This window comes from Schistocerca cancellata, chromosome 3 (genome assembly GCF_023864275.1).
Source record: "Schistocerca cancellata isolate TAMUIC-IGC-003103 chromosome 3, iqSchCanc2.1, whole genome shotgun sequence".
In the NCBI taxonomy this organism is placed as follows: domain Eukaryota; kingdom Metazoa; phylum Arthropoda; class Insecta; order Orthoptera; family Acrididae; genus Schistocerca; species Schistocerca cancellata.
The window spans coordinates 127,602,834-127,747,012 of NC_064628.1; the positions used below are offsets into that span (position 1 = coordinate 127,602,834).

General features: G+C 41.5%; 1 protein-coding gene across 1 annotated transcript; it reads left to right on the forward strand.

Annotated features, from left to right (window-relative positions):
• Window positions 1-10,377: 10,377 nt before the first annotated feature.
• LOC126174743 (protein MAK16 homolog) lies at window positions 10,378-82,387 on the forward strand. Its single transcript, XM_049921063.1, has 9 exons — window positions 10,378-10,606; window positions 10,709-10,755; window positions 17,428-17,571; window positions 17,646-17,828; window positions 38,118-38,247; window positions 69,026-69,124; window positions 73,636-73,755; window positions 81,388-81,456; window positions 81,546-82,387. Exons 1-9 carry the CDS (start codon window positions 10,592-10,594, stop codon window positions 81,687-81,689), a joined length of 951 nt encoding a protein of 316 aa, XP_049777020.1. The 5' UTR covers window positions 10,378-10,591; the 3' UTR covers window positions 81,690-82,387.
• Window positions 82,388-144,179: the final 61,792 nt, after the last annotated feature.

Genomic DNA, 144,179 nt, shown 5'->3' on the forward strand with positions numbered 1-144,179 from the left:
AGTGCACATGGTGCACAATACGTTCCCAGAAGCAAAATGTACACACATCAGAACCAATGTACCCCAATGAGTGCGCAAACTGATGCACATTCGCATTCAGCAAGTACATCAAAGAGTAACATTGGGAGGCAAGGTTCCTTCGGTCTTTTAGCAACGCCTATGATCTCTGGTTTCTGCAACTAAGGTTTTTGACGCTACACTTGGATTGGCCAGTTACCTTCTGCATTTCTGGCGCCTCCTCTTCGTTCGACTCACAACTGCTAATCACAAACAAACTTTATCATGCGCTGATGCTCCCAGACACAAGAGGAATTCCACAAATTGGACGACATAGTTTATGGAGTATATACACAGACGTTGAGGACTAAGATCAACAATTCCCACTAGAGGAACAGGTGGGTGTGCTATGATGGAACTATGATACTCTCCAGCAGCATGTCTGTACAGTTCCAAACCCTTTGACTGGCTCCCAACCTGAAAGACGGTAGAGAACTTGAGTTGACAGTAGCCAAAAGGGGAAACTGTGCTGGTAAAATGTATGCTTTGGGCAGCTGGCATGCAAATGTAATCAGCCATGTACTTCATCTAAATGAGTAAAGCGACCAGACTTAGACATGGCCTGTCACTCCAATGGACAGTGCCTGATATGTGATAATAGCGCTCCATTATGCCAAAACCATGTGGTTCCTAGGATTAGCAGTGTATCTGTGTTGAGGTGGACAAGTAAGCACTTTCGACTTGACAGTAACCTCACATTACATGGACTTTATGCCGAAGACAGATACTACCGTCTCATATATTTAGTTGACACAGGCTTGGATGTCAGCTTCCTTTTGGTAATGGCAATTAATCATTTTGCCATACAACTATGACTAACGGCAGCAAATGAATCGAGGATTTCTATATATGACAATGAAGAGGCAGCTGCAAGTCTAGGTTTTTCACAAAAATTAAGATGGACTTTCCTGTTGCTGACGTCTTGAAGCTGATTTACTAATACTGCCATCATATCACAGTATTTATATGAGATGCTACATTGCAGATGAACAGTGAAGTGGTACATTGGCATTTGAGGACGCTGCGAAATTCTACAGCGTCAACAACTACCAAAACACAAGTTCATGTAATTGCAGCAGGGTTTATCAGACTTTCTGACAGCCCTTGGGCAACACCCCAACGTCTAGTAAGGAAGAAAAGTGGGTCGTGGTGTCCATGTGGAGATTGCCATGCCCTGAATGCAAGTACCACAACAGAACATCAGCGAGAGCGCACCGCTAGTACCTGCTACTAATAAGACGAGTACACCATTCGCTTATTACACATTTTACGAGCTACAAACAGGAGCGACTTATTTTCAGTTATCTGGGTAGTTACTAGTTTATTTTTGTAATTTCTTGTGCATGTGACTACACACTAGGCACAACCATTTATTTCAATAACAGTGTAGTGTACAGTACCGCCGTTGCTATCGACCCTCGTATCGTACAGGCTTTTGATTGTTTGGTTATAACAGCTCAGTGTCGGTTAGACCATCAGTGAGAGAGTACTTCGATTTCCCGCTGCTAATAAGGCGAGTACACCATTGGTTTGTTGCATATTTTTATGAGCTTCAAACAGGAGTGACTGCAGTAATGGTTAGGAACTGTGATTGTTGTGTACAGATGCTAGCTGAGCTGGCGACCATTCGCTCACAGCTCCAGGCTACTTTGGCTTCCAACACACAGCTTGAGGCTGCTGCCAAGGGGCGTCACTGTGGGGGATCGAACGCAGGGATGTGAGGGACATCGAGCATGTCCCACGTGTCCTCCAATCAGTCCACTGCTGTGGCCACCCAGGGTACTGCCTGAACTGAGGTTGACACCTCACCTGTGTTCGAGTGGGAGATCATTCCAAAGTCTGGCAGGCAGCGAAAAACAATCTGAGGGGCTGATCGTAGGGCCTCCTCAGTTCATTTGACAAACAGGTTTCGGGCGTTATCTGTGGCTGACGATGTCTCTGAGCCAGATGCAGTCGTCCACCCTGTTCCAGAGGAAGCTTCTCGGCCCTCAGAATTCACAGAGGGTGGGTATGCTGGTAATTGGTAGCTCCAACGTTAGACGCGTAATGGGGCTCCTTAGGAATATGGCTGCCAAGGAGGGGAAGGAAGCCAGTGTGCACTTCGTGTGCATTCCTGGAGGAGTCATTCCGGATGTGGAAAGGGTGCTTCCGGATACTATGAAGAGTACAGCGTGCAGCCAACTGTAGGTGGTGGCTCATGTTGGTACAAATGACGTGTGTCGCTTTGGATCAGAACAGATTCTGTCTGGTTTTGGGCGGCTAGCGGAAATGATAAAGACTGTCTACATCTACATCTACATTTATACTCCGCAAGCCACCCAACGGTGTGTGGCGGAGGGCACTTTACGTGCCACTGTCATTACCTCCCTTTCCTGTTCCAGTCGCGTATGGTTCGCGGGAAGAACGACTGTCTGAAAGCCTCCGTGCGCGCTCTAATCTCTCTAATTTTACATTCGTGATCTCCTCGGGAGGTATAAGTAGGGGGAAGCAATATATTCGATACCTCATCCAGAAACGCACCCTCTCGAAACCTGGCGAGCAAGCTACACCGCGATGCAGAGCGCCTCTCTTGCAGAGTCTGCCACTTGAGTTTGTTAAACATCTCCGTAACGCTATCACGGTTACCAAATAACCCTGTGACGAAACGCGCCGCTCTTCTTTGGATCTTCTCTATCTCCTCCGTCAACCCGATCTGGTACGGATCCCACACTGATGCGCAGTACTCAAGTATAGGTCGAACGAGTGTTTTGTAAGCCACCTCCTTTGTTGATGGACTACATTTTCTAAGGACTCTCCCAATGAATCTCAACCTGGTACCCGCCTTACCAACAATTAATTTTATATGATCATCCCACTTCGAATCGTTCTGCACGCATACTCCCAGATATTTTACAGAAGTAACTGCTACCAGTGTTTGTTCCGCTATCATATAATCATACAATAAAGGATCCTTCTTTCTATGTATTCGCAATACATTACATTTGTCTATGTTAAGGGTCAGTTGCCACTCCCTGCACCAAGTGCCTATCCGCTGCAGATCTTCCTGCATTTCGCTACAATTTTCTAATGCTGCAACTTCTCTGTATATTACAGCATCATCTGCGAAAAGCTGCATGGAACGTCCGACACTATCAGTCTTGCTTCCGAGATCAAGGCAGAGCTCACCATCTGCAGCATCGTCGATAGAACCGACTGTGGTCCTTTGGTGCAGAGTTGAGTGGAGGGTCTGAATCAGAGGCTCAGACGGTTCTGTGACTATCGGCTGGTGGGTTTCTGGGTTCCGCTTAATAGGTCAGGAGTCCACTACACACAGGAGGTGGTTACATGGGTAGCGGGAGCTGTGTGAAAGGGACTGGGCGGTTTATTAGGTTAGAGGGTCTCAAGGAACCACAGAAGGGACGTCCGTCTCAAAGTGGGCAGGTAAAACACAGTTAGGTAGTTGTAGAAAAAAATTGGTATTGTAGTTGTAAATTGATGTAGCTGTGTTGGGAAAGAACCAGAGCTCCAAGCTCTAATAGGAAGCACTGAAGCTGTAGTTGTAGGTACAGAGAGCTGGCTAAAGCCAGAAATGAGTTCAGCCGAAATTTTTTCAAACGATCTAACAGTGTTCGGAAAGGATAGATTAAATACAGTTGGTGGTGGAGTATTTATTGCTGTCAGAGGTAGTTTGCCTTGAAGCGAAATCGAAGTAGATAGTTGGTGTGAAATAGTGTAGGTAGAGGCTATACCTGACAATCGGACTAAACTATTAATTGGATCGTTTTACTGACCATCTCCCCCCCCCCCCCCCCCCCCGACTCAGAATATATAGTTGCTGTAGTTGCTGAACGGTTCAAAGACAACTTGAGTCTCATTTCAAATAAGGACCCGCTCATACAATTATAGTTGATGTTGACTTCAATCTACCCTCAATATCCTGGAAAAATTATAAGTTTAAAGCCAGCGGCAGGCATAAAACGTCATCCGAAATTGTACTGAATGGTTTCTCAGAAAATTATTTTGAACAATTAGTTCATGGTTACAAAAGCATACTTGACCTTTTAGCAACAAATAATCCTGGACAAATCGTGGGTATTGTGGCGAACACAGAGATTAGCGACCACAAGGCAGCTGCTACTAGGCTGAATACCGTACCACCCACAACCATAAAAAAGAAACGCAAAGTATATCTATTTGAAAAAGCTGATAAAAATGCTCTTAACGCCCTTTTAAGAGAGAGTCGTCACTCCATCCGATCTGATCATATAAGCGTAGAAAAGTTGTGGAATGTTTTCAAAGAGATAGTATCGACAGCAGTTGAGAGATATATAACATATAAATTAATAACTGATGGTACTGATCCCCCATGGTACACAAAACGGGTACATCGTTGTTGCAGAAGCAACGAAAAAAATCATGCCAAATTTAAAAGAACGCAAAATCCCCAAGATTGGCGAAGTTTTACAGAAGTTCGAAATATGGCGCCCACTTCAATGCGAGATGCTTTTAATAATTTCACAACGAAACTCTGTCTCGGAATCTGGCAGAAAACCCAAAGAGATTCTGGTCATATATAAAGAACATTAGTGGCAAGACGCAATCAATACCTTCACTGCGCGATAACAACGGTGAAGTCACTGATGACAGTGCCGCTAAAGCGGAGTTATTAAACACGATTTTCCGAAACTCCTTCACCAAAGAAGACGAAGTAAATATTTCTGAATTCCAATCAAGAACAACTGCCAAGATGAGAAACATAGAAGTAGATACCTTCGATGTAACGAAGCAGCTTAAATCACTTAATAAAGGCAAGGCCTCCAGTCGAGATTGTATACCAGTCAGGTTTCTCTCAGAGTATACTGATAAAATAGCTCCATATTTAGCAATTGTATTCAGCCACTTGCTCACAGAAAGATCTGTACCTAAAGACTGGAAAATTGCTCAAGTCACACCAATACCCAAAAAGGGAAGTAGGAGTAATCCGTTGAATTACAGGCCTATAACACTAACGTCGATTTGCAGTAGGGTCTTGGAACATATACTGTATTCGAACATTATGATGTACCTCGAAGAAAACGATTTACTGACACATAATCAGCACGGTTTCAGAAAATATTGTTCTTGTGAAATACAACTGGCTCTTTATACCCATGAAGTAATAAGTGATATCGACAGGGGATGTCTAATTAATTCCATATTTTTAGATTTCCAGAAGGCTTTCGACTCTGTTCCTCACAAGCGTCTTCTAACCAAACTGCATGCGTAAGGAGTATCGCCTCAGTTGTGCGACTGGATTCGTGATTTCCTGTCAGAAAGGTCACATTTCGCAGTAATAGACGAAAAGTCATCGAGTAAAACAGAAGCAATATCTGGCGTTCCCCAAGGAAGCGTTATAGATCCTCTATTGTTCCTGACCTATATTAACGACATAGGAGACAGTCTGAGTAGCCATCATAGATTATTTACAGATGATGCTGTCATTTACCATCTTGTAAAGTCATCAGATGATCAAAACGATTTGCAAAATGATTTTGATAAGATTTCTGTAAAGTGCGAAAAGTGGCAATTGACCCTGAATAAGGAAAACTGTGAAGTTATTCACATGAGTACTAAAAGAAATCAGCTAAATTTCGATTACGCGATAAGTCACACCAATCTGAAGGCTGTAAATCCAACTAAATACTTAGGGATTACAATTACAAATAACCTAAATTGGAACGATCACATAGATAATATTGTGGATAGAGCAAACCGAAGACTGCGATTCATTGGCGGAACACTTAGAAGGTGCAACATGTCTACTGCTTACACCATGCTTGCCCGCCCTATTCTGGAGTATTGCTGTGCAGTGTGGGATCCGCATCAGGTGGGACTGACAGATGACATCGAAAAAGTACAAAGAAGGGCAGCTCGTTTTGTATTATCGTGAAATAGGGGAGATAGTGTCATAGACATGATACATGAATTGGAGTGGCAATCATAAAAACAAAGGAGTTTTTCGTTGCAACGGGATTTTCTCATGAAATTTCAGTCACCAGTTTCCTCCTCCAATTGCGAAAACATTCTGTTGGCACCCACCTACATAGGGAGAAATGTTCATCGCGATAAAATAAGAGAAATGAGGGCTTGCAAAGAAAAATTTAAAAACTCGTTTTTCCCACGTGCCTTTCGAGAGTGGAACAGTAGAGAGACAGCTTGAAGGTGGTCCACTGAACCCTCTGCCAGACACTTTATTGTGAATATCAGAGTAATCTCATAGATTTAGATGTAGATCGTTATACAATTCTGCACTTGCATGATTTTACCACCACAGCAGCAGGTTCCAAGTTGTTCAGTGTTATTGATTTTTAGAAGTCATATCATCAGATTCTGGTATCACCATAAGATTTGAAAAAGACTGCAGTTATCACACATTTCAGCCTATTTGGATATGTGTAAATGCCATTTGGCCTTAAGAATGCCACACAGACCTGGCAAAGGTTTGTCGATAAGGTCCTACTTGGCACAGAATTCTGTTTTGCATATCTGGTCGATGTGTTGATATTTTATACTTTTGCTTCCGCGCACTAAAACACTTACAGACGATTTTTGGAAGACTTACTGAATATGGATTGCAGATGAACAAAGGAAATATGTCCTACACAAAGAACAGTGAATATTTTAGGACATTGGATAACCCTGGAAGAAATTAAATCATTTCAGTCTAAAGTAAACTCGTTACAGGCAGTACTGCTTATGGAAACATAAAAAATTATGCTGGTTCCTGGGTATGGTCAATTTTTACAGATGTCATCTATCACAGGCATCTGAGGTACAGGTACTGCTTGCAGCAGTGCTTTTGGGCATCAATTCGTTGGGACAGCGAGCTATTGTATGGACTCTGGAAACGTTAGCTGCATTTGAAAAAGTGAAATAATCATTGTGAGAAGCAGTACTTCTAGCTCATCCCATAGCTTTGGCACCGCAAGTAATGGTCGTCGACGCCAATCAGACTGCTATAGGGATGGTGCTACAGCAGAAGTTAAACAGATTATGGCAGCTGTTAGATTTTTTTCTCTCGGAAGTTGTCTGAGGCCCAGACGAGATGGCGTGTCTTCGACTGGGAACTTATTGTAGTCTATGTAGCAATCATGCATTTCTGAACACAAGTTGAAGTGCGACACTTTACTGCTATCATAGATCATAAGCCTGTTTCCTTGCAGTTCAATAGCCCAAGCAGTTCCTTCTCTCCTCGACAGTTTCGCCACCTAGAGTTTGTGGCACAATTGACAACAACCGATATCCATCACATGAGAGGAACAGACAACATTGTCATGGACTATTTCTCTAGAATCAATACATTCTCAGCAAATGTGGATCTAAAACAGATGTCTGTGGCACAGGAAATAGATGGAAGAATGCAGAGTTTCCATTCAATACAAATTATGGGGATGCCCCTAGAACAACTACCGTTGGGCTATTTCCTCATTTGGTGTGATGTGTCTCAGAGCCGATTCTGCATCTTCATGCCTCCAAGTTGTAGAGCGTAAGTGTTTGATGCAATTCATTGACTAGCATATGCAGGGGGCAATGCAATCATTTTCATAGTGATGGGCAGATATGTGTGGCTGGGTATACAACGAAATAGCAATCTAAATAGGACGACATGCTTATAATCCACTTGGTTCAGTTTTGGAGCAAACAGGTCGTTTTAATATGAGCACATAGAACTCATAGGACCACTACCACTGGTGCAAGGACTTAGCTATGTTTCATGGCTATCGACAGGTCTACCCGATGGGTGAAGGTTGCTCCTATTCTGGACATCATGGCAAGAACATTCTTCACTGCATGGCTGTTCAAGATTTGGGTACCCAGCAGATGTGATGACAGACCAGGGCCATCATTTTGAATCAGCCCTTTTCAACGAGCTGGCCACAGTATGCAGATTTGTTTATCATCATTCCAGTTACTGTGCAGCCATCAGTGGCATGGTGGAACGCTGGCATAGGTCACATAAGTCAGCATTAATCTGCCATAAGTCTTCCTGGTTGACCCTTTACCACTGGGGTTACTGGGGTTACACACATCATTCAAATCTGACCATGGTGCATCAACAGCATTCAAATCTGACCATGGTGCATCAAGTGTGGAAATGGTGTGTGGTGAAACTGCAAGACTGTCTTTGGATTTTTTTCTCCATGCAACATGGATACCATACATAGGACCCTGGCTCCTTGGTGTTACAGATGAGAAACTGCATTCTGAGCTTTTTGGCCTTTGATGCCGTCTCCCCCATGGGCAACCGCCAATATTTGTGCATAAAGACCTGGTTCACTGCGTCCATTTTATACTCTACTTGGTTTGCGTAAGAGGGCCCTATTCAGTTTTAGAAAGAGATGCGCACACAAGGATACTGTAGATAAATACCAAACCAAACAATATGTTTACTGAAAGGGATAAATGGTATCTCTGTCGCTGTCAGAAGAGACAGTACACCTAAAACCACTTTGACAGCCAACAACTACCACCAGACCGTGTCTCGATATATCAACCTCTACTACATCAGTAAGATGTTAGCACGTAGGTCTGATCTTTTACATTTAACTTCTCTAACCCTCTAGTTATGAGGTACTCAGATAGGCACAAGATGTCTGTCTTTTCAGAGCTATCTAAATTTTCCAAATAGACAAGAAGTTAACCTACATTGTTACTAAATCATTTAATATTCTGTTGAAATAAGTTAACATTACCTTGCAGTGCATTCTGAATCAATCTGTGAGCTCTTGTATTGTTTTACTTCCTTCACAGTAAGGTGCCTGATTCCAGACTCCTGAAAGAAAGTTACGCCTAAAATAGGATGGAATATTTGCAAATTGCTACGAAAAAAAAAGATGAAACGTGGAATTCATTACTATACCTTTAGTGAGTGCAGTGAAGATAGGTTAACTTCCAGTGTTAACAGACGACGACATTGTCAACCTTTTTTTTCGAGAAACCTCGACAGTGACATAATGTGAGGTGAGGTGACATGTCGTTATGTAATATGACACGAAGGTCCATTGATGGCCACTTTGAATGCTCCCATTTGTAACTCATTGTGGAATGTTTTGACGTGACGTGATGGCAAGTGTGAAATGTCCCTTACTCACCCACTACCCGCTGGAATCGGTCAACTTATTTAGAAAATTAAACTTAAAACACACAGAATTAGTATCCTATGTCTTCAATTCGCTTTGCTCCTTGTTTGCTTTTATTATGTCATTCACTTTTTCCCTGATAACGGATCAACGCCAATCACACTGGCCGTCACGTCACTTCAGAACGTTTCACAATGTATTTCAAATGGTGACATACACGCAGGTAGAGACTCGTCGAAGTTGAATAAGGTAGTGACACAGTTTGTCTACTCACCGTCATGTCAAAGTTTCTCGGGAATAACGTTTTTATGGTGTCGTCGTTTGTTAAGATCAAGGGTTGATCCATTTCTGCTGCGCTCGTTCGTGGAATAGTAATGGATCTCATGGTTTTGTTTCTTTTTAATATTCATTTTATTATGGTGCTTATTTTCGCAGCAAATTGCAAATGTTCCATGACACCTTGGATAGTTTTTCGAATGAATTTTTGTTCCAAAAGCGTGATTACATATCTGAATGCGAGAAATAATTATGGTTTATTATAGGAGAACAGAGCTGACATCTACACTATGTGTAAATAAGAACATAAGTTGACGACGCAATTTTCACTAAATAACGTTTTAAGTGAAAAGTCAGCTGTAATGAAGGAGGAAAATACAGTTGTTACTGATTATTAATTGAGTAAGAATAAAAAGCATAATGGATAAGGTAAGCAGGCTTCATTTATTTCCTTATAAACATCATTTGATGTGTTTGTATTTATTTATATACATACAAACATTCGCCAGCATATAAATGTTGATAATTTGAAATGTTTCACTTCTCAGCCCTTTACCATACAAAATTGATCAAGAACACATGTTGTGGTGTCTGCTTTAATAATAAACTTTATCGTTGTTAGTTTTTCAATTTCGATGCTACACTCCGACTTTTTGTATCATGGATGTTAACTCATAATCAAATCTCACTTTCACCCTTTGGTACTGGCGTAAGCGAATGGACGTGCCATTCTGGTGACTGACGTGACGGTGACATGATGTAACATCAGTGTGAAACGGCCTTCATAGTCAAAACATGTATATTGCGCACAAATTTTATCCTGCATGTCGATTAACTGGATGAACGCATTTCAGTTGCTCGGTTTATATGAAAATGGTTTTCTGAACTTTCTCATCGTTAGTTCTGTCGGTAATTTTTTTAGGGGTTGGATGAGATTTTCACGTGCAAGTTTTCAATGCACGCGGGAACGTGTATTTCTCTCATGAAATGTGGTTTCGTTCAACTTGATGATCTTTGACGTAGTGTTGACATATTACTGTGTTAGTATTAGTAACCATGTGGGTTGTATCTGCGTGTGTGTAGTAGGCTATTGGTGAGCTTTGAATTGTCTCTTCAGATTTCATTGACAAACTGCCCTTACAGGTGTTGTATTTTACGTGATGCAGCACGACGACGTAAGTGTTCATGAATGTGTACTGTCATCTGTTTAATAATAAATATCTATAACTTCAGTTGGGTTCAATTAAGCTTTGGTTGTCGGTTTTTCACTGTTCCAGGTTGTGTGGAGTGTTATAAATAAATCTTTCTGCTCATTCAAAGTTAAGTAAGTACATTACCGTACGCACTCAGGCCTTACTGTTATGTTTATATAATTTTTCAGTCCAAACGAGTAGACTATTTTAAAGTGAAAGGTGTAAACATGATCGTAGAGCCAGTTTCATATCATATGATACGGGTCATTTATGAGTCTGTCACATGTTTTCACTATTTCAAAGTTGCTAATAAAATTATAGATGAAGTTACATTTGTAGCTTAAATGTTTACTTTTTCTCTTTATTTGTATAAATGAGGATATTTCTGAAAATTTCGTAACGGAAAGGAAAATAAAAATTTGTAAATAAGAGAGTTAGTAATATGAAATTATTTTTAGTCGTAACATTGTTCACAATACTGGCATGTAAAGAAATGATTAACAGACATACACTTTTGAGCTTTATTTTCGTTTATAATTTGGGGAACTGAAGGATGTAAGTAACTTTTACAAACTTAAGAATTTGTTTGAAAATACCAATAGTTATAGGATGTTAACCATCTTGAGAAATAATAACGTGGAAACTCGACAAATTGAAAATACCAATAGTTATAGGATGTTAACCATCTCGAGAAATAATAACGTGGAAACTCGACAAACTGCCAGCAATGATGCTAGAGTCGTAGGTTCTTAAAATATCGAAATATTTCTTAATAAGAATTAAAGTATCAGAATTTTTTGAGTCTTTGAAAATTTTTCTTCAAACCATTCTAAATATTTCAAAAATTGCGTGGTAAATTATTTGGTCATTGTACTTGCAGAAGGTACAGTTAGCATGGCCAATATGTAGCATTATGGAAGGGTTCTATTCCCCTGCCAGCTTTGACCCAAGATGTCGTCAATATTGCGGAAACGGCTACTTACAGCATGTACGAAATGACTATGGTTTAACTACATACACACGTCAAAAAACACTCCAAAAGTAAAATGAAACTAACAGGACAACAGCGGAAAATTGGGGGTTTGGGGCGGGGACAAGCTATATTGACAGCAATGAAAAACACTGCATTATAACCCAACAAATAATTTAAAAAAAATGTAATTACAGCATTCTGCTACACCAACACAACCACAAGAACTGAACATTTCCATAGACGTGTATAGATCTACGGCAGCTACCGATGCAAAAAATCAATCGCACAACACCACAACTCCGAAAAGTGTAACGAAAACCCAAACAACTCAAAAACTGAAATACCCCACGTTCACTACATCAGTTAAAGTACAACTGACCTACCATAACCATTCAACACACAAAACATCACAATTACTATAGAATAAAACAAAACAAAAATTACTTACCAATAAAAGCTTTCAGCAATGCCACCCACGTCAACCGCCACTTGCACGTGCTACGCCACCCACACACACACACACACACACACACACACACACACCAAATGTACGTGTTTATGGTTCGAGCTGCTGGAATTCTCGTCAACCACATGTTGTTGTCACAGATGTGATACCTAACATTCAGCAATAAGACCAAACGTGCAGAAACTGTATGACAGACATCATATTGTCAACCATCTCAGAGTGTAATGATACACTTGTGAACTTCACTGTCATATCCATACCCGACAGAAAAAAAAAAATAAAAGAATTAAATGGCTACCCGCACAACAAACTAATCAGATCTGGTTTTAAATGAAATTAATAACCCACTGAAAACACTTCCACAAGCCACATTACTGCACCAACTACCTAAATGCAAACCATTGATAACTAAAACTCAATTGAACCCAGTATCACACGTTAAACTCAGCATGTCCACATCCATCAATCACCAGAAGGCACCATCAAATACAACACATTTGCAAACATAACCAACTCGAAAGCTCTGCACCGCAGTGACATCGCATGCACCACCACCGATGTGTCATACGTCAAAGCAGACCAGTGGAATCGGATGCTTCTGTTCACTCTAATCTTATTCTGTACAAAATGTGAGAAAGGCTTGAGTTCGGCTTAACTGCACTCAAGGTCAAAAACAATTGAGTAAATGTAAACAATACACTGCTAAAAAGAGTTCATGTGTCTTTTATCATCTGCTTCTCATTGAACTTGGGTAGCCAGGTGGAATTTACATGTGAATAAGAATGATCCAATAAGAGCAGCACTTGAGAAATGGAAACTACACTGCACACACACACACACACACACACACACACACACAATGTGAAAAGAAGTTGCTCAGAATCAAGCCTTCTAAGGTGTACTGCTTTTCATGCTCAGTAACAGGCTGCACTGCATGGAGAATGGTTGTTATATATGTGCCACTCCAAGATGCAACCCATTAGTAACTTGACTGAATTTCTACTACTTTTCTTCAAAGAGGAACACTATTGTCTCTTCTGTAAACAGAATTCCCCTAATGTATGTTTATTGTGAAGTAAGCGTTTTATGGTTTGTAGTAATTTTGTTGTGGTCTGTTCAAATCCAATAGCATCTTTTATAGGCATCAACAGCTTTGTTCTGGAAGTTAAATTTTGTTGCAAGATGTTTACAGAGACTTCCTACCCTATCACAGCATTTTTACCATGTCCAGTTGCTGAAAATATCTGTTTTCTTGGCTTATTTTCTGAACGGTATTCTCCTAGATCATGAAACCAGTTTTTAAAATGTGATGCTGCACCATCTATGCTACTTCTTCAGTCTTGTTGACAGTGTAGTTTGCATGTATTCTGTCATGGGGCAAGAGGAATATTCGGTATGAGTCGTCAGCTTTAACCGCTGCCACGATGTTAATGGCTGCTGTGATGTCATCTTTTGGTGTTTGTATTCACAGATTTGTTGTTTGTTGGTGAATCCAACAAATGTGGAAGTTAAAAATTCTGGTTGTGCGTCAGACTGTTGTGTAAATTAGTCCAAGGTTTATGTTAGGTTGGAAGGTGGCAATTTGATTGTGAGGTATCTGTAGAACATTTGGGTTGGTGGTTGTTTACGGTATTTGTTGCACTTTTCTTACACTGCTGGTCAAAGCTGAGGACTCGTAATGGATATTACACTTTATACATGTCAGTCAGGAAAGAGGTTATCACTAATAGAAACACAGTGTGAGGTTCGAAGGAAAAGAGCAACTTGTGTGAACATTTACACTTCTGATGACTGCAAGTGGTAACTTCGAACTTCATTTTGCTAAGCAACAGAATACTTCTCAGCAAACTCAAAAAGAAGCCTGTGGCTGATTTTACTTCTGCTATGGCTTGTCTCAGAATGCTGTGGATATGAAGGGAAACTAATCCTGCCATGACTCAATGGTTAACTTCTGTTTAACTCAAATTCCTGGCTCCATTGTCTGCATTACCAACTCTCCTCTTTCTGACAGTGCATAGGTTGTGTCGTTGTCAGTATCCTGAAGGTGTAATGCTCCAGTGGAGATCTCTTCAGCATCAAGACACATTGCACACTCATGCAACCAACATTTTTCTTGTGACTTTAGATGTATACACAAAAGCATCAGGTATGGCTCGATGTACTTCTTCCCTGTGATATGACTGTTGATGAAACAAGGTATGTTTCAAATTAGTGCAGCACATGTGTATGCATATTTCCTTGGCTGAAGTGTAGATCAGGGCCGGGGACAGTCACGACTGTGCTTAACTACTGCTCATAGGTTGACAGTGTGTCAGTTTTGCATAGCCACTAAGGTAAGACTGACATAACAAGTGAGAGGTGACAACAGAGTCAATTTATTTCTAGAGTGGAAACTGAAACCATTGTCTTGTTTGCTGTTTTGTGTATTCAAGAGCTTTTAGAGGAGTACTTTGTGATTATGGCAGTGAGCGTTATGAAGTGGATTGATTTAAGTGATTTAGTTCTGCACGGTGACATCGCCTGTTGGTCCATGTCTCGTGGATTAGTTTCAGAGACATGAAAATGTATCAGATGTGGTGGTGAAATGACTTTTAAAGAATCAAAGATTTGTGTGGATGGAATCATGCAGCATATGCTGCCACTGTGAGTAATAGGATCAATATTTGTTAATGATAGAATCGCAGGTTCGATATATTAACAAACAATGAGCCACCTACCTTCTCCCATGATTTAATTAAAAAACACTGATCCATGTATGTTTTCCCTCGATTTAATTTAAAAACATTTATTCACGTACTGTGCTCTTGCAGATCAGTTATGTGGGAACACAGGAGCAGAGAAATATTTGACTACTTCTTCAAACATATCATGGGTTGCGACACTGTCCTTGGTTTGCAGGTACTAGTACAGTTCAAAAAGCTATGATTCAAACAAGGAACAATAAATTTCTGATCACTATTTACAGCAGTGTTTCATCCTTATGTGTCACTCCAAAACATGTCATCTGCTTGCTCTCTCGTTGGCTGTGTAACACAAACAGCTGACACCTACATTTGTTCCCATCATACATTATGGCAAGTGCTGACAATGTTCCTTCACAAAACACGCAAATATGCCACTAGCCTTATTCCAGACATAATGTTTCAGAGCAACATGAAATGTATCATCCTGAAATGGATTTTCATAGCAGGAATTTCTGGGTGTGTCCAAATAACTTTTTCCTTCTGCTATTTCACCTACTTTTGAAGTTAAGTGTTGTGAGGAAATGGGTATTTATTTCTGTAACTGCTGCTTGAATAGCTGTCTTAATACCAGTATCAGTAATTGTACGAGGGTAAGTCAATTATTATTATTTAGTTATATTTTTGTCTATTTTGGCAGTACTGTCATTTTATATTGATGACACATGCTTTGTTTATTTGTTGTTTTATCTTTGCAATTTTCAAGCTGCTAAGCTAGTTTTATTAGCTCTGCCATGCTGTTAATCATGGCTGCTCTGCTATCTATTTGCACCAAAGAAGAGCAGTGTTCAGTGATACATTTTTTGTGGTTGGAAGGTATATCAGGGGCCGAAATTCATCAGACTTTCGGTACAATATGGCAACAGTGTTTTGCCACAACCGAGTGTCTATAAATGGATTGAAAAATTCCGAAATGGTCACATAAGTGTTACGCACAATGAATGAGCCGGATGACCGTTTACCGCCACAAATGAAGAAACTATTGAGCGTTCACATTAAATGATTCTCTTGGACAGACGATTAACTATTGATGAAGTGGCACATCGTCTGCAAATTAGTCACTTTTCTACCTATGAAATCATCCACAAAAGATAGGGGTTTCATAAAGTTTGTGTGCAAGATGGGTCCCAAAAAACTCACACAGTTGCATAAACAAACATGCTTGGACATCTGCAAAAAGCATTTGAATCACTATGGTAATGATGGGAGCAACTTCTTGGAGAGGATCATTACTGATGACAAAACATAGATCCATCATTATGAGCCGGAGAGTAAACGGCAGACTATGGGATGGAAACATCCAAATTCGCCGTGCAAGAAAAAGTTCAAGACCCAACCATCTGCAGGAAAACGGATGCTTACCGTATTTTGGGAAGCACAAGGTCCAGTACTGGAACATTATGGGGAAAGGGTCACAACAATAAACAGTGTATGTTACAGTGAGATGCTTACTGCCAGGCTAAAGCCTGCAATTCGAAGCAAACACCGAAGATTGCTGTCAAAAGGTGTTGTGTTGTTGCACAACAATACCCTTCCGCATACTGCTGCCCACACTGCTGAAACACTCCAGAAACTCAAATTTGAAGTACTGGATCATCCTCCATATAGTCTCGATCTTGCTCCTTCTGTACTTTGACAACTGGCAGCTGGTGAAATTGGAAACACACAGTAAACAACCCCCATGGTCCTGTGGAGTTGGCCAGGCAACCATGCCTACCACTAAGCCAACATATGACAACACCTGCAGTGATTTGAGTGCAGTGACATCATGCCACTCCCCGTCTTCAGCCACATTGAGCTTAGTATATACAGGTCAAATACCCTGCTTGCAATGTTTTTCAGGCTCTTGGCATCACTCCCCTTCTGCATCAGTTTCTACTCAATGGGCAAGTTGGCAGTTCTGCCCAGATTCTCAAATGGTCCATATTAGACAAGATTACCCATATACAGACACCACGTCTGGAATATGCCAAAAAACAGGTCATTTGGCATTACACTGTGGCAGACCCAAATAAGGTGAATGTTGAAGGCTGCATGTGGCAAGTTTTGCATTGAGGGACAGGGCCAGATTTTTCTTTTGTGTGTAGAATATGGAGTGGTTAAAATCTAATCAGGATGAACTGTGGAGAATGTGTATTATTTCAGGATGTAGGTTATAGCAACCACTGTAGTACTTCATTGGTGTTAGCCAGGCAATGGAAAAATTTGTATGAGAAATTATGCACTCTTTCCTTGCATTTGAGAGGAGTAAGGAGTTCCTGAGACCCTATAAGATGGTGCAGGCATTGTAAGCAAAAGTTACTTATAAACAGAAAATTCTTCACACATTACACACTGGCATGGAAAAACTATATTCAGTGTTCTAGAAAGTGAAGCTTTACATGAAAATGAATAACAAGAATTTCTATACTGTAGCAAAGAAATAGGAAAATCTTATGACCTCCTAGAGAAATGACACAGCTTAAGATATTTAATTTGTCTTTTGAAAGGAAAGGATACTACTAGCAAAATATATCTGCAGCCCACACTTTTTATATCTGCATCAGTTATCTATCCTACTTCTTCATCCGTGATGTTACACATAGTTTCCATTCTGTTATAAATGATTTACAATTTGTTGCAGTACCAAGACTCAGAGATTCTGCAGAAATGAGTATAACGTCTCAGGTTTGTGCAGTAGATCAGCCTGTCCTCTTGCCAACAGTCAGTATGCAACTGTCAGAGAAGAAAAAGGAATTATCTATTTGTACATGAAAACAGCTGAAAGGTTTGTATTCTTTTTTAAAAATGGACTGTTATTGTGTTTATTCATGTATTGGAGCATGTTTTGTTTTCTTATAGATCAGCATTTCCAAAAAAGACATGGGAGAAAGTGAAACTTTCAAGAAATTATGAGAAAGCAATCCATCAGATAAAAGAGAACTTGTTATACTGGCCAGGGTTCATTAGGACGAAATGTAAGCAGAGATTCACCAAAATAACACAGTATCTCATTCGTATGAGGAAACTGACTTTACGGAGACAGTAAGTATTTTTAGCCATAAAATTTTTCATTGTCACTGTTAATCCTATGAAATACTAAAAGATTCACTGATGAGCCGAAACATTTTGACCACCTGCTTAGCAGGGTGTTGGAACTCGATAAGGTAGCAGATCTGCATGGCATAGATTCAATCAGGTAGGTGTCTGGAGTTATGTAGCATCAGATATGTACATTTACGGGCCATGCAATTACATTAAACTCTTGATTATCCTCAGGTGAATTATCTGATTTGCAGATTATTTGTGGCCCGTTTCTCCCACTTCTTTTTCCCGCTGAAAATTTTTCTTTAACCTGTGAATGGTTGTGGTTGAGCAGTAGTAATCTCGTGTTACAATACTAGTGCAGTAAACAATGTGCTGCACGAACATTTCAAGTGCTGGACTGTATTTTGTTTCAAAGTAGTGTAAGATGATGTGAAATTGGCTTGTGGTGTACCAAATTTTCACATATATTGTGCTGATTAAAGTATAAGGGGTGTTCAAAAAGAAACAAGCCAGAGGCATAATTACAGATGTATTGACCCTGGCTGTTGAGACATTTGTCCCACAGTGCCGCAAGGCGGTGAATAGCTTTCTCATTAAATTCCCGGGGCTACCATGTTAACCAGTTGCGCATGTACCGCTGGATGTCGTCATCCAAGGTGAATTGTTTGCCCCTCAGAGCAAGAAATGGTGTAATCACTGGGAGAGAGGTCTGGACTGTATGGAGAGTGATCAAGAACCTCGCATTTGAAATTTTTGCAGGAGTGCCGTGACTGTGTTGGCCGTATGAGGCTTTGCATTGTCATGGAGCAGAATGACCCCATGGGTGAGATTGCGTGGTAATTTTGATTTGATTGCTTGGTGAAGGATGGTCAAGGTTTGCGAGTAACGCTGGGCATTCACTGTTGTCCCGTGCTGCAGGAAGTGAATCAGTGGGGTCCATCTTGGTCAAAGAACATCATCAGTGTAACCTTTACTGCACTCGTGTGGATGGCCGTACCATTTTTTTTTTGGTGCTGCAACCCTGGATGCTTCCACTGGAGACTTTGTTGTTTTGATTCTGGTTCGAAGTGATGACACCATAACTTGGCTCAAGCCACCACTCGTGCCAGGAACGCATTCCCTTCCCGAGCATAGCGTGGGTCATTTGACATGCCTCCTGGTGTGGTTGAAGACTGTGGGGCATCCATTGGGCGCACACTTTGCACATGTGCAGTCCTTCCTTCATGATGGTGTGAACACTTCTGATGCTCAATCTGACCACGGTGGCTATGGCTTTCACTGTCACTTGGCGGTCCTGGGTAATGAGTGCATCCACCACCTGGATGATGTCATCGGTAATGCAGTGTGGTGCTCCGGACCATGCATCATCAGTTGACACCCGTCCTTCCCTGAAGTGCTTGTGCCATGCCTTGACCCTTGCAAGGGACATTCAGTGTACGCTGTACACTTGTGACATTCGTTGATGTATGTCCGTTCCTCCTCCTCCTCCTTCCGCTGTCAGAAAACAAACACCACCTCTTTGCTCTTCTGATGACACCTCCATGTCACTGTTCGCATTGCAACTAGTGTTGGATGATTGATCCATGCTGCTGCTAGCTCTGTATGGTCACATGACATGCACGTGTGCCTTCTAGTGACAGGCTGTGGACTTCCATGCTCTGGTTGGAACCACACCTCGTTACACATGCCATGGTACTACCATCTTGTCACCGGTCTGCGTATTCCAGACTCCGGCTCGTTTCTTTTTCAATGCCCCTTATAGATTATTGTGGATAATCAAGAGTTTACTGTGCCCTAAATTGTGGGCCAGTGTTTGGCAGACTATCGGATTCAAATTAGAGATGGGCAAACTCGTTCATCCTTGGGAACTAGTTCACTGCTGATCGTTCTTTTTTGGGATCCATTCATTTTTACTAGTTCACCGTTCATTTATGCTTGGTATGTGGATCTTATGAAAAACTGAAAACTAGTAGTGTAGGTGACTGAAGGATGAAGGGCACCAAGAGGTGGCACTTGCCTACCCCCTGGAGTTTATTCATTACAGAATTCTTATACACTTTTAGAAGTAATTTCTGTGATTCTGCAGAACCTCTTGTTTAGCCAACCGTAGCCTTGTGTGGCTGATTGCAGGGAAATAATATAGGGAGGCGCATGGAAAACTGGCCTCGAGTACAGACTGTTTGCCAATTACGGACGATGTGTTGCCTGTTACGAGCAGATACAACAAACAGAAAAACATGTAATAATTAAACAGTGAAGAAATAACTAGCTAATGCAAGCAACAATTGCGAAACAATCGATGACGATGTGTAGAGAGCTGGAGAAGAGAACATGAAAGTCTCACGTGACGCGCATGGGCTATAGCTCATGTAGTCTTGTAAACCTGTTGGTGGCTGTTTCCCAACTTAATAGACCACAAGTGTCTTGTATAAAATTCTTCGTTTCGACTTCCACTACATAGCTATGCTACACTGTAAACAATAATCGTTTATACCCTATATATACTTCACGTTGTCTCTGATTTCGTAGGGGAAGTAGAGACTTAATGGAAGCATAAAATAAAATGTGGTTTTTACGTTGCATTATTAAAGTTAATGCAGCAATAATAATAATAATAATAATAATAATAATAATTCCCGTGGAGGCCCGGGAAAAGAATAGGCCTCCGGTATGTTCTGCCAGTCGTAAAAGGCGACGAAAAGAACAAACCACTAATAGGGCTAACCCCCCTTTTAGTGTGATTACTTGGTTCAGGACAGAACTAAAGAAGCCTCGGACAAGCGTCGTCCCCAACCATGACGGCGCTTGAACCCTATGCCCGCCCACAATGGTAATGACACTGCTAGCCAGCTGGAAAATGATTTAAATCCAAATAGAGGTGTTTTGCAGGATATACTTCCTGCAACCAGCCTAGAAGGAAAACCGAGCGAGGTGGCGCAGTGGTTAGCACACTGGACTCGCATTCGGGAGGACGACGGTTCAATCCCGTCTCCGGCCATCCTGATTTAGGTTTTCCGTGATTTCCCTAAATCGCTTCAGGCAAATGCCGGGATGGTTCCTTTGAAAGGGCACGGCCGATTTCCTTCCCCATCCTTCCCTCACCCGAGCTTGCGCTCCGTCTCTAATGACCTCGTTGTCGACGGGACGTTAAACACTAATAACCTCCACCTCCTAGAAGGAAAACAGACACAGGATGAGATGGTCAGATGAAGTTAATCGACACCTCATGTTCTGTTATTACCAATCAACAAACCTAGGAACCAACACAACTGGATACAGATCACAAGTATACACAACCTTTATTGCCACATACCCAGAATTAAAATTTTTAACAGAACAACGACTAGCTGATCAGATCCGTGTAATAATCAAAAATAACAGGATACTCCAGTCAGAATTAGAAAACATCAAACAACAAGTACAACAAATACTGGAACAAAATAATGTGCAATCAGAAGAAGAAGAAAATACAGTTATGGACTCAAACATCCCAGAGCAAACAAACAAATAACAACACGCATCAATTAAACAATCAGAGGAAAACGAAATCTTAAGACAGCCACCAGAACAAGCACAAATAGAACACGAAGTGACACACATGTTAGATATAGAAGAAAAATTTCAGCTGACATATATAGAATACAAAGACACAAATACAGACATTAAACCATTCTTGCATAGACCACCAAATAACCCACAAGTCGAAACAACAATAAAAACTATCAACACAATCATACACAACAAAATAAATGAAAACACAACTATGGAAGAGTTACAACTACTGGTTTATATAGGAGCGCTCACTACACTAAATATACACACCAGCCAGAGATCAGAACCAACCAACACACAGAAGAAACCCACAAAACCAGCATGGCGACACAGGCTACAGATCAGAATAGAAAAACTGAGAAAAGACATCGGACAGCTAACACAATTTATAAGAAATGAAATGTCAGAAAAAAAACGGAAAAGGTTAGGTAAAATCTCACAACAAGAAGCGATAGAGCAATTAGATGAAAAGAAGCAGAAATTACAAGCATTGGCCAAATGACTTAGAAGGTACAAAAAAGTGAAAATAGAAGGAAACAAAACCAAACATTCAACACAAACCAAAAGAAATTTTACCAGACAATAGATAACACACACATTAAAATAGACAATCCACCAAACGTAACAGACATGGAACACTTCTGGAGCAACATATGGTCAAACCCTGTACAACGTAACAGGCATGCACGGTGGATACAAGCAGAAACAGACACATACAAGATGATACCACAAATGCCTGAAGTGATAATTTTGCAACATGAAGTCACCCAAGCAATTAATTCTACTCACAGTTGGAAAGCCCCTGGAAAAGAAAAAATAGCAAATTTCTGGCTAAAGAAGTTCACCTCAACACATTCACATCTAACTAAATTACTTAACAGTTACATTGCAGACCCATACACATTCCCTGATACACTTACACATAGAATAACTTATCTGAAACCTAAAAGTCAAGCAGACACAGCAAACCTAGCTAAATATCGCCCCATAACATGCCTACCAACAATATACAGAATATTAACTTCAGTCATTACACAGAAATTAATTACACATACAACACAGAACAAAATTATAAATGAAGAACAAGAAGGCTGTTGCAAAGGAGCACGAGGATGTAAAGAGCAACTGATATTTGATGCAGAGGTGATATATCAAGCTAAAACTAAACAAAGGTCGCTACACTACGCATGCATTGATTACCAAAAAGCTTTTGATAGTGTACCCCACTCATGGTTACTACAGATATTGGAAATATACAAAGTAGATCCTAAATTGATACAGTTCCTAAACATAGTAATGAAAAATTGGAAAACCACACTTGATATCCAAACAGATTCAAATAATATCACAACACAGCCAATACAGATTAAGCGTGGAATATACCAAGGAGACTCATTAAGTCCTTTCTGGTTCTGCCTTGCTCTGAACCCACTATCCAACATGCTAAATAATACACATTATGGATACAATATTTCTGGAACATACCCACACAAAATCACACATTTGCTATACATGGATGATCTAAAACTACTGGCAGCAACAAATCAACAACTCAACCAATTACTAAAGATAACAGAAGTATTCAGCAATGATAAATATGGCTTTTGGAACAGAAAAATGTAAGATAAATAGCATAGTCAAGGGAAAACACACTAAACAAGATTACATATTGGATAACCACAGCAACTGTATAGAAGCGATGGAAAAAACAGACGCCTATAAATATCTAGGATACAGACAAAAAATAGGAATAGATAATACAAATATTAAAGAAGAACTAAAAGAAAATATAGACAGACTAACAAAAATACTGAAAACAGAATTGACAGCAAGAAACAAGACAAAAGCTATAAATACTTATGCTATACCAATATTGACCTTCTCATTTGGAGTAGTGAAATGGAGTAACACAGACCTAGAAGCACTCAATACACTTACACGATCACAATGCCACAAATATAGAATACATCACATACATTCAGCAACAGAAAGATTCACATTAAGCAGAAAGGAAGGAGGAAGGGGATTTATCGACATAAAAAACCTACGTTATGGACAGGTAGACAATTTAAGAAAATTCTTTCTAGAACGAGCAGAAACTAGCAAAATACACGAAGCAATCACTCATATAAATACATTGGCTACACCACTGCAATTTCATAACCACTTCTACAACCCTTTAGATCACATAACATCAATAGATACGAAGAAAGTAAATTGGAAAAAGAAAACACTACATGGCAAGCACCCGTATCATCTAACACAGCCACACATCGATCAAGACGCATCCAACACATGGCTAAGAAAAGGCAATATATACAGTGAGATGGAAGGATTCACGATTGCAATACAGGATCAAACAATAAACACCAGATATTACAGCAAACATATTATTAAAGATCCCAATACCACAACAGATAAATGCAGACTTTGCAAACAACAAATAGAAACAGTAGATCACATCACAAGCGGATGTACAATACTAGCAAATACAGAATACCCCAGAAGACATGACAATGTAGCAAAAATAATAAATCAACAGCTTGCCTTACAACATAAACTTATAAAACAACACGTTCCCACATACAAGTATGCACCACAAAATGTACTGGAGAATGATGAATACAAATTATACTGGAACAGAACCATTATAACAGATAAAACAACACCACATAACAAACCTGACATCATACTAACCAATAAAAAGAAGAAATTAACACAACTAATCGAAATATCCATACCCAATACAACAAATATACAAAAGAAAACAGGAGAAAAAATTGAAAAATACATCCAACTGGCTGAGGAAGTCAAGGACATGAGGCATCAGGATAAAGTTGACATTATACCAATTATACTATCAACTACAGGAGTCATATCACACAATATCCACCAGTACATCAATGCAATACAGCTACATCCAAACTTGTACATACAACTACAGAAATCCGTAATTATTGATACATGTTCAACTACCCGAAAGTTCCTAAATGCAATATAACATATACCATACAGTTAAAAGGAAGTCACGCTTGATCAAGGTCCGCGTCACTTTCCATTTTTGACCAGACATAACGTCTGAGAAAAGAAAGAATAATAATAATAATAATAATAATAATAATAATAATAATAATAAGTTCGCAGTAATAAAGTTTTTGGTTTGAAAGCTCCTTATGAACAAATATTTTTGAGATAATAAGTAAATACGATTTTATGGCAATCTATGTCTTTTCAAATGGGAGGCACTGCTTTTCCTAATGAGCCAAAATGACTTTTTTTTCCAAATACACCAAACTAGCAGGTAATGCAAATTGGAAACAACCAAACTTAAAAATAATTAGAGCCTTCCTAAATGTAATGTTTTGTATATGAAAGATACACAAAAATCGTTTTATATGAGTTTTCGTACACTAAAAATTAAGCAAATTATTGAAAGTTAGCTGCTAAATCAAGTCGATGAAACCAAAAAATATATGAATATCAAAAAAACTTTTCTTGTTATAAGTATGTCGTCTGCTGTTCATAGATATAAGGAAGTGAGCTGAGATGCCCTTTTGTTACCTGAAAAGATGTACCTATTACATACAACATAATTTTTATGTAATTTACGTAACTATAAAATACTTTCTGATTACCGGTCGTGGATGCTGAATAGCCAGAACCAAGTGCGAGAACAGTTTGGAACACGTGTAAAATAGGCGAGTGCAGTGAACGAAACGAGTGAATTAACTAGGAGCAGTTGGCAGTGGAAATGAGACAGGTGGTCATGCGAAGAACGACGAGTGCGGCCGAGGGAGACCGAGACTGAGAAGAGCACGCGATCGAGGCTGGAACGAGAACTGCTGAAGTGACCGCCGCGACCGAAGTGAACTATGAACCGATCGTTCCTTGTTCCCGGGAACTATAAGTAGACCGCCGTGACCGAAGTGAACTATGAACTGATAGTTCCTTGGGATTCATTCCTCGGTCCTTTCGTTCATCTTGGTGAACCGTTCCTTTGCACCCGTTCGTTCGCAAACTACCCATCTCTAATTCCAATCAGTAAATTTGGTGGCCAAGTCATCACTGTGAGTTAACTACATTGCACCTGCAACCACTGTAGCATGAAGGGACTCGTGATATGCGGCGATGTTCACATAGGGTCCTGGATGATGGTGTATTTGGACATTTCCACCAACATTGTGTTCGAGAAGTAGGGTTCAACCAACCAAGTGATACATTTCCATTATGGGTGGCTAAATCTCTATGATCGCATGCCCACTGCAATTTGGTTAACATGTGAAGATGTAGGTGACGTGTGCTTTGAAGCTCAATGTTCAACAATACAGTGAATAGTACTCTCAGAAACACTTGCATGTGCACCACTTTTGTACTCTGTCAGATCTGCCACAAATTGCAACCTATTGTAAATGACAGAGAAAGTAAGCCTCCAACAATCTCTGTGTTCAGTGAAGGGATTTGGACATTCTACACCTTGTCACCTTATCATTCTTTCACTATCCTTCAACTTTAGTTGTTCCTGACAGTAGCACGTGACAGCCAACCAGATTTGCCATTACAGAGATGCTCATGCTCTGGAATCAGGCCATAACAGCATGCCCTTTGTCGTAGCTGCTCAGTGTATCTCCCTGTTGGTGTCGTTTATCATCACTGGAATAATCTACCCATTTGTCCCTGCTCTGCTTATATACTTCCCGTGTCATGTGCCTATGTCACCACCATGTGGCATTTGATCTCCCAGTGGGCAATGGTCATAATGTTCTGGCTCATCAGTGTAAGTAACACTGTGGTGTCTGATATTCATATTGTGCTCTCGCAACTGCACTGGAATCACTTAATGATTTTTCAAAAATTTGTGTTGTGTGGGAACCACAATGTATTTTTTTTGATAGCAAATTAATTTCATATATTTTTGAACTAAAGAATATTACTTTTTATCAATGCTGGTGGAAAGAATAATGTTACCTTGATGATTTAAAGGCTTCACATTTTTAACAGTGAAACCTTAAAATATCTTCTGTCATACGAGGTGATACAGTGTTTAAAGCACTGGACTCACTCTTGTTTGAGTGGGATTCATCCAGATTTAGGTGGTCCATGCTTCATCTAAACTGCTTAAAACAGATGCTAGGATCTTTGAATTCCTTCCCTGTCCTTGTTCACAGACAAATAGAAGTATAAGAAAGGTTGCTGTAATCTAGAGCCCGAAGACTAGTGTGATGCGTCTATCTACATTAACTATCTTGGGCAAGCCTCTTCATATCTCTGCAACTATTGCAACATAAACTCATTTGAACCTGCTTACTGTAGTTGAACCTTAGTCAGCCTCTAAAAATTTTTATCCCCATCCCCAGTTTCCTCCATTAACAAAATGATGATACCATGATGCCTCGGGTGTGGTCCTATCAACTTATCACTTCTTTTAGTCAAATTGTACATTGAATTTAGTTTCTCCCCAGTTCAGTTCCTCTTTATTGGCTATCTGACCTACCCATCTCATCTTCGGCATTCATACTTGGCTTCCACTGTCTTTTTGTGTGAACTGTTTGTATTTTTCATGTCTGTTCAATGCTACAACCAGGGTAGATACCTACAGAAGACATCTTCTAATATGTAAATTTATATTCACTGTTAACAGACTTTTTTTATAGATGATTTTGTTGCTATTGCTAGTCTGGGTTTTATATCCTCCATGCTTCAGTTACTGTCACTATTTTGCTGCCCAAATAACAAAACTCAATTACTTCTAATACTTCACATTTCCTAATTTATTTTCCTCTACATCGCCTAGTTTAATTTGACTGCACCGCACTATTCTTGTTTACTTTTGTTGTTGTTCATCTTAACAATCTTTTTTTCAATGCACTATCCATTCTGTTCAGCTAGTGTTCCAAGCCCTTTGCTGTCTCTGATGGGATTACAGTGTCATCGGCAAACCTCAAAGTTGTATTCTTTCCCTGTGAATTTTAATTCTATTTCAAGATTTTTCCTTGGTTTCCGTGATATTTTGCTTGTGCAGATTGAATAACATTGGCGTAAGCTACAACACATTGTAGATAACCATGCACTCGCTGTGCTTTATACGAGGGTGAGTCAACTGAAAACATTAAATATTTTTTTTTAAATGTTAGTTATTGTGCAGAAGTGGTACAAGGCTGTATCACTTTTCAACTAATCCCCCCCACGCTCAATGCAAGTCCTACAAAGTGCATAAATTCCTTTAGAAAAAAATTCTTTTGGTAGACTGCGCAGCCACTCACGTACTGCGTGGCATACCTCTTCATCAGAATGGAACTTCTTTCATCCTATTGCGTCTTTGAATGATCCAGACATCTGGAAATCATTTGGGGCAAGGTCTGGTGAGTATGGTGGATGAGGAAGACACTCAAAATACAGGTCTGTGATTGTTGCAACTGTTGTATGGGCAGTGTGGGGCCTTGCATTGTCATGTTGCAAAAGGACATCTGCTGACAGCAATCCACCTCGTTTTGATTTGATTGCAGGCTGTAGATGATTTTTTAGGAGATCTGTGTGTGATGCACTGGTGACAGTGGTCCCTCTAGGCATGTAATGCTCCAAAATGACGCCTTTTTCATCCCAAAAAGAGAGTCAGCATAACCTTTCCTGTTGATGGTTCTGTTTGATACTACTTTGGTTTTGGTGGTTAGAAATGGCGCCATTCCTTGCTTACGCTCTTCATTTCCGGTTGGTGGAAGTGAACCCAGGTTTCATCCCCAGTAACGATTCTTGCAAGGAAGCCATCACCTTCTCGTTCAAAGTGCTGAAGAAGTTCTTCACAAGCATCAACATGTCGTTCTCTCATTTCAGGAGTTAGCTGTCTTGGCACCCATCTTGCACACACTTTGTGAAACTGGAGCACATCACGCACATTGTGGAGTGCTGACCCATGACTAATCTGTAGACATGCTGCAATGTAATTCAGTGTCACTCGGCAGTTTTCCTTCACTATGGCTTCAACAGCTGCAATGTTCTGTGGAGTCACAACTCATTGTGCCTGACCTGGACGAGGAGCATCTTCCACTGAAGTCATATCATTTGCGAACTTCCTACTCCATTTATAAACTTGCTGCTGTGACAAATATGCATCACTGTACTGAACCTTCGTTCGTCAATGAATTTTAATAGGTTTCACACCATCACTATGCAAAAACCAAATAACAGAATGCTGTTCTTCCCTGGTGCAAGTTGCAAGTGGGGCGGCCATCTTTATACTGATACTGTGACGGTATGTGTGCATCTGCACTATGCTGCCACCTACAGGCCATTCTGCACACAGCTTGTAGCACGCTTACCAACTTACAGGATAACGGCGCGAAATTTTGATTTGTTATTACAAATTTAAGGTTTTCATTTGACTCACCCTCTTATGAGCTCCCTTCATTATTTCAAAGAGTGTATTCCTGTCAGTATTATTGAAAGCTGAAACTTCCTGGTAGATGAAAACTGTTTACCAGACTGGGCATTGAGCTGGGAACTTCGCCTATCACAGGCAAGTGCACTACTGACTTAGCTATCCAGGTGCAACTCACAACTTGTCCTCACAGCTCTACTTCTGCCAATACCTTTTCTTGTACCTCCCACACTTCAAAAAGTTCTCCTGCACAACAATTGGTAATGGAACTCCTGGCTGAAAGAATATTGCAGAGAATTAGCTTAGCTACAGTGTAGAGTATTCTTTCTAGATTGTATTTTCATTCAGCAGTGCAGTGTGCACCGATATGAAACTTCCAGGCTGATTCTATAAAGTTTGGGAGGTAAGAGGAAAGTTTCTGGCAAAAGTGAAGCGTCGAGGGTGGGTCATGAGTCGTGCTTGGATAGGTCAGTCGGTAAAGCATTTTCTCACAAAAAGCAAGGTTTCCAGGCTTGAGTCCTGGTATGGCACACACTTTTAATCTGTCAGGAAGTTTTGTATCAGCAGCACACTGCACTGCAGAGTGAAAATTCGAACTTGTCAAAAGCTTTCTGTATATCTACAAATACTATTAGTCTGGGTTTACCTTTAATAAATCTACCTTCAAAGATAAGTTGTAGGGGTAGTATTACCTCACATGTTCCTACATTTCACTGGGACCTTTTTTAAAGGGTGGGGCCTCTCCATGTCCACACCAACGTGGTGACTATTACAAAAGTTCTACTGTCACTTCCGTATTTGTTAGTTACTAATCGAGGACTTCATGGGATGTAGGGCTGTGATGTTATCTGTACATCTGGGTAGGGCTACCCACAATACGGGCTCATCGAGGAGACAGATAGTGGACAAAAAGTGAACGAAGAGTTGCAGTTTCAGGGGCAGAGAGGAAAAAAGTGCCAAGGCAAGCGCTAAGGGGAAAAATGTCTGTGATAGTCTGGTGGGGTAGTAAGAGCAGTAGTGGTTTTTCTTGCTATCTGCAACAGATCATGCAAGGGTGTGATTGTTGTTATTTTTGGGTATTGTGCATTGCTAGGTACTGTTGTCATAGCTTAGGTCATCATCGAGAGTGCCAGCCCTATCAAGAAAAGGGGAGGTACTGCCGGGCTTGGGCACTTGTGAGTCTCCTGAGCCAGATGCAGCGTCTATACCTGTAACAAGCCAAGGTCGTTAAGTTTGGTCAATTGATCATAAATCGATTGCACTGTGTAAGGGTTTCAGTTGGTTTGTTTGCATTTTAGTGTACAGTACGGTTTCCCTCTATTGCCAGTTGATCAGCTGGTTTACAGCTGGCAATTCCAGTTAGCTTTGCTGTGCTGCAGGTGTTCACCAGTATTTTCTGTCTGTGTATTGGTGCTACCCATAGGTGATTAATTATCCCTGATTAGTAGTGTTTTTAGACAGTTATGTTCCCACCTATGGCTGTGATCGTAGTTTCCCATGTTAATGATGAAAGGGTTGTTCGAATGTCTCATTTTCCTGTAAAGTTGTGTGGCGAGTTTTCTTAATACCTGTGTTAAGTCTCAAGGCGCTTTTATCTGTGAAGGTCTGCAGTGTGTGTGTATCGTGAAGTGTTGCTTATGATAAGTAGCACTTTGTTCTGCATGATCTGCAGGCAGTGCAGACGTGTTTGAGCCGCGCATTCCAAGACTGAAGCCGCATACATAATCAGTGGTCTAATTAGTGTTGTGTGTACAGACTACGACACCCTCCTATATCTGTTAAGCTCGGGGTAAAGCTGTTTGAGCCTCAGTTGGTCATGTATTCAGTGTGGTGGCACCATGTAAGTTTTTTGACCAGCCTGACACTGTAGTATCTGACTTCCTTACAGAAACATATTTGACGTATGTGTAGCGTTATTGGTCTGCAGTTTTGGTGTTTGTGTAGATGTTTCGGTTTGTGTATGAACAGAACAGCTCACACTTAATCAACGTTTACTTAACACGCGATTGTGATGGCTGTATTTGTGAGTTAATGTTTGATGATTTCCAGTCTTGTGCTAGGATGGCGGTATCATCTGCATAGATGGCTACCTTCGTGTTTTGTGTAGCTGGGAAGTCATAGATGTTAAATCAGTGGAGCCCTAGGATACTGCTTTGGGGTTCTCACGCTTGTGTACTGTGTCGTGTTGATTGTTTGCCCTGAACATCAGTATAGAAGCATGAAACCAGCATTGCTGAGTTTGCGAGTGAGACTGTTGTGCTTTAGACGATCAAAGGCCTCTCCGCTGTCCAGGAACACAGCACCTGTAGCTTTGTTGGTGTTTTAGCTGTCTATGATGTGTTCCACTACACGGAGTTGTTGTTTTGTTGTGGCGTGGTGATTCCAGAGCTCCAGCCTTAGTGTGTTGTTGGTGATACAGTGCCTAGTGAAGCATTTGAGAATTACCTTCTCAGCAACCTTGCTGAGCGAGCACAGCAGGTTGATGGGTCAGTAATTTTGTGGGAGGGAGTGGTGTTTCCCTGGCTTCCTGAACCTCAGGACCTTGGCTGCCTTCCAATAGGCAGGGAAGGGTTGGTGCTGAAAGATGGAATTTGTTTTTTGTGTGTGTGTGTGTGTGTGTGTGTGTGTGTGTGTGTGTGTGTGTTAGGTACTCTGTAGCTTCATCCGTGAACTTCTGGAGGACACAGTTTTGAGTGCCATTGGGACCAGGCGCCTTTCTAGCTGTGGTATGCTCGATGACCCATGCGATTTCATGTGTGCTAGTATCATTTTATTATGTCGCATTTCGGCTGGATAACAAGTCATGTGACCTCCCGGTCCATTTAAAGTGTGAGGGAGGTCGGAAGGAACCAGATTCCGTGTGAATGACGCTGCTAGTATCCTGGTTATCTGTTCAGCCTTCTGTTCCATGGTTATCGTAGAATTGATGTGTGGTGTTTCTCCTTGGTGAAGTGATGAGCTAGTTTCCATACACCCTGCTGCGTGGCATCTAACTCTGCGAGTTTGCTGTCCTGCTTCGTGGTTTTAAATGTTCGTATTTTTTCATGTATGATATCCCAGGTCCTGTTAATGTGCTGTTTGTACAGTGGGTGCCTGATGTACTGCCAGTATCTCCTGAGATGGTTTCTCGTTTAGGCCAGTCCTTGTATTTCTGGGGGCAGTGCTGCTGAACGCTGTTGTGGTGTGAGTACTGGAATGGAGTCAGATATTGTGCCCTGAACCCATAATGGTGAGTGCTTTGACAGCTTCATCAATTTGTGAAGTTGCATAATCGTGTTGTGAGGCTCTGGGATACAACTATCAAGTGTTTCGTTGAGCAGTACCCAATTTGCACGCTTGTAGTTGAGTATCCTGCGTGGTTCATTGTACTGCAGTGTCTCTTCTGTGTGCAATATTAGAGGGATGTGGTTTGAGGCCAGAGAATTTACAACTTCAACATTGAGAGTGAATGTGACTCCCTTGAAGAGGGCCATGTCTATCACGTCTGGCGGTTGTTCCCTGCGGTAGCGAATGTGCGTCGGCTCGGCCTGTACTAATGTGTAAAGTAGTTTCAGCCTGGTGTGTGTTCATAGAACTTTTTGCTGTTGGTGTTTTGTATGCATGAATTCCAGTCAGGTTGTTTAGCATTAAGATTTCCAGTGACTGTAATGCGCACTACTGTGTTGAGTATTGTGCTGATATCACATGTTATGATGTTACCAGGAGGATTTTATACCAGTATTTGTGTAGTGTTGGCACCGATGAACTTGACTGTAACAGTTGTGGCCTTGAATCTTTCAAGTGCTGGGAGATCAATGTTTGTGTGTTGTATGTCTTCGTGTGTGGTGATTGCTGTTCCACCTGCAGCTGTGCTGTTTGGTCGATCGGTATGGTAGATGCAGTCGCCTGAGAAGCATAGTTGTCTGTTTGGCTGGAGTTTAGTTTTGTTCATGAGAATGATCTGGATTCCCTTCTCCATGAATACGGCTAGTTCAGCCCTTTTGTTACTGATCTCACCTGCATTTCAGAACAGGACCTGTGTCAGTGCATTGTTGTTTGCGTGTTGGAGCGATTGTGGTGTATTATCCATGGAAGAGTGTAGGGAGCATGGTGAGAGCTGTTTTTATGGCAGCCAAATGCTGGCCAGGTGTGGTTGTGAAGAGGTGTGTGATGATGAAGTTTAAGATCCTCAGGAGGGTCTTAAACCACATGTGAGTGGGGAGTAGTGTCTCCACTGCTCCACTGGTCATTGTGAGGATGTTTAAGTTGGCTGCTGTGTTGGCTGTAGTATTGATGGTCGCTGGTTCTTATGTTGGAGTTCTGAATGTGCTGTCTTGAGTGTTCGTGTTTTGTATCTCATTTTTGGTCACCTGTGTTGTTGGTATGGTTGGGGGAGGGGGGGGGGAGTAGTAATTGGTTTGTGGTTTGGCTGTCTCTTTGACTCAGCGCCCGAGTTTCCTAGTTTTGTTGTTGGTTTCTTTTTTGTGCTGTGGAAGTGTTTGCCCTTTTTGTTTTTCAGGTTCCTTTGCTTCCTTCCTTTCCTTGTGGTGGTGCGTCTTCTTTGGTTTTGTGTGTGTCGTTGTCTGGCGTGGTCGGAGTTTACTTGGTGTGATATGGGGGCAAGTAGTGTTACTACCAGTGTTGGAGTGGTGTTAGTTGTTGTGTGTGTTTGTTGTAGTTCTGTTGCTGTGGAAGTGTTTTGTGTGCTTGTGGAGCTCTGAGCCTCCTCGGCCCATCCCCTGCCACTTACAATGCCGGCAAAGGAGATTGTGCTCCTCACTGAGTGCGGAGGACCTTGGACATGTTCTAGCAGCTGATTGGTTTTCTTTGGCATTTTTATGCCATAGAGCTTCTTTGTATGCATCGCACACTCTGTGGTTCATGTGGTTCACATGGGCACTACCACAGTTGGTGCATATTACAGCTGTCCCAGGTTTGTAGAGTTGTGCTTCGTGGTTGCCAGCACACTTGCAGAATCCCTGAATTCAGCTCTTGGCTGCATTCACAAATTGCTAGCAAATGTGGCATTGTTGGGGGGCACACAATGGTGTGTATATTTCTACCACGATGACCATATGAAGCAGGAGCTACTTCAGAAAGCCCCAGGAGAGAGCCGTATCGGCTAGCTCCACGAGCTAGTTTGGCTGTGACCTGCATGTGAAGAAATTGGTGCCCGATCATGCAATCCCAGCCAGGGACTTCCTATAGTATGTGTTTAGGGGTTATAATGTTTCACAATATACATTTGTGTCTTTTCATCCGGGGTCCTCTAATCCCTCAGCTTTGAGGAAGCTGAGAAGGTTGGTGTAGTCAGTTTTATTTCCCACATACACTGATGTGTGGTCCCCTAATAGTTGTATGTGATACGTTGTAGGGGAATGTTTTTCCCTCTCCTTCCCTCTTTCCTGACGAGGCAACCGTTGGTTGCGAAAGCTAGAATTTTGTGTGTATGTTTGTGTTTGTTTGTGTGTCTATCGACCTGCCAGTGCTTTTGTTTGGTAAGTCTCATCATCTTTCTTTATATATATACACACACAAAGATGATGAGACTTACCAAACAAAAGCGCTGGCAGGTCGATAGACACACAAACATACACACAAAATTCGAGCTTTCGCAACCAACGGTTGCTTCGTCAGGAAAGAGGGAAGGAGAGGAAAGACGAAAGGATGTGGGTTTTAAGGGAGAGGGTAAGGAGTTATTCCAATCCCGGGAGCGGAAAGACTTACCTTAGGGGGGAAAAAAGGACAGGTATACACTCTCTCTCGCTCGCGTGCGCACGCGCGCGCGCACACACACACACACACACACACACACACACACACACACAGATACACAGATACAAGCAGACATTTGTAAAGGCATATTTTATGTAAAAATGAATGGATAAAAATGGGGAAGAAATGGCTTTAAATATTTTTGTTATTTACTCTTTCAGTACGAACTTTGTTGTAGAACCCCTTATTTACGTGTGGTAATAAAAATTCATTTAGACAGAATTAAGCACATTTAAAATTATGTGAACATTAGCAACCCTCTCATGCTGATAAATTCAAACTAACTGAGTAATAACATTTATGACTTTGAAAATTATTTAAATTAAATTTTTTACGTATTTTGGCCTTGGCACACATTTTCTAAATGCAGTGGTTTTTTAAATATTTACTGACTTCTTTCCAGGTGTTAGCTATGGAACACAAGACTGTCTCTGTTAGCATAAAATGGTTAAATATTGCCAAGCCGACCTGAACGTTTAATTATCATTAACAAAACACACTTCACTATACGTTTTAAGTTATTTGCTTTAGAAATTGAAAGAACCAACAGATTAACAACTTCAACGTTAATTATCCGCCTATGAATGCACAAATGTAAAACCAGTAATAAATTCAGTCAGCCTCAGGATCGCTGTAAAAGAAAAAATTTCGTAATTCACTGCTAATTTTACCTGCTCCCGATTTACGGGTTTGGTTAATTTTATAGCGGAACAATTTTTTAAATGTGCCGCCGCTGCAAATCGTTCGGTCGCGGCACAGCCCGGCAACACCAACGATAATCGCTAAAAGTGTTGAAAATTCTTTAAAGAAATATTATAGATGACATGGGCAAGCTAATTTACATTAGTAATACACAATTTTGATAAATTATAATGTATTTAGACCATAACAATAATTAAAATTACACACCTTTATAATTTCTCCTCTAATGGCGGCTAAAGATATATACAGACAAAAGAAGTCTGCTCATTCATATAATGCTACATCACAGGTTCCTCTCTCTCTCTCTCTCTCTCTCTCTCTCTCTCTCTCTCTCTCTCAGCTCTCAAGGGAGACAACAAAGAGTGCACATGATGTAGTGCTTTTTACACTATTGCTGATTTTGAATATCTCTTTGTAACCTTACAACATTATTTTCCTCTGTGGCTATATTTTACATTTTTTCATCGCAGATATTAACATATTTCGTAATTACATTATGAGTATAGAATTATTACAATCATAAATACATCGAGAATATTATTACAGAAAATATTACAATAATAGCCAACGTCCTTTATACAAAATTAAATAATATTTTTTGTTAAACAATTACAGTACATACGAATTGCTTCATAGTAGCCTACATAGTACAATTAAATGTCATTTCATTTTATTAATAGTGTGTGTGCTGCCAGGGAACGTTACAGTGTGATACCTGGTTGCATGTGTGGTGTTGGTGTTTTTGTTTGTGATTTGTTGCCCCTGCCTGTTAGTCGATGATGAATGTGCTCTTTCTCTCGCTGAGCCCTTGCTGTCTGATGGGCAGCAGTGAGGTCTTGCTCAAGTTGGGCAGTGAGCTGGGTGGAAATGTCGATGGGAAGAGTTGGCACCTCCATGTCTTGGGCTGCAGCCTTGCTGAGGGTAATTGTGTGTGTGTGTGTGTGTGTGTGTGTGTGTGTGTGTGTGTGTGTGTGTAGGGGGGGGGGGGGGGAGAGATATGCAGGGAAGATCAGCCATCTCCCCTGCAAAAGTATATTTTTTATTAAGGCATGGTTGTGGGTGTACAACAATTTTTGTGGGTTCATGACAATTTTGATTTTCTTGCAAAAATGACAATTTTGCTTTTTCATGAGAATATGATACATTTTATGTGCCTACAGAAGGGGGGGGGGGGGGGGACTGTCCCTATGACCTATCTTGCGTGATGTGCAATGCGCGGCACAAGAGAATGCAGGAGGAAAGGAGCAGCCTACAGTGTGCAAGGTTTTCCAACATGAAGATGGCACATAGAATTTGAAAGGAGAAAGAAGTGAGAAAAATGAGAACAGTGAAGCATCACCAGGTCATTCTTTCTTGGAAACAATGGGCAGGAGAAGAGGCCATAATATAGATAGCTACATTCCAGTAAGATGCAATACACAGGATTGTGTATGGTTATTATCAATACAAGGAGTAATCCATGTTAAAAAGGTGTTTTTTTTAAGTGTTAAGTGAAGCACAGTTATTTAATGGGAGTGTCCGCCTCAATAGCTGATTGGTCAGCGTGACGGATTGCCGTCCTATGGGCAGAGATTTTCTCCACTCAGGGACTGGGTGTTGTGTTGTCTTCATCATCATCATTTCATCCCCATCCAGCGTGCAGGTCGCCCAATGTGGTGTCGAATGTAATAAGACCTGCACCGCAAGAGATCTCCCGGTCAATGATGCCAAATGCTCATTTCCATTTAATGGGAGTAAGTCAGCTCCTCTAAACTGTTTTTGAGGTATGATTTCTGGCACAAAACATTTTTGTGGTGGATGGTTTGACAGTATGTGCATGCTGTAGAGGCATTTCATTGTTATAATATTGTTTGGTGTGATGGGACATGGGTTAATGCATATCTCACAAGGCAGTAAGCTGGGTGGACTGCACAGCTGAAGGAACAACTAAAGTCCGATAGGAAAGGAAAGGGGGCAGGATAATTGTACTTCACATTGGCTTGCCTCTTAGCTTTGTTCCAGATCCTTTATTGCTGTTTTGTTCCTGAAAGCGAGGTGGCTACCATGAGAAATCACGAGTTTTTATGCAAAGGTTATCCATTTCAATACAAAATATTCCCTGAATTAAGAGTAATGCTTGATGCACCATACTACTTCATTGTGTCAGAGCTCTGAAAATGCAGTAGCGGAAATAAGATATTTTGCTTTGGATGCAGAGAAATATTCTAGTGGAGAAAACTGAAATTGTCATGAATAAAAGGTTGAGTTAATGAGAGTTTGTAAAACTGTACAGGTAAAGAAACTAATTCTACCAGGTCAATGAATCTGGTGTAGATTTCTCAATACTACACTTGTTTCAATCCTCTTGAACTTAATGAGCCTATGAAAAGCTATGTGCCAAGGAACAATAAAAAGTTCATTCTCAGTGAGTTGCAAATGACGATGAAATGTTATTGCAGGAGCTACGCCCCCAGGACTGAGCTTGTGTTGTGAGCTACACCAGGAGTGTATTCAAAGAAACAGGTCTGGGAAGTGCTGTTGGAGGAACAAATCAAAGATATGGAGATTTCTATCAGCTCCAACACCAATTCTAGGTCAAAGAAAGAGGAAATGATGATTCTTCCCTTCCAAACTGATTACTCCATAATTGTTTGTATTTATAAAATATTCATTGACATAAGTACGTAGTTAGGTATTATTGTTTTTATTACTTAACAAGGCTTCTGCGATGGCTGTTTAATGACCATATGCTTGCTGAAAGTGGGCTTGGCACACTCAGTTTGGTCTGGCAACAGCACTCCCTTGCACTGTAATCAGAATTGTCAAAAGTCTCATGTTATTTTAACTGCACAGTAGCAAAAACATTTCTGAAGTGAAATTAACTAGTCTTCATCTGTAACTTCATACTTTTTTTCTTATTATTACAGGAAGAAGTTAATCCCTCTGCAGCGCAAGATTGAACGAAGAGAGCGAAGGAAAGAAGTTAAAGCACTTGTTGCAGCAAGACTTGATACTGCAATAGAGAAAGAACTTATAAACAGACTGAGGCAGGGTGTGGTAAGAATCAGAACTTTTTTATTTATTTATTTTTTATTCTGTAGTGACAAATAAATCCAAGTATTATAAAAGATAACATTCAATTTCATAGTTTTTACTCACAAAACGCACATGGCAGTACTAAACAGAAATAAATTAATGTTAATTTTACTCTGTTTTGGAAAATACAGGCTAATTATAGTTAAAGTTCCTGTTTTAAAACACTGTACAAAACAGGAACAATGCTAAGAATGATGTCAATTTTGAACAGAATATTATTGAAGAAGGGGGGGGGGGGGAAGTAATGAGGGGGTGGGGAGGAAGGTAATGAAAATTTTAGCACTAAATGGCTCCGTATGTGTCATAACGTAAATGGGTTCAGCTACAACTAATAGATGAATCACAATACAATGGCGGTGGCGTGAGTTGCACATAGAACCAACTGTGCTGTGCAACATGCATGATGGATCAGTTTGGCATTCATCAGTTGTGGCACTGTTAATTAGGTAAGCCCATCCACTATGGCAAGGTTGTACCACATCGAATGAGAAAAATCCTTTTTTTAGTTGTCCTGAGGCAAATACCACATAAAAAGTGACAATGAAATCAGTTTTTAACTGGCCTGAGTCTAAAAATCACATAAAAAGTGGGAATAATATCAGTTTTAACTGTCATGAAGCTGGTACAAGACATGTTCAATATGCTGTACAGTTTTCTGCCACAAGTGGAAATTGAGAAACAGCATGATGCAAAAGAGATCGTAATGTCTCGGGGGTCAAGTTAAGAATGCATTGCTCAGTGTATGCCTTCAATTGAAATGTGTTTGTGATCAGATTTCTGAATACAGCATTTTTAAGTTTACACTGCTGCCAGAAGTCAACAGGTTTAAGATCAGGTGATTTTGATGGCCAGGCTGTAAGGAACTGACAGCTGATAATTGTAGCATTTTCAAAAAGCTGCTTCACTGGCTGTACCAAGCGCAGAGCAGTACCACTTTGGATAAAAATGATCCTACAAAATCAACCACACCGTTGAAGGGTTTGAATGACTTTGGTGCACAAAAGACTCTCATTGCGTTTACCAGAGATGGTGCAGGTAACAGGACCCGTAGGACCCATAGCTCTACGGTAAACAGTGCTATCAGCCCACACTGTAGAGTTATCTTTGTAGAATGAAACAGTACCAGTTGATGTGCAAGCAGAGTTTCCTAGCCCATATTCTGTAATTTTGTATATTGACTTGCCCTTCGAGATGGGTATGGGCTTTGTGTGCCCACAGAAAGTTCCGGGCTATTCATTGTGTACTTCCACGTGAGCAAGAAACTCTAGAGCATACTTTTGTCTTACTGGCTGGTCAGCACAAAGCAACTCCTGAACATGGGTAATTTTGTAAGGATAGCAATGCAGGATGTTTCGTAGCATTTTATGTGCTGTGCTCACAGGTGTGTCCAACCCCCCTGCGGGTCCGGGGTAAGAATAGGCCCGAGGTTTTCCTGCCTGTCGTAAGAGGCGACTAAAAGGAGTTTCAACCGTTTCGGCATTCCATGTGATGATCCCCGTTGGGGTTTGACCTCCTTTTTTCAAAATTCTACAGACGTACGAGTCTTTTGGGGAAGGACGTCTTACGTGGTGTATCACTGGTCCTCAGTGCACTAAGACCTTGGCACTCAGCATTGTAACGGCGTTGTAACCACACCCACTATTCCTCAAATTGGGCCTAAACGCCTGATGGGTTGCACAAGTTACGCCCATAGTGCGTCCCCATCTGCACCTACGATCATGATGGACTTTCCATGGCACCCGAAATCCAGCACGGTAGCCAGCCCGTTGTGGTGGGGTCGTCATGTACCCTCTAGGTTGTAGCCCCCTGACAACACAGGGATCGTACTGCCGATACCTGAGCTGCACCCTCCCCACATCGGCCAAGGAGTAGATGCCCATCTCCTTGGGGCATCGGGACTCCCGGCAACGGTCATCCTGCCAGGTGGCCCTTGCTGAGGCTGGGTGGCGCCCGCGGGGAGAGCCCCTGGTCGGAGTGGGTGGTATCGGGGCGGACGTTTCGCAGATGAAACGTCAACATGTATCAAGTCGCTCTGCGGCAGAGTCTTTTAAAAAGAAAGGTACTGTCTCTGGTTCTGGTTCTCCTGCCCTTTCCCCCTTGGCCACTCCCTGGGAGGAAGGACAGGCCCGCCGGCTTGGGGCGAAGTACTTCCCCCGCGATTTAGTCTGTTCTCGGAACGATGGGGGGATATTCACCACCTCCAAGCCCATGTTCTTTGTCCAGCACATCGAGGACATCTTCGGGCAAAATCGAGGCTCTCAGTAAAATGCATTCGGGGTCCGTTCTTATAAAGACCGCCTCCGCCACACAGTCGACGGCGCTCCAGGTGTGTGACTGACTAGGGGACATCCCAGTGTCTATTGTCCCGCATCTGGCACTGAATAGGACGCAGGGGGTTATTTTTCATCGGGACCTCCTGCTGCAATCTGATGAGGAGCTCAGGGCCAACCTGGAGCGCCGAGGTGTGCATTTCGTCCGGCGAGTTCAGCGTGGCCCCAAAGACCGTCGCATCGACACCGGAGCCATTATCCTCGCCTTCGAGGGGGACATTCTCCCGGAGAAGGTAAAGGTGATGTGCTACCGGTGCGATGTGCGACCTTACGTCCCGCCTCCTATGCGCTGCTTTCGGTGTTTGCGCTTTGGGCACATGTCGTCACGGTGTGAGGCTGAGCCCCTTTGTGGCGATTGCGGACGTCCTCTTCGTGAGGAACATACATGCACCCCACCACCTCGGTGCGTCAATTGTCCTGGCATCCACTCGCCTAGATCTTTAGACTGCCCCGCGTATCAGAAGGAGAAGAAGATTCAAGAATTAAAAACTTTGGATTGTCTCTCTTATTCTGAGGCCAGGAAGAAGTATGACCGCCTTCATCCCATGACATTGACAACTTCGTTTGCCTCAGTCGTGTCCACTCCTTCCACAGTATCCTTGCCCCTATCCTGTCCCCCCTCCACCTCCTCAGCCCATCCGGGGTCTCTGCCTCTGCCTCCGCCTTCCAAATCCTCCTCCCTCGCGGCCCCTGCCCCTTCTGCCCCGGGGGCCACCCTTCCTCCTCCTCCCCCTCCGCCGCCTGAGAAGCGATCCTCTTCTCAGGCGTCCATCGGGGAAACGTTCCGGGCCCCGGCTTCCGAGGTCCGGCGTTCCAAAACGGACCCCGCGCGTGAGGACCTCCTTCGGGTCCAGCCCACCATCCCTGTGCCTCATCGGCCTTCCAAGAAGGCCTCCAAGAAGAAATCTTTATCCCCCTCTCCACCCCGGCGCGTTTCGTCTAACGCTCCATCCGTGAGTCGCTGCTCCCGGCTGTCCTCAGTTTCGCCGGGACACTCTGCTGCCAGGCGCTCAGCTGGCCTCTCGTCGGCGAATGATGCTGCCCCTCCTACGCAACCTGGGAAAGCGGCCGCCGCTGGCGACGACTCGATGGAACAGGATCCGCTTCCCGCCGGTTGCAGCGTTGTTCCCTCGACACCTGGCCCTCCGCGGTCGTCGAGGTGACAAGCTCTTCACCCGTTTCGTTCCCCCTCTTTTCTGTCTAGCGATGGCTTTGTTACATTGGAACATAAGAGGTATTCGATCTAATCGGGAGGAATTACAACTGCTCCTCCGCCTGCACTGTCCGCTCGTCCTTGGTCTCCAGGAAACCAAGTTGCGCCCAACTGACCGTATTGCTTTTACCCACTATACCTCGGAGTGGTCTGACCTCCCCCCTGTGGACGGTATTCCAGCTCATGGTGGGGTCATGTTGCTCGTTCGGTACAATGTCTATTACCATCCCCTCCCATTGACCACCCCACTCCAAGCAATAGCTGTCCGTATTACTCTTTCTGCCTTTACCTTTTCTGTTTGTACCATCTACACTCCGTCGTCATCCGCAGTTAGTCGGGCTGACATGATGCACCTGATTGTTCCATTCCTCCGCCGTTTTTATTGTTTGGTGACTTCAATGCCCATCATCCCCTTTGGGGCTCTCCTGGATCCTGTCAGAGAGGCTCCCTCTTGGCGGATGTCTTCAACCATCTCCATCTTGTCTGCCTCAATACTGGCGCCCCGACTTTCCTCTTGTACTCTACTCATACCTACTCCCACTTGGACCTCTCGATCTGTTCTACCACTCTTGCCCGTCGGTTCGAGTGGTATGTCCTTTCTGGCACCTATTCGAGCGACCACTTCCCTTGTGTCGTTCGTCTCCTGCACCACACCCCATCCCCACGTCCTTCGAGCTGGAACATACCGAAAGCTGATTGGGGACTTTACTCCTCCCTGGCGACCTTTCCGGACCACGATTTTCTCAGTTGTGACAGTCAGGTCGAATACCTCACGGCTGTTATCATCAATGCTGCCAAACGTTCCATTCCTCGTACTGCCTCTTCTTTACATCGCGTTTCCGTCCCCTGGTGGAATGAGGCTTGTCGAGACGCTATCCGTGCTCGACGACATGCTTTACGCACCTTTTGCCGCCATCCTATGTTGGCGAATTGTATTGGATACAAACGACTCCGAGCGCAATGCCGTAGAGTCATCAAAGACAGCAAAAAGCTTGTTGGGCCTCTTTCACCAGCTCCTTTAACAGTTTTGCTCCCTCTTCTGTCGTCTGGGGTGGCCTGCACTGGCTGTTGGGCATTAAGGCCCACTCCTCGGTACCTGGCCTGACTTCAGGTGATGAGGTCCTTGTTGATCCTGTGGATATCTCCAACGCCTTCGGCTGCTTTTTCGCGGAGGTTTCAAGCTCCGCCCATTACCACCCTGCCTTCCTTCCCAGGAAAGAGGCAGAAGAGGCTCGGCTACCTTCCTTCCACTCGCTGAATCTGGAAAATTATAATGCCCCCTTTACTATGCGGGAACTCAAACGTGCACTTGCACTGTCCCGGTCCTCTGCTCTGGGGCCAGATGCCATTCATGTTCAGATGTTGGCACACTTTTCTCCGGCAGGCAAAAGCTTCCTTCTTCGTGCCTACAATCACGTCTGGACCGAAGTCCCCATGCGTTGGCGTGACGCCGTCGTTGTTCCTATACCCAAACCCGGGAAGGATAGACACCTTCCTTCTAGTTACCGCCCCATTTCTCTTACAAGCTGTGTCTGTAAGGTGATGGAGCGCATGGTTAACGCTCGGTTAGTTTGGATTCTTGAATCTCGACGGCTACTTACCAATGTTCAATGCGCCTTTCGTCGCCGCCGCTCCGCTGTTGACCACCTTGTGACCTTGTCGACATTCATCATGAACAACTTTTTGCGAAAGCGCCAAACGGTCGCCGTGTTCTTCGTTTTGGAGAAGGCTTATGATACCTGTTGGAGAGGAGGTATCCTCCGCACTATGCACAGGTGGGGTCTACGCGGTCGCCTGCCCCTTTTTATTGATTCCTTTTTAACAGATGGAAAGTTTAGGGTACGTGTGGGTTCCGTATTGTCCGACGTCTTCCTCCAGGAGAACGGAGTGCCTCAGGGCTCCGTCTTGAGCGTAGCCCTTTTTGCCATAGCGATCAATCCAATTATGGATTGCATTCCACCTAATGTCTCAGGCTCTCTTTTTGTTGATGACTTCGCGATCTACTGCAGAGCCCAGCGAACATGCCTCCTGGAGTGCTGCCTTCAGCGTTGTCTAGACAGCCTATACTTATGGAGTGTGGCAAATGGCTTCCGGTTCTCTGAAGAGAAGACGGTTTGCATCAACTTTTAGCGATATAAAGCGTTCCTTCCGCCATCCTTACATCTCGTTTCCGTTGTTCTCCCATCCGTGGAAACAACTAAGTTTGTAGGGCTCACACTGGACAGGAAACTTTGTTGGTCTCCGCACGTCTCTTATTTGGCTGCCCATTGTACACGTTCCCTTAATGTCCTCAGAGTTCTTAGTGGTTCATCTTGGGGAGCGGATCGCACTGTCCTGCTTCGATTGTATCGGTCCATAGTCCGATCAAAGCTGGATTATGGGAGCCTCGTCTGCTCGGCCATCCCTCTTACGCCGTCTCAACTCCATCCACCATAGGGGGTTACGTCTTGCGACCGGAGCTTTCTACACTAGTCCTGTCGAGAGTCTTTATGCTGAAGCTGCCGAATTACCATTGACCTACCGGCGCGACGTACTGCTTTGTCGGTATGCCTGCCGGCTGTTGTCAATGCCCGACCACCCCTCTTATCAATCCTTCTTCGCCGATTCTCTCGACCGTCAGTATGGGTTGTATGTATCTGCCCTGCTGCCCCCTGGAGTCCGCTTTCGTCGCCTGCTTCGACAATTGGATTTTGCCCTCCCTACCACCTTCAGAGAGGGTGAGAGCACGACACCACCTTGGCTCCATGCTCCGGTTCATGTTTATCTCGACCTTAGCTCGCTCCCGAAGGAGGGTACTCCGGCTGCAGTGTATTGCTCGTGGTTTGTCGAACTTCGTGCGCGGCTTGCCAGTCACACCTTTATTTACACCGATGGCTCCAAAACTGACGATGGTGTCGGCTGTGCCTTTGTCGTCGGGGCCGTCACCTTTAAATACCGGCTCCTCGACCAGTGTTCCAGCTTTACGGCCGAGCTTTTTGCTCTCCATCAGGCCGTTCAGTATGCCCGCCGCCACCGCCATTCATCGTATGTACTCTGCTCTGATTCACTCAGTGCTCTTCAGAGCCTTGGAGCTCCATATCCGGTCCATCCCTTGGTGCAACGGATCCAGCAGTCCCTCCATTCCTTCACTGAGGGTGGCTCTCCTGTCAGCTATCTGTGGGTTCCCGGCCATGTAGGAGTGCCTGGGAATGAGGCTGCTGATGCTGCAGCCAAGGCTGCAGTCCTCCTGCCTCGGCCAGCCTCCCATTGTGTCCCGTCATCTGACGTTAGTGGGGTTGTTTGTAAGAGGCTTGTGTCCTTGTGGTGGGATACTTGGTCCTCACTTCAAGGAAACAAGCTCCGGGCAGTAAAACCGTTCCCAACTGCTTGGACAACCTCCTCCCGACCATCTCGGCGAGAAGAGGTCCTTCTGACCAGGTTGCGGATTGGGCATTGCCGGTTTAGCCACCGCTACCTGCTCTCCGGTGACCCAGCCCCGCAGTGCCCTTGTGGTCATGCATTAACAGTGCGAACTGCCTATTGGCTTCTGTCTCGGGTTCTTCGGCCAACGTTCATCTAATGATTTTTCTGACGTTTCGCCAGAACGAGTGGCTGGCATTGTCAAAGCTTCACCCTCCATTGCCGGTGGTGAACTGGAGGTGAGCTCGCGGCCGCAGGCTATATGTACCTGGCGCACCAACGTCCGAGGGCTTCTCCGCGGTCATTTCCGGTGCGTTTCTCCTCTTGCTACCTGCGACGGTCGTTCGCTGCAGTACGAGAAGCTAGGATCCGTTTACCTTAAGGCTTTCCTCTTTCTTGTTGAAACTGTTCGCGTGTTTTTGTATTTCTACAGCTTCTCTGAACAAGCGCGTGTGATAGTGCTTCACTACAGACAGAACTTCCGTGTCGGCGAATTTTATTACGTGGTCGGTCTCATTCAGTGCGTGCTCTGCCACGGCCGATTTCTCCACCTGCCCCAACCTGCAATGTCGCTTATGCTCTTTGATCCTGGTGTTAATGGATCGTCCAGTCATTCCGACATAAACTTTTCCGCATGTGCAAGGTATACGGTATATTCCCGACATTGCAAGTGGGTCTCTTTTCTCCTTCGCCGATCTAAGACACTCTTTGAACTTCCTTGTCGGTTTGAAAATCATCTTTACGCCGTGTTTGCGCAATATACGGCCGATTCTGTCCGTCACTCTGGGAATGTATGGCAGAAAGGCCGTACCCGACATTTCTTTTTCTGGTTCCTTACTTCGCCGAGTGTTTGGCTCTGTTACACTTCTTTAGAAGTGTTGGCTCTGTTACACTTCTTTAGAAGTGTTACACTTCTTTAGAAGTGTAACAGAGCCAAACACTCAGCGAAGTAAGGAAATGTCGGGTACGGCCTTTCTGCCATACATTCCCAGAGTGACGGACAGAATCGGCCGTATATTGCGCAAATACGGCGTAAAGACGATTTTCAAACCGACAAGGAAGTTCAAAGAGTGTCTTAGATCGGCGAAGGAGATAAGAGACCCACTTGCAATGTCGGGAATATACCGTATACCTTGCACATGCGGAAAAGTTTATGTCGGAATGACTGGACGATCCATTAACACCAGGATCAAAGAGCATAAGCGACATTGCAGGTTGGGGCAGGTGGAGAAATCGGCCGTGGCAGAGCACGCACTGAATGAGACCGACCACGTAATAAAATTCGCCGACACGGAAGTTCTGTCTGTAGAGAAGCACTATCACACGCGCTTGTTCAGAGAAGCTGTAGAAATACAAAAACACGCGAACAGTTTCAACAAGAAAGAGGAAAGCCTTAAGGTAAACGGATCCTGGCTTCTCGTACTGCAGCGAACGACCGTCGCAGGTAGCAAGAGGAGAAACGCACCGGAAATGACAGCGGAGAAGCCCTCGGACGTTGGTGCGCCAGGTACATATAGCCTGCGGCCATGAGCTCGCCTCCAGTTCACCACCGGCAATGGAGGGTGAAGCTTTAACAGTGCCAGCCACTTGCGCTGGCGAAACGTCAGAAAAATCATTAGATGAACGTTGGCCGAAGAACCCGAGACAGAAGCCAATAGGCAGTTTGTCAACAAGTGGCCACGAAAGCCTTAACAATTTCGCATTAACAGTGCGCCACGTTTTATTGTCGTGTCCCCGTTTTAGTCAATATCATGTTGTCCTGTCTCTGCCATCTACTTTACAGGATATTTTAGCGGATGACACTCGAGCAGCTGCTCGTGTTCTTCGTTTCATTACTTTGACTGGATTGTCCACAGACATCTAACTCTTTCACTTATTTTATCTGCATCTTTGTAAGAACTTTTTGGTGTCCCCCCCCCCTTGAGTTTTACTGGATTCTATGTGCTCTAACAATTCTGACTGGGTGCTAATGCCCTCAGTAGTTGAGCGCCCTTAAACCCCAAATTAAAAAAGGTGTGTCCAAAGCTCCAGTAATTCCCTATGCCTGCATGTTTCCACACCACCACGAAACCCCTCCTGCAGTGCTGTGGCCATATCTTATACTGACAGTGTATCAGTTGTTTTCTTCCCTCTGCAACATTGTACTTGAAAAGAACCTGTCACTTTGAATTTCATAATCATTCTCCCAAAAACCATGGCAGACATCTGACCAGCACCTTTTTTCATGCCATTGAGTGTCCAGAACTTTTACAGGGCTACTGGTGCACAGTCGCCTTTCTTGTAGAAGAGCTTACCAAGCAGCACCTGATCTTGTATTGAGACTGTTATGACAAGCATCTCAGATGCAAACTGAGGAACATTCGTGTACCCTGCCTCTTATATTTTGTGTATTCTGCCACTTACATCTAGTGGTAATATTTTCATAAAATTTGTGTGTTTCTGTAATGTTTCTTCCCTCCTCAATTACACTGTGTTAAAATTTACTGTCATTCTGAGCAGCAGATCTCGTTTTACAGTATTTTGAAATTGCAACTGAATTATATATGCCCACTGTAATTGTTTCCACTTCCTTACTACATTAATGTGTTGATATTGTATTTGGGAAAGAGGTGTTATTATAAGCTTGCTCTTTATTTTGTTATATTGCCCTTTCCAATTTTGTTGGCAATAATGTACTAACAGTAAGTGATTCAGATTGCTGAATGATTAGTATATACTCCAGTGTGTAACCAAAATGGGTGGCCTCAGATGAGGTAAAAAAAATGAAAGCAATATAAAGGGTGGTGCAAAGAACACATAAATTTGACTTGTATATTATTAGTGGTGGGAATGGAATGTTGTAGTGAGGGATGTGTTGTTTTGGAGTGTCCTGTTTCAGTAGCAATGGCACAGTGGACAATGCATCTTAGCATTTTCACTGTTGAACATTTCTTCAAAGGTAATGACCCTGTCATCACATTTGAATGGCTTTTCCATATGTGCTTCAGTGCTCCGCGAAATAGTTAGGTACCTGATCGCAACATGATATTGCGTTGGGGTGTCTCTTTTTTGCATGAGTGGATCAGTTGCCTGATCGTCCTCGCATGGTGCAAATGCAGGGAAATGTTAATAGAGTAAGAGCATCTGTTCTTCAAAGTCCTCACTGCTCCACTAGGCAGCATGCTCGAACTCTGGACTTGTTTTGTCGCTCGCTGCAGTGTGTCGTGAAGGGTGAGTTACATTTTCATTCTTACAAAATTTTAATCGTGCAGAAGATTCACAATTGTGATTATGATGAATAGAAACAGTTTTGTGAGAGGATGCTTGATGATGATATTGATGATGATGATGATTGATGATGATGATGATTTGTGAGGAAGCATTCTTTCACTTAGGCGGTTATGTATTTTTTTTTTTTTTGGAAAGAAGGTGGTGGCAATGTAACAGTGAGTCCTGCATTTTATTTTGCAATGCTGTGCAATTTCATACGGCCACAACTGGACACTATAGGGATGAACATGGCAGACATTTAGTTCCAACCCCCCCAGGGGGTCCACAACTCTTTTGTGGATACGTGCGTAGCGAGCACGGGACCCCGAGCTAATGTGGCCTTCCTTCCTTTCCGGGCTGCATACCTTCCCTTTCCGCATCCTTCCCCATCCCTATCTTCGCCCCTCCTCCCCTCACCTCTGGCTCTTTCCTTCCCTTTCTCCCCATCTGGGAGTATGGTTTGTGCCTACGTCCGGAGACGGACGCTCGTAAATGTACTGCATTCTTCGCCTTCCTTGCTTTTGTCTTCTTCCTTCCTTTGTCCTTCTCTTTTCCTTACCTCTTCTGTTTCCCTTTTCTCCGCTGCGGCGTTTGAGACCTCTCTTCCTTTCCCTTTCTCTTTCTTCCTCCCTGTGCGTGTCTGAAGGCCGACCCACGCCCTTCGTGCGTAGCCGGTGACGGGGTAACGCGTAATTCCCCGCCCCGGGTAGACAGGTAGGACACGTACGTACCCCCTGGTAACGGCCAGGCCCAGGGAGGGGTGATTACCCGAGCTGATACCTTCCGAAAATGCCGATTGGTCCCTCCGTCCGTTTGTCGGGAGGTGTGACCTGAGGTGTGAACAATCACCTAAGGCGGGAGTGCCCTCAGAGAGGGCCCCCACAAGGGAGGAGCGCGCCATCGGAGACGCCGGTAATCATGGGGGATTCTTCCGCAATGGTTTCCTCACCTTCCACTAAGTCTGCTCACAAACGTAAGTATACTGAGTCTCAGCCACAGACGATTCTTCCATCGTTGCCACAGTTCCTTGTTGTTTCTCGGTCTGATGAAGGTCACGACTTCTCCACGGTCAACCCTTTCATTATTCAGAAAGGTGTCGACGCAATAGCAGGTCCTGTAAAGTCTTGTTCCAGATTACGGAATGGCACCCTGTTGTTAGAAACACACAGTGCCCTCCAGGCACAAAAATTGCTGCGTACTTCTCTGCTCCACACCTTCCCTGTCCGGGTGGAACCGCACCGTACCTTAAATTCCTCGCGTGGAGTCGTTTATACACGCTCCCTCGATGGATTGTCTGACGAAGAAATTCAGCACTATCTGTCTGACCAGGGCGTAACGGCAGTTCATAGAGTAATGAAACGGGTTGACACGAACATCATTCCAACCCGCACTGTCTTCTTGACATTTGACACAGTTCAACTCCCATCGCAAATCAAAGCAGGCTATGAGATAATTTCCGTTCGCCCTTACGTCCCAAACCCTATGCGTTGCTATCGATGTCAGCGGTTCAATCACACCAGCCAGTCCTGTTACAATCCAGCCAAATGTGTTACGTGTGGCAAGGATGCCCATGAGGGTGCTTGTCCACCTCCATCCCCTCGCTGCATCAACTGTATGGGTGACCACGCTGCTTCCTCTCGAGATTGCCCCGTTTTTAAGGACGAGAAGCTCATCCAGGAAATAAGGGTGAAGGAAAAGGTGTCGACCTTTGCTGCTCGAAAATTATTCGCCAGTCGCAAGCCCACCGTGCCTCAGACAGGAAAATACAGCACTGTCCTTGCTTCTCCTCGGCCAACAAAGGAGGCGGCCACGCAGACTTGCGACCTCACCTTTAGTACCACGGTCGTCAGATCGGCCAGCGCAAAGATCGCTCGTTCAACCTCACCACTTTCGCCTGCCCACTCTGTGGCTCACCCTTCGTCGAGTTCTGCTACATCTCGAGCCCAAAAGTCGGACGCCAAGTCTTCGAAAAAAGAGCATACTCGTGAAGAGTTTTTACGTACCGCAACTTCACAACCATCGGTTCCTTCTTCATCTAAACCACATTCTTCCAAGAAGGCTACAAAGAAACCCAGTTCCTCTCCTTCTCCGCCAAGGCGTGCCCCCTCTACAGCACCACCTGGCGGAAATCGCCCTCGGCCATCTTCTGTGTCGCCGAGGCGCACTGCTGGTGGCCGGTCAACCGGCCGATCGCTGGTGGCAGGGACTGCTCCTGACCAACCTATGGATCAGGATCTTCTGCCTTCGGCTGAATGCCATTCCATGCTGTCGGTTGCTAGCTCCGAGCAGTCTCTGAGTTGACAGCAACTTTGGTCACATTCCTCCATTTTCCTTTCACCCCATGTCCATTATCCACTGGAATATCCGCGGCATTCGAGCCAATCGGGATGAATTGTCGGTCCTCTTACGCTCCTACTCGCCGGTCATCTTCTGTCTTCAGGAAACAAAGCTGCGTCCCCATGATCGCTTTGTTCTCCCTCACTTTCAGTCCGTCCGATATGACCTCCCCTCTGTTGAAGGCACTCCAGCCCATGGAGGACTCATGATTCTTCTCCATGATACTCTCCATTATCACCCAATCCCCTTAAACAGTTCCTTCCAAGCTGTCGCCGTCCGTCTTTCCCTTTCTGGATACACGTTCTCTCTTTGTACTGTATACATTCCATCATCCACACCAATGGCACGAGCTGATCTCCTTCATCTTCTTGGTCAGCTTCCACCCCCCTATTTGCTGGTTGGGGACTTCAATGCACACCACCCGCTTTGGGGATCTCCTCATCCTTGTCCACGTGGCTCCATATTGCTAGACGTCTTCCACCAAGCGGATCTAGTTTGCCTCAACACTGGGGTCCCCACATTTTTGTCTGCCTCCACGACAACCTTATCTCATTTGGACCTTGCGGTCGGTACTGTTCCGCTAGCTCGGCGCTTCGAATGGTTCGCCCTTGATGATACACACTCGAGTGACCACTTTCCATGTGTCCTCAGACTGCAGCCTCAACTGCCTTATATGCGCCCGCGACGCTGGAAGTTTGCCCAAGCCGATTGGACACTTTTTTCGTCTCTCGCGACATTCGATGACCGTCGCTTTCCCAGCGTCGACGATGAGGTCACACATATTACCGACGTTATCCTTACAGCTGCGGAACGTTCAATACCACGCACCTCCGAATTGCCCCGGCGCCCCCCAGTTCCTTCGTGGAACGAGGCATGCCGTGATGCAATACGTGAGCGGCGACGTGCTCTTCGCATTTTCCGTCACCATCCTACTTTGGCCAACTGTATCCGCTATAAGCAGCTCCGTGCGCGATGCCGTCGCGTCATCCGCGATAGCAAGAAGGCAAGCTGGAAATTCTTCATTAGCTCATTTAACACCTTCACTCCCTCCTCGGAAGTTTGGAGTCGGCTTCGACGGTTCTCAGGCGCGCCTAGTTTCTCCCCGGTCTCTGGGCTCACTGTCGCGCATGATACCTTAGTGGACCCCGTCGCAATTTCTAACTCGTTGGGTCAGCACTTTGCTGAGATTTCGAGCTCTTCAAATTACCCGCCAGCGTTTCTCCCGAAGAAACGTGCAGCGGAAGTGCGACCTCTTGCTTTCTCCTCTCAAAATCACGAAAGCTACAATACTGTTTTCTCCATGCGGGAACTCCAACATGCCCTCTCATCTTCTCGCTCCTCCGCCCCGGGACCGGATGGTATCCATGTCCAAATGTTGCTGCATTTATCAACCCCTAGTCTGCGTTACCTCCTTCGCCTTTATAATCGAATTTGGACCGACAGTACCTCTCCCAAACGGTGGCGGGAAGCTATTGTCGTTCCCGTTCCGAAACCTGGAGAGGACAAACATCTCCCCTCTAGCTATCGCCCCATTTCTCTCACGAGTAGTGTCTGTAAGGTTTTGGAGCGTATGGTGAATTACCGTTTAGCTTGGTGGCTAGAATCCCGCAGTCTTTTAACACCAGCCCAATGCGGATTTCGGAAGCATCGTTCTGCCGTTGACCATCTTGTTGCTCTCTCCACTTATATCATGAACAATTTTCTCCGGAAACGCCAAACGGTAGCAATATTTTTTGATCTGGAGAGAGCATACGATACCTGTTGGAGGACAGGCATCCTCCGCACACTGTTCTCTTGGGGCTTTCGAGGCCGGCTGCCCCTTTTTCTTCGCGAATTTATGGCAGAGCGCACTTTTAGGGTGCGGGTGAACACTACTCTCTCCCGTACTTTCTCCCAAGAAAACGGGGTACCCCAGGGATCTGTGCTGAGTGTTGTACTATTTGCCATCGCCATAAATCCAATTATGGATTGTCTCCCTCCTGATGTCTCGGGCTCCCTCTTTGTGGACGATTTTGCGATCTACTACAGCTCTCAACGGACCAGCCTTCTTGAACGACGTCTTCAAGGATGTCTCGATCGCCTCCACTCGTGGAGCATCGAAACTGGCTTCCGTTTCTCACCCAGTAAGACCGTTTGTGTCAATTTTTGGCGACGTAAGGAGTTTCTTCCGCCCTCCTTACATCTAGGTCCTGTCAACCTTCCGTTTTCAGACGTCGCTAAATTCTTGGGTCTTATGTTTGACAGAAAACTAAGCTGGTCCTCCCACGTTTCCTATCTTTCGGCTCGCTGTCTGCGATCGCCTAACACCCTCCGTGTCCTGAATGGTACCTCCTGGGGAGCGGACCGAGTGGTCCTTCTCCGCCTCTATCGCGCCTTAGTGCGCTCAAAATTGGATTATGGAAGCATAGTCTACTCCTCTGCTCGGCCGTCTATTCTTCGGCGTCTCGACTCTATCCACCACCGTGGATTACGTTTAGTGTCTGGAGCATTTTACACTAGCCCTGTGGAAAGCCTTTATGCTGAGACTGCTGAACCTCCGCTGTCCAATCGGCGAGCAGTCCTCCTGAGTCGTTATGCTAGCCATCTGTCTTCCATGCCTACTAATCCAGCCCATGACCTTTTTTTCGACGCCTCCTTTGATGTAGGGTATGCAGGCCGCTCCTCTTCCCTACTACCCCCGGGAGTCCGCTTCCGTCAACTGCTCCATTCTCTTTCCTTCCGCTTTCCTAAAACCTTCTGGACAACTTGGGGTACAGCACCGCCTTGGCTCCGTCCCCGGATCTGCCTGCTCCGTGACCTTTGTCAATTTCCCAAGGATGGTACCCCTACACTTGTTTATCGTCGGGCATTTGCTGCTCTATGTGCAGCAATGACGGAGGCCACATTTATTTACACCGACGGCTCGAAAACATCGTTAGGTGTAGGGAGTGCTTATATTGTTGGCGACACCCCAAATCAATTTCGGCTTCCAGACCAGTGTTCGGTTTATACTGCGGAGCTTTACGCTGTTCTCCAGGCTGTCCACTACATCCGCCGCCATCAGCGGATACAGTACGTAATCTGCTCAGATTCTCTCAGCTCTCTCCTCAGTCTCCAAGCTCTTTACCCTGTGCACCCTCTGGTCCACCGGATTCAGGACTGTCTGCGCTTGCTCCACCTGAGGGGCGTCTCGGTGGCGTTCCTCTGGCTCCCGGGACACGCTGGTATCTGTGGGAATGAGGCGGCTGATATAGCGGCCAAGGCCGCAGTCTCTCTTCCTCGGCCAGCTATTCGGTCGCTTCCCTTCACCGATCTACGGAGCGGTTTATGTCGCCAAGTTGCTCATTTATGGCATGCGCATTGGTCGGCACTTCCCTGTAATAAATTGCGGGAAGTGAAAGCCCTTCCTTGCGCTTGGACCTCTTCCTCCCGAACGCGTCGTCGGGAGGAGGTAATTTTAGCTAGACTCCGGATAGGGCACTGTCGTTTTAGCCATCGACATCTTTTAAGCGGCGATCCTCCCCCACTCTGTCCCCACTGCTCTCAGCTGTGGACGGTAAGACACCTTTTAATTGAATGCCCCTATTTTAATCCGTTACGCTCCCGTCTACAGCTATCGCCTGATCTATCGTCGATTTTAGCAGATGACACGCGCTCCGCCGACCGCGTTCTCCAGTTTATTAGTGACAGTGAAATGGCGTCAGTCATTTGAACCTTTTTTTGGGGACAATCACCCCCTTTCTGTAGTGGATTTTTAAGCATTCTGCTATTTTTAGTTTCTCAAATTTTCTGACTTTGTTCCCATTGCTGCTGGTTTTAAAATTCGGTTTTTTACTGTCTTAAGTCACGGGCTGGGCGCTAATGACCTTAGCAGTTTTGCGCCCTGAAACCACAAAAAAAAAAAAAATTTAGTTCCAACAAGATGCATCCACGCCCACATGGTTAATGGTTCCGTGGCAGTTGTTCGTGAAATGGTTCCCCAACATGTGATATCACATTTCAGTGATGTCCACTTGCCAGCATGCTTGCCAGACTTGTTGGTTTGTGACTTCTTTTTACGGGGTTACCTAAAAAGTAAAGTGTACTGCAATAAACTTCTTACACTCAAAAAGACCAGGAAGCTGCATTATGTCAAGAAATTGCTGCTGTTTCGTGTGACGTCTTGACGAAAGTGATGACGAACTTCAAACAAAGACTTTTAATGTGTATTCATGAAGAAGGCTGCTAACTGCCTGACGTTATCTTTAAAAAATCGAATACATGACAGCTCATAAATTAGATACATTACCAAATGTAGTGATGTGACTACATTTTGCATGTGAACAAATCAGAGCCAGTTGGGTTTTTCATGGGAAGACATTTCAGCTCTCAAGCTAACAAACACCAAGTGTGATAGTCTGGGTTACGGTGCTTTGATGACATTGTAACAGCAGGCATGTTCTATGGCCCAAGGTACTTACCTTCATTCAGGTAACTCAAAATGCAGTATTTTACCAATACAATGCCCATACAATTGAACGCACAATCATGTTTCAAACTACATTGGGCATATCGCGTCTTGTCTAACTGTATATTTGCTTGACATCATTAGATGTTTTCTGTCACAGTCCTCCAGCAGTTGTTGTTCTGCCAGGTGGAACATTCACTATTCCAGATTTGTAACAGCTCTGTTGTAGTAGTAAATCCTATCAACAAAGTCTTCACTTTTGGAAATGATAAACTTGCACGGTGTAAAATTAGGGATGATGAGCAGGTGCTCAAGAACTTTGCAGCCTGTTGAACTTAACTAGGTGTATTTAAAAAAAAAAAATGATAAACTAGAGCGTTGCTATGCTGTAGGAACTAGAACAGATGGTTTTAAATAGGGGACCTATGGTTTGACATAGAATCTGAACCATGTGTTGCTTCTAGCAACTCCTCATATCATTGAGACGTGAAGGCTAGGTTAAAACGAAGATTAGAAAATCTGTTGTTCAACTGAGATTCAGTCCTGTAACCTCATTGGTTCCCAGGCATTTGCTTTACTGCTAGCCTACCAGGCCCAACATGTATGGAGATAATTCATCTATAGGTTTTGATGAGAGATATAGTGAGGATGTGACACATCTTGCTGTATCTTTGTTTGCATTGACTTAGAAGCTTAAATTTTGACTTAGAAGCTTAAATTTTTTACATTGCCAAAGAACAGTAGACCTTGCTATTTGACATAAATTTCACCTCGATATCCCTACCTGTTCCTGAGAAAAAGAGGTCTTAACAGCTGGACAGACACACAATGAAGTGATTCAGTAAGGGTTCCGTTATAACTGATGGAGATGTGGAACCAAAAAAATGAAGTTTTTCTTGACAAAAATTTTTGCTCAACAGCATCTGTAGAATGTCACTTCAAACACACTTGATTGAAAAATCACTGTCATGTGCCTGCAGCAGTAATATTCAGTTACAAGGGAACTGTGTCCCATCACCATCCATTTTGTCCAGGTTTTTGGTATAAGTAGGAGTTGGCACAGCTGCTGGGGGGGCGTGGGGGGGGGGGGGAAGTCAGGTGAGGTACGAGCAGTTTGTTAGCAATTTCTTGGCAGCAGGTAGCACAGTGAAAAGACTTCACAATGGCAATCCAAGGGTCTTGGGGTCAAGCCATTGTACTGGTACGATCCTCACTCCCCTTACCGACACTGCAAATAAACAGAAATAATGCTCAATGTGTTGTATACCGTATTTACTTGAATCTAAGCCGCACCTGAAAAATGAGACTCGAAATAAAGGAAAAAAAAATTCCCGAATCTAAGCCGCACCTGAAATTTGAGACTCGAAATTCAAGGGGAGAGAAAAGTTTTAAGCTGCACCTCCAAATCGAAACAAAGTTGGTCCATTGTAATATGAGACACATTTTAGGTCGAATGAATGACGATACAGCTACAGTAGTTGAGTTCGAGTCGTAAGCTTAGCAGTTAAGCTTTACCACGTAGCCATTGCTATGCGTCAGGCGCTCCGTCCATATTTATACGGGTACCCTTCCTTTTTCACGTGCTTCGTCTGGTTTGAGTCGATTGCTTATTTTGCTTTGATCTGATAAGTGTCATTTTCTTTGTTATAGGTGTTTGCGTCACTCTAAGCTGAAAATGCATTACTGCATTGTGTCATGCATTGTTTGTCGCATTCTGATAGTGCGTGTTTACGGCCTGTCGCGGCTCGCAGCATGGCTTGCTTTTGTGCGCGCTATCGCCGCGTACAATTAAAAAAAAAAAAAGAGAGGAATCGTCTCATTAGCGAAACAATGGCAAGAGACTGCTATTTGTTGTTACTCACACTGCTGCTTTCTTTGATAATGATCAACAAGAATCAAATAATAGACTGCATATGATAGAACATGTTCTGAACGAGAGTTAGGCGAAAATTTTTCTCTGTTTGAAAATCTTTGCGGCCGCTTCTTTATTACATCAAATTCTGCACAGAAATTAGTCATCTTAGATTTAAAGATCTAGTCACTTGGCGTGCTTCATTTCTGACTGTATCACTATTAGGCATAAGAATAATACGAATATAAACATGACACGATACGTATATTCTTCCGCGTTTGCTGTTGTCTCACTCTAGTTTCGTAGTTTATTAGGCAGATAGGATTTAAATGAGATAGCAGCAAACACGAAAGAATACATGGCAAAATGTTTATATTCGTATTATTCTTATGGTGAAGAAAATACTGAATGTGATTCAAATTTCATCAGGTTCCTATTAGCAACCAACTCTTCTCACAGATAGGAAAAAATTCAGAACGTAGAGTTGGCCATATTGACAAACCTCCCAAACAGTCTTGCCAGTCAGATTTTCGTAGTACACTGAAATTGTGCTTCATTCGAAGATGAACAATACGGAATTTGTATTTACTTCGTTGGATTATGTATGAAAATGCAGTGGTTGAAACTCGCGGCGTAGAAAAAAAGCTCGTCTTCCACTTTTTTTTTTTAATTTATTTACTGACGCAGAAGTTTTGGCGCCAATATTTATCTTTGTGCCTACAAAGCATGCCTGCGTAGCGCTACATATATTCGACGGCAGAAGTTAGTTGTGGCGGCACATACCAAAATTTTTCATAACTTCCGCTTCCTTTGCACTCGATTCTAAGCCGCAGATGGTTTTTTGGATTACGAAAACTGTAAAAAAAGTGCGGCTTAGATTCGAGTAAATACGGTATATGAGGATTGGAACTTAAACAGTGGCAACTGTTTATTCACAACCGGTACAACAGAGTTACATTCTTTTACTGTCCTTCAGAGTAGTCACCAGCATTGTGTAGAACCCATTGCCAGCAATGTGGAATGCGTAGTATAACTTTAGCAGAGCCTGTTGTGTTGATGGTGCGATTGGAACAGTCTACTACCTGGTGACACTCTGGAACAGTTCTGAAGCGAATGCCACAAAGTGGTTCCTTCATCTTTGGAATCAAGCCAAAGTCATAAGGACTTAAGTCTGGGGAGTATGGTGGATGGTACAGTACTTCCCAGTCCCATCGGCCGAACAGAGCTGCCACAGCTTGTGCTGTATGCACCCGTGCATTGTCATGCAAAATGATGGGTGGGTTGTGCAGAAAGTGTTGCCGCTTCTTTCGCAAAGCAGGTTGCAGGTGATGCGCCAAAAATGAATGGTAATAAAACTTAAGTCCTTGTGACTTTGATTTGATTCTGAAGATGAAGGAAAAACTTCATGGCATTCACTTCAGAACTGTTCCAGAGATTCAACAGGCAGTAGACCTTTCCATTCACACCGTCAACAGAACAGACTCTGCTAATGGTATACTAAGCCTTCCACATTGCTGGCAATGGGTTCTACACAATGCTGGTGACTACTTTGAAGGACAGTAACAGGTGAAAACATGTAACTCTTTTGTATCAGTTATGAATAAATAGTTGCCACTATTTAAGTTCCAACCCTCTTATTAATATCTTCATAAAAGGCACAAAAAGGAAAGGCAAAAGAAAATTGGACTTGCAAATAATTTCCAACAAAGGATAGTATTTACAATGTCCATGAGGACTCTGCAAATAAATTTCCAGGTATGGATAGTAATTAAAACATATGTGATTTTGTATTCCGTTAGTTTCAATCTGACTTTTGAGCAACCCTCGGCTGCTGCACACGAACAATAGATTTCCCTGTTTTTATGATGAATATCACTTCAATACGTGTAAATCATCATCTGTAATACAATGAAAAAAATCTAATTTTATGTATGAAGGTCTCATGTATGCTTTACATTCCCTGCCTGGAAATTTATTTGCAATTCCAAATTTTTCTTTTCCTTCGCTTTTCATACTGTTAATGAAAGTATCAATGATTACAATATAAGTAACATAATAATTTAAAATTAAAAAATAAGAGGTTCTGCTAAGGGACTTCACTCCACAACCCTCGGATTACCAATCTGAAGTCTTTTCGCTGTGCCAACCACTGACTGGAATCTGCTCTAACATAAATGACTCATGCGTTGTCTGATCCCTTTCAAAAATACTATTTTATCTAAATGCTTGGATATCAGGAGCTCCCACTTCTGTCACCTTCATTTCTGGCCAAGCCATGTATATACTGTAAGTTTGGATGAAATCAGTGACGATGACTAGGTGCAGTCCCATTGTTAGCCAAATACATTACTAACAAAAATTTTTGGCGTGTCATTACTTCATAAGACACAATGTGCTACTTGCTTGTCAGAAAGTAGGGCTCAAACAAAAACAAATAATCTTTTCCTTAGTGTCGTCTTGCAGAATGATGTCAATTACAAATGCAGGCTGGTCCGTAGATTGATTCTTCTATGCAATGGTATTATCATAGCAGTCTTCGTGCACTAGTTTCCGTACTGCAGGAACTTTTCAGTGATTCATGGCATGAGCAGAATGATTAAAGGTATTGATTTGATTTCAACAGGAGAGCTAAAACAGCTTAGGTCTAACCTGTCATTGCCCACACCGAAACTAGGTTTATTGTGTGGTATCGCTCCCTGTATATCTAGTAAAGCCAACCAGTGCCCTTGAATAGTGCAAGGAGTCCCTCTACCAGTTTTTTGTTAGACACAATTTCTTCAGGTCTAGTTGTCCCGAAGATTCTGTATCTTTTACTCTCCAATGCCATGCATTCAAAGATTAGGTGTGATGCAGTTTCTTCACCCTCATCACAGATCCTACATTTAGGGTCCTCTTCCATTATACCCATTTTTTGTAGGTGTTTTTTGAAGTTCCCATGGCCGGTCATCAGTCCAGTCATGAGTTTGCTCTCTTTCCTGTTCAATCCCAGGATTACAGACCTTCTTTTAAAACATGACTTAGGCATCATTACCTTACCATGTTTTTGTTTATGGACCTTGGTCCAATATCCTATGTGCTGTTTCCTAAGCCAGTTCCGTAGTTCTCATTCGACATAGCCTTGGTGATTGTCAAGACAGGTTCCGGTCCAATAAATGGAGTAGTTGCCCCCATCCTAGCCAGTCTATCAGCTTGTTCATTGCCACAGATCCCTGAGTGGCCAGGGACCCACACTAGGTACACTCTATTGCTTCTCCCTAGCTCCACCAGAACCCTGTGGCAATCTGCAACAATCTTAGATCTTGTTGCAGGAGCTGCCAATGATTTCAGGGCTGCCTGGCTGTCTGAATAGATGTAGATGCTACGATCATTGTAGCACCTACTCATATTCTCCTCCACACATGCCCTGATTGCAGTAATTTCGGCATGGAATACAGAGGCCATTTTCTCTAGAGAGATGCTGCTCTCCAGTCTTGGCTGAACCCTGTGCAACCCTGCCTTGATCTGTTTTCAGTGAACCAGACAATGTCCCCCGTATGGTGTCGAACTGTTTTCTCCCACTGCTCCCTACTTCCAATTATTATGTTGTACGGCTTGTCGAAGCAGTTAGGAGTTGTTATATAGTCAGCGGGCATTTCCCCAGCCATACCTATATTTACCTCATTCACTATGTTAGTGTGTGATTCTGGATATCCAAATGAGACCCAGTTTTGGCCAGTTTTAAGTCTGTATGCCCCAGCTGCTGCCTCCATCTTAACCCAAAGGTGAAGTGGAGGCATGTCCAGCATGGCTTACATTCCAGCGGTTGGTGTGCTGCTAATTTCGCCTGTTATGGCTAAGCAGGCCAATCTCTGCACCTTAGCAAGCTCTTTAGCAGCAACCCACTGTTCTACCTTCTTCCACCACACTACAGCCCCATAGGAAATCCTAGGTCTAACCACTGTGGTGTATATCCAGTGCATACCCCTGGGGCTTTGGCCCCAGTTTTTGCCACAAGCCCTCCTAGTACTAACTAAAGTGCTTCTTGCCTTGGAGCAGATACTCTTAATATGAGGGGTCCAAGTTAGCTTCTCATCCAAGGTTACCCCTAGATATTTCACTGTCCTCTTCACTGGTAGAGTTTCATCGAAGAGCTTTAGATTCCAACTTGCATGCTGAATATGTCTCTTCGTAAATGGCACCATGACAGTCTTCTTAGGATTAACTCTCAGATCCTGTTTAATGCACCATTTTTGCACAATGTCCAACCCTCCTTGTGCCATGTTCCTGACTGTGTCAGTGAATTTGCCAAGGTCATCTGCTTATCCTTGGCAGAAGCATTGTCTGGAATTTAGTTTCTCAATGAGTTCGTTCACCACTAGATTCCACACTAGAGGAGACAAAACTCCTCCTTGTGGGCAACCTCTAGTTGTCTTCCATAAAAACACGGGAGAACTGCTGGATATCAGTAACATCCTGCCACGATATTTCGGCGCAGAGTCTTCTGGCCATCTTCAAGTGAGTGCCACTGTAGTAGTACTGGCGAGTATGCACTGAGCTCCGCTATTTAAAGCCTTCTGAGGTGACATTGTGCATGTGCTGCTCAGCGTGCGCATTCATAACGGCTCCGTGCGCTGCACCTCGCGCTCTCCACTGTGAAAGCCAGGCGTGTCGGTATCAGGTCGATTTCCATCTTTATGCAGATAACTACGTCGGCTACGAAGTTTCTCTATAACAGGATTCCAAGCAGAGTTTAGCTGATAACTGCTATCTCGATTAATGGGAGTCTCGTTGTCAGACAATCTTATTTCCACAGATTCATTGATAATCGAGCTCCAAAAGTTTGATGTATGGGCCAAAATTTTTGTGTCATTGTAATTAATGGAATGGTCTGTGGAATTATCAATAAATCGGTGGAAGTAAGATTGTCTGACAACGAGACTCTCATCAATCGAGATAGCGGTTATCAGCTAAACTCTGCTTGGAATCCTGTTATAGAGAAACTTCGTAGCCGACGTAGTTATCTGCATAAAGATGGAAATCAACCTGATACCGACACGCCAGGCTTTCACAGTGGAGGGCGCGAGGCGCAGCGCACGGAGCCGTTATGAACGTGCACGCTGAGTAGCGCATGCGCAATGTCACCTCAGAAGGCTTTAAATAGTGGAGCTCAGCGCGTACTCGCCAGTACTACTACAGTGGCACTCACCTGAAGTTGGACTGAAGACTCCGTGCCGAAATATCATGGCAGGACGTTACTGATATCTGGCAGTTCTCCCGTGTTTTTATGGAACAATCAGTATGTCGGGAAAGCTTTAAACATCACCTCTAGTTGTCTTAATTACCATCTTTTCATTCATCATGGTAGCCTCTACCTTCCTTCCACTAAGCATGGCTCTGGTCTACCTACATATAGTGGTCCCCAGATCATGCACCTCTGCTGCCCTTACCATGGAATCGAAGGTCGTGTTACTAAAGGCCCTCTCGATATCCAGGAAGATGCAGAGGGCCATTTCTTGGAAGTGAAGTGCTTTTTCCACCTTCCCGACAAGTTGGTGGAGAGCTGTTTCACATGATTTATCTGGTTGGTATGCGCGTTGGTTCAGGTGTAGAGGGACCCTGCATAGCCTCCTCTCCCCAACGTATACATTAACCAGTTTTTCCAGTGTTTTGAGAACGAAGGAGGACAGACTGATTGGTCTCATATCCTTGGCCTTGGTATGATCAATTCTCCCTGGCTTTGGAATGAAGGCAACCTTCACTGCCATCGAAGCATTGGGAATGGTTCCTACTGCTAAGCTAACCCTAAATAGCCTGTGTTGGATGCTTATAAGCTTTCCTCCTGCCTATTACAGGAGAACTGGCAAAATTACATACCAGCCAATGGATTTTGTTGAAGTTCACACACTCCTTGGCCGATTCCCAGTCCTCTCTTCGAGTGTCTGAGAACCGTTGTCTCTCTGGGGTCACATACTGGTCTGTGTTATCCGGCAGAGCATATTGAGGAAAGTGAGTTTTGAGGAGCAATTCCAGCATCTCATGTGCTGTCTTTGTATATTCACCATCCTCCTTCCTCAACGTACCTCCTGGATTGGTTGGTACTATAGTGAGAATCTTGTGAAGTCTGGCTTGTGCAGCCATGTCTTCCACTTCCTCACAGAATGCCTTCCTGGATGCCTCCTTTGCCTGTCTTATTGCAAGGTTGTAACTGACAAGGGCCTCACGATATTTAGCCCATTGTCCTTTGCGTCTCGCAATATTAAACAGTCTCCGTACCTGTTTTCTTTGCATTTCCAATTTGTTATTCCACCAAGGAACACTCCTATTTGTGCACTTCCTGGTGATTGTGCAGTTGCCTTGATATGAGGTCACTATGGCACGCGTAACAGCCTCTGCTACTGCCTCAAATTCTACTGGCTTCCTTATCGTGGTTTTAATTTCCGATAAGCCTAAGTCAAGGTCCCTCCTATATGTCTCCCAGTCTGTTTTCCTGGGATTTCTGTAAGTCATGGTCTGTCTGAGTCCCATTTCAACCTTGAATTTAATGTACATGTGGTCCGATGAGGATGGCTCCAACACCACATGCCATTGTTTGACATAACTACCCATCGTCATGGAACCAAATGTTACGTCAATTACTTCTTCCCTTCTGCTATTCCTGAATGTAGGTTCATTGCCTCTATTCAGGACCTCTAAGTTGTTAGCTAAGAGGAATTCAAGAAGGTACCACCTCTACTGTTGGTGTCCTTGCTGCCCCACACTAGGTTGTGGGCATTGGCGTCGCACCCCACCAGCAGTTGGTCACCTTGCCGATGGCAAGTCTCTACCAGTCTCCTCACCTCCAAGGGAGGGGGAGAACTGTCTTCGTAAGGAAGATATGCTGAGGCCAAGACAATTTCCCTCGTGATACCTTCCTCACATTGCTGCATTTTGATGGTCACTAAGTCCCTAGAGCAGAAACCCATCATTGGCAGGAAAGAAATGCCGTTTCTAACATAGATGCATGTTCTGGAGTTTCTTAGATTTCTAGCATAGATCAGTTTACCTCCAGTGCCTCCGAGGCTCGATACACCCCCTTTGTGTAAATAGGGTTCTTGTATCCAGGCCACGTCCACTTCCTGTTGCCCCAGGCAGTGGTTCAGGGCAGCAGAGGCCTCTTTACTGTGCTGCAGATTAATCTGCAGCACCTCCAGGCTCCGTCTTACTGCCATCTTTGAGAACCCTGACGGTGACCTGCGAGAACCCTAAAAACAGTTTCAGGTCCTGCTCCCACATCACCTTCAGGGACTTCTCACCTAACTCCACCATCAGGGTTTGTCCTTCCAGAGCAACGCTCTGGTTAATCACTCTCCAGTCTTCTGTCGGGACTTTTGAGTTCTGGGCCCCTATTTTCCCAAACAGAGTCTTTGGGGAGACTTCCTTAAGGATCTTGTGTACCCATAATGATATCTTTGCGGTCTTAAGAAGCTCCTCTGCCGTCTTGACCAGCAGCTTCGCATCTTCTCACGGGGACATCATGGGCGCCTTGTCCTTGAGCCATTCTACTGTGCACCCCCTAACAGACAAAAATGAGTGCACCATGGTCTAGATAGACCCTCCTGAAGTTGGGACCTGGGCCAGTGTCCCCCCCCCCCCCCCCCCCCAATCTTTTCAGAGGGCCATCTGTACTAGTTCCTCCTGCTGTGAGGTAATGGCCACCAGTGGATAACCTTCCTGGATAACTGCCATCCTAAAAACTGAGACTGCAGTACTATAGGTCTGTTTCCCTATTTCTTGCCTCAGTTTTTTCTGGACTCGCTTATCCAGGGAGGAGGGAGTATTTGATTCCTCCCTTATCTGCTTACTACCTGTCTCTGACATTGTGGGGGGTCTGCGTGTCCCCTTCAACCTGAGACAGTTTTTTCCTGGGGGTCTTCGGCTCTAGTCCCTTTACTTCTCTCCATTTGTGTTTAGGAAGCCATTCTTTTCCTTCCTTTTCCCTCTGTTCCCTGAGTAGCTTCCTGCTTTGGGCCCCAGACAAGCCTTTAATCTTAATCTGGTCTAGCTTCTCGGTTACAGTTCCCACTTCTGGCTCAGGTGTAGACCCTGATTCAGTAGTGGAAGTGCCTTCCTTCGGTTCAGTCCCCGAAGTTTGGGTTTCTGAGGTCTCAATTTGCCCCTCAGTTTCTTTTTCTGTAATCGTGTCCATGTTGGTCCCACGAGATTTGGGGATCTAGAAGGTCCACACCACAAATATCCCGTGCGGTGTAAGGCTAATTACTCAGGGAGGTCACCCGGTATCCCTGAGGCTCTGTTTGCGACACATCTTTCCATGTGCCACGCACCCCTCAGCACGGATCGCATCACACCTTGGGTTGGGTCAGGGAATAGGGTAGGACTAGGAGTGGATAGGGAAGAGGGGACGCTGTGGGACCCTCTTACTCTGATCCATCGGCTGAGGCCTTTCCGGCAGTAGGTCCTCTACCTTCGGCATAGCTCTCAGCTTCCCGCGGATACGCAAGCCTCTCCACCCGCATGGACAGTGCTTCATCAAGGTGGTGTCCCCCAGAGAGGGATTAAAGGTATTACTCTAAATTTCTCTGAAGCATTTGAATATTGTAGATTGATGTGGGTGACTAATTTTTTCAAAGCAAAATTGTATCGAATAACTGTTCACACTCATCTTTCTTATACTGTGACATTTCGTGATGCTAACTGATCTAAAAGTGTGGCAAAACTAAAGATATTTTGAGTAGAAGTGGTAAAGTAGTATTTTATTCACTTTTTTTTAGTTTGTAACAAGTTCCTATTTTCTTTAACTATCAGGGAATTGTATATAAAAGCTATATGTAATTGTTTTGGAGTTACTTATGGAAGATACTAGAAATGAAAAAAGTCTACAAGGTAATTGCTACTCTTATATTCATACACCGATGTCTTACAGCATTTTAAGGAAAAAGGTATTCATTGCACAGAAGCAAGTAATAGACACATGACGACCATGCTTGAACCTCTAGTAAACAGTTCTTCTAACAGTAGGACTTGACAAAAGCTTTATAGTACATTTGATCCTGTATGGAGTTTGTCAGTGTGACACAGAAAGGTGTAATATATTGTAACTGAATAGACAAAAAAAAATCCATTCACCAAGTGGCACCAGGAGAACATGCACAAAAGTTAACAAAATGTGCAAGCTTTTGGAGCCAGTTGTTCCTTTTTCTGGTGGCAGGGTTGAAGGGCGGAGAAGGGGGATGAAGCGAAAGGACCGGCATGAGGTTTAGGAACTGAGGAGAATTATGGAAAAGTCGTCCAGAACCCCACCCATAGGAGACTTACTGGGTGCTGGGGGGGGGGGGGGAGGTAGGGGCAGGTATAAGAGGAGGAGAAACCAATTGTTGGGGACTCTCATGTGCATAGTTTGCGGAACTGGTGTCAGAGGGGTAGGGGGCGGGGGGGAGAGAGAACAGGCACCGATGTCATGACTGTCACGTTGTAGAGCAGGCCCTGCAACAAGATATTGTGTGTTGCCAGTATACACCCTCTGTCTATGCTCATTCATCCAAACTGATAACAACTTGGTGGTAGTCATACCAATGTGCACTGAAGAGCCAAAGAAACTGGTGCACCTGCTTAATATTGTGTAGGTTGCAGAAGTGCCGGAACACGAAGTGGCATGGACTCAACTAATGTCTAAAGTAGTGCTGAAGGGAACTGACACCATTAATCCTGCTGGGCTGTCCATAAATCCCTAAGAGTACGAGGGGTGGAGATCTCTTCCGAACAGCACTTTATAAGGCATACTAGATATGTTCAACAATGTTCATGTCTGGGGAGTTTGGTGGCCAGTGGAAGTGTTTAAACTCAGAAGAGTGTTGCTGGAGCCACTCTGTAGCAATTCTGGACTTGTGGGGTGTTGTATTGTCTTGCTGGAATTGCCCAAGTCCGTCAAAATGCACAACGGACATGAACAGATGCAGGTGATCAGACAGGATGCTTACGTGTGTGTCATCTGTTAGTCGTATTTAGACATATCAAGGGTCCCACATCAGTCGAACTGCACACACCCCATACAATTACAGAGCCTCCACCAGCTCGAACAGTCCCCTGTTGTCTCCATACCTGTACATATCCCTCTGCCCGTTACAACTTGAATTGAGGCTAGTCCGACCAGGCAACATGTTTCCAGTCATCAACAGTCCAATGTTTGTGTTGACAGGCCCAGTCGAAGCATAAAGCTTTGTGTCGTACAGTCATCAATGGTACGAGTCGGCCTTCAGCTCCGAAAGCCCATACCGATGATATTTTGTTAAGTGGTTCGCACACTGTCACTTGTTGATGACCCAGCATAGAAATCTGTAGCAATTTGCGGAAGAATTGCACTTCTGTCATGTTGAACGTTTCTCTTCAGTTGTCAGATATTCAATGTTTTACCAGATTCCTGATACTCACAGTACACTCATGAAATGGTTATATGGGAAAATCCACACTTGATCGCTACCTCAGAGATGCTGTGTCCCACTGCTCGTGCACTGACTGTAACACCACGTTCAAACTCACTCAGATCTTCATAACTTGCCATTGTAGCAGCAGTCACCAATCTATCAACTGCGCCAGATACTTGTCTTACATAGCCGTTGCTGACAGCAGCGCTGTATTCTGCCTTTTTACATATCTCTGTATTTGAATACTTCGCATGCCGTACTAGTTTCTTTGGCGTTTCAGTGTAGAAGGCCAAACAGTGTTTACATAGTAGCTGGTATAGGAAATGCGTCTTTTTACAAATGGCTCTCAGTTCGACAGTATATGTTTTGCCAGTTACAGGGCCTGTATATGTGTTGGTAGGAGGCTTAAAGAGGGCAAGTCTTACCTTAGGGACAGTAACAGATGTAGGAGCCATATGGGAGGGAAATGGATGCAGAAGGAGCATAAGGTTTGATAAGGATATTGTGGAAATCGGGGGATGTGTTGAAAAGCTGTTCTAGATGTGATGGGCAGAATATCAGGCAGAACGGACTTCATTTAAAGACATGATTTTAGGAAGTCATAGCCTTGTCAAAGTAGGTGATTAATACATCGAAGACCAGGATAGTACTGAGTGACAAGAGATATACTCCTAAGTTATTTTTTGGATGTATCAGCGGTACCAGGATTGAATGTGATGGCCTTGGAAATCTGCTTTTGTACTGGGCTGACGGGATAATTACATCCAAGGTAGACTATGGGGAGAATTATGTTTTGTCAGTAGTCTCTGTTGTGCTTATTACCCTATCTTCTACTCTTTAAGCTCTGAGGTTTTCATATCTTGCCTAGTGCAGCCTCTAACAACCAGTCTTTCCTTCTCATCCCATCCGGTAAGTCTCCCTTGACCCGGTGTTCTGGGCAACTTTCCCATAGTTTTCCCCATTTCCTAAACTTCACCAGTCCTTTTCCTTCATCCCTCTTCCTTACACTTCAACCTTTCCACAAAAAGGGAGCCACTGGCTCTGAAATCTTGCCCATTTAATTAACTCTGATGCATTTGCTCCTGCTGCTACATGAGTAATTTTTGTTTGTCTATAGAGTTGTGTTATATTTTCAGAAATGGATTATTTTCATTGACAGATAGGAATAAGGTATTCACCCACAAAATACTGATCATGCACCCACTGATATAAAGAACTTGATAAATAGTAAAATTAACTTCAAACACAACCTGAAGGCATATCTGCTTGAAAATTTCTTTTACTTCATGTATCAATTTTTGAATGTTCAGATATGTAGTAGAATGAATGTGTGCTCTGAGAAAATGTGCTATATTGGAAAACTGACTTGTTCCAAGTCATAGTGATAAGTAACAATTATGATCCATAAAGCATAAAAATAACTAAGTAGTACCTGTGTCTCACTTCTCATATGTGGAGGATCTGTCTGATTTCTTTTTCAGATGTAGTATGTATCTGCTTTGCATATAAGATACTAAGACCTTTTTATCCTTGCAGCATGGTGATATATACAATTTCCCCCAGACTGCATTTGATAAGGCATTAGAGAGAGAAGAAGTTGAGGAAGAGCGAGATGAAGAGGAAGAAGAAATAGAGGTAAGTCAAGAGCTTTTTGAAGTATTTCTGTTAACAGGTCTGTTAAAAAATGGAAACAATATTTAATCAGCTTGTTTATGTTTTGTCTTTATCCAATTCAGAGGACTTCTGCCCTCTATTTATGTACCTGTGAGTGCGGTGTTTCCACTCATCTGTGCAGCTCTGGAAAGGTTCTCTTGGAATGTCCTTCAGGACATGTGTTGAATTCTTATTACTGTTATGAATAGTGTCCAGATTAAAATCTCTTAGAACTGTTTTTAACTCTGGAATCAAGAAAGTCACATGGAGCAATGAGTGAGCAGTGTGTTTGTTGTGAGAGAATAATCGTACAATTCTTGCTTATTGACAAAGCTAAGTGGGCAGCTATGGTGAAGAAACGATGAGTTGTCTTTTCACAGCTGTGGTCTCTTCATGTGAGTTTTATCACATAAGTTTTGCAAAACACTTGCATCATGACAATTATTGGCCATTTGACCTTGAGGGGAAAAATTCTAAATGCGTACTGGATTGAAGCAAAAACTCAAAAACAAAGTCACTAGGAACTGTTTGGTTCTTTAGAGTACAGAGATCCTTTGTCAGTCCATGATATAATGACTGGACATTTGTCTCAATGTTGTGGCCAGACCCAACAGTCTTCTGTTCTCTGATGATAATGCTGTGCATTTCTGTTTTGTCATCTTCATTTGATTGAACTAGTTTGTCGCAAACATTCCTGTTGCTCCTTGGTCATTGTGCAAGGAGCAAGCTTTGCTGCCACTCAGTACATTTTCAAACATCTTATAACGTGGATCAGTTGTCATTTCAGTCAATTTTTCTAATGGACAAGAATTGCTATACTTCAGATCCTTGACTTTGTCAGGGTGAGCTCTACTAACTGAGGTCAAAATATTCCTTGTCAAGGATCATTTTCAAATGATGGATAGACAGTTTTGAACTGGGAGAACTGTTTGTATCCCTGCATTTGATCTGCTTGCCTGACAGCTCCTTTCAAAACTTTAGTTGTTTCTGTATTTGTTTCCCCCATTTGTGCATAAAATATTATAGTGCAATATTCCTTCCATAAATCTTTCCTCCTTTTGAAATTTGATCTTTTGATCACATAAATAATAAAAAATAATTTCAGTTTTGCATCTCTCCTAATTTACTAATGAAGAAATTTTATAAGGCTGATTTCTTTAGTCACATCTGGTGCCATAAGGAAACAGTCTCACTTTGCTGTGTATTTTGTGATATTTCTCATTTACTTTTAGAATAATTATTAAAACTAAACAGAGATGATTATAGCTCATTTAAAAAGGTTGTGCATTTTGACAGTTTGGTATGGATTGAATGGAGGGAAGTGTAGTTGTGAGCATTTGCTGAGAGCACCATAGGGCGGCGATAATGCCAAATGTACCTTAACTCACAGCCATTAGCTAGCCACCAGGCAAAAATTCTTTTGTGGTAAAGGAATGACAGTTCTGAACAGAGCAGTTACATCATTGAATCTTTTATACATACAGTTACAGCATAAATGGAGCAAACATCTTCCTTGGATATAGAACTGGAGCCAATTGAAATGACCCTATCTTAAATGTGTTCTTCCAGCAGCCCTCACGAATCCATGCCTCATAAACTGTCTTTGTGGTATGGCTGACAATTTTAGACCAGTCCTGTGGAGTAACCGTTGCAGTGGCTTCGTATGTTAGCATTTCAACCTCACTGAGCATGAACTTCTTGTTATTTTTTGCCACATTACCTTTCACGTGGGACCATAGATTTTCAGTTGGATTTAAATGCGTGTGACGTAAAGCAAGCCAGATTACACTATTCCCTTTAGCATTTTGCCAGTTCACCAACCTGGTAACATGGTGTTTTTGGCTTGTACAGTGCTGCGAACACCATTAACTCTGCATTATTCAAGCCAGGTTCATCTTATCCAGTGGAACAATCCTTTGTGCCCGGAGCAAAATATCTGCTTTCCTCCACTGCATTGTTGGAGCTTTATCCATCATAACAGAGTAGTATGACACATTGTCCTTTTCTGTTGTCAGATTCAGAGGAATATTTTGCAGCAGAACATTAGCAAACCTCTCCATGAAAACTTCGCCATTCTTTTCCTGATGATAGTTGTCTTCATTCCTGGAACGGAAGAGCAATAAACAGTTTGGAATGAAGCTGCAAGCAGAGCCAGTGTGAACGATGATGACCTTGCAAAGCCTAAACACCGCTTTCATTGTTCCTTGTGCTGTGTGGTCCATTCCCCCTTTGTCAATGTGTACCACACATTAACTCACTCCTTGTCCAGGCACATAATGTCTTTGAATGAAATGCTCTTGATGGTGCATAGATATTGGCATCTCCAGGCCACTATGTAACTTCTCTTGCATTGAATGTCACAGACAGAAACTTTTTGAGCTGAATCCAAGCTCATAAGACAATTTCAATGTGATGAGCTATTGCCATTGAACAGCTCTGCTTCTTTGCTTTTATGTAGAGTAGAGTACTCCTTGTGTTGATAATAGACACACTCATATTTGCACATTGCATCCTGTTTGAATGCATCCATCTTGGGTACACATATGTCGTAATTACTTTTGTTGCTCAGAGTTTCTTATAAAGAATGAACTGGTGTTGCTTCATCATACACACCTTCCCTTCTTTCTCCTTCCCAGTTCTCAAATCCATAGATTGGTGAATGTTAAATACCACTGCTGGTCTTTCCACCACTCATGTAACATCTAAAATCAGTCACTATTACATTCAAGTCCAGAATAACTTTGCACAGCCCACGCAAATTCATGGCCGTGACCATGGATTGGAATTCCCCTTCTAACACTTGATATCTTTACAACTGGTGAAAATGCCCTTGGACACCTTCTTTTATTGTGAATCTCATGTTCAGATATGCTGCACTGTTGTTTTTAATGCAATGCCAATAAAAAATTCTTGTTCACAACACCTTAAGACTGCAGAACACTTCAGCACCAAAAAATACCACTTTACAACTAGAGGTGATGAACATGGATGCATGTAACGTGTGACACCACACGGTATTGTTTATCCATGGTGTGGAAACGGACATGCTATACCAACAGAACTCTTGGTGGCATGGTAGGAAAAGCTGGCTCGCCATTCTCTCATGTGGACCAAAAGTCAAAAGTTGCAACTAATTTTAAATGCACTGTAGGCATACGTGTTTCATTCCTGTCAGTGCCGAAATCATAGAAATTTCCTGATAACACAGGTTACATGGACTCTGCTTCATGAAAGTTCAAGAGACTTTCAGTGGAATTGTGATAGTTTGTAACCATAAATAAATTGTAATAATGTTTCATCCTTAACACTAAAAGATTAATTCAGAGTATAAACATCTGATGCTGATAAATCTTCGCTTCCTTAGAAGTTTTGAATACAAGAGAATTGCTGAAATCGAAACGGGGGGAATTTGTTGGTTTAATCTGGTGCAACTCTGAAGAAAAATATATATAATATAATTTAGACATGTGGAAATCTATTTGTAAGTAGCAAGTGGTATATAGTCTTGGTGTTTGATGAGGTGTTTCAGGCTTTCTTTGTGAAATTGATGATTTACAAGTTTTTTGGTTTTTAGTAGAGGATCTTTGTAGAATATTTCAAGAAAATTCCCTAATTGTCTCTGTCAGTGGTTTAATGCAGATTTTGTTGCTTGCTGTTTGGACTCCAGCCAAGCTAAACTATTCAGTTTGGGTAGAGTAAAAACAATGAGCAATGAAATCTGCATATGATAACTGCAAAAACGAGGGAAGATATCAAAATATTGTGCAAAAATAAAGTTAAGACTTGGCTGCAAACCCAAAAACTAGTAAACTAACACCATACATGTTTCTTTTCTAGATCAGTAAACAGTTACTACTGTCATAGTCGAATTTGGTTTAATCCACACTCAAAGATTTATGGTCAAAATTAAATTGTATACACATATATTAAATTATATCTAAAAAAAAAAGATGATGTGACTTACCAAACGAAAGTGCTGGCAGGTCGATAGACACACAAACAAACACAAACATACACACAAAATTCAAGCTTTCGCAACAAACGGTTACTTCATCAGGAAAGAGGGAAGGAGAGGGGAAGACGAAAGGATGTGGGTTTTAAGGGAGAGGTCTGCTTGTGGCTGTGTATGTGCGGATGGATATGTGTGTGTGTGCGCGCAAGTGTATACCTGCCCTTTTTTCCCCCTAAGGTAAGTCTTTCCGCTCCCAGGATTGGAATGACTCCTTTACTCTCCCTTAAAACCCACATCCTTTCGTCTTTCCTCTCCTTCCCTCTTTCCTGATGAAGCAACCGTTTGTTGCGAAAGCTTGAATTTTGTTTGTACGTTTGTGTTTGTTTGTGTGTGTATCGACCTGCCAGCACTTTTGTTTTGTAAGTCACATCATCTTTGTTTTTAGATATATTTTTCCCACGTGGAATGTTTCCCTCTATTATATTTATATATTAAATTAGATGGATACTTGCCAGTGAGATCAATTGTTTCCTGTTCTTAGGCTGAAGTAGAGTACGAAAATGAATTGGATAAAGAATTGGAAAATGATCAAGAATATGTCATGGCTGGGAGCAGTGATGAGTATGAAAGTGAAGGCAATGATGACATGAATGATGAAGTGGTAAGTACAGTAAGCATTCTGTTTCATAAGTAGCTACTTTCTCTAAAATTGAGCATTAGAAGACTACATATATTACATTTTATATGTATGTTGTACATTCATGTTTGTTTTTGGCATGTATATAGTGTAATCTATGGCATATTCACCATTGTTAACAATGCATTTGTACGCTTTTATGATAAATTTAATGATAGTCACAATCTTCTTTGTTCCTTCACCTGCTGAAATGCATTGCATTTTTCCCTTCAAGCAATTACTTCCCAAGTTGAATATGGGAATGGAAAGTTATTTGTGGAATATTAAGACAGTAATAGAAAAACTAGTGGTAATAACTTACTTAATAGTTCACCGCATATCAACACGCACATTAACGAAATGGAGAACTTCATTAGGTTTTGGTCAGACCTTCTTCAGATCTGTAGTGCGTGGACATGCCACCCTCCCCCTCTTGCCTACCTGCTGCCAGAATGAGCTCACCACTGCTACGTTTCTATTCCCTGCACCTCCTGCCTCTTCAAATAAGCCGTTTACCATCATTCCCCAGCATCTCCTCCTCCTTTCTCTCCTTACCCTGGTTGCGCTGCAATGCAGGCACAATTCAGCTGTGCAGGTGCGTATGTGTGTTTCTTATGTGTGTGTACCCTATAGCTCTGAAGAAGGATTTATCTGAAAGTTAGCTGTGTCCTCAGTCTTGATTATGTTTCCATAATTGACTTAGTACGTCTCACTATTCAGTGAATTGTTTCTTTACTCTTTCCATTACTTACTTTCCAACTTTATAGGGACAGTATTAACAAACTAGTCAAAACCTTACATGGAAAATAAAACAAGTGAATGACCACTCTCTGTACAGAGGTGGAAATGGGCAGTGGACAGCACATAAAACATGGAGATTATTGTTAATCAGCTATCAAAATTACATTCATCACAGCAAATAGATACAGATAAAGAATGTATAAAAATGCAAGTTTGATAGCCAAGTAACAATAACCTCCTCCTACTTGCGTATGTCTGTGCAACCCTACAGTTCGTCTGTATTGTCAGTCTCCATCTGATTCTTCTTCTTCTTTTTAAAGTGTGGTCTGTTCCGAAATACTTGCATATGTTTCTGAATATTTTATTTTATCTGCTTGTTCTCTTTAAAGGATGTGGACATCGTATCTTGTCCAGAGACTCTCCTAATAATTTTAGACAAATGATGGTCATGATGGTTGTTTTTATAATTAATTATTGAAGGATGTATAAAATTGTTTGGTAAACAATGGATTGAATAAAAATATGAATTAGGATTGTGAATGAAACAAGAAGTTTACTGTAGACAGTCACTGTTTATTTCCGCAACACAATTTCAGAACAATGGTTTGTGGAGCAGTTTGACTGAAGATGAACATAAATGTAAATGTGAAAGTAAAGTAACAAATATAGAATACAATCAATGGTCACAGGCTCCTTCCTCATTCATGATAAATCACATATAAACCATCGCTGCAAACATTGGTTGATCATAAATTGCATTTAGAACTAAGAAGTGCAAAGAATGCATAGCAAAATGAAAACACAATTTTGGAGCAAGATTGTGGAGATTTTTGTCTGTGTAGATGAATAGGTCTGTCAGTGTAAATGTCCCCAGTGTTACATAAATTCTTTTCTGTCAATATAATGTATGCACATCTACAAGGGCTGTTGAAAAAGTATCTGAAATTTTCACACAGATGAGAGTGTGTTACAACTACTTTAAAGATGGTCACTCATCAGTGAAGAGTGGAGCACATTCAGGTAGGCCCTCAGCATCCACAGATGAGGTTGTTACTAATCACGTAAGGATCCTTGTGATGAAGGGTAGATGACTCACGATCAGAGAACTTGCACACAAGGTTAAAATTAGTGTTGGGTCCATTCATTCCATTTCATAGGAACATTTTTACCTCAGGAGGATCCCAGCAAAATCTGTGCCACACTTGCTGACAACTGAGCTGAAGCAGCATCGTTTGGAGATTGCATGGGACAGGCTGGATACTGTGAACCGTAATGCCAACGTCCTTAACACAGTGATCGCTGTGATGAGTCTTGGGTCTACAGGTATGACCCAGAAGCAAAGTTCCAGTCTTTGCAATGGAAGCATCCATTGTATCTGAGACGAGAAAGGTGAGGCAGGTCTGCAGCAGTGTGAAAGTCATGCTGACCATCTTTTTTCACCCCAATGGCATAGTCCATCATGAGTATGCCTACACGGTACTCTTGGCAATAAGAGGTAATACCAAGATGGGCTGCACTACTTTTGTGAAACAGTGAGATGCAAATGGCTGGACTTTGGGGTAGCAGGCATTTGGCATCTTCACGAAGATGTCCATAAACAGTGTGTGTAGTGATTGCACTTACCTTTCACTGCACACCAACTGGAGCTCTAAAATGTTCCATTCAGTGAATTGGAATTCAATGCCCTATCCCTTTGCCCTATTACAGCCCCGGGGTCAGACCACATTGACAACCAAATCAGTGGATTGTCAGCGTCATCTGCTTATCATCTCCAATCGTATGTGGAGCGAGGGTGAATTCACATCCCAGTGGTGAGAAAGCATCATTGTCCTGGTACTGAAACGGGGTATGCGTCCCCTAGAGATAGACAGGTATCGCCCAATTACTCTCACCAATATTCTCTTAAAGTTGCTCGAATGCATGGCGAGCCACCGGCTGTGTTGGCTCCTCGAGTCTCTGGGCCTTCTGGCTCATTCTCAGACTGATTTTTGCCCAGGTTTTCTGCTGCTGTTAATTTTGTTTGTATGAAGTCTGCCATCTGAACAGCTTCTGACTGACGTCAACACCTTGTTGCTATCGTCTTCAACCTACAAAAGGCTTATGAGGCAACATGGTAACACCACATTCTCACTACCTTGCATTAGTGGTGTCACCGGGGCCCACTTCCACTTTTTATCTAGAACTTCTTGTCACACTTTACTTTCTTGGGTTCAAGTTGATGCTTCCCACAGTAGCCCGCTCCCCCATACTGAAGAGAATGGGGTCTTGCAGGCCACTGTGTCAAGTGTCCCTCACTTTCGAGAGACCATCGATGGTCTGTGACAGCAGTAGTGGGTTCTTCAGTATCACAATAGTACAGCCGTGTTCTTCTTGCTTCATGTTCCTCTCCTTTATTTTTGTTCACTGTGAGATATTGAGGACAGTTTGGGGAAAAATTGATGGCACAGATTCAACCCGAAAGTTATGCCATTGTTTTTCATCCAGATTTTGCATCGAAACATTTGGTACATTTCAAAATATCTTCATTTGGAAAATGTAGTTCGCAGACCTGAGAACCATTTAAAAAATAATGGTTAGTTAAATGCTCATTCCAATGCATTACCTCTGCAGCTCATCGTCTTATGGTAGCGTTCTCACTCCACGCGCAGGGGTCCCTGGTTCGATTCCAGGCAGGGTCAGGGATTTTCTCTGCCTTGAGATGACTGGGTGTTGTGCCGTCTTCATCATCATCATTCATCCCCATTACAGTCGGAGGAAGGCAATGGCAAACCACCTCCACTAGGACGTTGCCTAGTCAGCGGTGTGGGTCTCCTGCATTGTCCCCTATGCTCCTTGGAGTTTGGGACCCCATCCTCATCATCATTATCACGAAGATGGTGTACTTGCTCATTGTTCTCCGTTAATTCAGAGTTTTTTAGTCAAACACAACATGGCTGTGATTTGTCAGTCTTCTTGTTTTCCTGGCCTAGCACCAAGTGACTTCTGGCTTTTCCCTAAACTGAAAAATACTCTGAAAGGAACAAGATTTCAGAATGGTGAAGACATGCAGATTTTGATGGAGCAGCTGCACACTATACCAAAAGAGGCTTTCAAAAGATGCTTCCAGCAGTGGCAGCAGTGTTGGGGGAGGTGTGTAGGAGCTGAATAGGACTACTTTGAAGGTGACTAGTGTCAGACAGTTGTATCTAAATAAAGATTGATTTTATAAATAAGTTAGATACTTTTTGAGCAGCACTCACATGTGACCAAGTGATGTGTTGAAAACATTATGTTGCCAATGGCAGAAAAATTATGCAGAAATAAAAATTTACATTTTATTAATGTGTTAAATTTTCTGTGTGGGTGTGGCCGTGGCCGTGTGTGGGGGTGAGGGTGGGGGTGGGGTGCACAAAATTAATAATGTAGGCCGCGGTTGAAACAGACATGATGCTATTTTCAGTGTTGTCATTTTTGTCAATTAGCATGGACTCGCACTCTTTACTTTGTTGGTGGTATGCTTGGAGTGTTCCAAGGGTGTTTAGTTTTTTGCTTTTAGACAGGATATATATAGGATGTTGGTACTTAATGTTATTAGCATGGTGTTTAGTTTCAAGCAAGTGGTTGGCTCCTGCTGATGCATAATTTTTTTGTTTGAGGACATTGGCAATCTGACGTTGAAGTACTACACAGAAATGGAATTGTACTGAAGATATTACTTTCCATTTGTTTTTTGTGCTGCGATTGTTTTACCATTACTGTGGAACTGTTATAGCGATTTTCAATGGCCGTTTGTTTTATTATTTCCTTCTACAAAGAAATTATACATGAATAAAAAATATCCTATCCTAAGACGATAATATCTAATGAGTCCCAATCATCTTGTGGTGTTGCAGTTCTGGGTAAAACAAAACTGTAAAGGTGTCTTGCATAAGGTGGAATTCCTCGTCCTATAATGAGTCACAGTTTAAATCTGCCAACTCGTACAATATCCGGGTATAACACTTTGTAGATATATGAAAAGGAATGATCACTTAGGCTCTGTCATGGGTAAAGCAGGTAGTAGATGTAATTTTATTGGTAGAATACTGGGAAAATGAAATCAGTCTACAAAGGATGGTGCTTACAGATCACTTGTGTAACACATTCTGGAATGTTGCTCCAGAGTGTGGAACCTGCACTGAATAGCACTAACAGGGATATTGAACATATACAGAGAAGGGCAGCCTGAATGGTCACAGGCTTGTTTGACCTGCAGGAGAGTGTCACAGTGATATTGAAGGGACTGAACTGGCAGACTCTTGAAGATATACATAAACTATACCGAGGAACCCTACACTTACATAGTTTTAAGAAACGGCTTTAAATGATGATTTTAGGAATGTACAATAACCCCCACTTATTGCGCCCATGGAGATCGTGAGGATGAGATTAGACTAATCACAGCATGCACAGAAGTATTTAAATAACCATTCTACCTGTGCTCCATATGTGACTTGAATGGGAAAATACTCCAATAACTGATACAATGGGACATATCCTGTGCTATGGACTTCAGTGGTTTGTAGAGAATAGATGTAGATTTATTTAACTTCAGACGTGGTAGTTGAACTACTCTGGTGACCATATAGCGGAATTCTGCCATTTTGGGGGTTGTGGGGTGATGAGAGATGTTGTGGATGGTAGTGTGGTCCTCAGCTCGTGGTCGTGCGGTAGCGTTCTCGCTTCCCGTGCCCGGGTTCCCAGGTTCGATTCCCAGCGGGGTCAGGGATTTTCTCTGCCTCGTGATGACTGGGTGTTGTGTGTGATGTCCTTAGGCTAGTTAGGTTTAAGTAGTTCTAAGTTCTAGGGGACTGATGACCATAGGTGTGAAGTCCCATAGTGCTCAGAGCCATTTAAACCATTTTTGATGGTAGTGTGAGTTGTGGTAGGTAGTGTTTGTTGTGGTAGGCTTTTCGATAAATTTCAAATTGCTGTCTATTATTCATTACTCTAACATTCAGGTCTATAAAGTTTATACTGTCATTTACTTGGTGCTCAACTGCAAACTTTATATTTTCATGGTAGTTGTTGAACAAATGGTTTAACTCATTGATGTCATTTTTTGTGCCATTAATTGAAATGAGGATTACTACTACTTATCTGTAGCTGTTAGTAACGTTTTTGAGGATGATAGTGGTCGGAATTCAGAATGTTGTCTTCTAAGTTGTTTGTAAATATTTCAGCTACTAATTTAGACAGGTTTGATCCCATTGCCAGGGCATTGGTTTGTTTGTAGAGTGTATTGTTGAATTTGAAATAATTTATGTGTGTGTGTGTGTGTGTGTGTGTGTGTGTGTGTGTGTGTGTATGTGTGAGAGAGAGAGAGAGAGAGAGAGAGAGAGAGAGAGAGAGAATTCTGACAGGGTGGAATTACACATCATTAGACTGAGGGGTGTTAACTCTGTACTTGTCCTTCTTGACTATATTTTTACAGTAACTTTTTGTAGGGATAATATCATTCTCCATTCATGTTTCTACTTGTATTGAGAGAGATAGGGAGGATGGATTTCAGTTCGTTTGCCATCTGGCAGGATCACTGATTTTCATTCATTAAAAGAGAATTCATATTTAGTGAACCAATTTAGTGCCACATTGAACTTAATAATGTTGGAAAAACTACTAGTCACAGTCTAATCCTAACGCTTTTCTCCTGTTCAATAAAAGATTTTAGAATGTTTTGCGATAGTGAATACAAAAGATCCTCCATGTGAAGTTTTGAGTATTAGAAACACATCTCAATTGTGTTAATGTGTGGTAGGCACTAAGGTGGCTTCAAGCAAGAAATTTCATCTGAACACAAGCAATTTGGATGTGGAAAACAATTTGAATAAGTACAAGTTTTTTAGTTTTGCAGAAGTTGAATCCAGTTTTGAAATATTAAGTGTTGACTATGACTCTTGCTTGCATGATTAAATTACAGAGTGTGCACAGGGAAGTAAAGGAGACAAACCACAAAATAAGACTTTTATTTGTGAAAATATAATTAATGTGAAGGGTTTTGTAAAAAGGGATTGTATGACAGATGCATTTGCAAACATTTCCATCAGACTGTAAAGAAGGTTTTAATTCTGTATGTCTGTTATTCACAAGCTTTAATGACAAAAAGCATTTGTATTTGATAAGCTTATTATTGTTATTGATCATAGTGTGTTGTTTCCAAATATGGAAAGATTATATATGTACACATTCAGTGTCTCAGTATGAACTGAAGCTGAAGTTTAACTGCTTTCTTCTGAGAACCCGCATGGATGTTTTTTCACTGACAATATGACTTTCAGTAACGTATATTTCACTTATTTTGTAGATTGAGGTAATAGTTACTATTCTGTAGGTTGACGTAATATCTGCACTTGGAAGAGACAGGTTCCTGCAGTTATTAATAATTCAGATTTTATACCATTTCCTATAGCATCCTGCAGTTTAATTTGTTTGTGTGGTACCTTTCTCCAGACAGCTTTAGAAATTTGTAGCAATAAATTATTTAAATGATTTACTTTCAGTATAAACCATTAGATCAGGCATTGCAATGATTTGACAGTTGATGCACATTTGAGAGGCACAGAATAGAAATACAGTATACTTCTGATCACTTGTGCAGAATATGCACGGTATTTTTGGTAAGGCAGTTGTCTGGATTGACCTTTTGTGATCTCATACACTAATGCGTTTGTGTAAATATTGAGTGTGTGTAAGGGCAAGCGCAGGGATAAACAGACAGTAGTGCCAGAGTCACAGCAGTGCAGATAAAAGCATGTAATTTTAGTTTGTACAATAATTTTAATGTGTAATTGCCAGTATTGCTACAAAAATTGGATTTGTTTATTTATCCTGCTTATTTCTTCTTCTTCTTCTTCTTAGGATTCAGACTCTGGACATGTTGAAGTGGTAGAAAGTGACATTGATATATCTGATACATCAGATATTGAGGCAAGTGTTGACCAGAAACTTAGTTTCTGTAGTGCAGTTTTCATAATTTGTTTAGCCAGTTTTTTTATTAATGATGATCTTCTTTGCAGGATTTGGCAGCTAAACACAAAAAAAGTGGTGAGCCATCAACTGCCAGTAAAAAATCATCCAAACGCCGTGTTAAAAAGTCTAGAAAGCCTCATGTTGAAATTGAATATGAGCATGAAATGGCTACACCCCTTAGGACAAGCTGATTTGTAATGTCCACACACTTAGTATTTAAATGATCTGTAATTTTTGGATTGTAAATAAACATTTAATTTTTCATAATTTTTATCATTATTGAATCTTGTTTAAATGACACAAGTAACCAAGTGAATGCCTCCAATGCTGTGAGCTGAGTAAAGCTTGGATAGTATCACTATGCTGAATTGAATGAAGCGTGATGGGGTGGCACATCATCTGGCAGGACTTTGGAGCAATTTTTCTCTTTAAATTAAAAAGCATGAAGGACATAAAATGATGTTGCCTTGTGTTTGGGTGAGATGGCTGGCACTTCCAAATAGTGCAAGTTAAGGAGTCCCTATTAAAAACACTAAGAAAATGGTACAGGAAGAAGAAAGCATCTCAAGAGTAAAAGAAAAGGTGTATGTATATAAGGTGCCAAGATGATAGTGAAGTCCGAATGCATTAGTACAATGAGGGTCAGCATAGTTGAGTCTTAAGACAGCGCTAAGGGGATTCGAGGCCATGAATGTTAAACGAGTGAAGGATGTGATTCAGTTAAAATGAACACACAGATTGATTGACCTTGACTTATAATTTTTTTGAAAATAATTATTATGGCTCCACTTGTATGGAACTTGCATTCATTTTCAAGTAACAGATTTGTAGAAAATATAACATTCAGTTATGTGAAGCCAACACTGTTCATGCTATTTAAACTGTATCTATACAATGTGGTGTGCTGAAATACATCCAGGTTGTAAACATCAATGACTTGTTTGTAGGTTATGCATAACATTAAAGCATCAATTGCCTCACTCCTTGATGCCATAGTGTATATGTGCAATTTAAATACAGTGAAACCTCTTTATAACATTCCTCCATATAATGTTTTCCTCTATATTACATCTGTTTTTTTCGGTCTCGACTAAAAGCCCATATAAACAATGTTAAACTTTCCTCTTTACTGAGTTTCCTCTATATTACAATTTCCTCTATGTAACGCTCATATTTTTGGAACCCTGGTCAATTATTTACCTCTTTATAACGTTTAAGTACTGGATGTAGACACATAGTTTTCTGCTCTGTGGATTCACAATTTGCACTGGCTCAGAAAGCTAGCGCTCAGCGTGTTTCATATGTCAGTGGCAGAACCTGGTCTCATGACATGTGACGCACATTCTGCTTGCTATCTTTTTGGTGCCATTTCAGTTGATGCTTTGTATTAGTAGCGTGTTGTGTGAGCTGAGCAGCAAACAGTTTGTGTGTCTAGTGAGAGTGTGTCTTCGATATAACTTATTTTTTAAGCTTTCATCGGTGGACATGAGTGAAAAGTGGAAGAACATTTCTCTGGAAGAGAAGTTTTCTGTTGTTAAAAAAGTGAAGGTATCTCCTGGTGTGGGTCACGTGGAGCTAGTGGAGCAATTTGAACTGGCCCCCTCAACACTCAACACTACTATGAAAAACAGAGTGTCGATCATGGAAGGGTCTGAGAACTGTGGAAATTCTAAACGTATGCGTGTGAAACCATTGTCTTACGACGAAATGGGGGAAGTTTTATTAACTTGGTTTCAGCAAGCACATGCTGCAAACATTCCTATAAACTGAACTATTCTCAAGGAGAAGGTGCTTCAAATAACACTTCAGGTAGGAATGGAAAATTTTAAGGCGTCCAATGGATGACAGCATCATGGCGTTGCATACAAAGTGGAATGTGGAGAAAGTAAAAGTGTGGACGAACCAACTGTAACTCAGTGGTTGCAGACTCTCCCTAATCTGATACATGGCAACAAACTTCGTGACATTTATCACACTGATGAGACGGCATGTTTTTCAGTTTAATGCTGGATAAGACATTTACTTTTCATGGGGAAAATTGCTGTGGTGGTAAGAAGAGCAAGGAATGTCTTAACGTTTTGTTGTGTACAAACGCTGATGGCAGTGAAAAATATACAAACAATGCGAAGGCATGGATGACAAGTGATATATTTTTACGTGTTCTCAGATAATTTGACGTCAAAATGGGGAGTGCTGCAAGGAAAGTGCTGCTGTTTGTGGATAGATGTGCGGCACATCCACCAGACGTATCCTTTCTGAGAAATGTGAAAGTAATTTTCCTGCCACCCAACTGCATCAGCCAACTGCAACCTTTGGACTTGGGAATAATACACGCCCTTAAGGTTAAATATAGGACAGCCCTTGTAAAAAAGGCCTTGAATTTGATGGACCAAAGAAAACCAGGAAGCCAGCAGAGCTCACAACTGAAGCTGAATATTTTACAGGCAATGAATTTAACTATGTACTCGTGGAGGGAAGTCAGTGCTGAATCTATTAAAAACTGTTTCACAAAAGTGGATTCTGTGAGAATGAGATGGCAGCTCCTGTGGAAGATGTTGCAAGTGATTTGCAAGAGTTTCAGGAATTAATAGGCAGTGATTCTGTCACTTTTGAGGACTTTGTGGCTGTGGATGACAACATTGCAACCACAGGAGTACAAAGTATTGAGGAGCTGACTGCAGAGAGAAGCTTGGAGAATAATAGTGGTAGTGAAAGTGACAGTGACAAGGAAGGTGACCCTGTGCCCTCATATACTAAGGCGTCTGAAGCCTTTGAAACATTCAGGAGATATATGATGTGCCATAGACTTGAGGACAAAACGAGCAAGAAATGATTGCCATAGAGTCAATTAGAAATAGAAAACAAACATGCTTGCTTGAATTTTTTAAAAATTACAGGTATGTGATTTTCAGATTACGTAGGTTCCTAGAGTTTTGTGCAAATTTAAGTTCCATTTTATAATTTAATTATTAAAGTAATTTTTTGTAACTAATTCTTTTTTAATCTGTACCACTTACTGTGTTTTTATGTAATATGTGCAGTATATCATAAAATTTGGCTCGTATTCTATAATTGGGTCAACTGAAGAATGGGATACCACCTGTCAGCTTTGGACAGTGATGTCATATCTTAAGAATCTGTTATAATATTTTACAGTACAAACTGATCGATTTACTTTCACCCATCCACCTACCGGGCCCCATGTTTTAATTACAAAAACTTATCTTTTGATACATTGATCATTTGCAATGAATATCTTATTACGGTATTGTGAAAATTTAAAATGTCATCTATGGCACCATTTGTCCAAGCTGATTAGTGGTATCCCTATCTTCAGTAATGCCCTATAAATATTATTTGGAAGCCTTCCTCTTTATAGTGTTTTCCTCTATACAGTGTTCAGAATTTGTGGTCTCTTGAAAAACGTTATATAGAGGTTTCACTGTAGTATGACTAGTTGTCAATATATTTTCGACATGTAAAATCAAGGTTGGAATATCAGAAGTTATGAAAAAAATGTATCCTTTTTGTAATTTTTGTTATTTGTTATCTGTTTGCCGTATGAAAGTAAACATCACTGATAGTTTTTAAAAAAGGTAAAAAAATCATTAAACTGCTAAGATGTGCCTACCTTGTTGGATTACACTGAGTTACCTTATAACAGGAGCACTCATCATGAGAAAATGCTGTCAATAAAAGATATGGTGGAGGGCAGTAGCATTCTAGAAATGAATAAAAGTGTTACAATGGGTAAGGTGTTCTTCATTCCAGGGGAAGGCCAGACACTGGTGAAACCCTAATGGAGCAAACATTTCTGTCATTCCAATTTGCGTGGTATTGTTTGATGAGGGGGGGACTCCTTTGTATTAACTGCGTACCATATGCTTACTCTTCTAATGTGAAGACATTTGTAGGAGTGCGTTCTTGTTGTTACATAAGTTCGACATACTTGCACTGCTGAGCTGTTGGATAATAGCTGACGTGCATGTTAGTTAATTTTGCATAGTTTCACCCCATGTCATATTATGGAATTATCTTCTAGGATAATGCAGATAAAGTCAAAAAATACTCATTGTACAAAGATAAACAAGAATAATGTTGTTTAAAGCAGGTAATGAACTTCATAGATTTCTTTGACCGCCTCTTACTTCATTCTTTTACCTAATGTTATATTTATTCTTCTTTGATATTTTGGGTTTACGGTAGTCAATATAAGAGAAATAGTGATGTTTTCATTTACTTAAAGTTTCCCTCGGGTAGTAGTGTTTATAAAGTCATTCTGTGTTGTGGTGTAAAAGGTCAGCTATCCATAGACACAAGGCTGACATCAACATTAATTATACAGTTGAGGATGGCATCAGGCAGTTCATTGATATTGCTCAGATCTCTTGCATAAATATCACCACTCTGTTAATAAGTCCAGGATGAAGCATACTGTGTAACATGATTTGCTGATTGGAAGAGAGGTGTACACACAAGAATACAACCAGTGTCACCCCATCACAGTGTTGTATGATGGACAGCATGGTTTGTATCTGAACACAGCTTGTATGAGTCTGCTTGACTGGTTAATTGTCAGACGCTTCCCAGTAAGACCAAAACAATATACATTGAATCTCATTTGTTTACCAGTGTTCTCGTTAATCCTTTCAAGGGTAAGTTCTTCCAAAACAGAGCTGAAATGTAAATATAATTACAGATGAAATGGGTACTAGGAAAGCAAAGCACTGTAACTTAGACAAAATATATAATGTCATTAGATAGTTGAAAACTACTCACAAGACAGGACGACGACACACATATAAACATGTATTTTAATTTTTCCAGAAGATTGAAAGGGAAGGAAGAGGGATGAAGGAAAAGGACTAATGAGGTTTAAGAAATGGTGAGAATTTGGAAAAGTTGACCAGAACCCTGCTTCAGGGGAGACTTTGCAAACTGGATGAGAAGGAAAGATTGATTGTTGGAGATTGCACCTGAGGATACTTGAAAATCTTAGAGCTTAAACATGGAAGATAGGATAATAAAGAAGATTAATGATTAAATATCATACACCGGCTAATAACAGCAGAAAGTTAATTGCATTGTATACGGTGGTGGTGATGGTGGGGGGGGGGGGGGGGGGCAGTGGCATGGAAAAACAGATAGCTCAGAAAATAAGATGTAGAAAACTAACAATGGTTACATTCCTGTACAATGATTACATTCCTGTCGAGTCTTTCTGCAATATTGCTGAAGGAACATCAGTTTTCTTGTAGCCCTATTACAATACCTCGCCCACATTCATTGAGGTACTGATTATGGCCGAGCGGTCTAAGGCGCTGCAGTCATGGACTGTGCGGCAGGTTCGATTCTCCCTCAGGTGTGTGTGTGTGTGTGTGTGTGTGTGTGTGTGTGTGTGTGTGTGTGTTTGTCCTTAGGATAATTTAGGTTAAGTAGTGTGTAAGCTTAGGGACTGATGACCTCAGCAGTTAAGTCTCATAGGATTTCACACACATTTGAACATTTTTGTACTGATAATGGCGTCTGTATCGCTTCAAAGGCATTCTTGACTAACATCAACTCACCAGGCCCAATCTCAAAGGTACTAATGTTCATGATTGCTGCAGTGTGTCTTTAAAGCAATCGTGATTTGCAACCTCGTAGTGGCGCTATTAGTGCCACTCTTATGCAGTTGGCGTGAAATTTTAATAGATATTATCTATCAGGTGTAGAAACATGCCTACCATCTTTTATTTATGTCGCACTACTGTCTTGGTACTGCAGTTTTTCTCCATCAGTGTATTTTACGTTAGTTTGCATACAGTACAGGACTGAAATATTTCACTGAATCAAGGCATTATATATTGTTAATGATATGCCTAAAGGGTTTTGTTTTATAGTAAATTTGGAAATAAGTTGATATATACAATTGTTTACATACTTCAGATGTTGCTGTTAGTTATTTATGCTGGTAGCTTTAAATCTTCTGCACAACCTACAGCTTGTCATCTGAAAACAACAAAATGTATTTTTTATTTCTGTTTATTGTTCGTTTCCAACTACATATATTTCATTAAATTTTGGGCATATAACTCACTCTGAGGGTGGCCGGACGATTTGTGGCCAAAATATCAGTTTAAGAAATTTTATTTATGCGGCTGCATGCCTGAAGTTTAATTGACTATTCATTAAGCCGTGAAAAGCTGAAAATGCATAACTACATATATGTTTAATCGGCAGAGGACAAATGGTTGTCTGTGGGCTTGAAGGAACAATCCCAGCATTTGTTGAAGTGATTTAGGAATGAGCATGATGTGGCCTCCATCCACCAAAATCTGTGATTACTTTTTTAACATGTAAAAAGAACTGGGAGAGGGGTGTTGCTGGGGAACAAGACCTGCCTCCCTGATATGGAGCTGGCAGCCTATACCTGTGTTCTCTGCTTATGAGAAAGCAGCATAGGGATTGCTGACCCCTCCTGGTGGTGTGAGCATACTTGACTCCCATGATCGACCAGGTTTGGTCTCTTCACTCATTTCAAAATAAGAAATGAAAACAGCAAGCAGTGCACAACCCAAAGCAAAGTAGGGTACACTAAGCGTTTGGTAACATTTACTGCAGAATTACTTGCCAAGATAGGCAGCGTCGTAAACGATAAAGTAGAGACAGAGCTGTACCGGTATATTACACAACTATAGTTCAAATACCCCCATTTGAAATGGCCATGTTAAATTGTCCGCATAATACCTCATTAGGTTTATAGCTGGTGTACAGTACCCTAGCAACATTATATTGCATACACGATACACATACGTGCAGATGACTTCAGGACCAAGCTGCCACACTGTTGCATCTCCATGTTTCCCTTTCAGCCTGTCTGAAAAACTGAGCCAGCGTCCTGTCATGACTCAGATATTAAGCTCAGGAAGATGGTGAGACATTAGTGTTGGGCACTATTGATCTTCAGTGTATGGTTTTGCTGCAAAAATAATTATGTTGTGAGCTATTGTGATGAGAGATAAAGGTTTTAGTTGCCACTTTCTTTTCTTAACCCCTTAGTCTGAGCTATGGAAGTATCTTTAATTGTGGAATATATATTATTTAAGAGGTACTTTTTTTTCACTGCCTTCATAAATATAAACTATATTCAGATTGTTATCAGGAGCTCAAATGAAAAACCAGTTTTAAGCAATAAAGTTGTAATGGGCTTTGTGACGAAGCAAGCTGGGATATTTTTTACTTGACCTCTTGTTTTGCCATCTGCCTACTTAAATTAGTTTTTTCATTTTTGAAATAATTACCATTAACATATGCGAGTATAATCTGTGTTTTCATAGTAGAGAAAGGTTGGTCCTCATAAAACAAATCTAATTTTGTGCTTAGTTTTGTTTATCTAATTGATTTTCTAATTTATTTTGACTATTCCTAGTTAGTATCTTTCATTATAAGGTGAAATCAGTAAATGTTTCATAACTTAAATTCTATTGTTGATGTATAAACAAATATAAATTATGTACTAATTATTAACATTTGGAGGAACAACTAATAGTATTCTTAAAATATCTATTTGGCTCTCTTCGAAAACATGTTAGCAAAACCAGCCCTTAATTAATTCCAAAGTAATTAACAGTTTTGTCAAAAGTATTGTTTACGTAACTATATATGTTAATTTCATCATTTAAACAAATAATTCGACTTAACCATCGTAGTAGGTGAAACTGTTAAAAAGAACCAATTTTTCAATGTATTCACTTAATTTACAAGTTTTACTTGTAATTTCTGTAAATTTAACTTTGAACAATGTGTAGTTTCGGCACCTATTATTGTGACGATATATAAGAGCCAAGTTTTTGGTCAAGAGACAGTCAGTCCACAGCCGAGTTTAAGACGAGGAACCTGTGTTGCTTAGAACGACAACAATGCATCAATTTAACAGTGAAATAAGTGTTACACCAATAGGCCATGTGTTAAAACACTGACAGTGTCTGCTTCATATGTATCTTTCTATTCTTCAAGAATTGTGAACTTTGTGGTTATGTTTTTTACTGCTGCTAGATGTTCAACAGTAGACTATTGTAGCAGTAAGTGAATGTTCGCTTGCAACCCATTAATGAGGCTTATCGAAAGTTAAACAATAGTGCACTGGCCATAAATAACTGTGTATTATTTGTGGGGGTTGTGAAAAGTGAAAGTAAAAGACTGTGAAACGCAACTGTGCGTCTGTCAGCTACATCATCTACAGTGGACAGTACTGCATGTCCACACCCTATTTTTTCAGCCAGTGCGTCGATACCGAGGAAAACAAAGGAAGAAAGAAAGTAGGTGAACCGCTACAGCTTACTTGGTGTATATTACTGTATAGTACCTTTACTACTGCTTATCGTTGTCTGTAAAACATTAATGAAATCGGTGTGTATTTTTTTCTTTTCTGTGTCAGTGTGGCTTATCTTGGATTATAATGATTTTGTATTTACAGATGCAATGTAATGTGTTACACAGAATCAGTATTATTGTTTATGGTCTAATGTTGTTCTCATGTAACTTTGTTGTAATTTGAGGCACTTCTCGTGATTAAAAAAAATTAATATTTATGGAGAGTGCTAGAAAGGGACAGTTGAGGAACAATAGTGATTTATGATGAATACAATTGAAGACTAAGATTGAGACAGACTGTCATCATTTCAGACTGCGAACTGTGTGTGGTCAGATTCCGTATGCTCAAAATTGTATCTGGAATTTATGTGACGGCCAAGTTCCTAAACAGTTTAATTCTTGTTTTGTGATAAATAAACTGGTGGACTGCAGGTCAGGGTGAATATTTGGCCAGCCATCCACTGTTGTTTTCTGGAAATAATCTTGTATCCTGAATATAAAATTTACTCAATCTGCCTGCCCCACACTTCTGAAACAGGGAAAGGTGATCATGGAGTATTTTGACAGGTCAGCGTGCAATGAGACAAGAGTATCAACGCCAGAGAACCTACTGCTGTGGTCTCAGGTAGGAAGCTGCAACACGGACATATGTGTAATCAGATTGCTGATTGTCAACTGACGTTATATTGCTGTGAGTTGTCAATATGAATTCCCATCAGTAAACATTATTAAAATGGATTAGTAAGTTCAAGTCAGTTTTCAGTTTACCGTTTAACAATTCTTTTCCAGCCAGGTTAACACTCATTCTTTAATGCTGATATTAACTTTAATCCAATAAGGAGTCATTTGTTTACTCTGTTGATTGCATTGATTAATAATTAAAGTTTCCCACCAAGGACATTTTGAATTCCATCAGATCTAAATTGCTGACGTTAATAAGCCAATACACACAAATTAACTAGCTTGGTGAAAGGACTTTTCTGTATAACGAACTTGCACTGCCGACTCACATTTCCAGATTATTTTTTTTACAGCAGCTCTTGCTAAATAGAATTTTTATCTGTTTATGTGTCTCACTTCCATGTATTTATTTTGTGCCCAATTATCGATAAATGTAGAAAGTGTGTTCAGAAAGAAGTTTGGCAGCAGCTCTTGTCTAGGCAACAGCACTTCAGAGCACGGTGTTGGTATGTTAGTTGTAACAAGCTCCTAAAAAGTAGAAGCAACTTACATTTTTATTTATTGTGTGCACTTTAGTCTAAAATCTTAAATTTCTTGTGTATTTGTGCGTGTAGTTGCCACAGTTCCTTATTTCATTTACAGTCTAGTCCATAGTTCCTCCAACCTTAGTATTTGTAGGGACTGTGATTTCTGCATTCAGATGTGGTAGATTTGGTGACCCTTTGCTCACTGTTCTAGGTTATGCTGGTTTCGGTCAAGCAACTTGAGGCCATTACCTAGTGGCAATCAATGTGGGGGGGGGGGGGGGGGGGGAGGCTGACGTGATGGTGCAGGGTACATCCCTCGTGTTGCCCGATCAGTCAACTTATGTGACTGCCCCGGTTACTGCCCGCATTGAGGATGACCCCTCACATCAAGTGGGAGGTTGTCTCAAAGTGTGGCAGGCAGCAAAAGACTTTTTGCAGGGCCAATCGAAGGACCTACGCGGTTCGCCTGATGAACAGATTTCAGGCCATATCAAAGCTGACAAAGACTTTGAGCCAGATGCAGTTACTCGTCCTTTTCCAGAAGGACCCTCTCAACCCGCAAGATCTGTGCAATCACAGAGAGTAAGATTACTGGTAGTTCGGAGCACCAGTGTCAGATGTGAAATAGGACTCTTTGAAATATGGCTGCCAAGGAGGGGAAGAAATCCAGTGTGCACTCTGTATGCATACAGGGAGGAGTCATTCCTGATGTGGAATGATTGCTTCCGCATGCCATGAAGAGCTCAGAGTGCAGCCAACTGCAGTTGGTGGTTCACACCAGTACTAATGACAGGTGTCACTTTGAACCAGGAGGGATTATCTCTGGTTTCGGGCAGCTAGCTGAGGTGGTAAACGACTGTCAGTCTTGCTTTCAAAATGAAGGCAGAGCTCACTGTCTGTAGCATCATTGACAGGGCCAATTGCAGACCTTTGATGCAGAGCTAAGTGGAGGGCCTGAATCATAGGCTCAGATGCTCTACGACTATGTGGGTTGCAGATTTCTCAACTTGCGCTATAGGGTAGTGGGATTTCAGTTTCGGTTAATAGGTCAGATGTCCACACCACCCAAAAGGCAGCTACATGGGTAATGGGGCTGTGTGGAATTGACTGGGCAATTTTTTTAGATCAGAGGATCTCGGGAAAGCAGAGAGGTTCAGTCTCACAGAGTGAAGGATGATCACAGGGAGAGGATAGACATAACAACAATCAATTTTGTAGCTGTAATTTGTTTTAGCTGTGTGGGGAAAGAACCAGAGCACCAAGCACCATTAAAAAGCAGTAAAGCTCCAGCCATTATGAGTACCAAGAGCTAATTAGAACAAGAGATAAGTTCAGCTCCAATTTTTACAAAGAACCGAACGATGTTCAGAAATGATAGATTAAATACAGTTGGTGATGGCTTTTTTGTTGCAAGTAGTTTATCTTGCAGCAAAATTGAGTAGACAGTTCCTGTGATTTAGGACGGGTAGAGTCAATGTGTGTCAACCAGAATAAATTAATAATTGGTTCCTTCTACCGACCCTTGGGTCCCTGGACTCGGATGATACAGTTGCTAAACAGTTCAAAGGATACTTGTGCCCCATTTCAAATAGGCACCCCACTCGTACAATTATAGCCTACCCTCGATATATAGGCGAAAATATATGTTCAAGGCTGGTCGTAGGTGTAAAAGATTGTCAGAAATTGTACTAAATGCTTTCTTCAAAAATTATTTTGAGCAATTATTTCAGAAACCCACTTGAAGTGTAAATGTTTGTGAAAACATACTTCACCTCATAACGACAATAATCCTGAGCAAATAGGGAGCATCATGACAGATACAGGGATTAGTGAATGTAAGATTTTTGTAGTGAGAATGACCACCGCAACATCCGAATCCACCAAAGGTAAATGCAAAATATATCTGTTTAAGAAAGCAGATAAAAGTTCGTGTGATGCTTTACTAAGACAGTCCCTACTCTTTCCTAACTATCTATTTAAGTGCAGATGAGATGTGGCTTAGACTCAGAGAAATAGTATCTCAGGAAATTGAGAAATTTGTGCCAAATAATAAAAGATTGTGCTGATCCCTCATGGTTTACAAAACAGGTAACACCACTGTTGCAGAAGCAACAAAAAAAGGATGCCATATTTAAAAGAAGACAAAATCTCCAAAATTCGCAATGTTTTACTGAAACTTGAAACTTAGCTTGGACTTCAGTGTGAGATGCTTTTAATCACTTGCACAATGAAACTTTGTCTTGAAATCTGACAGAAAATACAAAGAAATACTGTCATATGTAAAGTACACCACTGACAAGACACTATCCAATACCTTCACTGCGTTACTGATGACAGTGATACGAAAGCGGAGTTGTTAAATGCAGTTTTCCAAAATTCCTTCACCAAAAAAGAAGCAAACATTTCAGAATTCAAAATGAGAACAACTTAGAAGTAGATATATTCGGTATAAAAAAGCACCGTAGAGAATTTAATGAAGGCAAGTCTTCCGGTCCAGATAGCATAAACTTACGTTCCTGTCAGAGACTGCCGATACTGTACCCTCATACTTAGCAATAATATATATCTCCTCGCTTTGCGGAAGATCTGTATCGAAAGACTGGAAAGTTGTACAGGTCACACATATACTAGAAAGATAGGAGTAATCTGCTGAATTACAGACCCATAGCACTGACGTCAGTTGCAGTAGGATTTTAGAACATATACTATTTTCAAACATCATGAATTACCTCAAAGGCAATGGTTTATGGTCACATAGTTAGCACAGATTCAGACAATATTGTTTTTCTGAAACACAACAAGCTTGTTATTCACATGAAGTAATGAGTTCTGTTGACAGGAGATCTCAAATTGGTTCTAGATTTCCAGAAGGCTCTTGACACCATTCCTCATAAGAGACTTCAAATCAAATTGCTTGCATGTGGAGTATTGTTTCAGTTGTGTGACTGGATTCGTTATTAGAAAAGTCACAGCTTGTAGCAATTGACAGAAAACAACCAAGTAAAACGGAAATGATATCCTACATTCCCCAAGGAAGTGTTATAGGCACGCTGCTGTTTGTAATCTGTCAGTTGTGGTCAGAAACAGTCTGAAAAGTTGGTTACGGCCTTGTAGGGTAGGTTGTGTGGAGAAATGATTGTAAGAAAAAAAATTGGTATGTTCTGCTGTTTCTGAGTTAATTGGCATTGAAGTTAGCCAATCTGTCTGCAATTAGTGTCAGTTCTTATAATGTAGATGATAATGCATGATGAGATTGCTGAGCCTTTGGCTGAGGTTTGATCTTACTACTGTCTCAAGTCCAACTTTTGTATCTCTCTCTCTCTTGTTCGGTTTTTTGAATCCAAATGGAGAACGCATTTGGTGAGGCTGTCTCCAGTGGGCCCCCTGAATTTTCACACCCAGTGGCCTGGTTGGCTAATTGTAATGCTAATTATCTTTGAAATGGTGCAACATGTCACATTTTTTCTTAACAATTATTTCTCAGCCCAGACTGTGCTCCAACGCTTTTACAAACTTTTCAAATTGTGTCTAACCACACTGTATAAACAATGTAGTTGACAAGCTGAGCAGCCCTGTAGATTTTTTGCATATGATACTGTCATTTACCATCTAGTAAAGTGATCAGAAGATCAAAACGAATAGCAAAATGATGAACACAATATCTGTATAGTGTATTAAGTGGCAATTGTCTCTGAATAACGAAATGTTTGAAGTCATCCACTTGAGTATGAATAGAAATGCGTTAAATTTCAGTTACACGATGAATCATACAAATTTAAAGGCTGGTAGTTTGAATACATAATTAAGAATTACAATCATGAACAAATTAAATTGGAATGACCACATAGATAATGTTGCGGGGAAGCCAGACTAAAGACTGTTTTAGTGACGGAACACTTAGAAGATGAACAAGCCTACTAACAAGGGAACCTCCCCATCGCACCCCCCTCAGATTTAGTTGTAAGTTGGCACAGGGATAGGCCTTGAAAAACTGAACACAGATCAATCGAGAAAACAGGAAGAAGTTGTGTGGAACTATGAAAAAAATAAACAAAATATACAAACTGAGTAGTCCACGTGCAAGGTAGGCAACATCAAGGAACGTGTGAGCTTACAAGCGCTGTGGTCCCGTGGTTAGCGTGAGCAGCTGCGGAACGAGAGGTCCTTGGTTCAAATCTTCTCTCGAGTGAAAAGTTTAATTTTTTATTTTCAGACAATTATCAAAGTTCAGGCACTCACACATAATCAACTTCGCTCTCCAAAATTCCAGGACATGTTCAGATTTGCTTGGACATATGTAGGATTTGACGGTCTACACACGGAAACATTTGAAAACGTTAACAACATATGTTTTGACAGAGCACAGGGAAAACTGTGCGACTGTGAAACTGTTGCATTCATTTGTTGCAGTTTATGTGACAAACTCTTATGTTTTCATCACTTTTTTGGGAGTGATTATCACATCCACAAGAAAACCTAAATCGGGCAAGGTAGAAGAATCTTTTTACCCATTCGCCAAGTGTGCAAGTTAGATGGGTCGACAACATACTCCTGTCATGTAACGCACATGCCGTCACCAGTGTCGTATACAATATATCAGACGTGTTTTCCTGTGGAGGAATCGTTTGACCTATGACCTTGCGATCAAATGTTTTCGGTTCCTATTGGAGAGGCATGTCCTTTGGTCTACCAATCTCACGGTTTTGCGGTGCGGTCGCAAAACAGACACACTAAACTTTTTACAGTGAACAGAGGCGTCAATGAATCGTAACTTTGCGAAAATAAGGAAAGTAAAATTTTCACTCGAGGGAAGACTCGAACCAAGGACCTCACGTTCCACAGCTGCTAACTCTAACCACGGGACCACGGCACTCCTAACCTCACATAGTCCTTGATGTTGCCTACCTTGCACGTGGACTACTCAGTTTGTATATTTTGTTTATTTTTTTCATAGTTCCACACAACTTCTTCCTGTTTTCTCGATGGATCTGTGTTCAGTTTTTCAAGGCCTATCCCTGTGCCAACTTACAACTAAATGTGAGGGGGGTGCGATGGGGAGGTTCCCTTGTAAGAGACTGCCTACACTATGCTTGTTCGTCCTCTACTAGAGTGTTGCTTTGTGGTGTGGGATCCTTACTAAATAGGATTGGCAGATGACATCAAAGAAGTCCAAAGGAGGTCAGCTTGTTTTGTATTACCTTAAAATATGGGAGAGAGTACACGGATATGATAAGTGAGTTCGGGTTGGCAATCATTAAAACAAAGACCTCTTTTTTGTTGTGGTGAGATCTTTTCATGAAATTGCAGTCACCAACTTTCTCCTCTGAATTTGAAAATATTTTACTGTTGCTAGCCTACATAGGAAGAAATGATCATCATAATAAAATAAGAGAAATCATAGCTTGTACAGAAAGATTTAAGTGTTCATTTTTCTCGTGTTCTATTAGAGTGTGGAACGGTAGAGTAGTAGTCCAAAGGTGGTTCAGATAACCCCCTAAGAGGCATGTAAGTGTAAACCACAGAGTAGTCTTGTTGATGTGATGGAGATGTAGGTTATAGTAGTTATTCGGAGATGGAGAGCCTTACACAGGGGAGAGTAACATGGAGAGCTATATTAAACTGGTCTTCGGACTGAAGAAGAAGACAATGACAACAACAACAACAACAACAACAACAACAAAAACAACATCCTTAGTTAAAAATACTAACTGGCTTTTGTCTCGTGATCGTGTATAGAACTATTCATGCATATACTTACTAATGTTTTTTCCTGATGCAAACTTCAAGTTGCCATGCTTTTTTTTTTTTTTTACTAGAATGGTTATTCTGATAAAGATTTGATGATACTGTTTATATATGTGTGGTATGTGTCCTTGCAATTTCTTTTTCCTTAATGTTACTTGTGAGTGAGTGTGCCCTCCAATTTGGTAAATCGTTCTTTATTATACATACTTGTTGCAGAAAGTGGTCGAAGTACTCTTTGGGCAGGACACCCTGTTTGTGATCGATCCTTGAAAAAATTTAAAAAAAGATGTTCTTGTAACCATCGTAACAGGGATTTGACCATTTGTGGTTCCACCCCTAAAGGCTACAATCTTATTATTTAGCCCATCATCACTCCTTTCCCAAACCTATTTAGGTCAGGACATGGCTAGCAAATCTACACCTCTGCCCGATCAGCAGTCGTCATCACCATTTCTATGTCTGTATTGACTCCCCATACAGTAGTGCCAAGGTGAGGCCAATCAAGGAAGCAGCTCAGCAAGTCACAAGTGTGTGCCATCAGTTGATGAGGCTGTGCTGTTAGATCATCACCTGCAGTGTGCATTATGTCTCCTTCCAGGCTATTCCCTGCCCCACCCACTATTACTACCTGAACATCTTTAGTGAAATCCTTACATAAAGTTCCTAACATTACTGCTACTGAGCAGCAAGACATTCTCCTACATGACATCAGTGAGGTTTTTTTTATTGTTTGTATTTCCCTTCAGCGTCCAGCCAGATGGATATTCCGGTAACATATCTAGCTATTGTCTTCAGGTGACATTTGTACAATGAGCCAATTCAGCCCCACAATGACTAACCTCTTCAAATTTTTCCTCACATCTATATTCTTTCTCTTCAATAGTGACTATTATGAACAAACAGATTGGATCATCATGGGTTCCCTCTGTCATGGTTGTGACAAACTTATTTGTGGGGGATTTTGAAGAGAAAGCTCTGGAGGAAACTGAACGAAGCCCATAATGCGTGTGAAAGACTTCAGAAGTTCTTCCCACATTTCAACCATCTGCCCGCCGCATCAAATTCACTGTGGAAGTGGAAGAGAATGGTGAACTCCCTATTCTGGACCTCCCAATTGAGTGCAAAGAGGGTAGTAATGTGGGTTACAAGGAAAGCCGCTTACTCTGATTTATTCCTGTACACCTCCAGTTATCATCGTCCTTGAGAGCATAACGGTATGCTACATACACTGGTGGCACACAAGGCCCTGTGCGGTAGCAGATGAAGCAAACCCACCAAAAGAACTTTGCCACCTTAAGGATGTACTCCAGAAGAGCGGCTGTGGTGGAGTTCCAGATTTGCTTTCAGATAGAAAATACAGGCCTAGCAAATAGGACATAGTACATATCTGCCATACATCAACAAATTATTAAACAATATTGCCAGAATCCTGGCTAGGCACATCATTAAATGCATTTTCTGTCCACCTCCAAAAATGGATGCAGTAGTAGGTACAGCGAAGGATGACTTTGGGTGCTCTAAGCTGGGTGCCTACTGTATTCCACGCAAATGCAGGAAGGCGTAAGTTGTGCCGATTGTGTGGGTAGTCAGAAATGTGTCAGAAGCACAGGACACACACCGAATGCAACCCTCAAAATCTGTGATTGCCGAACACCGCATAGCTGCACGAGACTCTTTGAAACATGAACAAATGGATCTGCTAAGACAGTCCTTGTCATTTTAGGACTGTATTTTTACAGTGGGTTGTTGAGATTAATGTTTCCAATGGACTGAGCAACAGACATAGTAGTTTCAATCTCAGTAAACTGGAGAACCCAGCTCTCGACCAACTAAAGAAAGTCACAATGTTGGTCAGGAGCGACTTAGGGAGTCTACAATGGAAGCAGAAGCTCTGAGAGACTGAAGTTCACACCCAGCATTTGGCAATTGCAAAAGAGGTTTGCGGCCAGGTAGTGGGGAACGATAGGATTACACATTAGTGATGTTCCCAGTTTTTCAGGTCATGTCTGCTGTACATATTTAGTACCAATACTCCCATTTGACGTTTGTGTGCATTCAATTCTGACACAGCTGGAACGTCTTACGGGTACTTACAACAGAACTGTCAGACCGTGTCGTCATAATCCTCAGCTTTTGTACAAATTCCCAAATACCTCCAATCCCTTTCCTGTTCCTCTCTTAGGCTGTTGTTACTATGTGTATTGCAGCTCCAAGAGCGGGTCTCTGACTTAACCAGTGTCCACCCCAATCTCCCTCTCCCTCTCCCCCTCCCCCCGCCCCCTCCTCTCCACTCGTTACAATTTGCCCCAGTGGGAACATATCGTAAAATCCTCACAATGAATCTCACTGTTCACCTTCCTAATAGAGCTCCCACAATTTCCACACATGGCCAAAAATTAATTAACTAAAGCAAAGAAACAAAAAAGGTTGTTAAAATAGATAAATATTTGAAGATGTGTTACATTTATTGCATTATAAAAATAAATAAACATGTGACATTGTGCTAAGTTCATTATGAGCTCAAGTTCAACAGGGTCAGCCATACATATGTCAATAAAATAGTGGGTGCAAGTTACATACAGTGAAATTTCAAATAAATGGGGTATCCTAAAGCACAATATAGGCTGTAAAATATTCACTTATGTAACAAGAAAAGGACACTGATGTAGATATTCATTACAAGGAGTACACGTGAAAAGATAGGCAAGTGTGTAAAGTTAGTTATGAGAAATACTTCAAAGTCCTGGTCACACATAAAGAGAAGTCAGACATAGGTTGCCTATTGAAACTTCAGCATACAGATAACCTTTCAACATTGCTACTACTGCATATGCTAAAGAAAGGATCTTCAATGTAAATTACATAGAATGTTGAATAAAATATACTTAAAAACTTAAATTTTCAAGTCCACAAAACCCACAATAGTTACTCGGTTGTCTTTTTGGCCACTAGATGTTGGACTGTAGAAACACAGAAAGGAAAGACAAGAGTGGCTACGTGTACAAAGTCCTAGACCTTTAAAGTTAGTGAATGTCATGTTAATAGGTTTTTTATTTTTGGATGCTGTGCCAAACCAAGCATGTGCTGAAGCATGTATCCCATAGATTAAATGTCTTTAATATGCCTCAGAAGACTGGTGATATCTTATCATGTAAATTTTTTTTTTTTTTTTGTATACTCAGTTTAACCATAAATAACTACGTGAAAACACTAGAGTACATTATTGCCTCAAAATTTTTTGATGATGATGTAAGAATAGAATATGAGAGAAAATTTGGAGAGTGATCATATGATGTGCATAATTTTTATTTTAATTGCCTTGATCATAAAGTTTCTGTGAACAGTTAAAATAAAAAAAAATAATTTTCTGATGACAGTCACATAAAAAGTTAATGGTGTAGAAATGAGACTGGCTGATGGTTATTAACTTAACAGTGCCATTTTTCTTACTGGGACACCTAATGGTGGCATAATTTAATATGTCTGATAAAATGCAGTGAATTGATATGTTATGCATATGACTTAGAAATTACATATTGTAGGGTAAAAACTTTCATGGTGTATCATTGGAGAGCATTGTTGGTGGTAATTAACTGTCAGCACCATTTTCAGAAGTAGTTTAATAGTTACTTATGTTTAATCTACATCTACATCCATACTCCGCAAGCCACCTGACGGTGTGTGGCGGAGGGTACCCTGAGTACCTCTATCGGTTCTCCCTTCTATTCCAGTCTCGTATTGTTCGTGGAAAGAAGGATTGTCAGTATGTTTCTGTGTGGGCTCTAATCTCTCTGATTTTATTATCCTCATGGTCTCTTCGCGAGATATATGTAGGAGGGAGCAATATACTGTTTGACTCTTTGGTGAAGGTATGTTCTCGAAACTTTAACAAAAGCCCGTACCGCGCTACTGAGCATCTCTCCTGCAGAGTCTTCCACTGGAGTTTATCTATCATCTCCGTAACGCTTTCGCGATTACTAAATGATCCTGTAACGAAGCGCGCTGCTCTCTGTTGGATCTTCTCTATCTCTTCTATCAACCCTATCTGGTACAGATCCCACACTGCTGAGCAGTATTCAAACAGTGGGCGAACAAGCGTACTGTAACCTACTTCCTTTGTTCTCGGATTGCATTTCCTTAGGATTCTTCCAATGAATCTGTCTGGCATCTGCTTTACCGACAATCAACTTTATATGATCATTCCATTTTAAATAACTCCTAATGTGCACTCCCAGATAATTTATGGAATTAACTGCTTCCAGTTTCTGACCTGCTATTTTGTAGCTAAATAAGGGATCTATCTTTCTATGTATTTGCATCACATTACACTTGTCTACATTGAGATTCAATTGCCATTCCCTGCACCATGCGTCAATTTGCTGCAGATCCTCCTGTATTTCAGTACAATTTTCCATTGTTACAACCTCTCGATACACCACAGCATCATCTGCAAAAAGCCTCAGTGAACTTCCGATGTCATCCACCAGGTCATTTATGTATATTGTGAATAGCAATGGTCCTATGACAGTCCCCTGCGGCACACCTGAAATCACTCTCACTTCGGAAGACTTCTCTCCATTGAGAATGACATGCTGCGTTCTGTTATCTAGGAACTCTTCAATCCAATCACACAATTGGTCTGATAGTCCATATGCTCTTACTTTGTTCATTAAACGACTGGGGGGAACTGTATCGAACGCCTTGAGGAACTCGAGAAACATGGCATCTGCCTGTGAACCCGTGTCTATGGCCCTCTGAGTCTCGTGGACGAATAGCGCGAGCTGGGTTTCACACGACCGTCTTTTTCGAAACCCATGCTGATTCCTACAGAGTAGATTTCTAGTCTCCAGAAAAGTCATTATAGAGATATAGGTCTATAGTTCTGCACATCTGTTCAACGTCCCTTCTTGAAAACGGGGATGACCTGTGCCCTTTTCCAATCCTTTGAAACGCTACACTCTTCTAGAGGCCTACGGTACGCCGCTGCAAGAAGGGGGCCAAGTTCCTTCGCGTCTGTGTAAAATCAAACTGGTATCCCATCAGGTCCAGCGGACCTAGATGTACTCCACATCCCTAAATGATATTCTGAATCTGTGCTTGTTCATCAAAGTAGCTATTGTGCTTATATTTATTGGTTCATATTATTCCTATTGAAGCTTAATAAATCTGCAGCTGGTTATACTTGACTTCTAGAAATTGTTAACGAACTTAGATTTCAAGCCAGTGATTGTCCTCAACTTGTATCCTCTTAATAGCATTTATAGATTATTTATGTAATAAAGTAGTCAGCACATCACTGTTTCAGACTAATGGACTATGTGAAAACCTATTTTTCTATCCATAACCAATAAACATAATAGACAATAAACATAACATATGTGTTGTTCACAGCTTGGCTCATCCGTCCACCTGCTGCCTAGTTTTATATCTTTACTATTAAACCAGTGCACCTGTGCAGCTGTTCAGGACCTCACATTTCTTTGAATCCTGTCCAGCATGGTACTCGAGTAGTTGCCATCAGTGTTCCCACCATAACATTACTGTAAATGCAAGTACAGTGCCATCTGAAGTGATGCAATTACTGTCAGACCAGCCGCTAATAGTTACTGCCCCAACCTGCCAATAATCTGCTACTCTGTCTCCTCTTCAGCTTAGGTATCTTCTTTTGTAATGGTTGCTTTTGAGGTCATGGTTACATCACCAAAAAAACCAAATGTCTGAAATTGCAATATGTCTTACAATAGAGATTATCTATTCTATAATTTCAGACTAAACTGAAGCTGATTTCATGGAAGATTCAGTGCCTCAAAATAAAAATTGGAGTTCCTCACAGATTGCTAGTTCTGTTTGCAAGCAAATTATGTTTACAATTTGTTGACTGGACCAAGTGTAGATGAAAATAGAAGGGCTAAAAACAACCAAAAACAAAAATCACTACAAATTTGCCCAAATAGTCATTGAACAAAATGCTACTGCTACAGATTTCAAATGATGGTACTTGGACAGGGGTGTAAAATTCTGAATTCTGATTTTGCAGAGGCAAAGTACTCTGTAAGTTTATCAATGATTAATGAATGAACCTTCTTGTAGGTGAAACAGGTCTTCTAATAGTGGTAATTTTTACCTCCTGTATTTACTGAGAACTCGGTTGCTTCAAAGACATTGAAAAAATGTGTTTAAAAAAAAAAACAGAGCTTTTGTACTGTGATATGTGTGATTACTTCATGGGAGATGTCCCCACAATACCTATTATTGGTTCTGACTTTCAATAAATGTTAACATTATTTATAAAGATGAAACCAAAATGGAAAACTTAAATCATACAATGGGACATGATAAAGTAATATAAGTAAAATGACTGGTGTGAATGAAACCGATTATTTCAAACACTTTTAAGCTGTACCTGGAAGTCTCTGTTATGGTATCGGAACCAACTTCTGGCATGTGAAAATTAAAATTTTGGGAAATAGAGACTTCAGTCTGAAGCTTTCATTAGGTTTAGACTGAGTGCTTACAATTGATCTTAAATTGGCAAAAAGAGTTGATAATCCAACAAAATTATGTCACACCTGCTGCGAGCAATGTGACACAATGGTTAATGCTCTGGAAAGTACAGTGGCCAGTTTTCTTCCCTATACTTTACACATCCAAGCTTATATTATGTCTCTGAGATGAGTATGTTAAATCCTAATCTTCTGTTTCCTAAACAAATCTGCAATGAAAGGAGCCTTTCTCTTATGAATCTTCTCCCTCAACACTATTAATTCCCGATAATGCTACCAGTCCAATGAGCATTCAATTGAATGGAGATTTTGTAAGCCATCTCCTCCTTGTATCAGTTACATGCCCTTGGGATTTTTCCATTTAATTTGTCTGGCATCTGCCTTTCCTTCATCTACATTTATGTAGTTATCCAACCTTAAGTCACTCTGGACACCTACTGTCCGAATAACTCATAGCTGTCACAGATTGCAATGACTGCTGATGTTTTAGTCAAACAATAATGGAGTTTTAAACTTACTTACAAGTGATGTGATATAAATTTGTGTTGAATGTCAATTTTGCTCTAGTTTTGCTGTATTGCGATTTACTTATATTGTCTCTGAAGTGCACTGGTTAAATACCAGGCTTGAGAGTTAATATATAAATCAGGGAAGTATGTGAGCAGATGAGGCAAGTTAGGAATGGCAAATAAAGCACATTATGTCTACTAGTTATTACTGGCAATCTAGGGTGTCATACAATCCAGAAGTCTGCTCGCACAACACCTGTATTAACACAATGACTGTCAGGAGACATATCTGGCCATAGCAGAGCCTCATGCCTGACACATTGACCTGCCCTACCACAAAACATCAATCACTTGTGTGTGGCAGTCAGTGTGTTCAATGCCATGAACAGGGTGACACTGTCACAGAGTTATTGACATTACTTGCAAAGTTATTTCTGTATATCTGGAATGATAAAAGGTCTATAGCACTTCTTTGGCACCCACTCAAAGCTAGTTTTACATTTGATAATTCCTCGTTTTGAGAATAATTTACTGAGTTCTGTCTGTTAAGAGGTCATCTGTTTAGTCTGGCCCAATCCTCTGTAAACTTGTATTCTGTCCATTAGGAGATAATATGATCCACATTAAATGCCACCCAGATGTAAAAGTACATAGTATCATATAGGATGCCAGTATCAACTGCTTTATAGAGTGGAACCTATGATGAGTTTCTGTAATTTTGTGTTATTTGTAAATAATATCCTTACCATTACATATTTTCTGGTTTTTCATGTTTCTAAAATTAGCTTTTTAGCTTTGTTGTCTTTCAGGACCAAATCTCACAGTTGTATTTTTTTACGTAACTTTCCTCAAGATTTCCCCTTTCAAACACTCTTCCCAAATTATTCTGCCTACTTCTACCAAATTGTAAAGATAAACAGTATTCTTACATTTGAACTGTTATCTAATTTGAATTCATAAGTGAAAGAGAACAACACAATTATAAACTGTGGCAGTTTTGCAAATTTTCCAAATTCCTGACCTGTATTTTCCTTACTGGTCTCATTGGTACAAGAACAGATACAGCAATTTGATCAGTATCCTAGCACTTAAGTCAGCCAAGGGCAATTTTTAAATAAACCATTCATTTTTCTTAATATGAAGAATTATACAAGTAACTGATGCTGAAATAGTGACACATGGTTTATAAGAGCATGGTGTACAAGACTCTACCACTTTTTGATTCCAATGTCAGATAAGATGTGGATGTGACTGTGGAAACTGGTGTGAAAATCTATAAAACATTCTTGTGGAAAATATCTTGGTTAGTATATGCATAGACATGACAACACTGCTACACTACACTGTCGGTGTGGGTACTTTATGGACCAAGGGTGGCTTGATAATAACCGGGGAACAGAAGCCCATGGAAGGAAATGCAAACTCACCATGCAAGTCAATCTATGGGAAGCAGAAAGTCTGAAACCAGCTGGTGGGGGTGGCTAATGACTGAGCATGCGATATAAAGTGCAATGTTATGTCTGCGATGGTTGAAAAAGGTGTAAGCACTGGCTCGCCCATCTTATTGTCGCCCACAGATAAACACTTCCTTTCAGTGTGTCAGGCCGTACTATGCATTGCATGCACACTCCAGGGCGTGATATCTGCTGGAAGGGGTACTAAATCTGAAAAGGCCATGTAGGGCTGAAAATGGCCAGACTTGGGCTGTGACCTCCATCACAGCACCAGAGAGGCCACTTTAGAACCCAGAAGTGATCTGACCAATGAAGGAGGCAACACTGATGCCACTAACTTTACCGGGAGGGCAGAAGGGCGTGGAGGTTGAGGCAAGGAGGAGGAAGGGTTATCAGAATCCATGGGCTCCACATCAGCAGAGGCAGGCATGAGCCTTGTAAGACTACAGGTGACAGGAATGCAGAAGGGGCAGAAATGGGGAGGCACACCACTGGAAGTGGGGGTCCGTTCCTGGAACATCATCATGACCAACACTGCCACCTGACTGACCAAATGACTGCAGTGGTGATGTCCCATCAGGATGTGGTTGCAACTGATTTGCTTGATGGGTCAGCTGCTCCCTACTGACATCTGTCACAAACAACTACCGATGTTTGTGGCCCATTACAATACCTGGCAGTCACCTCTGCTGCCAGCCAAAGAACCGGGTCCAAATGGCAGCACTGGGAGGAAAATGCTGCAGGCCATGGTGGTCCGTGGCAAACAAGTCAAGTTGCAACAAATTGAGGAGACCCTGTGGCTGGCACCCAGGCAAACATTCTGCCAAACTGTGCCTGTTGACCAGTGTCACCCAGTTGTAGCTGGAAAACTCAACAATGCGTTGTCATGGGAAGAGACTGATATAGACTTTTTCATTTGCATCTGAATGTACAAAGGAAGTGATCCATCTCTGAGTTAGAAGCTGGTTGAAATGAGGTGGTAATCATGTAAATGACGAAGTTTTCAAACTCCTGTGGGACAAATTACCTATCGTTATTGGAGATGATGGTCCTTGGGGATCACTCAGTGACAGAAATAGCTGACAATGGACAGACAGTGGCAGACAGTCATGTGGACGACAACTTGGCTATGTATGGGAAATAGGACAGTGCATTGTTCACCCATCCCACACAGTCCCAAAATGGACCTGTGAAATAGACTTGCACCCTATCCCAAGGGTGGTCCTGGACCAGCCTAGGAAAAAATTTGCATAGCAGTGACACCTGTTTCTGTGCGCAGGCCCCAAAAGCCCACACTAGAGGTTTGACATTACAATCGACTGCGGCCAGTAGACATGATGCGTGTCAATGCCTTCATACAAGTCATTTCCCAGTGCAATACATGCATCAACTGGAGTATGCAAGGGTGTAATGCTGTAGGGACAACCACACGCCAGCTTTGCTCCTCTGTGGCAAGCACGAGAACTATGTGGACAACACTGAGGTGATTACATAGGAGAAAAAACATAGGCCACACTGGCTCCACAGCTGAAGAGATGCATTCCGACTAACCAGTCTGGACCATGGAAACACTTTTCAGAAGAAACAGGTCACCGGCCATTCTTGTAATGATCTCTCATCTGTTAATGGAAAATCCAACAGGGTTTACTGCAAGACATTGTGCAACACAAACACAAGGGCCTCTTGGTGATACAACTCTGAGTCAGATGCCACTGGTAGCTGTGTTAATGCATCAGCATTGGCATGCTGTTTGGTGGAGCAGTAATGTATGTCATAGAACAGGTACTAAAAAGAGGGCCAACCTCTGTGATCAGTGGGCAGTTGTATCAGGAAGCCTAGAATGAGGTCCAAATAAGGAAACTAGCAGCTTTTTGTCAGTGATGAGTAAGAACCTTGCACCATACAGGAAAATATGAAACTTTTTAACTCCAAAAATAGTAGCTAGCATCTCCTATTCCATCTTCCATGTATAAGCAATAGGCTCCTTGGCACTGTCTGGGTTCCAACGGGACAGAACTGCATCAGTGCCTTAGTGGGATGTGTCGCAGACTAGGATTATACGTTTATGTGGTGTAAAAGACAGGGAACACAGCAGAGACTGAAAAGCATATTGACAATTCACAGACCTCCCCCTGCGTGTTCGGGGGTTAGAATAGGCCCGCGGTATTCCTGCCTGTCGTAAGAGGCGACTAAAACGAGTCCATCCCCCTCCAGGGGGTAGTTAGCGCCTGCGTCCGGAGACAGACGGTTCCACGACCTATAATTGTGGTCTTTTTGGTTTTTCACTTCTCGTTTCTTCCTTCCTTTGGTTGGTTCCTTTCTTTGTTCTTCTCCATCTCACTGTCTTCCTTACTCTTTCCCTTGCCTTCTTCTCCTTGCCTTCCCCTTGTCTTCTCTGGTCTCCGCCTCGGCGTTTGAGACAGTCTGTCCTCTCTCTCTTCCTTTTCCTCTTCTTCCTTCCTCCCTGTGCGTGTCTGAAGGCTGAACCACGCGTTCGCACGCGTAGCCGGTGACGGGGTAACGCGTAATTCCCCGCCCTAGGTAGACAAGTAAGGCACGCACGTATCCCCTGGTAAAAGCCAGGCCCAGGGAGGGGTGATTGCCTGAGCTGATACCTTCTGACCATGCCGATTGGTCCCTCCATCTGTTTCTCGGGAGGTGTGACCTGAGGTGTAAACATTCACCTAAGGCGGGAGTGCCCTCTGAGAGGGTCCCCATAAGGAAGGAGCGCGCCATCGGAGATGCTGGCAATCATGGGGGATTCCTCCGCAATGGATTTCTCTTCTGCTCTCTTGACTTCTGCCCACAAACGGAAACATGACCAGCCACCAGTGACAAAAGTACTACCGCCTGCCCCACAGTTCCTCGTCATTTCTCGATCTGAGGACGGAAAGGATTTTTCCTCTGTCAACCCTTTCGTTATCCAGAAGGGCGTAGATGCAATAGCCGGTACTGTTAAGTCTTGTACAAGGTTGCGTAATGGTACCTTGCTACTAGAAACTGAGAGCGCCTTTCAGGCACAGAAACTGCTTCGAGCAACACTCCTGTACACGTTCCCTGTCCGGGTGGAGGCTCACCGAACTTTGAATTCGTCTCATGGTGTGGTCTATACTAGATCTCTCGACGGATTGACTGACGAGGAGATTCAGTCTTTCCTCGCTGAGCAGGGCGTGACGGCTGTCCATAGGGTCATGAAAAAGGTCAACAATGATCTTTTACCGACCCGGACACTTTTCTTGACCTTTGATAGTGTTCAGCTGCCATCGCATCAAAGCAGGCTACAAGGTTATTTCTGTTCGCCCCTATGTCCCGACACCTACGCGCTGCTACCAGTGTCAGCGTTTTAATCATACTCGCCAGTCTTGTTCCAATGCGGCTAAATGTGTCACTTGTGGCAGGGACGCCCATGAGGGTGACTGTCCACCTCCGTCTCCTCGTTGTGTGAACTATCATGGTGACCATGCAGCATCCTCCCGCGACTGTCCCATCTATAAGGAAGAACGATGTATCCAAGAAATTTGGGTCAAAGAGAAAGTGTCCACCTCGGCTGCTTGCAAGCTATTTGCTAGTAGGAAGCCCACGCTGCTCCCAGCGGGTAAATTCAGTACTGTCCTCGCCTCTCCTCGGACTACCAGGGAGGTGGCAACCCAGACATGCGATCTGACCTTCAGCACCACGGTCATCCGTTCGGCCAGTGCTAAGATCGTGCGGTCGACGTCTCCTCTTCCTCCCATCACCCCACAGACACAAGCCCCTTCATCAGCTTCTGCTAAGACGAAGACCCAGAAGTCAGATGCACGGGCCTTCAAGAAGGAACCGTCCCGTGCAGACTTCCTACGTACCTCGACCTCCCAGCCATCGACCAGTACTTCCACCAAATGACCTTCCAAGAAGGCTCATAGGAAGCACAGTTCTCCTTCTCTGCCACGGCGCATTTCTTCTCCTGCGCCACCCAGCAGTTGCTGCCCCAGGCCATCATCCGTTTCGCCTGGCCGCACCGCTGGTAGCCGAACATCTGGCCGTTCACCGGCGGAGGAAGCTCCCCCTCCCGGCCATCCTCCCGAGATGGCCGATGAACCTATAGACCCAATGGACGATGACTGTCCGCCTACTGATAGCGGCGGCGGTGCTCGCTCAAAGCCAGGCCCTCAGCGGCCTTCGAGGTGACCCCTTCTTTCATCTTCCTTTTCTTACGATGGCACTTATTCACTGGAATATTCGCAGCATTCGCTCCAACCGAGAGGACTTGAAGTTGCTGTTCCGCTTGCACCGTCCGCTCGTCATAGCCCTCCAGGAAACGAAACTACGCCCATGCGATCAAATTGCCTTGGCACACTGCACCTCTGTGCGTTTTGACCTACCCCCTGTGGTAGGTATCCCAGCTCGTGGAGGGGTTATGTTGCTGGTCCGGGATGATATTTACTATGATCCCATCACGTTGCACACCGGCCTGCAGGCAGTTGCCATCCGCATTACTCTCCCCACTTTTACATTTTCCATTTGTACCGTTTACACTCCATCGTCATCTGCCGTTACCAGGGCAGACATGATGCAACTTATTGCTCAGCTACCTGCACCATTTTTGTTAACTGGAGACTACAATGCCCACCATCCCCTTTGGGGCTCTCCAGCATCCTGCCTGAGGGGCTCCCTGTTAGCAGACCTTTTCAACCAGCTCAATCTTGTCTGCCTCAATACTGGCGCCCCTACTTTTCTTTCGGACACATCTCACACCTATTCCCATTTAGACCTCTCTATATGTACTACCCAACTTGCACGCCGGTTTGAGTGGTATGCACTTTCTGATACATATTCGAGCGACCACTTCCCGTGCGTTATCCATCTCCTGCAGCATACCCCCTCTCCGTGCTCATCTAGTTGGAACATCTCCAAAGCAGACTGGGGATTCTTCTCTTCCAGGGCGACCTTTCAGGATCAAACCTTCACGAGCTGCGATCGTCAGGTCGCACACCTCACGGAAGTCATTCTCGCTGCTGCTGAATATTCCATCCCTCACCTTACTTCTTCTCCATGTCGCGTACCGGTCCCCTGGTGGACCGCAGCATGTAGAGACGCTTTACGTGCTAGTCGACGTGCTTTACGCGCCTTTAAACGCCACCCTACAGTGGCGAATTGTATCAATTATAAACGATTATGTGCACAGTGTCTTCGTATTATTAAAGAAAGCAAGAAAGCCAGCTGGGCTGCTTTCACAAGCACCTTTAACACTTTTACTCCTTCTTCTGTTGTCTGGGGTAGCCTGCACCGGCTATCTGGCACTAAGGTCCACTCACCAGTTTCTGGCTTGACGGTCGCGAATGACGTCCTTGTGGCCCCTGCGGATGTCACCAATGCCTTCGGCTGCTTTTTCGCAGAGGTTTCAAGCTCCGTTCATTACCACCCTGCCTTCCTCCCCCGAAAACAGGCATGAGGAGGCTAGGCCAGCTAACTTCCGCTCCTTGAATCGTGAAAGTTATAATGCCCCATTCACCATGCGGGAACTCGAAAACGCACTTGGCCGGTCATGGTCCTCCGCTCCAGGGCCCGATTCTATTCATATTCAGATGCTGAAGAACCTTTCTCCTGCGGGTAAAGGTTTCCTTCTTCGTACTTACAATCGCATCTGGATTGAGGGACATGTTCCCGCATGCTGGCGCGAGTCTATTGTTGTCCCGATTCCTAAGCCGGGGAAGGACAAGCACTTGCCTTCCAGTTATCGACCCATCTCGCTTACCAGCTGTGTCTGTAAGGTGATGGAGCGAATGGTTAACTCTCGTTTGGTTTGGCTGCTTGAGTCTCGACGCCTCCTTACCAATGTACAATGTGGATTTCGTAGGCGCCGCTCTGCTGTTGACCATCTGGTTACCTTGTCGACCTTCATTATGAATAACTTCTTGTGGAAGCGCCCGACCGCAGCTGTGTTGTTTGATTTGGAGAAGGCTTACGACACCTGTTGGAGGGCGGGCATTCTCCGCACCATGCATACATGGGGCCTTCGCGGTCGCCTCCCTCTTTTTATTCGTTCCTTTTTAATGGATCGACAGTTCAGGGTACGTGTGGGTTCTGTCCTGTCAGACACCTTTCGCCAGGAGAATGGGGTGCCACAGGGCTCAGTTTTGAGCGTCACTCTCTTCGCCACAGCGATCAATCCAATAATGGATTGCCTCCCAGCTGATGTATTGGGCTCCCTTTTCGTGGACGATTTTACTATCTATTGCAGTGCTCAGCGTACATGTTTCCTGGAGCGCTGTCTTCAGCGTTCTCTTGACCGTCTTTACTCCTGGAGTGTCGCCAATGGCTTCCGTTTTTCTGCCGAGAAGATGGTCTGTATTAACTTCTGGCGCTACAAAGAGTTTCTCCCACCATCCTTACGACTCGGTCCCGTTGCTCTCCCATTCGTGGAGACAACAAAATTTTTAGGTCTTACATTTGACAGGAAACTTAGCTGGTCTCCACATGTGTCATATTTGGCTGCCCGTTGTACCCGTTCTCTAAATGTCCTCCGTGTTCTCAGTGGTATGTCGTGGGGAGCGGATCAAACCGTCCTACTTCGTCTATATTGGTCGATCGTCTGCTCCAAGCTGGATTATGGGAGCTTCGTATACTCCTCTGCACGGCCATCCATCTTACGCCGCCTCAACTCCATACAACATCGGGGTTTACGTCTTGCGATCGGAGCGTTTTATACTAGTCCCATCGAGAGTCTTCATGCTGACGTTGGTGAATTGCCACTCACCTACCAGCGCGATATACTGCTTTGTCGGTATGCCTATCGGCTACTGTCAATGCCCGACCACCCGTCTTATCATTCCTTTTTTGACGACTCTCTTGACCGTCAATATGGGTTGTATGTCTCTGCCCTGCTACCCCCTGGAGTTCGCTTTCGTCGCCTCCTTCAACACCTTAATTTTTCACTCCCTGCAACCTTTCGAGTGGGCGAGAGCCACATGCCACCTTGGCTCCAGGCTCAGGTTCGCGTTCACCTTGACCTCAGCTCACTCCCAAAGGAGGTTACCCCCGGTTCGGTCTACCACTCCCGTTTTGTCGAACTTCGTTCGAAGTTCATTAATATGACCTTCATTTATACAGATGGCTCTAAGACCAATGATGGGGTCGGGTGTTCTTTTATTGTCGGGGCACAAAGTTTCAAATACCGGCTCCATGGCCATTGTTCGGTCTTCACAGCTGAGCTCTTTGCCCTCTACCTGGCTGTTCTTTACATCTGCCGCCACCGACATTCTGCTTATGTCATCTGCTCCGATTTCCTGAGCGCCATCCAGAGCCTCAGTGATCCGTATCCAGTTCACCCTTTCGTGCACCGGATCCAACGCTCTCTTCAGCAGCTGGTGGACGTCGGTTCTCCGGTTAGCTTTGTGTGGGTTCCTGGCCATGTCGGTATCCCTGGAAACGAAGCTGCAGATGCCGCGGCCAAGGCTGCGGTCCTCCAGCCTCAGACAGCTTCTTGTTGTGTCCCTTCGTCAGATTGTAGCAGGGTCATTTGTCGGCGCATTTTATCGCTGTGGCATGCCGATTGGGCTGCACTTACGGACAACAAGCTTCGGGCCTTGAAACCTCTTCCCGTGGCTTGGACGTCCTCCTCCCGCCCTTCTCGGCGGGAGGAGGTCGTTTTGGCCCGGTTACGAATTGGACACTGCCGGTTCAACCATCGCCATCTTCTGACGGCTGCGCCGGCGCCGTTCTGCCCATGTGGGCAATTGCTGACGGTCCGCCACATTTTAACATCCTGCCCGGATTTTAACACGCTGCGTCTTGATCTTGGCCTGTCATGTGGTGTATCTACATCTACATCTACATTTATACTCCGCAAGCCACCCAACGGTGTATGGCGGAGGGCACTTTACGTGCCACTGTCATTACCTCCCTTTCCTGTTCCAGTCGCGTATGGTTTGCGGGAAGAACGACTGTCTGAAGGCCTCTGTGCGCGCTCTAATCTCTCTAATTTTACATTCGTGATCTCCTCGGGAGGTATAAGTAGGGGGAAGCAATATATTCGATACCTCATCCAGAAACGCACCCTCTCGAAACCTGGCGAGCAAGCTACACCGCGATGCAGAGCGCCTCTCTTGCAGAGTCTGCCACTTGAGTTTGTTAAACATCTCCGTAACGCTATCACGGTTACCAAATAACCCTGTGACGAAACGCGCCGCTCTTCTTTGAATCTTCTCTATCTCCTCCGTCAACCCGATCTGGTACGGATCCCACACTGATGAGCAATACTCAAGTATAGGTCGAACGAGTGTTTTGTAAGCCACCTCCTTTGTTGATGGACTACATTTTCTGAGGACTCTCCCAATGAATCTCAACCTGGTACCCGCCTTACCAACAATTAATTTTATATGATCATTCCACTTCAAATCGTTCCGCACGCATACTCCCAGATATTTTACAGAGGTAACTGCTACCAGTGTTTGTTCCGCTATCATATAATCATACAATAAAGGATCCTTCTTTCTATGTATTCGCAATACATTACATTTGTCTATGTTAAGGGTCAGTTGCCACTCCCTGCACCAAGTGCCTATCCCCTGCAGATCTTCCTGCATTTCGCTACAATTTTCTAATGCTGCAACTTCTCTGTATACTACAGCATCATCCGCGAAAAGCCGCATGGAACTTCCGACACTATCTACTAGATCATTTATATATATTGTGAAAAGCAATGGTCCCATAACACTCCCCTGTGGCACACCAGAGGTTACTTTAACGTCTGTAGACGTCTCTCCGTTGATAACAACATGCTGTGTTCTGTTTGCTAAAAACTCTTCAATCCAGCCACACAGCTGGTCTGATATTCCGTAGGCTCTTACTTTGTTTATCAGGCGACAGTGCGGAACTGTATCGAACGCCTTCCGGAAGTCAAGAAACATAGCATCTACCTGGGAGCCTGTATCTAATATTCTCTGGGTCTCATGAACAAATAAAGCGAGTTGGGTCTCACACGATCGCTGTTTCCAGAATCCATGTTGATTCCTACATAGTAGATTCTGAGTTTCCAAAAACGACATGATATTCGAGCAAAATACATGTTCTAAAATTCTACAACAGATCGACGTCAGAGATATAGGTCTATAGTTTTGCGCACCCACGAGCAGCTGCTCGCGTTCTTCATTTTATCAACTTGACCAACCTCTCTAAGGACCTTTGATTATGCTGTTTTTTTTTTTTAATCCTATGCCTGTCAGTCTGTCTTTTATCGTGTTTTCCCTTTTAGTTGCTGTTTTAAACTTGTGCCTGGCGTTGCATTCCTAACGTAGTCTGGGCGCTAATGACCATTGAAGTTGTGCACCCTAAAACCACAAAAAAAAAAAAAAAAAAAAAAAAATTCACAGACCAGAAAAATTTAAGGCCTTTCTGGCAAAGCCGATTAAGAGGATTGCAGGTGTGCGCAGCTGGGGAATGAAATGAGCGTAATACTGAATCCTAATGGAGGTTCTTCAGGTTCTTGGACCCAACAGGCTGATGATGGCTTTGATGTGGTCATCTGTAATGTAAGGAGTCAACATCCCCTTACATAATGACACATGTAGTTTTGCCTCTTGTAGGTTGCAGTAGGCTAGATATTGATAGTCGAGTGCCAGAGAGATATAGCAATTGTTAGGCAGTGGACTGCAGGCAGTGTGCAAGGGCAGAAGAGAGCTCTAACGGAGCAGGATCTGATGTAATGGCGGAAGGCTGCCTGTAATACATAGTGTGATTGTGTCCCTGATGCCTTGGGTTGATCTCTAGCAATTTGCCAATCATGACAAAAGAGTTTATTTTGAAGTGTTGTTTCAAGTATCTACATCATATTGTGGTTACGCGTTTCATGTCAAACGCGACCACCACCAACAACTAGATTGCTGTGAGGATTGTGGTGTGTTTGGGCTAATTAATGCAATAGCATGTGAAGATATCCAAGAGCGACCTATGATGAGTATAACCGTCATTACCTTGTAAGGTGAAGGGAATAACTACCTCACATTTGCGTAACACCAAGAAGATAGCACTTAATTACAGTTGAACACCGTAGTGATTCCTATTGAAATAGAACATTGTTGATTGTGTTAATTCATTACTGAGCAGTTGAAACACTGATACAAACCAACTCCCACAACAATATTAGCCAATCAGCCTGGTATCCTTAGGACACAGTCAGCCTAACTCATTTATTAGTTTGCTACTTGGTGATCAATAATATCCAAACCAATCAGAAGTGTGTCAGTAGGGATGAGATTATCTTTGCTAGGCACATGTCCCAAAAATGCGTCTGTGGGGAGAAAAAACTGAACATTCTGCAGGAGGTGTTGGAAACTGACTTAAGATTTTATAAATGCTCCTCTCTTGTATGGCCCATTACTGAACTGTCGTTAAGGCAACAGGAAATGTCCTTAATCAACTGCTCCAAATCTGTTGATACATACCCCACAGACAAGATTCCAGAAGGCAAACAATTACACAGGTAAAATGAAAAGTGTGTGTTGAGGACCAAAAGGTCCAAGAAATTGCATCCAATGGCAACTGCAGGTAGACATTGTGCAAGTTGATACATGAAAAATACTGGTTCCCTGACAACTTCACCAAGAAGTCTGTCGGCTGCAGAATTGGATACAACTTTGTGGCACACTGTGCATTGACCATGTACAGAATTGCCACAAAAGGGCACAGCACCATCAGGCTTCTGAATCACCACCAAAGGGTGGCCCATAAACTTCACAAAATAGGAGAAAAGATGCTTTGATCCTACCAACACTTGTCCTTTACCTTGCTGCCCATAGAGATGGGAATGGGGTGGGGGTGGAGGCTGGGGTGGCAAAATTTAGATACCGCAAATGGCTTAAGGGAAACATATGCCTTGAAAATTTCTGCTCAATCTAAGGTACTCTCTAACAGTAGGCTTACGACTGCAGTGAAACATCAAATTGTGAAAAGGAACGGATTGAGACATTAAATGCCCTTCATCAACTATATGGAAACCAAAAAGAGAAAAAGCGTCGAGCCCAAAAATATTCTGCATCAATTGTGAATTGACCATAACAATGTAAATCGCCATTCCGCATTATTATAATTTTCAGAGACAGAGAATTGACCCACAAAGGAATGCACTGTTTACTATAAAGCATCATCTTTTGTAGGGGCCACTGAAACTGCAGTCACCCCAAGAGCCTGTATTTATCCAAATTAATTAAAATTAATTAATTAATTAATTAAAATTCGAAAGTAAAGTTCTATGTACTGACTTGGCAGAAAATCATAAGAAATTTTGGTCTTATGTAAAAGTGGTAGGTGGATCAAAACAAAATGTCCAGACACTCTGTGACCAAACTGGTACTGAAACAGAGGATGACAGACTAAAGGCCGAAATACTAAATGTCTTTTTCCAAAGCTGTTTCACAGAGGAAGACTGCACTGTAGTTCCTTCTCTAGATTGTTGCACAGATGACAAAATTGTAGACATCGAAATAGGTGACAAAGGGATAGAGAAACAATTGAAATCGCTCAAAAGAGGAAAGGCCGCTGGACCTGATGGGATACCAGTTTGATTTTACAAAGAGTACGCGAAGGAACTTGCCCCCCTTCTTGCAGCGATGTACCGTAGGCCTCTAGAAGAGCATAGCGTTCCAAAGGATTGGAAAAGGGCACAGGTCATCCCCATTTTCAAGACGGGACATCGAACAGATGTGCAGAACTATAGACCTATATCTCTAACGTCGATCAGTTGTAGAATTTTGGAACACGTATTGTGTTCGAGTATAATGACTTTTCTGGAGACTAGAAATCTACTCTGTAGGAATCAGCATGGGTTTCGAAAAAGTCGGTCGTGTGAAACCCAGCTCGCGCTATTCGTCCACGAGACTCAGAGGGCCATAGACATGGGTTCACAGGTAGATGCCGTATTTCTTGACTTCCGCAAGGCGTTCGATACAATTCCCCACAGTCATTTAATGAACAAAGTAAGAGCATATGGACTATCAGACCAATTGTGTGATTGGATTGAAGAGTTCCTAGATAACAGAACACAGCATGTCATTCTCAGTGGAGAGAAGTCTTCCGAAGTGAGAGTGATTTCAGGTGTGCCGCAGGGGAGTGTCATAGGACCGTTGCTATTCACAATATACATAAATGACCTTGTGGATGACATTGGAAGTTCACTGAGGCTTTTTGCAGATGATGCTGTGGTGTATCGAGAGGTTGTAACAATGGAAAATTGTACTGAAATGCAGGAGGATCTGCAGCGAATTGACGCATGATGCAGGGAATGGTAATTCAATCTCAATGTAGAAACGTGTAATGTGCTGCGAATACATAGAAAGATAGATTAAATAGCAGGTCAGCAACTGGAAGCAGTTAATTCCATAAATTATCTGGGAGTGATTTAAAATGGAATGATCATATAAAGTTGATTGTCGGTAAAGCAGATGCCAGACTGAGATTCATTGGAAGAATCCTAAGGAAATACATTCTGAAAACAAAGGAAGTAGGTTACAGTACGCTTGTTCGCCCACTGCTTGAATACTGCTCAGCAGTGTGGGATCCGCACCAGATAGGGTTGATAGAAGAGATAGAGAAGACCCAACGGAGAGCAGTGCGCTTTATTACAGGATCACTTAGTAATCGCGAAAGCGTTACGGAGATGATAGATAAACTCCAGTGGAAGACTCTGTAGGACAGACGCTCAGCAGCTCGGTACGGGCTTTTGTTAAAGTTTTGAGAACATACCTTCACTGAAGAGTCAAGCAGTATATTGCTCCCTCCTATGTATATCTCGCGAAGAGACCATGAGGATAATAAAATCAGAGAGATTAGAGCCCACACAGAAGCATACCGACAATCTTTCTTTCCATGAACAATACGAGACTGGAATAGAAGGGAGAACCGATAGAGGTACTCAGGGTACCCTCCGCCACACACTGTCAGGTGGCTTGCGGAGTATGGATGTAGATGTAGATGTAATGAGGCTGCACATCGCTTCCATGTCTACTTGAAATTTTTCTGGTTGCCCATCCACTAATGACGTCAGCAATGTACACTGGGGTGACACACATGGGGCATCGAGGATGGCCCCTGAGTCCAGTAAAAACACAGGAGTGTCCAATGACTGACTCACAGCTCGCTGACTGTCACAAACAGTTGCCAAATGGACTATTTGATGGTATACCTGACACATGGCTTCCACTTATGGGTAGTCTCTTAAAACATGCAACAAATGACAATTTGGACAGGACCACTGGCCCACCCAATGAGCAGAAGCTGGAATCATCAACAGCATCAACAAATGGTGACTTGGCAGAAGGCAAGACCACCTGGGGTACCCCAGGGGGAGCTGGGGTCTGTTTTCTAGACAGGAAGGATTCCTCTGGAAAGACCGTAAGTAAGCTAGCTACACATAAAATCGTACCATGCAAGTACCCATGGCAGTACCATGGATTTGTTTATAGATTTGGCCTGTTGGTAACTTGAAACACAGTCTGTTGGATAAGGTCTGGATTGTTTTCAGGTCCCATAGCTGTGATGTTAACTCATTGGGGAGGGATTTAGGAAAGGAACATGTTAACAGGAAGAACATTATTGGAAGATGACTATCAACAGAAATCAAGTAATGTATAAAATGCATGTTTGACCATTAGCTGTTTTTTATTTTATTTTATTTTAAACCCAAATATCAACTGGTTGCCATGACAAATGTAATGTGGTGGCTTTAACCATTTTAACCATTACCTGTTGAAGATGGTCCAAGACTGACTAGGTTTAAAATAAAAACAGGTGATGGTCAAACATGCACTTTATACATTAAGAGAAAAAATTCTTGAAAGATTACTGTACGGGACAGGGTGGAAGAAATTGTTGGAGGGAGTTTGGAACAGTTTTAAACAAGGTGCTTTATGGCGTTTTGGTTGGCTGTTGTCAGTGAGGTGCATGATGAAGAAGTGTTGCAACTGCAGAGAATGAATAAAGAAAAGAAAGTCACTCATAAATCCAGCCTTGTTTAATTTTGGTTTTGGACTAAAGGTGAAGCCTTTAGAAAATACTGAGACTTCTACAGGGGTCAGAGTTTTGGTGGAAAGGTTAATAGCAGTGTTACAGGATGAATGTTCAGGAGCAGGGTGTTTTATGGAGGGTGGCAGAAGTTTTTGGGGTATGGAACATGAAGTAAGTTAGCAAAATGTGATCAGGGATCAGGAAGCTATGAGGGGTTGACAGGGGGTTGAATCAGAGTGATCTCTGGGTTGAGATAGCAACAGGAAAATCAAAGAGTTTGCTGCAGCTGATTAAAAATCACACTGGTTTTGAAGACAGAAATTTTTACATGGTATCCCATAGAACTACTGCCCACATTCAGACTGCGAGATCATACAAAATTATTGAATGATCTTTAGATGCATGTGATATGCAATCTTCATGGGTGCAACTTGGAATCTGACTAAGAGTAGGTGTGTTGTCTTAAATACCTAGTTCTGGCTGAACAGTGAGATTATCCCACATTAAGGACTTTGTACCACAGCAAAGAATACAATTGCTCACCTTTTCAACAAGGTTAATTGCATGCAACAGTGTTATAGTGTACCAGCCATCTGTCACAAACATTGGATGTTGCTGAATTTGCTCCAATGATTACACTATTATCAGAGATGAAGTGGAAAGAGTCCCAAGCTCTAAGCTTCCTGCAATGCATAAATGTAACCATTGCTCTTAAATGAGCTGATGAAGGATAAGACTGTGTCCCAAATCCTTATTTCCAGATTTGAAAAGTTTGGAATTGTCACACTAAACATGCAAAAGCTTCCTGAATGCTTACCAATGAACAAAACTGAAGTTAACATGGTAGGTAGGAGAGGCATTCTTAGAGCAGCTAGAGAAAAAAAAAGAAGTGACTGTTTAATGGCCTCAACTGATGTTAAGTAGAGGAGGAAGAAATTAGATGTACCTGGTGGAAACAGCATTCAGTTAAAGACCTGGAGGTGCTTGCAACTGAGGCACCTGTCTCTCCTCCATTGCCCAAACCTAATAAGAAAAGACAAAAGAGAATCAGATGGCCCACCTTCTCAGGAGATGATAAACTTAATTATGAAATGCTGAAAGAATGAGATGAACAAAGTGAAACATTTTAGAGCCTAGGAGTTTTCAATGAGCTCTCATGAGGAAGTAGAGCCAGAAATTTTTCTTTTTAAGACTTTGTGATTGTCCTTTATAATGGGAAAAAGAATCTAGGAAAACTGCAACTATTGATAAGACTAGCTATGTTGATGAGTGCATGGAGAAAAGACTATAGAGTTGGCTCAATGATGTTTTACTGGAGAACATGCTGTGTCACCAAGGCCGTTACCTGGAGATATATCAGGCATTCTCAAAAGGCACAGGACAAGTCGGATAAAACAAAATACACTCTTGTCCCTCTACAATCTATATTTACAAAAGAACTCCGGTTGAAATAATCCATGTTGCACGAGCTCTGAATAAAATGTCATCAGGAATTTATGCTATTCCAGACTACATCATAAAGCAATATATTACACACTGCCTCTTAAATAGCCAATTCATCCTTTTTGACAGGCACAGTTCTGGACTGTCTAAAAATTGCTTAAGTGGTCCCTGTTCATAAGAAAGGAGACAAATCAAATAAAGAAAACTATAGACCAATTGTCTTATTATCTGACTTTAGTAAAATCACAGAAGAAATAATTATAATAGGTTAATGGAAGTTTAAGTCTGAAACAAACTCTCACTGATATGCAGCACTAATTCAGGAAAAATAAATGGTCAATTACTGCCATATATGGTTTTATGCAAAATGCCCCAGAAACAGCGGAGAAAAAACAAAATGTCACTAGCAATTTTTTTATTACTTAAGTAAAGCCTTTTAAATTCTGGACCACAACATACAGTTGGTGAAGCTCCAAATACATGGCATCAGAGGCACTGCACTAAAATGGTTCACATCATACAACCTACTGATGAATGCAAAAAAAAAAAAACCAACATTCCAAAACATCTGGTTAAAAGTTGGTGCTTGCAGCACCATGTGAAAATAAATTCCACGAAAGTGACACCTTCTTTGCAAACAAAGTTTATAGCCATACGGTTTCAAAATTACTTCAAATGCAAACAAAATAAATGGAATGCTAAATAAAATATGTTGTTGTCTGTGTTTACTATCTGTTAAAACAAGTTTTCACACTGTCCAAATTGCCTGCTTTGTCCAATTCCACAGCATCCTACTATGTGGAATTATATTCTGGGATAATACACCACCTAGTTAAGTTATTTTCTTATCTCTGAAAAGAACTGTAAGAACAATTCATCATGCTCAACAAATAGCTTCTTGCAAACCCATCTTTCAAAAGTTGTTAACCCTTCTACTGTGCTATATGTATATTCTATAAAATTTGTAAAAATGTCAGAAAGAATTCAAAAGACATAAAAAAACTTTAATATCCATGAGTATGATAATGAAAAAGCAACAGCTTCATATCTAGTCAGTAAGGACGTGAGGTAATAAAACCTTCACTACAAATAGTGTTATACAAATTTACACCGGTCGGGCGCGTGTGCATACGCTTTTGCGGGTACAGGTGCAGCATGCATATGCACGTGCGTACTGTCTCCTAGAATGTGGAAAGATTTTTAGGATGAATAAATAAATGCATGTTCTGTCTAGTTTTAAAATGGAAATAATTTTCTACAGAATGTAAATTATGTCTGATGTCATAATACAGACACACTAAAAATAAATAAGAAATGAAAATGAATAAATAAATATTCAAGAATTTATTTGCTGTTTACTTAATCTGTCTTTCCTGTACAAATTGCATGAAATTCTGGAAATTTTTAGTATACAATATCTCAAGGTTTCTGCAATAAAATTGCAGAAATCTCCTAACAAGATACAGATTATGTATAAATGTGCAGTCTAACCTAGCCTATTTACACATGTACAATACAATAAATATGACTGTTATTAGTCATTATCAAATAAATTATTCTTTATGTACAAATATACATTCTTATGCATAATACACAATGGTATTAATATGACACCGTTAATAAAGTCTGGAGTAAAAGGAAGCAGTATACATTGTCTTACTATAGGCTCTTATGTTTTAATTGTGCATCTTAATTGTATCTGTAATATTATGACATGCCTCTAATATGAGTTGAGTTGTAAGCAACTGCTTTCTCAATGTCTTATCCATAATGTTGATCAGGTTATTTTAAAAATTATATAAAAATGTTACGTAACCCATATTTTTACTTGAATTCATTTTTCATTAGTCTATTAACACTATAGGTTTAATCACATACCTGATAGAAAGACCGATAAATGAGAATTTACAAACCATGTAAAACAATTGAAATGTGATACCAAAATAAGATTGAAAACAAGAAAGATATTATTATAGACAGTTAATAGAATCCTAGCATTGTGAGAGTGGTATCACTTTAATTTTGTCACTTGGATGGGTCGGGGGAATGGGGGTGGGGGGTGGGGGTGAGGAGGGGGACGAGGAGGAAGAGGAGGAGGAGGAGGAGTAGTTTTGGTGGAGACCGACCTGAAACCAAGAGAGAAATGGAAGATATGTAGCAGAATGGAAATGAAGCAATATTATGAATCTTTTTTGCATGTTCTTTGATTTTCATTTGTTACTACCAAATGAGCCTCTCTTGATAAAGGCTGTTGCATGGTTTATTCCTGTTTATTATATTTTTCAATGTTTCCCAGATTTTCAAATATTTCTCATTGCATACGGCAACAGATGGTGGAATGTTTGATATTATTTGAACTTTTACATGGTGGTGTCTCCATTTGTTAAAGAAAAATATAAATCATGTAACCTGAACATAGTTTTATATTAACTTCTTAGAGATAAACCTCTGTATAAATTAATTTTCATCTGCAATGCCTTGAGAGAATGTGAACACGTATCACAAGAGTTATGTAGCATTTCATAGGAAACAGTTATGAAATGAAATGTTTTGCTACTTTTTTTTAAAAAAAGTGATGATCTTTTACACTTAATTTTGGAGCTTTAGAGTATGTCTCTCATCTTAATATTCGAGGCCTCTTTTATTGAATTTGCAAGTCAAAGCATAATGTCAGTATGGGCCGTCAACATACAGCTTTCAGTAAGAACTTTTGAAAAATGGGTATCTATCTGGTCTGTGTCACCCTTGCATAAGATTGTGGTTCCTCCTGCAGACGAATTTATCTATATCGGCAACACAGTCTCGCAACCAAAAAATGACATTACGTACTATGTCAAGGTTTGACTCAATAATAGGTCTCTTTTTATGAGATGTAATTAATTTGTTGGCCAGAGGGGTAACTTCAATTGATTTCTGCAGCATTGAAGATTTGTATCTACCATTTTTATTATTTCCTTGATGTAAGGGAGGCTCAAAATCTGAGTGAACGTTCCACTCTGATTCTTTTGTATGCTGAATCATTCGATTTTGAACCTGCTGCAGACTTTTTTCTAATTCATTTTTATTGTAATCTCTTTGAGAATCTTTTGTATGTGTGTGAATTTCATTGGTAATCTTCAAATGTGCAGATTGGTCATACATAATTTTGTCCAGTTCAGTAGATTCTCCTTTACCTATATCATTGTACTGTTTTCTAGTAGGGCCATTGTCTGTCTTTAAAATTTTTGCAGCCTCTTTATTATGTATTAAATGATTATCAACATTATTTAGCTGCATGCCTGTACTATTATTCTCATTGGGATATAAATTCTGTACTGACCTTTTTGTAAGCCCAGGTACTGAAAATAAATTTCTATTGACTGCTTCATAATGGGTATTTCTGTCACTGTTTCCGTTTGTTGAAGTACTGTATTCCACTTTTCGTGCAGCTCTTCTTGCTTTTGTAATAATTTGTTTAAAATTTGGTGCAAACTTTGTTTTGGTAGAGGAAAGTGTGCTTGATTGTTCGCTATCTTCTGCTTCACTGAGGCTTACATTATGTGCAGTTGGTATTACTGTTTTATTTTGTTCCACACTTGATTCATTGAGTTTGAGAGGAATTATGGTCTGCAAAATTGATTGGCTATCCTGTGGGCTATTTCTGTTGGTAGAAGCATTAATCGAATGACTTGTAGAGATAGGTATTTGTGACTTGCTTACATCAGGATAGTGGCCTCCATGGTTTATTGTAATATGTATTTCATTTTCATCTTCACTCGTGTCGACTATATTTAGAAGTGGTGCAGTCGTTACAGACATTGGCACATAATTATTGTGGGGAGTAGTGGATGTGATCTCATACTCACTTAAGAATTTTATGAAGTGAGTAGATGTTCTGGCATTCACCTCCATATTGTTGTTTTCTTGTGGATGCAGTGATTTTGCCAACTTCATGTCTAACTGTATTTTACCATTTACAGCCCTTTCAGTGTTTTTGTTTGTGGCTGACATTGTTTTTGGATTAAGCATAATGTGTTCTACACCCATGTGTTCACTTGATTGGGAACCTTGTTTACTAAATATCATGTGTGTAGTACCATCTAATAAGTCTACATCTTCAGAGAAATGTAATTTCTTATCGCTGATCAATTCTGGCTGGTAAAAAGTTTCAGAATGTGGCACATTTTTACCCATATTGGTAGCTGGTATCTCAATATCTGCTTGCTTGTCACTCACTTTCACATTCCTTCCTACATAATTTACAACATGGGTTTCTGTCTGTTTATCATGAATGGTGTCCTTTTTGTAAATGAAACTTTTGTATGTTGTTTTTTTCTGACGGTTTGGTTGAGATAAAGATTCTTTGTAATGTTGTTTAAGCAAGTCCCACTGATCAACTTCAGGTTCATTAAATTCACTGCTCTCTGACAAATCTTGTGCTTTTCTCATATTGAGGTGGTCAGTTATCATGACACTATGAGCATCAGGTGTGGTTGTTGGTTGGGTAGATGTTGACTTTTCATATCTGTGGCCCAGTCTCTGTGAAACATAATGGTGCACTTCCACACTCTTCAAGTGATGCGATTCTGCCCCTGTGTTCTTGATGTATTGAGTTGCATATGTGGGCACTTGGGTCACATATTGGCTTCTGGGAGTTTGATTAGTATCTTTGTGTTTGACTGCATAATCTGATGATTGGAGCTCTAGATTGTTTTTTTGCTTTGGTGTTTCAGTGTGTATTCTCTCCAATTGCTGGCTGTCTACTTCAAATGGTTGTGCTACATCGTGATGAAATACATTTCTTTCCACTGAAGTCCATGGAATTTTGAGTGGTATATGATTTACATCTGTTATCCTGGAAGGTGTAGCTTCTGTAATGTGTAGACTATCTGACAACGACTGTTCATGAGCATATTTTAGCTCATTTGACAGAGAATTGACAGGCAGAACAATATCTAAAGATTTGTCATGTTGAACATGCATTTCCAGATATGTTGTACTGGGATTCTCATAGGATGCTACTGAATCATTCTGTGTTATATCATCTACAGTGAGCCCTGTTGAATGTTGATTTTTTCCTTGCTGAATATAGTCTGCAGTCAAGTGACTTTTTAAAGCCCCAGAGCTATTCAATGTGGATTTACTAATAATATTTTGCTTTTTATTCTTAAAATTATAATTAGAGTCGCTATGAATATTTTTGCTGATGTCTGTTTTTTGGAAATACCCATGCGGAGCTAGCTTTTCAAGTATCACTGTATCTGCTTCTTGGTTTTTGTGTGAGTCTAGTATTGTAGATACAGTGGATCTAGTGTTCAAAGAATCTGCTGAAGTAGTAGATTTTTGATAATGTTGTTCCATTTCTTGAAGCTTGTTCACTGAAATAATTTTTTCTGGTTCATTTTCAGCATTTATAGGGAACTGCTTGGGTTGTCCATTTACATAATGTATTTTCTGTTTATAATGTTTACTATCTGTATCAGTAAAAAGAACATTGTTGTTCCCCAGCTCACTACCTTCCATTTTTGACATAAGTGATAGGCCTCTTACATCACTAGGTATAGTCTGGTGTAGTTTCATGTCATCTATTTGATGTGCTTGGTAATGAGCTGCAGAGTTTTGTTTCTCTCTTGGTGTCCCTCTTATTGGTCCATACTGTGAATGTTGAGGAATAGTATGTAGATACTGTCCATGATGCCATTCTTTAGGTACTGCTATGTGGAACTTTCCTGCAGTATCTTGCATTGAAATTTCCTCATGCTGGATGTCTTTTTCTGCGATGTCTTGGTGGAGTCCCTGAGATATTTCAGGAGATGAAGTAATAATTTTCTCATCAAAATCTGCTAATATTATTTGCTTTTGTGTATCTTTCAGTTGAGTATGTATCTCTGTACTATTCATGGAGTCTGCATGAATCAAATCATTGTGAACTGGTTCCGTGAGAAAATCAAAGTCATCTGGAATTACTGTATGTACTGCTGCTTTTTGTTTTAAATCTGAATGCGTACTGCCCAGGTATTGCCCACTATGGAATTCCTTTGCTGATCCTGTGAGGGACCAAGGGATTTTCATCGGTGATATTATTTCTGTAATGTCTGTGTCTTGTTCTTTACTTAATTCAGCTGATTCTTTTTCAGAACATCCTGCTGTTATCTGTTCATTTTTAGGTTTCATATGTGTCTTCATAAATTGTCCCTGTTCATTAGAGTATGGAGTGGACATAAAAGCAAAGTCCTTTAAAGTTATTTTATGCACTTCAGGCTCTGATCCTAAGTGTGAAATATCTAGGTACTGCCCGCGATGGAATTCTTTTGGTAATTTTATGTGGAGCTGGGCAATATTTTTTGGAGCACTTTGCTCTAACATTTGTTCTTCTTGAAATTTTATTTCAGCAGTGTCTGAAGATTGGTCTTTAGGAAATGTTGGTGAAAAAATAACTTCTTTCTCAAGGAAGACTTCTGGTGCCATTTCCTTACTTGTCATGTCCACTGGAATTTTTTCATGCATAGAATTCTTTGGTTGCACTTGACAAACTTTGTTAGAATGGGTTATTCTCAAAGCAACAAAGTCATTTGGAACTTTTAAGTCCTTTGTTTCTTCCATCTTTGATCCCGAGCTTGAAGTATCTGATAGATGCTTACAATGGAATTTTTTTGGCAGACTGGAAGTAGGGAAGTCATAGATACTAGGAAATAAATTCCCTTGAATCTCCATGGAGTTTTCAATGTGAGACTGATCATGATTATGATCTTGATGTATTGTTTCATCTGGAACTTGATGGCTGCTTGGTGTTACATACTGTGTTATTACCCCTTTCAGTGATACTGTACCAACAGTATCCATATGGGGTTCTGTAAATTCTTTTGTATTCCCAGTTTCTTTCTCATCTACTGTGTGTTCATGAAAATGTTTCCAGTTTTTACATATATTTTGTTGTCTGCTAGTTACAGGTGAATTTGTTTTCTGAAAATTTCCAGATTTCTGTTTTGTATTCTCACTTACTTTGTCTAATATGTTGTCTTGTGAAATTGCTTCATATTTTACCTGGGATGGTTCATAATTGATAAACATTCTGGGTTGTTTATGGTTTGTCTGTGAATATTCTGAATGACCTGAGGCAAATTTATACTCAAGGTTCTTACTAATACCATAATTTGATAGCATATGTGGGAAAAAAGCGGGAAAAAACAAATTCGCATCCATTACTGCATTTTCATCATTTGAGAAATCACTCTCATTTGTGTCACCAACTGGATTCACATCATACACTTTTTGTTGTGTTTCAGGTTTTATCCTGTATCCTGTATCAGCCCTAAGTTTCATATCTGTGTGAATCGCAGCTTTAAGGGCCTTCTCAGTTGATTTATAAGAACCAGAGAGCTCTTTGTGGCAGTCTTGATCTCCAACAATCTGAGACAACCCTATAATCTTATTTAGCCTAGATTTTGACAATGAATGATGCTTATTTGTATTTATAATTTTATAATTATTTTTGAATTGAGTAACATTAAGTCTTTTTACTACACGTTCTGGATGGGGGGAAGTAATTTTTTTTGAATCCATACTTGACACTTCCAGTTTCTTTGCAGGTTGTGATGTTACATTGTGATCATTGTTTAATTTATCACTTACTGGTACTGGTGAACCAAGGACAATAATTTTATTGAGCCTTGCTTTTTTTGGTGTCACTAAGCAGCTAGAAAGTTTTATGTTGTTGCAGCCAATAAAGTTTTCTCTCTCTTCTTCACTCAATTCTTCTGTCTCTGTAGATGCAAAGTAGCTATCTAGAGCTTCATGGTTGTAACTAATTAATGGTTTGAATTTCAGTGCATTATCTAACCTATTTTGCAGCTTGTATTCATAATTTGGAACTATTATTCTGGACAAATCAGTGTAACTTGTGTCTGCTAATGTATTCAGTGTTAGTGACTGTGTCAGCCTATTCCTTGATTCATGTGCATAAACTGGAGTTAATATTGCAGAAACATCAGAGCCTGCTGACTCTGAGCTGTAACCTTCTTCTGGGTATCGGATTTCCTCTGAGCTGGTGTGATCAGTGTCGAGTCTCATTTTTGTTACATGCTTTCCTGTACTACACAGAATAAATTTAGCTTCATGTTGCTGCATTTTATTGTGGTTTTTGTTGCCCAGTCTTCTCAAATACCTCTTGTAAATTCTCCTAGGAGAAGATTTTGTGTGCTCTGTTTTTGTATCCAGACTTACCTCTTGCAGGGGAATTGTCATGTACTGTGCAGCAGCAGATCCTCTCTTAGGTCTTGTTGTAGCATATTCCCCTTTAATTTCTTTGGTATTATCGATGGAATGCAGAGGAAAGCTTGTTTTTGTTTGTGTGTTTTCTGGAAATATGTCTTTGGAAGTAGATGTATCTCTTGAATTATTTACTGAATTCTCAGGCAAATTTTTTCTATTGGAACCAATGTTGTTCAGAACATCAAGTAATATGTTGTTCTCTCTGGAAGCTGCTTTGTTAGGAAAAATATGACTGTTGCTTCCTTTGATTGGTGTTAGCTTATGGTAATTATTATGTAATAATGTAGCTGGTGGTTGTAATGCTACATATTGATTTGGTGCCATCCATGAACGATATGTATTGTCTTGTTTTATCTGATTCTGCAGTTCTTTCAAACGTCCATCTAAATTTACATCACTTTTCAAAAATATTTTTGATTTATCTGCTTTGTTAAAAGGTAAAGTCTCTATGTTGTCTTTAATTACAGAGGATGCAGTTTTTATTTTCCAAAAATCTTGGGAATGCCCCTCGTTTCTGTCTCTGGCTGCATTAATATCCAACTGACTATTAATAAAAGGCACTGGTGTCTGTAGTTCAGTCAGTTCAAGCCACTGTTCTGTATTAGAAGCCTGGTGATTAGTTGTACGAGCAACTTGGCTGAAAATTAAAGAAATATAAAATTAAGTAAGTAAAGAATTGAACATAAAAGGGTGCAGTTGGTGTAGAAACATACAAAAATTTAATATATGTAGTAAGGAGCACACCACCACTCAAGAAAGAATTTGGAACATTCTTTGGTGGAGGATTCCAGAATTTACATCTGTCACTACAAGGGAAGTTTGAGGTCTTCGTTAACAATACTTGGTGAGGAAGGAGGATTATAATCCAAAAAACTCTAACTGTGATCCTGTATTCATCTACATCCGTCTTATGCTTCTGTGTTATTAATCAGTAGCTCTATTTGGTGAGTGTGGTAGAATAATCTTAATCAATTTTGCAAAGCTATCTTAGTTCGGTAGCTGTGGTTAGAAATTTGAATTTGTCATATTAACATGAATTTATTTCACACTCTTCATACTTTTGTCTGCCTGCCTTTTGCTGTTTCAGTGTTGATTCAGATATTTATTTTCTGTGAATTATGCATTTTGTATGGCAGTAGTGGACACATGAGAATGTTGTTTGAGTGACTAATGCTACTGATATGGACACAAATTTCTCTAAAGTATGAGGAAACACTTTTATGTTACATAGAATCACACTGAGCACTTACCTATCACAGTATACCATGTTCAAGTTGCAAAAACCCAAGTATGAGGCCAATAGATGAAATAAAATTCCCACTTCCAGCTGACAGAGTTCCATGGCACTGTTTTCTGAAATTAATAAATAAAGTCAAAATTTCATTTGTGTTAATCATGCTAATTTTAACATTGTCGATCTTTCTACTTTCTGCTACAGTAAATGCATTTTATTAAAGACTTTATAAATTACCTTTGGTTGCACGGCACACTAAAATGAATGTTTATTGTAAGAAGTTAGGGGGGGAGAGAGAGAGAGAGAGAGAGAGAGAGAGAGAGAGAGAGAGAGAGAGAGAGTACCGGTAAGACTAAATGGAAATAACTAGGTAACCACTGCATGCTGTGATTCCAGTATTGGTTTTCATATTGCGTACTAACAATGAGAGGCTCCTACAGTCACAGATCTCTAGCTTTGATTTGTCTGACACAGTATCATTCCTAACCAGAAAGTAGCGTACAGCACTACAGTGAGTGATGATGTATTTCCAAACCCAAGTGCCTTTCTTGAAACAGACTTTTACCCCAGAATAAGTAATTGGCCTGACCATTATATTCAAATGGTAGCAATGAAGCACCCGTTTAGCTAAGAAGGAAGAAATACTATTTCACAGAATCATAAATGGTGACTCAGTCATGGTATTCAAAGGCAAATTAATAAATAAACAATAGTTTTCTTTACAGTGACCCACGGTCAGTTATAGCAGAAGCCAAGAGAAAGGGTGCATATAACCTGGGCTCAAAGTATATTGTGCCAAAAACAGATAGCTTTATTTAATGGAGAGGACTAACTGTAATCATGACATAAAAGTACACTAAAATTAATACAGAAAAATTGACCATTAGTAATTAAAAAAATCAAAAACCATTCACTGTGTACAAGAAAGCACAAATTCCTTGGTAAATTGAAGCTTTATTAGGCATGAAATGCATAAACTCATTAAGATAAATAATAGTCAGCTCCCTGATGACAGATGATGTTAGATTCATATCATTTGCCACTACATTCAATGAATTCTTTCTAAAAGTAGCAGGAAACATGAGGACAAATAATTAGACCATTGAATGTGATCCATTAGGTTTACTGAGACAGGCACTACATACTCCACCAAGGGACATCAGTTTTGCCAGTTAATGAGCTCATATAAATTACTAGGTCACTGAAAAGCAGTAATTCTACTGGCTATGATAAATTTCCACCAAAATACTGAAATCTTGGGTTGACCGAAATGTATTCCCTCGAGTTACTTCTGTAATCATTCAAGAAGTCAAGAGGTATTCCCTGAAATTCTGAAATATGCAATAGCAATATTCATTTATAAAAGTGGAGATAAGCAAGTGACCTCTAATTATAGACCCATTTCCCTCTTTCCCATGTTTTCAAAAGTTTTTGAGAGGGTAGCTTATAACAGAATACTAAACCAGTTTTCTTACATTAAGCTTTTAAGAAATGCTTAGGGTTGTTTCCACAAAGTATTTTCTGTAGAGGAAGCAATAAAAGATCCCAAAAACTCAGCTGCAATTGAATTAAACAAAAAATTACTCCACTGCCAGTGTCTGTGACCTTATCAAGGCCTTAGATCATGGCAAACTAAAAAATTATCACTTTAAAAGTGTCCAATAGCAGGGATGGAGTCGTATCTCACCAACAGAAAACAGATGGACACATTACCAAATGATAAATTCTGAGTAGGAAAACAGTAAATACGATATCCAACTTTTGCTCTTGTCATACATAAATGATTTGCCAAAGACACTGGAGAACTTTTCAAAAACTGTGATGTTTGCTGTATCAACAAAAGGTTGAAACACATATGTACCACACATACACCACACAGCCAGGTCAATAGTGAAATAAGCCTGTATCTGGTACATAGCAAACAGCTTAATTTTAATATTACAACAATATTGGATTACAGCATATCAAAAGAAAGTTAAGTCAAGGGATCTAATAAATTATGAGACAGAGTTGCTGACCAATATTTCTTTCAGGAGACGAACTGTGTAGTACTGCCGATAGACACATCTAAAAGCAAAATTGACACACTACCAAGCTTTTGGAACTCATGGAGGGTTAAAGAGGAAAGGCAGCTAACTCAGATCTCAGGATGAGAGGAACTCACCTTTAGATAGGTCACTTTTATTTGTGTTATCAGCAGTACCATGTAATTCGTCTCCTGAAAGTTGGTAAGCAGTTATGTCACATAATTTATTGAAAATCATATTATTCAATTACAGACAAATAAAAGTGACATATAGGTACCAGAAACAGAGATAAACAGGTGTAAGTTCCAAGGCATCACAGTGGATAACTAATTGAAGTAGCACCAATCTAGGGTTAAATTAACCAAAAAGTTCAGTCCCACCTGCTTGCATTTGGAGGTCTCTCCCATTGTACTGACCTGCAAACAGTACTTGCACTCGCACTTGACATTGTCCTATTGCACAGTCATACAGGGACGTGTAGCTAATTTTTAAAAAAAAGTATATATTTCACAGGAGATTGCTGTGTAAACTCCATAACCAAACATCTCATAGAAACTAGTCCATTAAAAAGTTAGGGCATATGGCCTGACTGACATGAACAAGTTGTAGTAACATCTATCTATAAAGCTGGCAATAAGTAAATTAATGACCTATTTCACTCCTTCCAAAAGCTTCTGAGAAAGAGGCCTATGACAGAATACTGACTCAGCTAATCCGTGACAGATAAGCTTATTGTAGTACTCAGTTCCTCTACATGTCCCTACCCAGAGGTAAATGTTTTGGGTTCCTCTTTAAGATATGATATTTTTGCCACTTTGCTTTCTGAACAAGTAAATCTTTGTATTTGTTGTAGCTGCCCTTTGTACTTTGGTCATCATTGTTGCTTCAACTGCCTCATGATAACTGACACAGGTTGAAATGTGGACATCCTCAAAGAAGTCAGGTCCGTTTTTTTTTTCCATTGAGTCCAATATATTTCCATCATGAGTAGGCTACCAAACTATCTGTTGTAGATTGTTTTCAAAGAAGGTATTTTGTAATATTTCACATTATGTCTTGCCATGACCATCACTTACAAAATTTTAAGTATCCAAGTTGACTGTTGGATGATTTAAGTCTCCTTCACTTATGACTGTGATTGGGGAACACAGATGCAAGTAAACGGAGGTTTTCTCTAAAGTTTTTGGTTACACCTGGCCACTGAACTTGGTGGTCAATAGAAAGATCATTGATAGAAAGATCCAAATACATATAAGTCTTACCTAAACAAAACAAACCAGAAACGTCAATTTGTATCTCAATGGATATGAGTTTCTTGTCCATTGTGACAAATGCACCACATCCATTTTCTGTTAGTCTATCTTTTTGATATACTTTCTGATTTTCTGAAAAATCTCACTGCTATCAATTTTGGCTTTTTGTACCTAGTATTACAGGGGTTTCAGTGCTGTTTGGGACTACTTCAAAGTTTGATACTTTATTGCAAATGTTCCAACAGTTGATCAATAGAATTTTAATCATTTCATCTGTGTGGGCCATTTCTTTGGTCCTTGAACTAATATTTCAGGAATAGAGATATCAATATCTGAATTGAAGGGAGATCTGTGTAACCAAATAAACCCTTGTGTGCACTCAACATTCAGTCAGCTAGCTGAATAGCAGTCATTCATGTGCAGTGCACCCCGGCCCTCTGGGTTTCCACCCAGCATATGCATAAAGTATGAAGAAGAGGTTGACAGTCTTAAATTCCTGGGATTACAACTTGATAATAAATTCAGTTGGGAGGAGCACACCACAGAACTGCAGAAACGCATTAACAAATCTGTATTTGCAATTTGAGTGTTAGCAGACATAGGCAACATAAAAATGAAAAAGCTTGCATACTTTGCCTACTTTCATTCCATAATGTCATATGGTATAATATTTTGGGGTAACTCTTCAAGTCAAACAAAAGTTTTTAGAGTCCAAAAGCGTGTAATACGTATTATTTGTGGAGTAAATTCATGAACGTCCTGTAGAAACCTCTTCAAAGAACTGGGTGTACTAACTACTGCCTCTCAGTATATTTACTCCTTAATGAAATTTGTCCTAAATAATATATCTCTTTTTCCAACAAACAGCTCAGTTCATACATACAATACCAGGAACAAAAATGATCTGCACAAGGACTTAAAAGCACTTACTTTAGTTCAAAAAGGGGTCCACTACTCAGGAACACTCAACTTCAATAATTTGCCAGCAAACATAAAAAATTTAGTTACAAATAAAGATCAGTTTAAAAGGAGCCTGAAAGACTTACTGGTGGCCAACTCCTTCTACTCCATTGACGGATTTTTTAATAGAAACAAATGAAGTATTGTATATATATTCATACTATTCTACTACATGATGAAATTTTTAATAGAAACATATGATGTATTGTATATATATTCACACTATTAGTATTGTTATTTCAGCTTTTTATAAAAAAAATTGACATGTTCCACATCCATGAGGATCTCCTCAGCATCTATGGAACAAAAAACTAACCTAATCTAATCTAATTTAGGGAGACCTACAGTTCTCAGTTATGCCAGAAGTCCAGGTAATTACAGCCTAGCTTATCAAAGAACCTTTAAAGTCTTTGGTTCAACATTCCACTTGACTCAGATCCAGGGGGCCATGATTACTTTTGTGGAGTATGCTGCAGATTGTGGACATTACTGAATCGCTATAAGCAAGGCAGTAGTAGATAACCATTGATTCTATAGAAGATTTTTTGATGATCTTGGAATTATTTATGCTCATTTTGTTATACAATCATATAGACATTACCTCCTTGACCAGGGTTCAGAGTGGAGTTACGTACTCTGGTGGAAAAATATTCAAGCTCCCATCTAATACAAGCAAGAAATTCTGAACTCCACCCAGATACCTGTAAAAACAAAATTTTCAAAAAAGAAAACCTCATTAGGCATTTTTTCTACAAATTATGTCAATATCTAGATTATAGAATGGATAAACTGTGTTAGCTATGTGGGAAGCAGCAGTGTTTTTTTAAAGCTATATGACAGTTTGTTACGACTGTAAACAGGACTCAATATTTACAGACATAAGTAACTATTTTCTTTGAAAAAGTCTAAAGTAATCAAATAAATATTAAGCTGGCAATAAGAGAGCTTAACAGTAATTGTTTAATATAAATGAAGAGGTAGCAATTTCATTGTGAAGAAGTAAAGGAATTACACAAATGTAACTGATGTAATGCCCACTGCAACCAGAGCTTACATTTGTGCCAACAATGAAATATCACTCACAATGTCTTTGTTTTCATCAGAATATATACTGCTCAATAAAAGAAAAGTGAAGCACCCAGAAGACATGCTCAGTGTAACTTTGTACACATACACACTGTCAGTGGGTATGAAAATGATTAGACCTGTATGTAATTCTCTATGGCAGAAAGAATGGCAACCAGAGTGCATTAGTGTTGTTCATGTTTAGTTTTGTTACCATGCCTGGTAGTGTATGTAAAGGGTTATGAGCAGTGTCATATGTTGAGTGATCACTGTGAAGGACACAGAAATGCTGCATACTCACACAAGACAGAGTTATCAGAAAATTGAAGCACTCCTAGACTTTTCTGCTATTATCTTAACTGTAAGTTCCCATACAAATGAAAATTATAAACAGGGATGGGAACCACAACAGGATCACCCCAGGGATCATTAGATCATCTCAAAGGCAAAGAGAATTTCTCTCTGTTACCAAAACTGAGTTGGGCAATAGTGAAAAATTTAAGGATTAGTTTACTTCATATAGAAAGATATTTAGGAATGTAGCCAGTGTAGCCAAAAAGAAAATGCATGTGGCAAATCATTAATACAAGCACTTGTAGAGGAAAACAACAACCAAGTGATATTAATCTTAAAGTAAGTTGAAAGCTATTCTTCAGTGAAAAAGAAACAGCAGATGAATTCAAACATTACTTCACAAAGTAGTTGAAAACCTGACTGATTACCTCAACAACAATGATCTTCCAAAATTAGAACTAAATTTATGTGCTGACACACTATTCTTAATGCCAACACCAGAAACAGAGATAGAAAAAATCATTTGCTGGACAAGCCCAAATTCTGTGCTTTCTCCTTCATGATAACAGTAATTCTATCAGTAAACCATTGGCTCGCATAATAAACTGCTCAATTCTGAATGGTACATTTCCTAGTAAGCTCAAAATTGTAAAAATCTCACTTTTTTGTAAGAAAGGGAGGAGGGGGGGGGGGTAAAGAAGATCCTAGCAACTACCGACCTATTGTAATGCTCTCAATATTTAGTGAACTATTTGAGTGTATAATGACCATCAGACTTAATTCATTTCTAAACAAAGCAAAAATCTTGCCATCTGCTCAGTTTGGTTTCCAAGGAAAGAAAACTACTGCTGATGCAATACATGAATTATTAGATCTCACTCTGGAGCTTGTCGACAAAAAACATCCAACCATAGGTAATTTTTCTAGACTTTACAAAGACCTTTGACATGGCTAACCTATGGAACAAGAGTAACGTCCCATGACTGTTTTAAAGGCTGCCTGAAAGATTGACAGGAATATTTTGAATTAAATCAAATCAAGCCCTCAGGAACAGCCAGCACTGCGCATTCTAACATACAAACCATAAAGCAAGGCATTCCCCAAGGCTCAGTCTTTGGTGCCTTTTTGTATGCACTTTATGTAAACGATCTTCCACATAGCCTATCAGACACCAAAATCCTTCTGTTTGCTGGTGATATTACTGTTTTCATACCTGCTATGGAACAAACTCTCCAGTCTGCTGTAGATAGAACCACAGATCAAATGACCTCTCAACATAAAAAGGACAGTTAGATTAACTTTTCACACTGACCAAAATAGAAATCCACTGGTAGCAACTATATCACTGTACAATAATAATGTTGAATTTGGCAATGAAATTAAATTCTTGGGGGTTTCCATAACTGGCACCCTTTCTTAGAAAAAGCACATTGGTTTAGCTAGCACAGAATTCAGTAAAGTATGTTTTATGATCAGATCAGTAAGGAATGTTATGAACACAAGTACAATGATAACAATGTATTATGCTCTTTTCCACTCAATAGTTAATTATGGGATTATTTTTTGAGGTCAAAGTTTTGAGTCAGTTATTTAAACTACAAAAAAAAGTAGTTAGAACAATTTTATTCAAACAGCAAAATGAAACATGAAAACTGCTATTTAAGAAGCTGATAAATACTGTCCCTTCTGGGCCAGTACATACTATATATACTAGAAATATTACATTTCACTAAGAAAAACATTAACAAACTTGACAGAAATATGTATTGCCACCATCATGATAAAAGATCAAAAATCTTTAAGACTAATTCCCACTTAACAAACCTGTACGGTAATGGTATTAAATGTATGGGAATAAAATTATATAATGACCTTCCAGCATCAGTAAAAGAAGTAAATAAATTTAAAGTGACTATACACCATTTGCACCATCCAGGAGTTTTTGGAATCTGATCTGCCATAATAAAGAAAAGTATAGCAGCCATCACTTAACCCACTTTCATGCGCATCTTATGGTATCTGTAGAAATAAAAGCAAATGAATTAAACATGTTACTGTTTGGGTAAGCAAGTCATCGTGTCCACTCATGCAGCACATAAGAAAATAGGATGGTAAACCATATGATGTCATAGCTATTAGGATCAATGCTATATAGGTAAAAATAACACTATCTGCTGTTACTGCCTATTCTTTCTAAATAGCCTTTAGGAAAAACTGTGCCAAAATACTGTGTGATATTAATGTTCTATATGTTGAAATATGTATTTTTGTATTGTCTTATCCCCCATTATGTGTATTTTTGTATTGACTTATCCCGTATCAATTGTACAAGTAGCAGAGGTTGAAAATACCGCTTCAGCGCAGTGCTCATAGGCAGCACACCGCACCTGGTACACACAGCGCTCGGGGACTACAGCACAGCTAACGACACCTGAGGATGGGCTAATAACAGTCTGAAACTGTTCGTGTGAAAATAAAGTAATTTACAACTCAGGCGGTATTTTCGACCTCTGCTATAATGCTCAGTTGGATTGTTAGTTGTACAAGTGTCTGTACTGATTTGATCCATGGGATACATAATAAATAAGTAAATAACTAAAATCAACATCTGACAGGGCTAGAAAGGGGCCTAATTGCGGGTCTCAATTTTGCTGGCTAGTTGAATTGTGCAGTATCCAGATCTGTGGGGCATTCAGATATGACAGTGGCGTGATGTGAGGGGTGGCGTACTTGTCATCAAGGTTTTGATTGACCACATCTGACATCACAAGGATAATCAATATATTGTGTACCAAACACATGGTAACCCCTTCACATCTGTACCTGCCACCCGAGGCCAATTAATAGTCTCCCACACAATTCTGTATAATTTCACTCCATTGGTCAGAGACTAGCAACAGACGGACAGGGGAATTACCATGTAATCCGGAGGCTGCCATTAACACCACAACACAAATGGGTGTGACTAGATTGGTGCTGTTACCAGGTAGCATGGACTGCTAATGAATGGTGTTACATTGTGTTTAGAAATACATCGTGGTTCTGTATGACCCCAGATGACAAATGTGGGTGAGTATGGCAGCAATCTGGGAAGAGGTCCCATTCTTGCAGTATTTTGGAAAGGCACAGCTGTGTACTCCTGGCATCGTGGTGTGTTGGGCTGACTGGTACGGCTTCAGGCTACGGCTGGTAGTGAATGGGGGAATTCTGACAGCACAACAAAACTCTCCTGACACAAAATGCATGCAAAGTACTCCTCACGAGACAAAAAGTTAGTTCCTTCTGCCAACAGATGAACCTGAATTAGTAAAATAATAAACCAGTTAAAAGCAAAAAATACTGAGGGTTACATGGTGTATCTACTAGACTAGTTAAATGCTGCCTGTAATGGGTGGTAAAGCCTCTAACTCTCCTCATAAATTTAGTCATGGAAGAAGGGATATTCCTAACATGTTTAAAAAAGAGTAAAGTGATTCTTATTTTCAAAGGAGGCAGCAAGGAAGAACAGAAAATTACTGACCAATAACTATTACACTTGTCTTATCTAATGTAATAGAATGTGTAATTAAAGACAAATAGTAAATTTTATGGACAAATGCAGTACTTTGAATGATGAACAGCATGGGTTTAGGAAGGGTAGATCCACCAGTACCACACTAGCTGAATTTATATTGTGTGTAACTAAGGCATTAGATGAACAAAAGAAAGTTTGTGGTACATTTCTTGACTTTTCAAAAGCTTGTGATTATGTATGCTGCAAAATACTATTATGAGGGGGAAAGCAGCTGATATCATATAACAGTTCATGGAAAATAGAGCGTAGTATGTAGAAATGAAACAAAATGTGGAAAATACTATTACAAATGTGTAAACTTACACAAAATGTGAATTTTTTAAATGTGGGTTGCCTCAAGTATCAATGTTGTCCCACTACTTTTTATTTTACATGTAAATAAAATGCCCAAAATAGTAGGTGGAAATGCTGTCATGTATGCAGATGATACTTCATTTGTTACGGATTTGTCTAACTCATGAGTGTCATAGAGATGTTGAAAGAACTGGACTAGCAGGTGTCTGAAGATAGAAACTATGCTGAGAAAGTTTACTGACAAGGTTCAAGAACCAGTTTTAAATGATGACTCTTGGAGGGAAAAAGTCCTAATGACTGGTAAAGCAGGACATACCCTCTGAAATACACTTCACAGTGGTCCACAGAGTATAAATGTAGATGTAGATATAGATGTAGTTAAATCAAGGCAAATTAATGAAGAACTTGGCAGTGTAAGCCCAATTATCAGAATGATGTTGCGTCACCTCTGGCGTGGATGCATACACGATTAGGTCCAAAAGGGTGTCATAAGGCCGTCAATCCTCTCCTGAGGCACTTTGGTTCACAGCTGTTGTAACAGGTCCTTGAAAACTCAGATAATGGCACTGGAATGGAGTTGACATCCAAGCTGGTCCCACACAGATCCTATTGGGAATGTATCTGGGTATCTTCCTAACCATGAGAGTACTTCAGTGTCATGCAGACATTTGAGAGACATATGCTGTGTGTGATCGAGGACTGTTCTGTTGAAAAATGGCTCCACATTACTACCGAATGAGATGTAACCCAAGAGGATGCGGGATGCCTGTGATGTACTGCTGTATTGTCCACACTCACCGACCATTGTCATCAGGATAGCGCAGAACTGTGATTCATGACTCAACACAATGGGACACCATTCGTCAGCAGCCCACGCTTTCCGGTTACGGCACCGCTCCAAATGCAGCCATTTGTGTTCTGCTTGTAATGGCAGCCTAGACACGGGACAGTTATTTCCTAGTCTGATTGCTGATAGTCTCCAACCAATGGTAGGAGTTGTCACAGAATGGTGATTCTCTCTTGTGGTGGCCAGTCGCTGTCGACTGGAACGTTGATGGCAGTTATGTCTGCCCTCGTGCTCTCATGCAATCCAACATCGGGCCCCTGTTGTATGCGAATGCCCCACATACATGGATAGTTAATGATTTGGTGACAGTCAGTAAAGCCACTATCGAACTCTGTCAAGTACTGATAACTCTGTATCACACAATTATGTGGCACCGCTGCATCCTTTCACAGTGATCACTCAGTATCTCATGATGTTCATGACCCTTTATACCCTAACAATGCTAAACACGAGCAATACTAATGCAGTCTGCTAGCTGTTCTACCTATCTCAGTGAATTGTAACTCTAATCATTTACATACTTGCCAATGGTGTGTAGGCCCTACTTTTATGAAGTTACATTGACATCCGATCGTGACTGTGCTTCACTTTTTGACAGGCTGTGTATAAAAATTGATCCATTTCCTTCGCTAATCGTCTTATTTAAGTTAACCAATCTCCTTTCCAGATGAAGATAAGAGAGTTCAATTATTGACGAAGGTTCTGGAGTATCACCAGATGTCGCGTTAAAACAGTTAAAACGAAAGACGGAGCATAAACTAAATTTTGAGAACGAATACAGAAAAAGTGTTCCTTTGACTTCATCGAAAAATTTGAATGATATTTCTCATTTATCGAAGCAACTGTCCAACAAGTTTCAGTTTGAGATTCTTACGGAAATAATCATCAAAATATTTTCTCTTTGCTCTTTTTATTGCTCTCAGTTTAGAAAAAAAAAATGCTTCATTATTTGAAAGAGCTAAGCGAAGGAAGTGGCACCTGTATTTGATAGAACAAATATTTATTAAGGCTATTTTTAATTTCCAGTAGTGGCTGAGAGGAATACTTGAGGTTCACTATCAAGGAGAAAGCGTTATATCTACATCTACATCTTTGCAAGCCACCTAACGGCGCTTGGAGGAGGGCACTTCTGGCATCACTAATTGAACCCTCTTCCCTGTTCGACACGTGAACGGCGCGTGAGAAGAATGATTGTCGGTAAGCCTGTGTGTTCGCCCCAATTTCTCTGATTTTCTCGTCGTGGTCATTTCGCGAGATCTATATGGGAGAAAATATGTTGATCGCCTCTTCCCGGTAAGTGCTCTCTCGAAATTTTGGTAATGAACCTCTGAGCGTTGCACAACGCCTCTGTTTTAACGCCTGCCCCTGGAGCTTGTTGAGCATCTTTGTAAAGCTCTCGGGTCGAATAAACGATCCCTTGACAAAACGCGCCGCGCTTCGTTGGATCTTCTCCGTCTCTTCTATCAGGTTTATCTGATGGGAGTACCAGACTGTTGAACAGTACTCCGCAACGGGTTATTCGTATGTCACATCTTAGGAGTACTCCCTGAAGTCATGAAATACCTTCATAAAATGAATACGATTATAGGTAATAAAAACTTTCCTTCTAGGCATTTGTTCAACAAACAGAAAAAACGGCTATTTTCCGATACCATGAACGAAAAAAAAAAAAAAAAAAAATGCGCAGATGAAAATATTTTGAAGATGAAATTAGGTAGGCCTACTCATTAAGCGTCTGCTTATGATGTGTTAAGTTTTAATTGCAGGCCATTCATTATCACACTTTGCCTATTCGCTTCCGCTAAGGGTATGACTTGAGTCTCTTCGCTCGTGAGAGCTTGTGCTAGAGCAGTGGTCCTCAACCTTTCTGAGACTATCACAAAATTATCTAAGTGAACAATGTGCGGACGTCGCACCTTTATTTATGTGTATAAGCTGTCTTCTAATTCTTCCTTTGTGTAAGAGTCAATAAGGTAAATTGGCTACGGTCATGTGGGTTCTAACATTTACGTACAAACTAAACCTGTTGTTCATGAATTTTCCCAGTTATTTCTCACTAAGTTTATCAGAACTTGTGCATGTGTCCTGGTATACTGAGACGACAGAAGTCATGGGGTACAGATATGCACATACGCAGATGGCAGTACTATCGCGTACACATTGGCGGAGCTGTAATTTGCGCTCTAGTGTTCCATGTGGAAAGTTTTCCGCTGTGATTATGGCCGCACAGAGGAAATTAAGAGACTCTCAACCCGGAATGGTAGTTGGAGTTAGACGCACGGGACGCACCATTTCGGAAATCGTAAGGGAACTCAGTATTCCGAGATCCACAGTGTGAAGAATGTGCCGAGAATACCAAATTTCAGGCATTACTTGCAACGTAGTTGCCAACGGTCGCCACTGAACGATCGAGAGCAGCGGTTTTTGCGTGAGTTATCAGTGCTAATAGACAAGCAACACTACTATGCAGAAATCAGTGTGGGACGTACGACGAACGGATCCATTAGGACAGTGCGACGGAATTTGTCGTTAATGGGCTGTGGCAGCAGACGACCGTTGCGAGTGCCTTTGTTGACAGCACCACATCGCCTGTAGTGCTCATCTTGGGCTCGTGACCATATCGATTGGACCCTTGACGACTGGGGAACCCTGGCGTGGTCAGGCGAGTCCCGATTTCACTTGATGGTAGAGCTCGAGTGTGGCGCAGACCCCACGAAACCATGGACCCAAATCGTCAAAAAGGCATTGTGTGAGTTGGTGGTGGCTTCATAATGGTGTGAGCTGTGTTTACGTGGAATGGACTGTGTCGTCTGATCACACTGAACCCATCATCGACTGGAAATGGTCTCGTTCGGCTACTTGTAAACTATTTGCAGCCATTCATTGACTTCATGTTCCCAAACAACGATGAAATTTTGGTGGGCGACAGCGGGCCATGTCACTGGTCCACAGTTGTTAGCGGTTGGTTTTTTAAGTGCAGTCTGGACAATTCGAACGAATGATTTGGCCACTCAGATCGCCCTACGTTAATCTCACTGAAAATTTATGTGACATAATCGAGAGGTAAGTTCGTGGATCAAATGCTACACTGACAATACTTTCGCAGTTATGAATGGCTATGTACTGTAGGGTTGCCAGGTTGTACATTTTTCCCGTATTCTTACGTTTTTTTACTGTTAATTTCGCCTTACGTTTTTTATTTCCACGTTTTTTTTAGTATTTGGCAATAAACTATCGCAGAACCCAACATAATTCTTCCCCTTAATAAACATATAACAAAAATTCACATTAATTTGGTTATATTTGTTATTATTACCGTTCAGATATAGATTTTAGGCTGGTCTACGTTTAAATTGGTACTTCTGACGATCACTCGATCTCATAATCGATAATGTTGTCGATGTACTTATTTCCAATTCTGATGTGTACCAACTACAGATGTTTGTAAACTAATAAACTTCGTCGCAGTGATGATTTCTTGAATCCATACAGTGGAAAGTCTAGTTTTCTTAATTTACTTTTGTTCAAGAATTGTAATGAGTTCACCAGCGAACAAGAAACGCGGCAAGCAACAGCAGTGCAATCAAGTGTACTTACAGAAATGGGAAGATACTTTCGCGTGGGTTAGGCATGGTTTAACTTCTGATAAACATGCTTTTTGTACGTTGTGCAGGAAGGAATTCAGCGTT

What these genes read in the sequence shown, in the direction of transcription:
- LOC126174743 (XM_049921063.1), top strand. An exon ending in TTCTGCTCATTCAAAGTTAA is followed by an intron (nt 10,756 to 17,427) that starts GTAAGTACATTA and finishes AATTTGTTGCAG; the next exon opens with TACCAAGACTCAGAGATTCT. An exon ending in AAACTGACTTTACGGAGACA is followed by an intron (nt 17,829 to 38,117) that starts GTAAGTATTTTT and finishes TTATTATTACAG; the next exon opens with GAAGAAGTTAATCCCTCTGC.